At 43.1% G+C, this 144,179-nt stretch overlaps 1 protein-coding gene and 2 long non-coding RNA genes across 4 annotated transcripts; 2 read left to right on the top strand and 1 right to left on the bottom strand.

Annotated features, from left to right (window-relative positions):
* Positions 1-27,775: 27,775 nt before the first annotated feature.
* LOC119651233 lies at positions 27,776-30,243 on the bottom strand. The gene is made up of 2 exons (XR_005249440.1): positions 30,054-30,243; positions 27,776-28,085 (listed from the first exon to the last, which is right to left on the bottom strand). It is a non-coding gene; the product is annotated as an uncharacterized LOC119651233 (long non-coding RNA).
* A 4,376-nt stretch (positions 30,244-34,619) lies between these two features.
* On the top strand, positions 34,620-82,626 carry LOC119652477 (huntingtin-interacting protein K). 2 transcript variants are annotated; one of them, XM_038056647.1, is made up of 3 exons: positions 34,620-34,845; positions 81,920-82,015; positions 82,076-82,626. In XM_038056647.1, exons 1-3 carry the CDS (start codon positions 34,696-34,698, stop codon positions 82,169-82,171), a joined length of 342 nt encoding a protein of 113 aa, XP_037912575.1. In that variant the 5' UTR covers positions 34,620-34,695; the 3' UTR covers positions 82,172-82,626. The 2 variants fall into 2 exon arrangements, with proteins under 2 accessions (XP_037912575.1, XP_037912574.1); XM_038056646.1 differs by having other exon boundaries at positions 34,624-34,845; positions 81,920-82,027.
* Positions 82,627-109,163: 26,537 nt separating this feature from the next.
* LOC119650565 lies at positions 109,164-109,828 on the top strand. Its single transcript, XR_005249330.1, has 3 exons — positions 109,164-109,288; positions 109,361-109,644; positions 109,702-109,828. It is a non-coding gene; the product is annotated as an uncharacterized LOC119650565 (long non-coding RNA).
* The last annotated feature ends 34,351 nt before the right edge of the window (positions 109,829-144,179 follow it).

The raw sequence follows: 144,179 nt of genomic DNA on the forward strand, positions 1-144,179 counted from the left end.
AAGCTTCTAAGCCGCGTTCCCATTTTTTTCTCGACGTGTCCTACGCATTCCTTTTTTACTACTACGTATATTTTATTATTTGCAGAAATACCGGAGAAAACTCCAGCGAAATCCAATTTACGAAACTTGTCGCAATTGGAACATCCATGTTCATGCTTGCTAAAAGTTTCTTTTCTGATGTTGATGCGAAGTCCTTTTTCTTCTCTGATAAGTATCGATCCCCGTGAAATACTCGTTTTTTAGTGCGAGCATGACGTTGAATGTTAAAGCGATCTCCCTTCGTACGATCCATTTAAAAAAATCACTGAACACGCAAACAGCACAATACTTACAACAAAATATAACTGAGTATAGCTTGAAAGCCTTTCAGCGTTCACTCTATACTGGATTATCCTTTTCATTCCAAACAGCAAATAAGTTTAGACAATTGATTGGTTTTCCATCTTTTTATATTTATACCTGTGTTTGAATTTATAAGGCTCAGGTAAAAAACTAACAGGTAAAAAAAGATTCGATGCTCTTTCTCATCGAGTACTCTAGCCGCGGCTGCAAACTCCTTACCTGCTTAACACTGTAATTTCTGAACGACTCAGAATATCGGAAAATCCCTTTGCCCACATATTCTCCAATATATATAGAGACAATTCATACAAAAAAATGGATTTCTCCAACCCGACACACAGGATGACCCCCTTAAAGACTTCGGTTCGCCCCCCGAAAACGGCTTCGCATTAATTAAGTGCAGGTAAAATATTAACAACATGTAACTGTTGTCGTATATCAACATACTTTTTCAAAAATTCTTTCAATTTCAATCCTAAGTATACATCAGATTGTAGCCAAAACGCTTTATTAAATCAATTCTTCTCTTTGTACTTTCATATCGCCGTGACAAAATATCAAATTTTCTAGTTATACTTGAAAGTGCTTCTCATATTTTAAAACATCCTTCAAATTCATTGGTGGAAGTGGAACTTGTATCGTGATTTGACTCAGCTGCGAATAAGTACCTGAGTCAAATCAGGGTAATAATCTCGGGCGAGCGCAATAGTCAGTGGTCGAAAGATAGTATAGGTCCCAGGGCGAAACGTGGATTGGTACCCACGATGGAGCATAAAATCTGGAAAACTCTATCTTTACCACCGCATGGTGATCACTTGGAGTTCTTTCTTAATGAAAAATTGCAGATGGAGAAGAATGAAAGCGAGTCTCCCGCGCCTAAAAACCGGACAAATTATACCACCTGGTCCTCCAGGTTGGGAGTTGGGTAGGGTTGACAACCCTACATGGAAAACTCAAGTTACGAAGCTACAGAAGGAGCCTCGGACAGAATGGAATTTAAAACGACGAATCCGGCAATGACAACGGAATAAAGATTTGCGCATTTTCTCATAGAAGGTGCGTTCCCTGTACAGACCGAATGTTGGTGAGCAGCGAAAGACTATGCATTCTGCGTTAGCGAGGCAAATTTAAAAATATAAGCCTCATAAACATTCACGCCCCTATAGAGGAAACTGCAGAGTCAGAGACCCTCGAAGCCTGTCCAAAGTATCATATCAAAATCATACTTGTAGATTTCAACAGTCAAATATTCTGGCAACGGCTCCCATAACTTACACAGGGATACCAATGATAACGGACTGTGGATTATTCAGTTACCAATATCGCACGAAATGGTTGTTGGAAGTACCTGGTTTACGCGGAAAGCGGTCAACAAACATACGTGGGCCTCTCCAGACGGGACCACTTTCAACCAAATTGACCACGTGTTGATCGAACGCCGCCACCTCTCAGCCTTGATGAATGTTAGAACATATAGGGGGGCCAACATAGGCTCGGATCACTATCTCGTTGGCATGGTGCTCCGAGCTCGAATAACAATATCACCTAGAATCCCCTCTGACAATCAGGTGAGAGTGAACACTGAAGCACTCCACAACACAACCCTCCGCGACACCTATAAGAGGGAAATGAATGCCGCAATAACTGCAGTCAACAGAGGACCTGGAAATGAAGCATCAACAAATAATCTTCACAATCACCTGAAGAACGTTATCATGGATACGGCCACAAACATACTTGGCGCCAGTCGCAAAGGGAGTCGGAACGGCTGATTTGACGGTGAATGTAAGTTAGCAACGGAACGGAAGAATGCTGCATACCGAGTAATATTGCATTCTCAAAGAACTCGGGCACGCGCAGACACTTATCGCGAGCTCCGGGGAACGGAGAAGCGAGCACTGCAGTGCACAGACGGAAAAAGGAAGCCAGGGAGAACCAGCAGGTCCGTGAACTCGAAAAGTACAGGGAGCAATCGCACCAGGCGTACAAGTTTTATTAACAAGTCGGCACGATGAAGTCTTACACACCTCGATGCTCATCCTGAGACAATCTGATGTCCGACAAAATGGGCCGAGTAATGTTGCATTCTCAAAGAACGCGGGCACGCGCAGAGACTTATCGCGAACTCCGTCGAGTAGAGAAGCGACTTCACAGACGGAAAAGGGAACCCTGAGAGAACCAACAAGTCTGTGAGCTAGAAAAGTACAGGGTGCAACCGCACCAGGCGCGGAAGTTTTACCAACAAGTCAGCAAGATGAAGCCTTATACACCTCGATGCTCATCCTGCCGAGACAAAGAGGGAAATCTGATTTCCGACAGAATGGGCATATTAGAGCGATGGGTTGAGTACTTTGATGAGCTACTGAAAGAATGATCTCGAGCAACTTGTTCAAAAATGGAATGATCGCCTCATGCAACACGGTCTCAGATTGAATTTAAACAAAACTGAATTTTTGACGACCGATCCCCATGAAACAGGCGCAATCACTGTCAGTGACAGTGATCTGCCCAGAACTGAGCGATTTAAATACCTCGGGTCAACGCTATCAGCCAATGGAGAACTGCGTTATGAAATTGCTTCATCCATTAACGCAACCTGGATGAAGTGGCGTTCCACAACTGGTGTTCTTTGTGATCGACGTATCAACGAATGTCTCAAATCTCAAATTTATCGCAATGTCGTCTGTCCAGTAGCTCTCTATGGTTCTGAGTGTTGGCCGACCATAAAAGATAATGAACGGCGTTTTGCGGTAATGGAGACGAAGATGCTACATTGGACTAGTAGCGTGACACGTTTAGATCACATCCGAAATGAGGATATCCGCGATCGTTATGGAGTTGCACCGATCGTGGAAAAGTTGTGGGAGAGCCGCCTTCGATGGTATCGTCACGCAATTCGTGCAAACGAGAATTCACTTGCCAAGATTGGTCTGAACATCGAAGTCGATGGTAAACGACCAAAAGGCAGACCCAAACAACGGTGGCCTGATACTCTGGATGGGGATTTGAAAGCCTCGAGATTGCATCCAGATCAGGCATTCAATAGAGCCAAATGGCGAAGCCGATCACGACGAGCCGACCCCGCTTGTGAACGGGACAAAGGCTGAAGAAAAAGAAGAAAGATGAAGAAGTAGGTTACGGAATCGTCCATCCTCATGTAGGGGGTCAAAAATTCTTCGGAGAATTCTTCTCTCGAACGCGGCCAAGAGTTCGCAATTTTTCTTGCTAAGAACCCAAGTTTCCGAGGAATACATGAGGACTGGCAAGATCATAGTCATGTACAGTAAGAGCTTTGACCCTATGGTGAGACGTTTCGAGCGGAACAGTCTTTGTGAGCTGAAATAGGCTCTGTTGGCTGACAACAACCGTGCGCGGATTTCATCATCGTAGTTGTTATCGGTTGTGATTTTCGACCCTAGATAGGAGAAATTGTCAACGGTCTCAAGGTTGAATTCTCCTATCCTTGTTCTTCTTCGTATTTGACCAGTGCGGTTTGATGATGTTGGTTGAATCGTCTTCGGTGCTGACGTTGCCACCATATACTTTGTCTTGCCTTCATTGATGTGCAGCCCAAGATCTCGCGCCGATTGCCGCCTGCTCGATCTGGATGAAGGCAGTTTGTACGTCTCGGGTGGTTCTTCCCATGATGTCGATATCGTCAACATAGACCAGTAGTTGGGTGGACTTGAAGAGGATCGTACCTCTTGCATTTACCTTAGCATCACGGATCATTTTCTCGAGGGCCAGGTTAAAGAAGACGCATGATAGGGCATCCCCTTGTCGTAGACCGTTGTTGATGTCGAATGGTCTTGAGAGTGATTCTGCTGCTTTTATCTGGCCTCGCATATTGGTCAGGGTCAGCCTAGTCAGTCTTATTAATTTCGTCGGGATGCCGAATCCTCTCATCGCCGTGTACAGTTTTACCCTGACTATGCTATCATAGGCGGCTTTAAAGTCGATGAACAGATGGTGCAACTGTTGTCCATACTCCAACAGCTTTTCCATCGCTTGCAGCAGACAGAAAATCTGATCTGCTGCTGATTTGCCTGGAGTGAAGCCTCTTTGGTATGGGCCAAAGATGTTCTGGGCGTATGGGGCTATCCGGCCTAGCAAGATAGTGGAGAATATCTTATAGATGGTACTCAGCAACGTGATACCTCTATAATTGCTGCACTGTGTGATATCTCCCTTTTCATGTATGAGACAGATAATGCCTCGTTGCCAATCGTCAGGCATTGATTCGCTGTCCCATACCTTGAGCACAAGTTGATGAACCACTTGGTGTAACTGGTCGCCTCCATATTTAACCAATTCGGCTGTAATTCCATCGGCTCCTGGCGACTTATGATTTTTTAGCCGATGAATTGCACGGACTGTTTCTCCTAAACTTGGTAGTGGCAGTATTTGTCCGTCGTCTTCAGTTGGCGGGACCTCCAACTCGCCGATGTTCTGGTTGTTCAGTAGCTCATCAAAGTACTCAACCCATCGCTCTAATATGCCCATTCTGTCGGAAATCAGGTTTCCCTCTTTGTCTCGGCAGGATGAGCATCGAGGTGTATAAGGCTTCATCCTGCTGACTTGTTGGTAAAACTTCCGCGGCTGGTGCGGTTGCTCCCTGTACTTTTCTAGTTCAAAGACTTGTTGGTTCTCCCAGGCTTCCTTTTTCCGTCTGTGAAGTCGCTTCTCCGCTCAATGGAGTTCGTGATAAGTCTCTGCGCGTGCCCGCGTTCTTTGAGAATGCAACATTACTCAGTATGCGGCATTCTTCCGTTCCGTTGCTTTCTTACATTCAACATACATACGTCAAACCAGCCGTTCCAACTCCTTTTGCAGGTGGGGCAAGTATGCTTGTGGCCGTATCCATGATAACGTTCTTCAGGTGATTGTGAAGATCATTTGTTGATGCTTCATCTCCAGGTCCTCTGTTGACCGCAGTTATTGCAGTATCCATTTCCCTCTTATAGGTGTCGCGGAGGGTTGTGTTGTGGAGTGCTTCAGTGTTCACTCTCACCTGATTGTCAGAGGGGATTCTAGGTGATATTGTTATTCGAGCTCGGAGCACCATGCCAACGAGATAGTGATCCGAGCCTATGTTGGCCCCCCTATATGTTCTAACATTCATCAAGGCTGAGAGGTGGCGGCGTTCGATCAACACGTGGTCAATTTGGTTGAAAGTGGTCCCGTCTGGAGAGGCCCACGTATGTTTGTTGACCGCTTTCCGCGTAAACCAGGTACTTCCAACAACCATTTCGTGCGATATTGGTAACTGAATAATCCACAGTCCGTTATCATTGGTATCCCTGTGTAAGTTATGGGAGCCGTTGCCAGAATATTTGACTGTTGAAATCTACAAGTATGATTTTGATATGATACTTTGGACAGGCTTCGAGGGTCTCTGACTCTGCAGTTTCCTCTATAGGGGCGTGAATGTTTATGAGGCTTATATTTTTAAATTTGCCTCGCTAACGCAGAATGCATAGTCTTTCGCTGCTCACCAACATTCGGTCTGTACAGGGAACGCACCTTCTATGAGAAAATGCGCAAATCTTTATTCCGTTGTCATTGCCGGATTCGTCGTTTTAAATTCCATTCTGTCCGAGGCTCCTTCTGTAGCTTCGTAACTTGAGTTTTCCATGTAGGGTTGTCAACCCTACCCAACTCCCAACCTGGAGGACCAGGTGTTATAATTTGTCCGGTTTTTAGGCGCGGGAGACTCGCTTTCATTCTTCTCCATCTGCAATTTTTCATTAAGAAAGAACTCCAAGTGATCACCATGCGGTGGTAAAGATAGAGTTTTCCAGATTTTATGCTCCATCGTGGGTACCAATCCACGTTTCGCCCTGGGACCTATACTATCTTTCGACCACTGACTATTGCGCTCGCCTGAGATTATTACCCTGATTTGACTCAGGTACTTATTCGCAGCTGAGTCAAATCACGATATAAGTTCCACTTCCACCAATGAATTTGAAGGATGTTTTAAAATATGAGAAGCACTTTCAAGTATAACTAGAAAATTTGATATTTTGTCACGGCGATATGAAAGTACAAAGAGAAGAATTGATTTAATAAAGCGTTTTGGCTACAATCTGATGTATACTTAGGATTGAAATTGAAAGAATTTTTGAAAAAGTATGTTGATATACGACAACAGTTACATGTTGTTAATATTTTACCTGCACTTAATTAATGCGAAGCCGTTTTCGGGGGGCGAACCGAAGTCTTTAAGGGGGTCATCCTGTGTGTCGGGTTGGAGAAATCCATTTTTTTGTATGAATTGTCTCTATATATATTGGAGAATATGTGGGCAAAGGGATTTTCCGATATTCTGAGTCGTTCAGAAATTACAGTGTTAAGCAGGTAAGGAGTTTGCAGCCGCGGCTAGAGTACTCGATGAGAAAGAGCATCGAATCTTTTTTTACCTGTTAGTTTTTTACCTGAGCCTTATAAATTCAAACACAGGTATAAATATAAAAAGATGGAAAACCAATCAATTGTCTAAACTTATTTGCTGTTTGGAATGAAAAGGATAATCCAGTATAGAGTGAACGCTGAAAGGCTTTCAAGCTATACTCAGTTATATTTTGTTGTAAGTATTGTGCTGTTTGCGTGTTCAGTGATTTTTTTAAATGGATCGTACGAAGGGAGATCGCTTTAACATTCAACGTCATGCTCGCACTAAAAAACGAGTATTTCACGGGGATCGATACTTATCAGAGAAGAAAAAGGACTTCGCATCAACATCAGAAAAGAAACTTTTAGCAAGCATGAACATGGATGTTCCAATTGCGACAAGTTTCGTAAATTGGATTTCGCTGGAGTTTTCTCCGGTATTTCTGCAAATAATAAAATATACGTAGTAGTAAAAAAGGAATGCGTAGGACACGTCGAGAAAAAAATGGGAACGCGGCTTAGAAGCTTAGAAATGCAAAGAAGAATCACAAAGGCATTGGTGGAAAACTTACTGAAAGGTTATTAACGACCTCACTACATTTTTTTGGCTACAGACGATATCAAAATTGTCCAGCAGGCTTGGATAGTTGCTAAAGGAGAACTGGATACTTCCCACCACGAGAAGGCACTTTTGACTGAAGAAGTTCAAACAGTCATCAAACCAGTCTACGAAGATTTGTCACGAGATGATCTCTTGAACAGATCTTTAGGAGCAGAGACCCAGAATAACAATAATAATAATAATAATAATAATAATCGTTGGCACAACAATCCATATTGGATCAGGGCCTTGAAGTGTGTTAGAGCACTTCATTCAAGACCGTAACGGTACACTACAGTAGTATTATGGTATTTCTGCAAATAATAAAATATACGTAGTAGTAAAAAAGGAATGCGTAGGACACGTCGAGAAAAAATGGGAACGCGGCTTAGAAGCTTAGAAATGCAAAGAAGAATCACAAAGGCATTGGTGGAAAACTTACTGAAAGGTTATTAACGACCTCACTACATTTTTTTGGCTAGCTATTCGTCGACACGCAAATTCTATAGAAGGAATGAAGCAAAAAATTTGGGCAACTTTTTTTCATAAATGTTCTACAGACGATATCAAAATTGTCCAGCAGGCTTGGATAGTTGCTAAAGGAGAACTGGATACTTTCCACCACGAGAAGGCACTTTTGACAGAAGAAGTTCAAACAGTCATCAAACCAGTCTACGAAGATTTGTCACGAGATGATCTCTTGAACAGATCTTTAGGAGCAGAGACCCAGAATAACAATGAGTCGTTAACTGCATTGATCTGGACTTTCGCTCCTAAACACCTTCATTCTGGGCTGGGGCCAAGGTCGTAGAAATAGCCACTTTTCTGGCTGTAATTATTTTCAATGAAGGATTCAATGACATTCTCAAAATCCTAGTGACAATGGGATGTCAAGTTGGTCACATATGTCAGGTTTATGCCGACCGCCGAAATGAAGCGCGAATTTGGCGGTCCGAACGACGATCGACTGACCTCGCTAAAAGAGCCAGAATTGAAACCAGAGAGCAACAATCGGCCTGCCACCATAGCTCAAAATCTATCCAACCAAATTCTTTGAAATTTTCACGACCTCTTTAATACATATTTCTACGGTCCGCAAACTAGGATAATTGCAATTGGACGGGTTGTTTTTCTTTGATTCATAAAAAAAGCCGTGAAAAAACATCAAAATCCAAAAAATTAAGTTTAAAAGCCCACCAAAAATTTACCTTTTAATATATTCGAATTATCCTAGTTTGCAGACCGTAGAATATTGTCCACATTAAAATGCCGTTTAGTTTTTTTTTCTCAGATGAACACAGCGCCCTCCAGCGTGGCAGCAGGAAAACAACTTTTTTTGGAGATGGGTGCATAAATTGATACGTATTCCGAAAACTAGCTAAGATATCAAACTGAATACTAGAGATATCGATAAACAATATTATCCAGTCCTTCAAAATCATTTTTCAAAAAAGGCAAAAAAAAACGGCCTTCACACGGGATGGCCCCCTTAAGTGATACCATAAAGTTATTAATGATGAATTGATTTAGACTTCACATCAATATATAAATAAATCTATGTATCCATATTTAAATAAATACTCGTATGTCCCGTATCCTATCGGTCATCCTGAAATTTTCCGTTTTAATAATATCCCCCAAGTCGAGGAAATTATCTCAATGCCTCCTGACCTCTTTGTTCCTTTCAGAATCAATCTCAAATAATATTTTAACTTATGCAGGGTCTGTGCTGAAAGAAACATAATTTTTGGTCGTGAACACAGGTAAGAAAATCGGTACATGGGTTATACCCAGTACATGGGATATACCCGAGGTTTCACTTATCTTTAGAAAAAGTTATAATTTAATATGACTTCACACAGTATGATCCTGCTACAAAAATTGGAGGACTATTCGTTGATTACGTCAACACGATTCTGAAAATTTGTCAGGAAGCTGGTCGTTGGGGGACAAATATGACTCAGAAGTCTATCTAATCAATCAAAGGAAGACATTCTTCTCGATAGAAATTAAATCCAAAAGATTCCGGGTAGGCGAAATACTGCTAAAATTTGTTTAAACTCTTTCTGGGAGAAGTTTGCACAGAGAGAAGATCGATCAGACCAAAGTCTTCAATAATTTCGAGGACTTTAGCGACTTTCTACAGTTCCCCGGCATAGAGATATGTTTTTAATGCCCATTAATGAAGAGGAAAAGTCAGTTTTCGCTCGCGATGACCCATGCTCCTTGGTGATTCATTAGTTCAAAAACATTAAAACGAAATGTCAAACCAGGAACTAATTCTTTTCGATACCCAAAAGGACAAGATTGTTGAGATAGTCGTAACATTAAATTGCATTTCATTACATGACATCCAAAAAAGATACAAATGCATTTCCTAAATAATTCTTCTTTTTCTTCAGACTCTGTCCCGTTAACAAGCGGGGTCGGCTTCTCGTGATCGGTTTCGCCATTTGCCTCTATCAAATGCCTGATCTGGATGCAATCGCGCAATGGAATCCCCATCCAGCGTATCAAGTCACCATTGTTTCGGTCAGCCGAAGACGCCTCCCTCGCAATTTATCCACGATCGGTGCAACCTGATATTGATCACGGATATCTTCATTTCGGATGTGATCAAAACGTGTCACGCCACTAGTCCAACACAACATCGTTGTCTCGGCAATGATTGTGGAGGTGGAGGATGAGTGAATTCTTCAGTTGAAATCTGCTTGAAGTATTTTCGCCATCTATCCGTCGCGGTTGGTAAAAAAAGGACCGTTCTTGTCAATAACGTAACAGAATTGTGCGTATCCTGTGTTCATTCGTTTCGGCTTTTGATAAGTCGATACAGATCTCTCTCGCCATCCGCAGTTTGTCGTAAAGATTTTAGTAATAGTGCGCTCGGGTGACAACGATCGTTTGCTTTGTTTCCCGGTTGGCATTCTTATAAATTTGCCACTTTGCGAGCGTTTTATCGTCGAGAAACTTGTGGTAGAGGCGTTTCTTTTCACGAACCTTCACCCTTTCATCCCGAGTGTTGCAGAGGCGGCTTTGTGGGTCGTGTCTTTCATTTGGTTCCACGATTCTTCCACATTCGTAATGGCTGCAAATCGCGTAAGTGAGATCATTTCTTTCTTCACACGTCACCATTTAATGTGCGGCGGAACAGTGCATGTTTTATTGGTGGCTTGATTTGCAGGACGGCAATCAACGGTCGGTGTTGAGGTGCGATGGTCTCGTAAGGAACGGCTTTGCAATCAATGACAGTGGTAAAATTTCGACATCTCATGATAATATAGTCGATTTGCGTTTTATTGTTTCCACTATAAAATGTTAGAAGATGAGACAATCGTTTGATGAACCATGTATTCATAAGTACAAAATCATGGATGTCCGCAAAATCGATTATATGCTCACCACCCTCATTGTGCACTCCAAACCTCTTTCCTCCATGGCACCTGTTACCATCTGCCTTTCACCCACATGACCATTAAGGTCGCCGGTAATGATAATATAATTGTCAACAGGCACGTGACAAGTTTTCCATCGAAAAGTTGCCAGAAGGCAAAGCGCAGATATCAATGCGCCTTTTCCGAAGAGCTCTTCCAAGTTCCTCGGTCTTTCCAGTTTAGGTGCCAGCATTTGTGCAGACACGCATTTGGTAACAGGTCCAAATAGTGTTTATACTACAAAATATTGGTATTTCGTAAAAAAGACTCGTTTTTGAAGGTATGAAAAAGTCCTTGTTAGTCGGCTTGATTATGTTTTTATCTCATCATCTGGCAACGTATTCGTTGAAATATTCCTTCACACTTTCAGAAGCATTATTGCTGTGAACCACGATAATCTTAAAGAAATCCACCATCAGGCTAATAATCGCGAGCGAGCGCAGTGCTGACCACATTGCTTCCTATAGGATACTGTAATCCTGTAGTGTACCGTTACGCCCTTCAATGAAGTGCACTAACACCCTCCAAGGTACTAATCCAATTAGATTGTTGTACCAACGATTATTATTTTTCCGAGTTATCACAATCTCGGCAGATGCCGGATTTTACCTAATACTAGCACTAAGTGCCAAGCATTTAGGCTCGGACGATCCTACCTACTTAAAAACTAAAAGGGGCACTGGTGGTGGTGGCCGGTGGTAGGTCAGTGGGAGAATCCGTCGAGTACTCCCCGCAACATCGAGCACGTATGCAGAATGGTGTACTTCTGCATGGTTTGAACCAGACTGTGCGAAAGTCCCAGGACATCAAGGGAAGCCGTGAGGGATTTAGGTACAATACCTGTAGCTGACAATATTATGGGAACTACAACCACCCGCTCGAGACGCCAAATTTCTTTGATTTCCCGAGCCAATGGCTCATAGTTCACCTTCTTCTCCACGTATTTCCATTCAATGTTGCTATTATGGGGGATAGCAACATCAATAATATACGCGGAGCGACCCGTCTTGTCAACTAACAGTACGTCAGGCTTATTGTGTGTGGTATGGCGATCAGTCAGAACTTGCCGGTCCCAATACATGCTGTAAGCAGAACTATCAAGTACTGCTTGCGGCTCATATCGGTAAACCGGACATGTTCCCGTGAGCAGCCCATGCTTATATGCAAGGTTTTGATGGATAACGTTACATACAGTATTATGCCTGGTGATGTATTGCACCGGTGCCATAACAGTACAGCCAGAAATGAGATGGTCCAACGTCTCTAACGTCGAACCACACATTCTGCACTGGTCGTTCTCCACCCGTTCTTTCATGATGAGCTTTTTATAAGCTCGGGTGGCGACCACGCCATCTTGAATGGCACACATAAACCCCTCCGTCTCAGCAAAGAGCTCCCCAGCACACAGCCATCTGTTCGACAAATGGCTGCCAAAGACAATTCACGTGTTTACCGTGCATTGCCTTCGACTTCCATTCATCGATCCGCTCTTGGTCCGACTTCACCCCACTCAGAGGATTGAAGGATCGATCCTTCAAGTTAAGGGGAGTCAGTCCACAGTCTGCTTTACAGACAGCCGCATGCAAGGGACTCGCCTGCTCTTTGCTGTAAAAATAAGCGCGCAGCGAGTCGACTTGGCGATGATGTTGTGCCGCCACGTCAACCACGCCTCTACCTCCGATGTCACGAGGCAGGTTCATCCGCTCCACGGCAGACTTTGGGTGATGCATTCGAAATTTGGACATAGTTGTCCGTATCCGCCGCTGGACGTTTTCCAGATCGGTCTTCGTCCACGGCAATATTCCGAATGCATAAGCCAGGGAAGGGATGGTGAATACATTCAACGCGCTTATTTTATTCTTCCCCGAGAGATGCGATTTCAGCACCAGCTTTACACGTCGCAGGAATTCGGACAGCAGAGCTTCTTTCAGATCACCAACTCGAGCATGGGTTCCTTGCAGAATTTCTAGGTACTTGTAGAAGTCTGTCTCGGTCATAGCTTCGATGTGGAGGTCACCAATGCTATGTCCGGCATGTGGCTCGTGATGACCTTTGCGGATTGCTTGGATTCGACATTTGTCTAATCCAAACTCCATCTGAATATCACGGCTGAACATGTCTATTATTCGCAACAGACTTCTAAGATGGTCGTCAGTACCAGCATACAGCTTGATGTCATCTACATCAAGTGTGTCAGTTCGCACAGTACGTAGGCCATACTTTATTGCAAAACCATGCCCTCTAGCATCATTCAGTAGCCATGAAAGGGGGTTCAGTGCCATACAAAACCAAAGGGGACTCAATGAATCCCCCTGGAAGATGCCCCGCCGTAGGTATTAGCACCCTCAGATGTACGGACTGATAAGGTGGTATGCCACCCTTCCATGACTGTCGCCAAAAACTTTATTAGTTTCGGATCAATGCGATACAGATGTAGGATATCGATTAGCCAGGTATGCGGAACGCTGTCGAAAGCCTTGGCATAATCGATATAGCAACTGAAGAGGTTTCTCTGGCCTCTAGTTGCTTGTCCTACAACTACCGAGTCGATAATGAGTTGTTCTTTGCAACCCCTTGACCCAACTCGGCAGCCCTTCTGCTCCTCGGACAGAATGTTGATGGTCTCGAGGTGCACATTGATCCTTCCACTAATAATGGACGTGATGAATTTGTAGAGGGTTGGTAAGCAAGTGATCGGTCTTGTGTCTGCGGAGTCCTGCACCGTGTCCTTCTTAGGGATAAGGTAGGTAATCCCCGCAGTGAGGAAAGGTGGAAATTCCTCCGGCCGACTCATGACCTCATTTATACTGCGTGCCAACCGACTGTGTACGCTGGTAAATTTCTTATACCAGAAATTCTGCACCCGATCCAGACCAGGGCCCCTCCAGTTCTTCGAGCTGTTTATGGCTCGTCGAACTTCCTCTTCGGTAACATCCGCGAAATTCATGCCAGGTGTATTGGCATGGCGGGTGCCTTCGGCGGTGATCCACTCAGCATGCTGGGCAGTTAACCCCCAAAGTCCACCCCAATACTCTTTCGCTTCCGTCACCGCTCTGTTGGGATTCGTCAAGAGATCTGAAAAAGCTCCGCTGGTTCCTCGTATATGTTGCATTCTGGACACGTCTGGAATAACTTTCGCCATACCGTCGTAACCGACTGCATATGACAGAAAGTTTCTGTTTTAGTGTGTCCAGAATTTCAACAACGGGTGTCTCACAGGGGATGGCATAGTTCCGGTAAACCCTCTGCACTTTATTTCTCACCCGTCGGCTGGCATTGCCAGTGCTGGTCTGAATCAGTCTAGCAATGTCCTGCCTTAGTGAGTCCCGCCGACGTTCCAGACGAATTTTCCATGGTGGATCTCTTTTGTCACTCAAACCAATAACGCGAAAGCGAATCTTCTGACCGAGCAATCTAATAGCCGCAACTGCACCACAATACACAAGTGATTGTAGTTGCAGCAGCGACATATCAGCACACAGTCGAGATGCAATCTCATCATTGATTTGAGATAGAATTCCCGGAGTTGCTGGAGATGCATAGAGCCTGGGAATACCTGGTCTATGCAAAGGATCCATATCCGAGAATTCCATACACGCTCTTTGGAATTCGTCCCGAACCTCAGCGGAAACCTCAGCTGGACGGTGGAGAAGAGTGCTTTGGCGAGTACTGAACCTGTTGCCTGCAGTGCGGCGTGGTGTTGTTGATGCCGCCGCCTCTGCCCCCATCGACTCTCGGTCACCAGTTTCCCCGATGACTTCAAGTCTAACACGCTCCCTGATGGTGGCCAGGATTATGTCGCTGCGAGTAATAAAGCGGTACTGGTCTGCGACTCGCTGCACAGTCACGTGCGCGGATGGCGGGAAACGCTCGACGAATCTCTGGTGCAACAAGGGGCGGTAAGATGTTGTACCCGCCCCCGTCGTTATTTCGTAGGAGCGGATGATGAAGAGGTTCATTTCTTCAGTCCATTTCATCCGCTTCCTACGCGAACCTGCTGAAGTGGTCGCCACAGATTGTGGCGAAACAGCTGCAACAGGCGGAGCTGTGCTCCTGGTCGTCGTGGCGCCTAGACGTCGAACCGCCCCACGACTAGCGGTTTCGACGCCGTGCTGTCCATTACGAGAGCCCGACCCAGTCACCAAGTCAGACGACTCCCGCCGGTTATCCGTGCCGGACCTCAAATTTCTCCTTCTTCTCATTTTTGGTGGTGCATTTTATCCCTAGCTGCTAGGTGTTGAGATAGCTTCCTTAGTGAGTAATCTGCAAGACTGCAAAGTTCCTGCACTTTCCTCACCTACCCCCTGAGACGCTGCGGTGGCGTACAGCCATTCAGACTGAAGCTATCTATCCCTCCTCCTTTCACAACCGGGTTTGGGACCGGCTTCGGCGGAGTTATTATTATTGTAATCTCGTACAATGTAAGTAGCCCGAATAATCATAGTTGAATACTATCTTTGCCTATAGGAATTTCTAATTACTTCAGTAGACCGAGTTGGTTTTTCGGAATGGTTTCTCCAGTCTCCTCTTTGGGTTTTTCTAGGTAGTCTTACACAGGAATACAGCCATTGTAATTAGTTGCCAGTGGAAATCGGCTGTGCAAGTGGAAAACAATTTTAGCCTCGAACGTTGAAGGACCAAAACCCAGCATAACCTTCCGATTCTGACAGTTATCTAAGAAGGAGATATAATTTAATAACACCTATTCACCAGGCACTTCGGATGGTTTTGTAACTTTCATCTCACGACACGGTTTTTTCTGAAGCGACTTCATTCCGCATAACTTTAAAGGTGAACTAATCATAGTTTTGAAATCGATCTACGCTTTTATATCTTCACGCAGAGCCCTGTATCGTTGATTATAGCTGCTGCCACTACTTTGAGGGCTGCCTTTCAAGTATACTTTACGAAATGTGTCTACAACTACAACTCTATCATCGTTTGCACGTAGATCACATGATAAAAAACATTCCTAGAAAGTGTCTGAAACTTTTTCCTTTATAACGTAAGTATATATACATACATACAACAGTTAAGTCCATATATCGATATAATTGATAAAGGATTTCGAATTTACCAATCGGAAATCGCCGAATAATTTATGTGTGGGGTAATTTCTGAATCAGTGGAAGTATTCTGCTGGTCCCTCCGTGGGAAAAAAGAATGCTACTCAATGGCTGCAGGCCCTGTATGATGGATCATGGAGTGATGGATGGATGGATGATACAGACTGGTTTCTTCACTCGAAGATGATCGCTTGGAAATACGCCTCTAAAGAATTCACCTTCACCTTTCTAGCGCTGATGTAATCGTGATTGTATTCATTCCTATTGAGATCGAGTGTAAGGTTGAATGTTAGTAATCTTTGAGTGAGCCGTTACATAGTTTTTTTTTTATAAAATCCTTTGTATCTGCATCACGAACAAAAGTCGTAGAAAACTTTGCAAGTAATCAATTCCAAGTTTCTACATCTTCCTATCAACTCTACACCTGCAGTATTGCTGGTTATATTTGGGTATCTGAAGATGACTTCTGTTGAGAATACTTTATTTTCCGTCGATATACCAACGAACGATACTTTCTATAAGAAGGCCAAATTTTCATGCGTAAGCAAGATGCTTGGACTAGCAGTTGCATGATTCATATAAATTGTTTCCTTCATAATTTTGATAGGTAAAATTCCGGTTTTTCGAATGAGAAAATTACACGTAGATCTACTCCGTTAATTAACAACTTATCCTGATTTAAAATGTAATCCGGAACTTTTCCTATAAATTTATCCACGCCGTTTCTTTTCTTTTCTGTGTTTTTTCCTCGTTTAATTGACTCAGATTTTTCTAATCACATTTTTGCTTTTTGAATGTTTCCTAGGTTTAGATCTCGCCTTAGATTTTTTAACCTTGAAGGGATTAATTCTTTTTAATGATGACCGAATATTAATAACAACAGTGTCTAAATTCCTATACAGTTTTACCCTGTGCGCTTAGAATTGTTCTTATAGGTTTACTATCTATCTCAGTTAGTATTGTACATATTACGTTTTTTTACTGCTTGCCTTTTCAAGGCTGTGGTGTTATAACATCACTGGAGATGAAGATCATTAGGTCTAGTAGTTGATGAAGTCTGATGAAGTATCTTTCGATGCTCCCCTAACTTCTTCTTCCAAATTATCTAACATCATTGACAGTTCTTTGCTAACTTCTTTCCCACTATCAAAGGATTTTTATCAATTTTTTCAACAAGTTAGGCTAGTATTACTACTTTATACTCAACCACCGGACACATCCCTTCCTTTGTGACTTTTGTTCAGAATTTGATCACTCACTCCTACTGCTCCTTTCTGAGGAATACATGAGGACTGGCAAGATCATTGTTTTGTACACTAAGAGCTTTGACCCTATGGTGAGACGTTTCGAGCGGAACAGTTTTTGTAAGCTGAAATAGGCTCTGCTGGCAGACAACAACCGTGCGCGGATTTCATCATCGTAGTTGTTATCGGTTGTGATTTTCGACCCTAGATAGGAGAAATTGTCAACGGTCTCAAAGTTGTATTCTCCTATCCTTATTCTTCTTGTTTGACCAGTGCGGTTTGATGTTGTTGGTTGGTTCGTCTTCGGTGCTGACGTTGCCATACTATTGTTAACTTTACTTGTGTTGATTTCGGAACTGGATGTATTTTGAGGCTTAGATATCGTAGAGATGCACCACTGTGATTTTTTTCGGATTTTTCGGTTAGGTAGGTTCTGAGAACGAGACCTATTACACTTTCTTTGGGTCATATTTTAGGCCCACACTTCTCTATGTTGCACCCAATATCAAATGTTTTGGAAAGTACAGATTGAGACCTTTCATTTGGTATCCGAACTGGCCACATTTTATGAAAAAAAATGTTGCACCCTCCATTCATATGTATGGGGAGGCCCCCCTTAGACTTAACACAAAATGGCGCCACTTGGTGCATGTAAAGAGAACAGCAAGTCACACACTCTTACCAATTTGCGTGACAATCGGTCAAGTCGTTTCCGAATAAATCGGTTGTGACAGACAGACAGACAGACAGACACCGAGTCGATTCTAATAAGGTTTTGTTTCACACAAAACCTTACAAAGGAATAGTAAGTTCACTTTATATGGTGATGACATTATACACGTCTTAGGTGCAATAAATCTACCTAAAATATGAAATTTAGACCTTCTATAACTTTGTGAATAATAGTTGGACTGCTTTTAAACACTTCATACTTATTTCCTATGTTATCGTCTACCCCGCAACCAAATTTGGCATTTCTGGGGTGATACATTTCTAAAACATGGTAATATATTGTTATTGGCTTTATTTGCTTTATTTGTGTACATATCGAAATGAGATGTATTTTGAGGCCTGGATTTCATATAGATGCATCAACGTGATTTTTTCAGATTTTTCGGTTGGATAGGTTCGGAGAACGAGACCTGTTTCACTTTTTGGGGCACACATTTTGAGCTCTAACTCCTCAACGTTTTACTCGATTTCTTTTTTTTTTTTGGGAGGAGGGTAGGTGAATGCATTTACGCACAGAGTGTTGGACTCCCGCAACAGCACGCTGGCGGACTACCAACTAAACACCTCCCTGTCATCAGAGAACTAGCCTGGAATCGTTTGACACATTACTTCGGGCTAGCCTTCCCACTCTCCCGGCTTTGGGAGCCTTCAAGTCAGGGAATTCCTTTCACCAACGGGAGGGGAAGGGAGGAAGGGAGTTGTTGCTTGCTCAGGGAACCCTTTACCGTCCGATCACTCCGCCGGTCGAGCTCAATCTTCTTCGTAATAAGAAGAGCCCGAACATAATGCGCAATACGATTCCAGCTGCCAGCACTCTTCAGCATCTCTGACAACGCCGTCTGGAGGGAGCTCCCCTGCGTCTACATAAAGCTGCTGGCAGAGGCCGTCCCACCTCTCCCAAGAGAAAAAGGTGTGCTCAGCGTCATCCTCCACTCCATTGCAGAACACACAAGCAGGAGATCACGCCTTCCCAATCCTGTGCAGGTAAGACTGAAAACCTCCATCCCCACTTAGAAGTTGGGTAAGGAAGTAATCAATTTCACCGTGCGTTCTGTTCAACCATGACTCTAATTTGTCGATGAGCCGCGCAGTCCACTTGCCCCTTGGCTCATTTTGGCAAGAAAGTTGCAACTCACTAAGGGTGCGTTGACGTTCTTCACGGGCAACCACTTCTCTTAAGTTTTCGCCCTTACGGCGATAGATATCTTTGCGCTCCTTGGCAAGGAGGGCAACGGGGATCACTCCCGCAATCACCATCACAGCCGATTCGGAGACGGTGCGATAAGCAGACGCCACTCGCAAAGCTCCCCGCCTCTGCACTTGAGCGAGGCATTTACGATGCACCTCCTTGTCAAGGGCATCAGCCCATACCTCCGCACCATAGAGAAGAACGGACTGCGTTGCTCCCATGAGGAGACGTCTCCTAGTTATAAGGCCTCCTACATTCGCCCTGTCCGCTGCTGCTTTGATTTGCTCGAAGAAGCTCATCTTCGAGTCGAGCATTAAACCAAGGTATTTAATTGCTGGTTTTGGGACCCAGGGTGGGGATTCTCCTTCTGGTCAGGATGACTTTTCTAGCGCAAAGTTGAAACCGTGAGCAGTCATCTATCCGCTTACCCGTCGCATCAATATGCCAAGTCTGCTTTGCGCCTGTTCAACAGTACGTCTGGCAACAAGTGTCGCAACGTCGTCTGCATAACCGACCAGGCGCGACTCTTCGGGCATATCGAGTCTCAGCAGACTATCGTAGGAAGCGTTCCAGAGGTCCGGCCCTAGGATGGATCCCTGTGCTACTCCCGACGTGATTTCCATCCTCCTCTGGCCCTTTAGCGTCTCATAGAGCAAGGAGTTTTCTAGTGTGCCTTGCATATCTGTCCATCTTACGGAATTGAAGGCATTTCTGACATCAAGCGTTATGAGGAGCACTATCCGTCGAGATCGGCGGCTGTGTGCCCCGGCTCGATTAAACGCATCTACGACCTCCATAACAGCATCCACTGTAGATTTCCCTGTTCTAAACCCGAACTGCCTTGCGGATAAGTCCCTGACAGCACGGATCGCTTCTGCGAGTCTACCCCTGATGAGCTTCTGGAGCACTTTTCCGCCCGTGTCAAGCATGCACAGCGGTCGGTATGCAGAGGGGAGTTCCGGGTCTCCTTTACCCTTACTGATCGACGCGAGTCTGGCCACTTTCCAGCGACAGGGAAAAATGCCCTCCTTCAAGCACGCGTTGAACATTTCAAGCAACAATTCTGGCCGTTGGCGGAACACCAGTTCGCCAACTTCCGCCGGGATGCCATCAGGACCTGGCGCCTTCCTGTTATTAATAGTGAGAACCGCTTCTTCGAGCTCTCTCATTGTAAAAAGGGGGCAATCCACGACACTTTCCGTGCTATTTACATCAACCCGTACAGTGTACTTGGGGAACAATGCCCGCACAATGCGGTCCATCTGGTCGGTACTCAGTATGCAGGGCTTCCGCAGAGCCCCGATTTTCCGGGTGATAAGCCAAGTCCCCACGGGTCCTCATTCACCTCATTAACAAGATTCTGCCAGCCGCAAGCTTTGCTTCTATTTATAGCGCTGCGGAGCCTCCTTTTTGCTGATCTATATTGTGTCTTTATGACGCATGCCTCCTCGTTGGCGTGCAAACGTTGTGCCAAACGGCAGAGCTTATGACACTCCTTCCGTAGGTCGGCAATTTCTGCCGTCCACCAGTACATAGAAGGCTTGTCGCGCCTGGGGCCTCTCCGGAGCATGGAAGCCTCACACGCCGTCGTTATCAGATTCACTGAATTTACGACGGTGTCGGCTGCGACACTACCACCCTCCGGAGTGCCCCAGCGCGGCCCTACCTGCTCCAAGAGCTTCAACGAACTTTCCGATGTTCACCCTCGCGACATTCCACACGCAGGGGGAACGTCGTGTTGGTGCTCACCGGCAAGTAGCGTCAACCACTTCGAACACAATGTACTGATGATCACTTACCGAGAAATCTTCTAGGACTCGCCACCCGTCCACCGATGATGCCAGAGATTCTGACGCAAAATTGATGTCAGGAATGCTTCCTTCACAACCTGGGCGCCGAAACGTTGGCGTGGATCCGGTGTTTAAAACTACGAGCCCGGTTCTCGCCACCATTTCCAGAATCCGTTTCGCTCTGGAGTCTGACTGAGGCATGCTCCATTCGAGAGCCCTGGCATTAAAATTACCGCCAACCAGGATTCGTTCCTCCGTGGTCGAAACAGCGTCCTCCAGAGCATCGAGCCGGCGCCGAAAGTCCGGCATCGTCTCACTCGGCGTCAGGTAAACGCTAAAAAACGTTATCCCTAAACACCGGATCCAGACAAACCCGTCCCCCCGGCCTTCGACAAAAACACGAAGTCGAACGTTGGCCCGAACCCAGATGGCAGCAGTGCCCGATAAGTCGAGATACCATGAGGGCGGGTCCTTGTTTCGGTACTGCTTACTAATCAGCACGAGATCAGCATTTACTTCCGCAGCAAACTGTGCTAGCAACTGGTGAGCGGTTGCACTCCGGTGCATGTTAATTTGTAAAATGCGGATCATGCCGTTCGCACCCTAGCCCTCTCCAATTCCGCCCTGAAGATCAGACACCGTCCCGAACCCGCGGTGTGTGCGACCCTTTCACCGGACGCGCCACGATCCTTGCAGAAAACACAACTCTCGCTTTCCTTGCAAGTCTTCGCTTGATGACCGACTTGGCCGCATCTCCGTCATGCTGTCCTCCTGTCCGGAATCTTGCAAGCTGATGACGTGTGTCCATAGTCCAGACACCTGTAGCACTTGGTGGGGACTATTCGCATTCGTACCCTGCATACTACCCATCCGATTTTGATTCTCCCGCTGTTAAGGAGTTTCCTCGCATACTGCTCGGAGACTTCCACCACGGCGAGCTTTTGGCCTCGAGCATTTACAGATGTAATACCTACCCGGACATTGGTTACCTCTGGACATTCACGCTTTAGCGCCTCCTCTACTTCGACCTTTTCTGTAAGGTAGTCAAGATCCCCTATTTCTATAGAGCACATGAGTTCTAGGCTGGAAACAAGAGCCTTCTCTCCCAATAGGACCTTGACCGCTTCGCAGAACGTGCTCTTATTGATCGTTTTTGGGCCCAGTTCGACGAGAACTCCACCACTCCTCGTTTTCCGTATCGAAGACCCCTCTGCTCCGTTCGCTTCGGGTTTCATCCTGTAGCGGATTTTACTAAGGACTTCCGCAAATGTCTTGCCTTCCGTCGGTTTAATGAGCAGAGCCGACGGTCTAGTCCTTCTTCGCTTCCTCATTTTTTCCGCACCTGGCTTTTGGTTGGCAGCCTCCTTGTTTTTGGACAGATGTGTCTCTGGCGACGGAGTCGGTTGTTTTTTTCCTTTTTCGTCTTCTTTTTTTTGTGCGCTGGAGACTACTTCCATAAAGTCTCTTTCAGGCACGTCTTCCTCTTTCCGCTTTTTCCCTACTTCACTTTGCAGAGGGCTATCTGCGCTCCGTTTGACGCAAGCAGCATTCTCAGCGGGGAGTGCGACTGTTTCTGCTCTACAATCGTCTACCGTTACTCTCCACGTTCGTCTGTAACAAGGAGATGTGGTCCAGTAGTTCCTCCAATTCCATCAGCCAGTTTTTGACGCCTTCGCTGATGTTCCTCTAAAGGAACGTCGCCGCCCGCATACGTTTCATTACTGCTGGGCACTTCCTGATGAGCCTTTCCTCTTCGGCTCTAGCGAGAACGGTCGAATGCACTTCCACTTGATTTGTGTCCAAATCCAGCTGTTCAGGACTAGCGATTCTGACTGAGCTTACTTCCAGAGCAGGGGCACTGCAAGGTATTGGAGTTGCCATCTCCGCACGGTCAGTCGCGCCACTTGATGAGGCTTCCTCTTTATTTGGGCGCCTCGGTGTCACATCGGGTATGTCAGCCTCGTTGCCTCCTTCGCTCATCGTTACGGTGAACGACGCATTTTTGTGCTCCGCCCAAACGCACTCAGTTTTTCCTCTTTGCCTGTTGTTTCGTCGATTTTTTTTATAGGTTTATGAATATTCTCCATGGAAAAGTAACCAGCGCATCGTGTGCAAGGGAGCGGGCCGCAATAGTCAGGAACGAGTATACTCTCGGAGACACAGCCCCTACCCCAGGTCTCTGAGGCCTGACCTACGCTTAGCTGATACCGGAATTCACGGACGGATCAGCGCTCGCTCGGGGCAACGCGGTCTATTAACATGCGTTCAATCCACACTTCCCGACCAGGGTCCCGAAGGAGGTGGCTCCTGATACACGTCGCAACTACCACCTTGGCAGAGCTACGCTCACATCACCCCGTCGACGCCGACAGAGTTGTCGAGGGCTCCGGGGACTACCAGTGTGTCCCGACGTGTACCGGTCATTCGTGGTTCGCTCTTCACCGAGAAGCTTTCTCGAGGCTACTACCCTAGGACGCAGGTATGCTGCCAGCTAGGGGCAGAACTACTTACTCGGGCACCTCGAGGACGTCACATCGTACGTATCGTAACCGACCAGTTAAAAGTCGCTAACGCCCCTGTGGGATATTAAATGTGGCACTAATTGAGCCCTTTCATTTGATATCCGCGTGTACATAGTTAAAAATTCAATTGCGTCTACTTTTTAAAAAGGCATTTACACAAATAATTTAATCTGGAAAGCACTGTATTGATAGCAGTCAACCTCATGTGCTTCACACTAGGAACGCAATATTATTAACAAATGAGAAGAAAACAACCTACAACAGATACAAACAAGTCGAGATACCGAAATCTGGACGCTTCAGATATGGAAGGTTTTGTGCATTTCTTTTATAAAAACATTTGGGTGTGAATTTGTACCATTAATACGTAACCCGTAATATGCGCATAGAAGTGATAATTTTGACCCATTATAACTTTGCTAGTGACAGTGCCATTTCCACTAAACTTGGTAGGATCAAGCTCTATATTAATGGCTACATTGCTGCAAAATTTTGTGATGCTGATATTCTAACAAATATCAAAACCAAGACCAGCTTCGGAAAGTACTAATCGAGACCTTTCATCTGATACCCCACGTGATTATATTTGGGAAAAAAAATTTACACTTTCCTTTTGCATGTATGGGGACCCCTCTCCCTCCTTTAAATTCGACATGAAAGGATGTAATTCACTATATACGGGAGCGTTCCCACCTTTCCACCAAATTTAGTGTCAATCACTGCTAAAGTCTCCGAGAAAAATGGGTGTGACGAACAGACAGACAGTAAACCGTTTTTAATAAAGTTTTGTTTTACACACAACCTTAAAAAGGCCGGGGAGTAGTAAATTCATCATGAAGGGAATTTTAGTATGTCGCCGGAATGTCAATTAATTGATTATGATGTCAGCATCTTATTTGCATGGCACCCCCTTTGCATGTATGGGGCCCCCCTCTAAACTCCACCGAAATTTATGTCACTCACTATATGGGTGGGATTTCATAGTTATCATCTGTCCACCAAGTTTCGTTCGGATCGGTTTGGCCGTTTTGGGAAACGTGCCTATGACAGACAAACAGGCAGTGAATCGACTTTAATAAGGTTACCCTTACTCTTAAAAAGGTTAAATACTTATCTTCTTAGGAGCTGTTCAAGTAAAAAAACACACTCACCCTTCACTTTTCGCTTTTCACAATTAAATTTATCACAAAACAGCACTTTATACAAAAACAACAACTCTTTTCTTAACCGATAACACACTTCTATTTTTCGGTTTACTATCTAACTTCTATTTACCGCGGTATCGGCGGACAAAGCTTTGGCTTTAAACTAAGGTTACAGCAACCAACTAGCGTCCTTTTTATTCACTTTTACAATACAGGGATAATAAAAACAAATACAAAACCCATAACGAAGATGAGAAAAAATGTCTAGTGTCTAGCTTCAGGAAAATACTAGTGTAGATGTATTAATTTAACTGAACCGCTAGTGATAGTTTTAGAACTGCACGATCTACCCTGTATATGATTTAGTCGCACGCGGGATCAGCCGTTGGTAGTAGGGTGCTCCCCTTCTGACCGTTTTTAGATGCACCCGCAATGCAGGTTTGTAAGCGTCAAACGCGCCGCATCACAAGTAAAGTACCTTACGGGTCCTCCAGCAATTCCAGCACAATAGATCAGGCAAAACAGCCCCCGGCTGGTCATCAACCTCTTCGGCGCTTGAAAGTGGAAATTTCGAATCGCTAGAGACCTCGTTCACTATGAGTCTGAGAGTGGGGCGACAGGGGAGATAGAGTGAAGAGTTCGGTCTCCGAGACGCTCCATTCACCAGCTTCCTGACGAGGCTGCGATAGGGTGCTAAGACGTTGTCTGAACAGAGCTTTCCTAAGCGGAATGCTCGCAGCACATCGAACAGCTCGTCGTTGACAGGGTCCGTGCATAGTACAGTGCAGTGCAGGTCCTGTCAACAATAAGTGGAGATGTCGACTCATAGAGTGAAACTGCCCTCCCAGGGTATCTTCCGTCAGCATTGCCACCCGATTCAGGAAACTGACTATCGGCATTGATTTAGGGGGTCTCGAGAAATTCAGGCCCCATCCGGGCACTGTCTTACTTATGCGGTCGTTCGGGTAATTGCCTCTTCTAGAGAATCTGTTCAGATCCGTAGTTAGTATTCGACCCGAACTCGTAAATGGCAAATGCGATGCTCTAGCTCGAGGAGTAGAGCAATTAAGGTACGACCGGAGACCCGCCGAGTCCTCATTTGCTACGGTCGCCGGCGAGCAAACCGTGCAGTGCTCGGTGCAAACCTAAGATTCTGGTTCTCCTGCACGCGCTCAATCTGTATGGCGAGGGCAGAACATCTTTCTATGTGTAGGTTGCGTCCGGTGTTTATTTGCCTAAGGGGGATGAGGGACGTTTTGATGTCAGCGCTGGTATTAGATCCGCTGAAGGCGCTGAAAATGCGGCACTGGCTCCCTTTCCAATCTTATTTCGAACGGCCATTTGCCCTGTTAGAATTTTGGGAACAGCTCCGGCCGGTTTCGGTTCCACCTCCCCACGCTCCTCCAACTGTAAGCAAACAGAAGCTACTTTAAAAGATATATCGAGATAGCAAAATTTGATTCACAATTTCGTGATAAAGAATACAACAAAAAGAGGTATTTATGGTATGGTATTTATGCTCATTCCCCACTCCCAGAAAGCGCTAGTCCAAATAAAAAAACCTTCCGTTGAGAAGAAAGTTGACGGCCACCCACCTGCCAAGTAGATCAATCAGCTTAATAGCCCCTTAATAAGGAGTATAAAAGATAGGGTTAGGAAACTCTCAGTTTGGTGAGGAATCTGATCGGAACCGCAGGCCTAAGTCCCACCCAGAGTAAGCATGGGGTGACGGCACGACATCTTCCTAATTTCGACTAGTCCGGTCGAAATTCAAATCTACGATCCAAACCAGACACCCATAAATTAAAAAAAACGCGTCGATGAACTTTACTTTAAATATGTGATGAATCAATAATTTGGGCTAACTCCCTGGCAAACAATTTCGGATGGCTAAGTGAATGGTTAAAGTCCATCCTACTTCTTTCTAAATTCTCCACTCAGGCACCTTGGCAATAATTTCATCTGGCTATGCAGATGGATCCGCTGAGGAGCCCTGATTTGAGAGTCAAGCTCGAACTTACAAGAAGAGGTTCGCCTGGTGAACAAAATCCTGCAAGTTCCTTTAGGCATTAAAGTACCAAATTAAAATTTCTGCCAGAGATTGGCTTAATGGAAAGAGGACACTCTAGTAAGAGAAATGGATTGGATTGGATGGATAGAAAAAGTGCTAAGTCTATTGTGTTCGTGAAATCCTGTACATAGAATAGTGCTAAGTTTATCAATTATGTTCCGGAAATTTTATCACGTTCCAGTTAATTAAAATCCAAGAAACATTGTTCCAAAAATCTAAATTTACGAAATTTACCATTATTAGACAAGTTTCGAACCAATTTAGTGGCTTACGTGCGAATTGTGCAGCACAAACCAGTAGGAGATAAAATCAAATCCATAGTAGTGGTTAAATTTCTAACCAAACCAAACCAAATGAAACGTATGTACAATTACATAAAGTATCGCCTAAATAATTATCTCCTCAAAATTCAGTTTTGATAGTTAAACGCTATAAAGCAAAGGGAACGATATTCGCTGCGATAGTCGCCGTGAGCTTTGCGAGGCCCGAGAGCGCCATACGGTACGCAGCTATTGGTGTAATGATTAGAAGTGCGCGAAATATTGCCTTAGTAATATGATATCATATCACTTTTTGAAAAGTTAAATACCATCACAAACATCACTTTTCATTACCCTCATCGTACATATGATGTTATATCATCAACATCAGTTAGTACCATTCATCAGGTAATATTTACCAAATATTACTTATCACTGGAGTGATTTGTCTGCCCAATGGGTGTTAATTAATAATGAATGAACCTTTCATGCATCCTCAAGTAGGACCCAAAACGTCTCTGAGGATTCTGCCACGAGTTTGAAGTTTTTCTTACTAGGAACCGAGAGTTCTGACGAATACATGAGGACTGACAATCATTTTTTCATACCATTCATAAGGCTGATCTTACGTACCCTACACAACAATAGATTCGCAAGCGATACACGTCGTTGGCAGGCAACAACTGAACCCACCACTTGTACCACGAAAATCGATGTTGTTTCGTGACGTTTTGCAAGGTAATGTAACAATACTTAACTATCACAAAAGTAATATATCCATCATTTTGGTAATGTGTTAGGTAATGCGGTGATGTTAGGTAATGCGGTGATGTTAAGTAATGTGATGGTGTTAAGGGATGTTGTAATGTGTAGTAATGGTTTTATCGTGTCCGGTGATAGTAATATAATATTACACTTCAAGTTGATATCATTTTTGTGATATTATTTACATCACCTACCAATCTCTCCGACTGATGGATACACAAAAATCTATTAAACTGCATTTTATTTTCTGGGGCCTGGATAAGGTTGCCAATATCCATTCTCTAGAAAATGTATATTCTTTAGTGAATGAGGAGTTGCGAAAGGTTTATGTGAGCTGAGTCAGAAGGTTTAACACATAATATAGCAAAGGAATAATGTGACCTTCTTAATCACGGACTGGTTGCGACGGATACTGCAACTGCGTCGGTTAAGTATAATCGTTTCCTATTTATATATACCTCTCTTAAGAAGATCGTACTCAAGTTTCTTTCTTGCAGACATGAGCTGCTCCCGTTATTAGTGGTAACGAGTAACCTACGAGTTGAAAAAAAAAGAAATCATTAACAATAAGATCTCGGTGTTGTTGTTGCATAATAGCAGACTTAATTAACAAGAAAAAGAGAAAAATAAACATGGACAGTACGCTAGTTTTAAGTCTAAATATAATAAATTAATAAAAAGCTTATTGCTACCGTGGACATTTGCTTGGGGCTACAAATAAAGGTTGCTTGCATTCCTTCGCGTCCCGGTGATTTATCTTTTACCTTTCTATATCTACGAATGCCGCGGACTTCTGAGAGCAACGAAGTTATGTAATCGAAATCTTTTTGTTAGCTCAGCTGGAGATGCAGCTTTTAATGGACCGTCAACAAACTCAAATGTGGATTGGTGAGAACGTGAAACGTGGAAGGTGTCTGGCCTATTTCATAACCAGTATCTTTCTCCTGGCGCTGCTGAAGCAGCTACCGAATCGAGATCCTTTGAATCGAATCGAGATCCTTGAAATCCTGAATTTGGATCATAAATCGCTGCTTTTTGTGAGCTAATGGTTTTCGCTTAACGTTCTAGGATGTAATCGAAAAGGATGTAAGGATACATATAGGTCATTGCCGTGGCGCATTTCAATCATTGCCAGAGGGGTGATTTTGGGTGGCTTAATTAACCAAGCCCATTGCACGTACTAGATGCCGCTGGATTAGTTGAGCGGTGGAACACTGAAGTTGGGACCGTATAGGAACTAGGGGATGAATTTTCTTGAAAGCATCGGGCAAATGGCAACATTGACTTATGCCAAACGGAGAATAGCAAAAGGATGAACGCTGTTTGGTTTTGAATCCGTTGACCCATTTCTTGCATGAAAGCAAATACGGGCTCCAAATCAAATACTATCATGCTGCTGAAATGTACATTCGGTCATTTAATGTATCTTGGCAACAACAAATTCTATGGAAAAGTAGGGATATTACTATTCAGTTAGGTTTTCAGGTCAACTTCTTCTTATTTTCAGCAATTTTAAAGTTAAATAGGTACTTTTTTCACTCTTTTTCGCTGAATGACAAAATCATAGAAAAGATATACTGATAACGTTACGCTACTTGTAGTCACCTCGTGAATTAGTCCGAAATTTCCTTAAAATCGGAGAAGCAAAGTAACGATTTCGGTAAATGCAGGTGGACAATAACGTGGAATAATCTGCCGTTTGTCATTCAGTAGGATAACGAACCCAAGTACACTTCCTTCTCGGATTGGGAATGCTTATTGTGCATATATGTATGCTTTATGCCTCCCCAATCGATCGTTGGCTGGGTCCCTTATGGCACTCGCGGGCCTCGCCGAGTGCACGACGACGATCGCGGTGAATGTCGTTCCTTTTAGCTGGTGAAGGTATACCTGCCAACATGGAATTCTGAGGAGGTAATTATTTAGGAAATACTTTAGGTAATTGTATGTAGTGTGATTTAATGGAATATGCTCTTCGCTCTTCAGCTGATTTGGTATTTTGTTGCAATGTTTTTAAGTTACGACGCGAAAGCGATCAAAAGCTGACATGACGTCGTTAGAAGTAAACCTCAAACGGTAAGCTTTGTGAGCCTCGCGAACTTCGTAAACTTTAAATGTTACTCTGCTATAAACCTGATCTCGAAAAATGTTTACAGAAAGCCATTGTAGGAAGCTGGAAAGGGAATTTCCCCAGATGTGACTCAATACCTTTCCTATTCGATGCATGATGCTACAGCTGTAATTGCATACATTAAAATTGAATTGCAGGTTCGTACTGGGTTACTTTCGAATTAAAATCGGTTCATTTTTCTTGCTGTCCCAATAATTTGTTGTGCTCACTGGGCTAATATTTCGCAGTTTACCAACAACATTAGTAGTTAAACGATATACATATGAGACAAAATAGAACAACAAGGGCGATACAAATTTCTTTTTGCTTAAAACTAATTACACTCATGTAAAAATAGAATTTCTGACGTTTTTTTTCACATTTTTTGATACCTTAATTTTATCGTGTCTGACAACACTCACGATTTCTCATGTCAAATGTGACTAGTCTGCGTTGTAACTCCAGTCACAGTTAGATACTAGACAGCTACCTCACTCCACCTTGCCCCTCAAGGGCGAAATCAGTGCGAGTACACACGATTTCAAATTGTTTTGCCCTTGAGCATGAGTGAGATGTACCGAAAACCCGATCAGCTGTGTTTGACATACCGCCCGGACTTGCCAATGTATTGGTGAGATTGGCAAGTTTTTGCTTATGGATAAGTGAATACGTGAAACAACTTTTTGCTATATGGGTGAGCACGCCGTAGTACCAGAATAGCAAAAGCTCACCGATCTCTCTCTTACCAATACGATTTGACGAAGATTATGCCTTTTCCTTGTTTAACGTCTCTGATGTGTACAGATAAGCTTCTGCAAGCATATTTGCAAGTGGGGTCATTTTTGTAAGGGTACTGCCTATAGTAGATCTACTGTGACTCCAGTAACGGAATTGGTCCCCAAAAAAATACATAAAGTCTGAAAACGGTTAAAAATGCAGGACTAAACCTTACCTAGTCCCCAGAAATTTACATAAAGCTCTCAAAACGGTTGAAAATGCAGGACTATACCTTAGCTGCGTGCCTTTTAGCGTTCACAAAGCTCGAGAGCCTTGCAAAGTGTTCTCCCTGAAGTTTCCTATCACACTTACGTTATTCAAAACATTGAGACGAAATGGCAAATCAGGTAAGAAACAAGGCTTAGCTTAAGTATTTGTGACAATTTAAGATTTTGACCTGGTCGCACACTGCAAACTGCGATGAAACACATGATCGCTACGATTCGGTCCTTTGGATATTGCCTGCAACCCCCGGTCGTCGTCGGCCGCACTGAATGTCGTTTCATTTGATTTTGAGTCCAAATGTCACTGCGAGCTGAAATGTCATGGCATACTCAAATGTTCTTAGTGAACTCAATAAATTGCAACAGGAAATTTTATGTTAAGATTCTCTGGAATTCAATCACTTCTATGATTTCGTTTTTTCCAGAACCATTCAACACTTTTATTCCACTGTCAAGAGAACTGGCAAATTGATATAAATAACTATGACAACTAAGAAAACTATACACAGGGGGTGAAACTGTCTAATCAAGTTTAGATTTTCATTGTACAGTCAAGATCGGGTTGCGTTCCCCAGCGAAAAATGGATGAAGCAAAGATTAATAATTGACGACTGCCTCGAGACACACAAACAAACCAATATAAGGCTCGGATATATATAGATAACTAATAATAATAATCGTTAACGCGAGAATCTATATCAGGGCCTTGAAGTGTGTTAGAGCACTTGATTCAATATCGTAACAGTACACTACGGTCAACATTGCGATCGCACGAGATTATTACCCTGATTTAACTCAAGTACTCAGTCGACTGGTATCCGACATCCAGTCTCGATAACAAATGCCTCTGCCACCAGCGAGATTTAAACCGCGGCCTTCCGCTACGACAGCCCGGCGCTCTAACCACTTGATACATCCGGACACAGTCGTTCAACTGCCCAAGAAATGATTCAAATCAAACAAACATTTTTCAAAACCTCATACCCAAAAACCAGAAGCAAAAAGGAGTAAAAAGCATATTTGCAAGTGTTCAGCAGTATGAAAACCTTCCACTTTACTGCTTAGCAGAGCAAACATCAGTCAATTTCAGAGGCTCTCGTGTGTGTTTGCTTCCACCAAGCTGCCTGTAGAAGAACTTAGAAGAATAATTCACTCACTAATTGCAGTAAGATCCATTGAAATGCATCCTGGATGCATCTTTAAGGAAATGTAACCTTTGGTTCCCGCTGACTTAGTTCTCATCTGTGCCATGATGTTACTGCATGTGGCTGTATTTGTAATAGAAATTGTCCAGCTTGGTGTCAAAATCAATCGAAAACGGTAGCGATCCGAATAAAATCGCAACGTTATTTTAAAAATTTCCTATAGGTTGTTTGTAACTGGATGTCTTGTTACATAGATTCGCATACATGCTATAGGAATGCGACACACATTACATTAACAGGTGCGCAGAACGCACTGCGATCTAGACCCGGCCTCAAACTGAATGATTCATTTTTTGTTCGGCTTTTTGAAGTGCAAAACACAATTAAGATGCATACAGAATACACACTTGGGAAGCTCCGATCCTCATGCAGTTTCAATGTACAATCATGATTCCAGGTCAGTCAAGATCGCTCCACGTCGGCAAAGTTCGTTCTGATAACAGATTACGTCATTTCTAATTTGGCGGCGCATGTCTTTTGCGGCAGTTACTCTTGAATGCAATTAATTTGAATGAATTCGTTTTGAGAACTGCGAAAGGGACTTTTGCGTTGCAAGTACTAATTATTAATGTCACTTGGATTAGTTCCGTCGCTTCTACTCATTAAAATTGAATTTAAGTGGGGGGTATTTTCATTCATTTAATTGTATGATTTTCATAACATAAAATATGCACGCAAGTCGATTGTCCACGCACAAATTCACGGCATTGCACATAACCTTCAATTTTATGCAATTAGTTTATGCACCTTCCTGTATTTTATATTATGAAATTCATAAAATTAAATGCCACTGAAAGTGCACATACCTCCGGTTTACATTGCGGGTTTCCAATCGGACTTGTTTTATATTGCCTCATACAAGTCCGTGTAATGAACTCCATTTGACAGCTCTCTCACTGTGCACGCACAGGGTCATTCTGCTGTTGTGTTTCCCGGTTAACGACGTGACCTAAGTGTTGTCTCTTTCGCACGGCATCAATACTAGTAAATGAAAATGTGTAGACGCAATGGCGCACACCATTGAATGAGAACGGCGCACGACTGTCACGCTTTTCTGCCATCATGCCAACTCAAGCATTAAGTTGGGAGTGTTGTGTTTAGTTTCTTTGTGCACATCCAGAATATTATAGCCAATGCTGTGACGATGCCCCCGATCAGTCGATCTGCGAGCATATTCCTAAGCAAGTAAGAAATATTGGGTTGGGAGAAAGAAATGTCGTATTTTGTCAATTGATGGCGACACTTAAACATATCTTGTGTTGTGTTGATTTGAAGATGACAATCTGTCCTACAAGTGTCTCTTTGACAGTGCTGTGATCGTATGCTTCAGTCTTTAAAATGGAGTCTACCAAGCAAGAAATTCGTCATATTTTGCGTTTTTACTACTCGAGAGGTAAAAATGCAACGAAGGCGGCCGAACAAATTTGTAAAGTTTATGGGCCCGATACTGGAACGATTCGTACACCACAGCGTTGGTTTGATCGATTTCGTTCTGGTGTAGTGGATGTCGAAGATACACCCCGTACTAGTAAGCCCATCGTCGTAGAAACCGATAAAATCGTCGAAATCATCCAACTAGACCGGCATGTGAGCATTCGCTCGATTGGCCAGGAACTGGGTAAGGACCATAAAACCGTTTGGAACCATTTGCAGAAGATTGGATTGCAAAAAAAGCTGGATGTTTCGATGCCACACAAGTTGACGGAAAAAAATCTCTTGAACCGAATCAACGCCTGCGATGCACTGCTGAAACGGAACGAATTCGACCCATTTTTAAAGCGGATGGTGACTGGTGATGAAAAGTGGATCCCGTAGGACAACCTCAAGCGAAAAAGATAGTGGTCGAAGTGCGTCGAGCTGGCCCAAACCATCGCCAAGCCGGGTTTGATGGCCAGGAAGATTTTGCTATGTCTTTGGTGGGATTGGAAGGGAATTATCCACTATGAGCTACTCAACTATGGCCAGACCCTCAATTCGGTCCTCTACTGTGACCAACTCGACCGTTTAAAGCAGTCGATTGACCAGAAGCGGCCAGGATTGGTCAATAGGAATGGTGTTCTGTTCCGCCAGGTCAACGCTCGGCCTCAAACGTCTTTGATGACCCGCCAGAAGCTACGGGAGCTCGGATGGGATGTCCTATCGCACCCACCGTATAGTCCGCACATGGCACCAAGTGATTACCATCTCTTGCGGTCCATGCAAAACGCTCTTGGTGCTACTAAGTTCGCCTCAAAAGAGGCTTGCGAAAACTAGCTGTCTGAGTGTTTTGCAAATATGGAGGGGAGGGGTTTATAATAGGGGGATAATAAAGTTGCCTTCTAAATGTCAACAAGTTTGCGAACACAACAGCGCATTGGCTTAAATCGGATAATTCTAAGTATTTGAAATAAAGCGTCAAATTTCGATCACAAATATGACATTTCTTTTTCCCCAACCCAATATAAAGGCCGCCCAGGTTGGTTTTAATTATAATATATGCGATCGACGAACCTAATGTAAGTTAAATCAGTAATTAGCACTTACCACCAAAATGTTCAAAACTGATTCAAACTGAGCCAACCGAAAACAAAAAGCTCAGCCACACTACGAATGTCGTGAAAGAACCTCGCCGACATGAAATGTTAATTTGACTTGAGGGCGACAGGACGAGTCTCTCGTCCGCAGGCCCGCGTTCATTGTGCATTGGCCATAAAGGTTGACAGACATTCACCTTACCTCCTCGGGAACTATGAAAGATAACTTTATTAGCATTAATAGTCATGAAAAGAAGAAGAAACGTTGGGTTAGGTCACTTGTGAACTTGTTTTGTGCGTGCCACCGGCTTAGAAATGTCTGGAAGCGGGGATACCAATGGATCTGAGGAAATCCAGGACAAGAAGCAGAAGAAAGTAACAAAGCACGATGGGGGAGCTGCTGATCTCGAAAGGGTCACGGATTACGCTGAAGAGAAAGAAATATCGTCAGCGGACATGTCAAGTGTATGTAGCTGCTTTTAAATTGATTATATATATTGCGTTGCTTATATATACACACATATATATATGGTGTTACCTTAAATAAGTTAAATAACCGCTATTTCATTAGTGTCCGCTGTTAAATTTCAGTTGTGAAATTAGAGTTAATACTGGCAGAATGCGCACGTCCAATGTAAATTCTAATAAGATACGAGTTGCAAATTGTCACATGGTCGGGTTTAGAGAAGTTTGATATAAGCCAAATATGGGTACGATAATTTGTCTTACTTCCTGTTACTAGAGGAAATATAAATAGAAGATGTCGCCTGGAGGCACCGTATATGGCGCGGCATTAAAAATCTCTCACAGAATATTGTCATGGTGATCTTAATTCTGATATTGGGTGAAACATAGGGTAGTGAGGGCCCAAAATGCGTGCCCCGAAAGTAAAAGTCGTTCTCAGAGCCTATCCAACCGAAAAACCTAAAAAAAAACTATGGTGGGCTTATACACATCCCAATTCGATACCTGCTCAAATAAAGTTGATAATGACATACGAAAACCACTCTTCTTCCTAGAAGTACGAAATTTGGTATCATCATAAATGATATGTTGCACCGTTTGGAAGTCGATTAACACAATAACAACTATACTACACTCAGCCTACCATCACTCCAGGCGGATTGACAGATTTGAGTTGTTAGCCGAAACATGAACTCCGGATGGTTCGGATGTTTATATCCATTCGACGAAGTCCCTTTTTGTCCTCTAGTTTATATTAAAATGTCAGTCCGCCACTTTCTTATCAGTTCAACTTCCAAAAGCGGTGTTCGCAAACCAAATGCCTTCACTGATGCCACCCAAGGGTAATCGCAGCTAGTGGAAGCCTTGCAAGTACCAAGGGGAAATTGCCCATTACGAGGCGAACAGTCAAAATATGACTTGCAAAACCATTCGCTTGTAACCGTAAAAGCCAATGGTGCGTTCTGCCGATATATCGCGTGCGCTTGGATCGAGTTCTTGCGTTGTTGCCAAGTTTCTCTATACAGTCTTTGGTTTGTTTGACTGATTTAACAGTAAATTAGTCACTCGAAAATTTGGAGTACGTGTTTTATCTGAATTCATAGTGAAATCGGAACAGGCTTCTCGCCAGGAGTATGGGAGCCTCCCTTACACGTATCTCGTAAAATCGCTCTGTATAAAGGGCGTTGACCCAGAAACTATTATCGTCGTCCATGGGCAGGACATAGAAAAGAATAAAACCAGAGAAGCAGAAAGCCATTGGGGCTCTCTTAGTAGCCAACGTCGGCCCAGCAATATTGGCCGATGGCATCATGGCACTGATCATACATCCGTAATGCAGGATGTGCGCAATCGCACCATATCATCGACGGAATTGATGGAATCGGGGAAGCGCAATGTAAGGCCTATTACGAAGTGAAGGCCACAATACTCTTCACATATTGGGAACAGCTTCAGCTGATTTGGCAGGGCTCCACCGATACACCGGGCTGGCATATAATGACGGCAACGACTTTGTAATTGAGGACAGAATTCAAGGCGCGTTCATATTCTTGGGTACAATGTCGTGAAGAGCCTTCCAGAATTTCAATTATTTCATAGTCTTATCCATAGAGACAACTTTGTTCTCCGGTTCGTTAGTTCTAGGAACTGCTAGGAGGGTAAACCAGTCGAACTGAGAGCCTCATTGGAAGCGGTTCCCGGATCACTATCATAATCGTAGCTGCTGCATATAAGCTCCAGTAAAACATCAAGTAAGCATTAACGGTCAAGTTAACTCTAAAATCAAGAGTATCAACCTTTGCACGACGACGCAATCATTGCACAAGCTAGATAGCAACTATTGGGCTATACCGAAAGATATTCAGTTAGCCGACCCCAAATTCAACCACCCACGCCGGATTGACGTACTTCTCGGAGCAGTCTTATACTACAAGATACTAAGTTTCGGGCAAATACGCTTGGCCAAGGGCCTTTCATTACTGCAGAATACTATCTTCAAGTGGATAATTGGTGGTAGAATAGCAATACCCAGCACACCGAGTGTCACCTGTGCAGTTTTGAATTTAGATGATACAGAGTTACACAAGCAAATAAAGCGATTCTGGCAATTAGAAGAATCAGTAGGTGATTCTACAATGACCCAGCAAGGAGGAAGATGTGGGGAAAAACTCACGCAAACAGCAAAAAGTCTAAATTACTTGCATTTCAGTGTGAAACTACCATTCTGACAAGACGCTGGCGCATCCAAAGCCATTGAAACGAAACGTTTCTTTCAACTTCAAAGCAAACTCTCAAAGGACCCAATTTTGCGAGACGAATATCGAAAGTTCGTTGGCGAATATCAGCGGCTGGAGCATATGACAGATTTCAACCTGGATCAGCTAGAAATCGACTCGAAGCATCACTGCTTCCTTCTGCACCACTCTGGGTTACTCCAAGACATCATCGGGACATAGCTTAAATCATGTACTATGTATTGGACCTACTATTCAACATGAGCTGTTCACACATCCTTATACGTTTTCGATTTCCCCGTCTTCACGGCGGCGAGAAGGTTTATAGATAAATTTTGGTGGCAGAAGAAAGCAGAAGATTCTAAAGTATTGGACTGCGAGAAGATTTCTACATGGACGATTTGAGGGCTGGATCAGATAACCTCAGAGAAACCCTTGACAAACAACACCCATTATAAAAAAATCCGGCTACGGAAATGGTGCGTAAACAATAAGGTACTTATTAAATATGTTTACCGCGACCAGGCACCAAAATTGTATCTAGCGCAGGAACAAGAAGGCCAGATGCGGCTCATGTGGGTACCCAGACCAGGCGAATTCCGAATTAAGTGTCTAGATCTCAAGAATAATGAAGACACGAAACGTACTTGCAGACATGGCCCGCTTGTTCAACCCGTTAGGACTGATGGTCCTAGCAACAGTGACGGCTAAAATATTTCTTCAAAAACTATGGAGCCTTAAAGTAGTTAGGGATGGGGAACTTTAAGCAAGATTGAGATACCACGACATATGTTCAGAACCAAACATATGCAACTACATGCCTTCGCAGATGCCTCGGAGAGGGTATGCGGCGCAGTGGTGTACGTTCGAGCAAACTATTCAGAGGCATGAAGGCCGGTACGTCTTTTTTGTGCGAAATCTAGGGTAGCACCGTTAAAAACTGTCACTTTACACCAACTGGAGCTATGTGCGACCAAGCTTGCCACTGAACTTGTGCACAGACTGAAATGCGATCTAAAGAGGCATGCTTCCACTGGACCGATTCATAAATCGTCCTGAACTGATTACATGCAGAGGCATCATCGTTTTCCACATTCGTGGCGACTCGGGGTGCATCCATACAACACCAATCCACACGAAATCAGTGAAAACACGTTGACTCCAAGCAGAATCCGGCAGACCTGGTGTCTAGAGGCATCGCACCGGAAAAGCTTCGCAATTAAAGTCATTGGTTCTTCGGGCCAATATTTCTTCATGGAACTCAAGACATCTGGCCGGGGAAACATCGTAGCACTGACATTGACTTGGAGAAAAAACAAACAAAATTTCGTACTATCTGTCGAGACCGATCAACCGTCATTCGTACATAAAATCCACCATAGGGATTCTTTTCGGTGGATGGAAAGAATCATGAGTTATGGACTATGTTTCATCAAAAATACTCGTGCCTTTGACATCAGTGACCGAGCTATCTGCTATTTGGATGAGTTAGAAGGTGCGTTTGGCGTCATCATTAGAACAGCTCAATGGGACGCGCATCCAGAATCGACGAAACTGCTGTGAGACAGCAATTAATTAAACGGCACTGATCTGTTATGTAGTCTTTATCGATTTCTAGACGAGAGTGGGCTTAGACGATCGAATAGAAACATCAAATTTACCGTACGACGCCAGACAGCCAATTATTCTTCCTTAAGCTCACTACATACGAAACTACTACTAGACCAGCTTCACCAAGAACACTTCAATTCAGGGCCGCAATCGTGGAAAATGGCAAGACAGCGTCTTTTTTTGGCCATTTATGGGTGAAACTGCCGAGAGATCAACCGTGAAGAAATGTGTGAGTAGAGCCAAGCCAAAATTGCTAACTCAGCTTATGAGAGATCTGCCAGCACATCGAGCACAACTAGCCAGGCCATTTGTTAATGCCGGGATCATATGATAATCTGTGAAATAAATAATAGTATGTGTGTAGGTGCAAGTTTTTTGCGCCGCAATGCTGATGCCGTGAAATCACGACCCAGGAAACGGTGCTGTTGCACGGTGAAATGGCAAAATATAAATATAAAAAAAAGCTGGAAAAAACCCGCGAACTCTCTTCCCGCCCAACCGGATCGAGGGGGCGACCAACCTTAGGATGGGCTGAAGGCAGCATCCAAAAGGCTTTCGCCATAGCATTTTATGATGCATTTCAACACAAAGTGTGTGTAACCATATGAAAATATATTCTTACATCCCCGATTGCCGCAAACATTTCCAGCAGTGACGCGTTTCTAAACTGCAGAGACATATAGCTTTAAAATGGAAGACTATTTCCGGGCAGGAATCTTCGGACTATAGCACAGGTTGCTGATCATCGCTTTTTGCATCTCAATGTATAGTCTTACCCTAAGACCGAGGGTTTTTGACGCTTTATGTAAATTTTGTGGGACTAATCCCGTCGCTAAAATTACGACTGGAATTAATTTGATCTTTTAGAGCCTCCAAGTCTCCTCCAAGCTTCATATCGTCCGCCAAAGGGCCGTAGTTCCGGATTTTTTCTTGCTGTCCAACGGTACGGCTACATCGATTACGATTCAGGTTCGTTCTTCCTTAAGAAACAGAAATAAATTACTATTGTGATTAACACTGCGGTTGGTGCCAATATTGTGATCCCACAGTAGTTTGACCGGATCATTTCCCAAGATTCTCTGCGGAGTATAGTTATAATAAAGGTCGTAATTTACCACCAAGTTATATTTTAACGCAAGGAATTTTACAGACGGAGTTATGATAACGAGTCTACTCCTACACGCAGATGTTATGTGTTGTATGGGCTCCTCGTCACTATTGCATAACCTATTGGAGTTGGTGGTTGAGGAGTCATGAAGAATATACTCTTCATAATTAACAAACAAAACCTAATTAGGATCTATTCGATGTCTGTGTGTCCATTACACTCGATTTATTCAGAAATGTCTAAACCGATTGTCACGAAATTTGGTGAGAACGTGTGGTATATGTAGCAAGTGGCGCCATTTGGTGTTCAGTTTAAGGGGGGCCTCAAAATATACCACGTTTTGATATCTGCATAAATAAGGTAAATAATTGTATATTATCATATTTTAGAAATTTAGCCGTAAACCCCTCTTAAATTCATGTTAGAAGTTCAAGATTTGACAGTGATATAAGAAACAACAAGGCCTAACTTTGAACAAGATCCAACTGTTATTAATAAAAGAATAGAAGATGAAATGTTTACATTTTATCCTAACTTCGTACATTCTAAAATGTGTATAACGTCATAATAACATATCAATGTTACAATATCACAACCAAATGGCTCACGTGAATGGGAAGTCGCAGGGAAACATTTCATTTTACGTTTTTAATCATCTATATATCAATTACTCGAGACAGACATATGTATGTAATTATATGTATATGAAAATGAAGCTTTGGGGTAGTGCCTAAATCAGATAAATATATTTGTATATTGTAAAATTGGTATTCAACTGTATATGTATTTGTTGTAGTTTGAAAAAAATATGAAGGAATATTTTGGGTTTTTAGCCATGTGCGAATAGAAAATTGTGCGTAAAAAGTCTCTCACATAAGATGAAAACACCTTTATACCCGAAGCCCCAGCTTCCGGTATTCCCATTTGTTTTTTGCTGGGCGCGCGGCCTAAATTGAAGTTAGGAATGCTTCGATCTCATCGAATAGTACACCGTTAGTCAACCATCTGTTGGAGGTTTCACTTTCAAACAGCTCAATTTTCAGGACAAGATCTAGACGCCTTTTGAATTCTCCAAATAATAGATTTATCATTACAGTAGCAGATGTAGGTTGCAATATGCCGCGGTATTTGTACACGTCGTCCGAATCCAAACTCTCCTCAGTCGGTCATTTCGGGGATGGCCTGCATAAACATTTCTCCCGAATTTTTGTCCCTGATCCAGATAGGAATTTTAACGGCCTGAGTTGAGATTTTTATAAAAACTCTTTTGGGTTTGTAAGAACGTATGCGATAGGAGCATATCGAATTTATCGTCCGCGCCTATTACCGTGCCACGGATTTGGAACGGAATCCAAACTCTAAAGTTCGGATGTTATTTTGGTAGCCAAAATAATATTTTTATTTGTCGGCGTTGCCGATATACGTGTGAATTAGATGGTGATGCCAGCAAAAAGCGAAGTTTATTTTCGTCTTTGGCATACAGTTAGATGTCGTCAATATATATTAATCAACTCAATGTACATTTCGGCAATATGCCATGTTTGACTTAGAACCAGTATTTGCTTTCATCCATAAGATGGAATAACGGATTCAAAGCCAAAAAACAGCAAGCTTAGGAGTCGCCTTGGATGATTCCATGCTTCTCCGTCATTACAGCCTCGAGAGCCTTTTGCACATCCTTTTTGCTGCTTAGCTATCAGTTTATGAACATCAAAATGCTTTCAGATGTTCGCGCACAGAACTGAAATAAGGACCTTGTAAATGGTAGGAAGAAAAGTAATTGGTCGACTTTTTGAAGGGCAAAAGGCACCCTCTTCCTCGGGGATGAGAAAAGTTACCCCTTGGTGAAAAATTGTGAAACTAATTCAGAATCGACAATCATCTGATTAAAATGACTTGCCAATACTTCGTGAATGTTGTTGAACCGCTTCAGTCAGAAGTTGGAACTCTTAGCAACTCCTGGCGTCTTCCAATGACCTGCCTTTTCAAGGGCTACTTCTACGTCAGGCATGGTCATTTCGGGAGATGGCATACACAAACGTTTCTCCCGAATTTTTGTCCCTGATCCAGATAGGGATTTTCCCGGCCTGAGTTGCTAAGATTTTTATAAAATCTTCTTTGGGTTTTTAAGAACGTATGCGATTGGAGTATACCGAATTTATCATCCGCGCCATGTCACAGATTTTGGGCAGAATCCATCAGGGTACAGACACCGACTCCATGATGCGTTCATAACCCGCTTCCCGGAACTAAGTCATGTTCCGGAGCAGAATGTTGTCAATCAATACCGGGTGATAGTAAAAAATAATCGAGTTGCCCTACCAACCAGGCAACAAATTGGTCGTGTCACGCAAGTCATCATCATCAACGGCGCAACAACCGGTATCCGGTCTAGGCCCGTCACGCAAGTACTTCTTTGAAATCCAACGCAAAGAGTGCACAGCAACGTTGCGAGCATCACTGGGAACTACCATCTGTCCAATGATATGCTAATCGAAGAAATCTTCAAGGTGCTGAAGCAGAAACTTGCGGTATGCTCCAATCGCATTCGTAGGTATCACAAAAGCTTTCAGCGAAGGACAGACAACACCTGGTTCTTCCAAATCCAACAGGGATTCTATAAAAATCTCACTAACTCAGGTAAGGAAAGTAGCTTCGATTTCGATCAGCCAGAAAACTTCTGGAGAAATGTTTGGAGCGAATCCAACCGTTGCAATTTAGAAGCGGTGTGGCTCTCACATCTTATGCGTTCATGCGAGACCCTCCCCGAAATGACCACGCCTGACGTAACTGAAGTCAACATAGAAACAGCCCTTGACATGGCAGGTAACTGGAAGGCACCAGGAGTTGACAAGATTCACAACTTCTGGCTGAAGCGGTTCAAAAACAATCACAGGATATTGGCAAATCATTTTAATTTAGATGATTGCCGATTCTGAATTTATTTCCAGAATTTTTCACCAAGAGGATCACTTTTCTCATCCCCAAGGAACAGGATGCCTCTTGCCCTTCAAAATGTCGACCAATTACTTGTCTTTCTACCATCTACAAGGTCTTCACTTCAATTTTGTTCGCGAACATCTCAAAACATCTTCATGCTCACAAATTGATAGCTGAGGAGCAAAAAGGATACACAAAAGGCTCCAGAGGCTGTAAAGACCAGCTTGTAATCGTCTCCCAGACTTCCTTTTTCCGTCTGTGAAGAAGCTTCTTCCCTTGCCGGAGTTTGTGATCTCTGCGCGTGCCCACGTTTTTTGAGAATGCAGCATTCTTCCGTTCCGTTGCCAGCTTACATTTGTGGCGCGGCAGCATTTGAAATTTATTTCGAATGTTGCGGATGCGGACGGGTAGATGGCGCGGAACTCTCCACTCAATCATGTTAGAACTCGCCACGGGAGTGGAGAATTAGCGGTGAGAAAGTGCCGTTGGTTGGGACAGTAAGGACCGCATGGAAATAAGTCGGGTCTTCTGTCTCCAACCTCGGCATAGAACAGATCGGGCCTGTGTTCTTCTAGAAACCATATTGTTTAAGTGAAAATTAGAATACTTGAAGATACCTTTTAATTTTTCGTTTAAATCAAAAGAGTTACACTTCGGATATTTGCAGAATTGAATTGGTACATATTTGGTTGATGAATCGTTTTAAAACTAATCCATGAAATTTTGAGTGGAAGAATACCAAAGAATACCAAATTGGTGACCCACCGTGAACACGACCCGCAGCCACGCTCGTCGCCGCAGCCACACTCGCCGCCACAGCCACTAAAGACTCTGCAGCCACGCTCTCCGCCGCAGCCACTCCAGTACGCCCAAATAAATCGAGGCAGCGCAGCCAAGACTTGAGCAACAGACGACATCATCATGTGTGCCGCTCGTTGCGTATAGTGGCTAAACCGTGCCCCAGAAAGAACCAAACGCAGTGCTAATTATGTGGACATGGCCACCACGTAGTTGAATTCTGCCGAGGACGTCACGTGTCAGCGCCGACCGAAGCAGGATAGTGCCATCGAAATTGCAAGTGCGAACTCCTCCGTGGTGCAACTCAGACCAGAAACGCCGCCGTTCCCAACATTAACAAGTGTGTGGATAGCCAGAGAGCATGGAACAAGTTTAGCGCAGAGCTGGTATTACAACGTGTCTTTGGTTATGTATCAGCCTGGAGGTGCACGGGAACCACAGCAGGCGACTCAACAACCTCTGACGACATAGCAGCAAGCTATTCAACGTCATCTCAAATAGCAACAACAGAACTTAACACAGCAGTAGTTTGTTCACCAGCCGCTAAGAAGTGGAAGCTGACTTCGACGACGTCACCGTAGGGAGCCGGAGCAGCCAAGTTGGATCATCCGCACGCTCAGGAGCCCCAGCCTCAAAAACGCTGTCAGCGCAGGCCGCCGCAGGAAAATTTTCTTTTCAAAATCCTCAATTTCAAAAATTTCAATTTTTATTTTTTTTATATATATGATAATTATATAACGATTAATAATAAGAAACATCCGCTGCACCTTAACGGCGTCAAGGTATTATCTCATCGCGGGTTCTCCATTTTCTGGGCGAGTTATTTATTTTCGGTCTGCGCTAGCGAGCGTCCGCTTCGGTCGTGTTATCCACTTTGTTCGCGCGGTCATTTGTGGGTGCGGCCTGTCGTGTCGGAGCAAATTCACCGCGTTTTCATTATAAACTCATCGCGTGTTCATTGCAAACTCCTACTTTTTGTTACTCAAGATGTCGTTCGACAGCAAAGACGCGGCAGGCCCATCGGACCCGCAAGTGACCGCCCTCGCCGTACGCGTTCCTCCGTTTTGGCGGCGGAACCCGGAGCTGTGGTTCGCACATTTGGAAGCGCAGTTCCAAATGTCCGGCATCACATCGGACGCGACCCGCTTCAACTACGCGGTGGTCGGCCTGGACGAAGAGTCTATTCTTCTGGTTGATCAGGCGCCTGTCGGCAAGCGAGTCGGCCAAATTAGACCACTTGCTGGCGGGTTTAACGTTGGGTGATCGAACTCCCAGCCAATTGCTCCGCGAAATGAGGCAATTGGGTGGGAGCAAGATTGGCAATGACCTGATCAAGTCGCTCTGGCTGCGACGGCTCCCGGAGGGCACCCAGGCGATTGGAGGAACTGGCAGCGACGGCCGACCAGGTGCAGGAGCCCAACCATAGCGGCTGTTCAACCACCGTCGGATGAGGTGGGCGACCTAAGGCGCGAGATAGCCGCTTTAACGGCCAGCGTGGCCGAGATGCGGGCGACGTTGGACGCTCAGCGTTCAAGTGCCAGATCGCGAGCTTGCTCACGGTCTGCCACACGAAAAGGGCGTTCGGGTAGCAGATCGTCAAGACAGCCTGCGGACAAAGGTATTTGCTGGTACCATCGTAACTTCGGAGATAAAGCGACAAGATGTACGCTACCTTGTAAATTCGCGCCTACCGCAAAAAACTAGGTCCGCGGGGGGTCTTGGCGACGGCCACCCAGAGCGCAGCGCCACATCGCCTAACTATTTTCGCAACTACCTCGTCGACACGGGTGCGGAGGTTTCGGTTCTTCCCGTACCCCGGCATCAGAAACTTTATACACAACCCCTCAAACTGGCGGCAGCAAATTCCTCCCGCATCAATACATACGGGTACAGGCAAGTGGACGTGAGTCTTGGCTTGCGTAGGACATTTTCGTGGCGTTTCATCCTTGCGGATGTCAGCTTCCCCATATTAGGCGCAGACTTCTTGTGTCACTATGGGTTGCTGGTGGACTTGCAAAATAAGTCCCTTATAGACCCCACGACCAACCTTAATTCGTCGGGCCAAATGGTATCTCACGCTGACAATAACCTTTCCGTTCTTTTGGAAGACATCACCGACTCTCGTGTTCGGACACTCCTCCAAAAGTTCAGCCACATTACTACCGAGTGTAGTCTCTCGAAACCAATGAAGCACAATGTGCAACACTACATTAATACTACTGGTTCCCCGATTTTCTCGAAGGTGCGTCCTCTACCACCCCAGAAACTGGCTATTGCGCGGAAAGAATTTGAACAACTTGTTCAACAGGGTATCTGCAGGCCCTCAAACAGCTGTTGGTCTTCCCCATTACATATGGTCCCTAAGCCTAATGGCGAATGGCTCCCCTGTGGGGATTACAGAAGGCTGAATGCACAGACTGTTCCTGACCGATATCCAATTCCACTCATCCACGACTTTGCGCATCACCTCGCGAATTGCCGCATCTTTTCGACCTTGGACTTAACCAAGGCTTACCACCAAATCCCAGTAGCTCCTGAAGACATTCCAATATGCGCACCCTTTGGACTCTTCGAGTTCATCCGAATGACTTTCGGATTGTGCAATGTGGCGCAAACCTTTCAAAGGTTCATTCACTCAGTCCTGCGAAACCTCGATTTCTCTTTCGTGATGATGATGTTTTGGTCGCTTCTTCCACTGAGTCTGAGCACTTAGCCCATCTCGAGTGCATTTTTCAACGTCTCCTTGAGGCCGGTTTAGTCCTAAACGTTGGGAAATGCAAGTTCCTTCAAAAACAGGTGAGATTCCTCGGCCACTCCATTTCCCCAGAAGGAATACAGCCCGACCCAGACAAGGTGCAAGTGATAACAAGCTTCCCGCGTCCAAAGACAATGAAGGAGTTGAGGAGGTTCTTGTGCATACTAAACTTCTACCGTCGTTTCCTGCCCAAGGTCGCCCAACACCAGTCCGTTTTGAACGCGTACTTGTCTGGCCCCAAAACTAAGGACACACGAGAGATCGTGTGGTCTGAAGAGGCTATCCGCGCGTTTGACAAATCCCGTCAACAACTGGCCGGCCCTACACTCCTGGCATTTCCTCTGCAAGATGCACCCCTAGCCGTTTTTGTTGATGCCTCTGACATCGCAGTAGGTGTTGCCCTTCACCAAAAGTGGATCAAGTTTGGCAGCCGTTGACCTTCTTCTCGAAACAGTTGAATCCCGCTCAACGGAACTACAGTACCTACGATCGCGAACTACTCGCCGCGTACTTGAGCATCAAATACTTCCGTTTCTCCCTAGAAGGCAGGCCGTTCACAGTGTTCACGGACCATAAGCCTCTCACGTATGCTTTGAAACAAAAGCCCGACAAAGCGTCCCCTCGTCAGCTTCGACACCTGAGCTTTATAAGCCAGTTTACGTCAGACATCCAGCACGTGTCCGGCAAGGACAACATAGTTGCTGACGCTTTGTCTCGTGTCTCCGAGGTTAACATCCCCGCCTCATTCGATTTCTCGGCTATTGCCAAAGCGCAGGAGGATGGCGCAGCACTTCAGAGCCTCAAATCCAACTCCAAATACAAATTTCGGGAGTTGCCCATCTTCGGCTCAAACCTCTCGCTCTGCTGCGAAGACTCGGAAAAGGGACCTCGGCCATACATTCCGGCCACATTTCGCAAGGAAGTGTTCCACGCAGTTCACGACTTGGCGCATCCTGGCATCAGGACAACAAATCGGTTAGTCACCGGAAAATACTTCTGGCCCTCCATGAACAAGGATATCAATTCCTGGGCCAGAGAGTGCATCGCACGCCAGAAGTGTAAAGTCTCCAGGCATGTAAGGAAAGAAGTGGGCTCATTCCCCCGCACTACCAAGCGTTTCCACACCATACACCTCGACATAATAGGGCCTTTGCGAGACTCGCACGGTTACAAGTATTGCCTCACAATCATCGACAGATTCACGCGGTGGCCTGAGGCAATACCTCTGAAAGACATTACGGCGCAATCTTGTGCCGAAGCCCTCTGCCGAGAGTGGATACCTCGCTTTGGCGTCCCTGCAGTGGTCATCACTGACCAGGGAATGCAATTTGAATCCACCCTTTTCTCGGAGTTAGGCAAATTCCTAGGTTTTAAACGCCAGCGGACTACTGCATACCACCCGCAATCCAATGGGATGTTAGAACGCTGAAAGCCGCTATTATAGCACGCGACGACCCGTCCTGGACTCAAGTCTTGCCTCTCGTCCTACTCGGCCTACGTCCAACCCGCTGAGAGGAATTTGCTGCCAGCCCCGCGGAGCTGGTATACGGGGAGAACCCAAGACTCCCAAGCGATCCGGTATTCGACAAGAGATCGGGTCTCACGGAGTCGGGGTTGGTGCGTCTGCTGAGGGACAATCTCCGACGGATCAAAGCGCCACCACCCACTCGACACTCGCCCACACCTGCCTGTTCGCCCAAGGAACTAGACACATGCACGCACGTTCTGGTCAGGACGGATGCGGTCCGGAAGCCACTGCAGCCTCCATATGAGGGCCCGTACCGCGTTCTCGAGAGGGGAGAACATTTCTTCCAGCTCGAGATCGGTGGACACAAAATGGCGGTCTCTTTGTCCAGACTGAAACCCGTGTACGCCTCGAAGCAGCGTCATGTCCGTTTTGTGGATTAACGGTGAACGAAGTTCCGGGATCGGTCGCCGAAACTCCCTAGGTTCCGTCTGGGGGCGGAGTGATGTGGCGCGGCAGGATCCGCAGCATTTAAAATTTATTTCGAATGTCGCGAGTAGATGGCGCGGAACTCTCCACTCAATCATGTTAGAACTCGCCACGGGAGTGGAGAATTAGCGGTGAGAAAGTGCCGTTGGTTGGGACAGTAAGGACCGCATAGAAATAAGTCGGGTCTTCTGTCTCCAACCTCGGCATAGAACAGATCGGGCCTGTGTTCTTCTAGAAACCAAATTGTTTAAGTGAAAATTAGAATACTTGAAGATACCTTTTAATTTTTCGTTTAAATCAAAATAGTTACACTTCGGATATTTGCAGAATTGAATTGGTACATATTTGGTTGATGAATCGTTTTAAAACTAATCCATGAAATTTTGAGTGGAAGAATACCAAAGAATACTAAACATTCATTGTCAAACCAGCCGTTCCGACTCCTTTTGCGTCTGGGGCCAAGTATGTTTGTGGCCGTATTTATGATAACGTTCTTCAGGTGATTGTGAAGATCATTTGTTGATGTTTCATCTCCAGGATCTATGACTACGGTTATTGCGGCATCAATTTCCCTCTTATAGGTGTTGCGGTGGGCTGTGTTGTAGATGGCTTCAGTGTTAACTCTCACCTGATTGTCAGAGGGGATTATGAGTGGTGTTGTTATTCAAGCTCAGAGCACCATGCCAACGAGATAATAATGATCCGAGCCAATATGTTCTGACATTCATCAAGGCTGAGAGGTGGTGGCGTTCGATCAACACGTGATCAATTTGGTTGAAAGTGGTCCCGTCTAGAGAGGCCCATGTATATTTGTGGACCGCTTTCCGCGCAAACCAGGTACTTCCAACAACCACTTCGGGTGACACTGCTAATTGAATGATCCGCGGTCTGTTATCATTTCTATTTTGGTGTAAGCTATGGGAGCCAACGTATCGCTTGAATACGGGCTCCTTCCATACTTGGCTGTTAACATCCCCAAGTATAATTTTGATATCATATCTGGGACAGGCTTCGAGGGTTCGTTTTACTGCCTCGTAGAAGGTATCCTTCTCCGACTCTGCAGTCTCCCCTGTAGGGGCGTGAACGTTAATGAGGCTTATATTTCTAAATTTGCCTCGTAAGCGCAGAGTGCATAGCCCTTCGCTTATATTTTCAAAGCCGATAACAGCAGGCTCCATTTTTTGGCTGACTAAGAAACCTGGATGGCCACTATAATATATGGTATAGCAACCTTCTCCAGGAAACCGGTCCCTGTCCAACACATCTCCTGTAACGCTGTTACATCAGCCCTATATTACTTCTTAACTTGAAATTGTTGGTTGTTGATCCATTCTTTTATTATTTTTGTGGTATTCTTGGGGTCATATTATGTTGAAATATGACCCCGCAACTATACTTCTCCATTTTTAAGGTTTTGTGTAAATACAAAACCGTATTAAAATCGGTATACTATCTGTCTATCTGTCCGTCACACGCGTTTTTCTCGGAGACGGTTGTAGCGATTGACACCAAATTTGATAGAAAGGTGGGAACTGTGAACGCTCACGCATATAGTAAATTACGTCCTTTTACGTCTAATTTAAGGGGGTTCCTCATCCTGGCAAAAGGGGGGTGTAAGTTTGTTTTTGATCAAATATATGATGTGGGGTAGCAAATTGAAGGTCTCGGTTAGTACTTTTCGAAGCCGGTCTTAGTTTTGACATTTGTTGGGTAGGTGGAGAGTGGGGGGGGGGGTTGAAAGTGATCATTTCTTGAACGGACCCATTCTCAGAAACCACTTAACCGAAAAATCTGAGAAAAAGTCAAGAGGCTGCCACTGTATGGTGCCTAGGCTCCGAAATACCCTCCATACCGATATCTGTTCAAACAAAGTTAATAATAGTACATTACTATAATTTTTAGTAATTGGCAGGAAACCCCCCTTAAGTTCCACGTAGAATCACGAGCAGCAATGTAGGCTATAGCATAGGACATGATTCCTACCAAATTTGGTGAAAATCGCACTATTACTAACAAAGTTATAATGGGTCAAAGCCGTCACTTCTGTATAAATTGAAGACTTTGAATGTAATATCACTTGCAAGTGGATATTCTCACATAATATATGAATATATTACGTGCTACATACTAATGGGACAAATGCACACTCAAATCTCTTTATAAAAGAAAATACACGAAACCTTTCATACCTAAAGCGTCTAGCTTCCGATTTCCCGACTTGTTACAACTACAACAGGAAGATAATCAACAAGAATGCCCAAATAATACTAATTACGGATTATCCCATCTATATTAATAAGTAGTTTGACTCCATTTTGGGTAATACACCCTCAAATCATGTAAGAACGACCACCGTAATTTGCACAGGTTTGAAGGATCTCGTTACCTTTATTCAGAAACAGAGCAATCCATATGGTTGAAATCGAATTGTTTTAGTCTTATAAGAACAAATTATCTGAAAACCAACAAATAATAATCGTTGGCGCAACTATCCATATTGGATCAGGGCTTTGAAGCGTGTTAGAGCACTTCATTCAAGACCACAACGGTACACTACAGTACACTGTAGGAGGCAATGTGGTCAGCATTGCGCTCGCCCGTGATTATTACCCTGATTTGACTCAGGTACTCATTCACAGCTGAGTAGACTAGTATCCGACGTAAAATCACGATACAAATTCCACTGCCACCAGTGAAATTTGAACCGCGACCGTCCGTACGACAGCTTTGTGCTGTAACCACTCCGCTATCCGAAAACCAACAAAACCTTCTTTTTTTAAGGTTTTGTATAAACACAAAACACCCAATTTATTCGGAAACGGCTAAACCGATTGTGACGAAAATTGGTTAGAGCGTGTGATCTTTTGTTCCCTTTACATGCAGTAGTGAATTCATATGAATGGGTCCGCAAAGAATTATTTTGTTTTAGTTTTTTAGTCATTTATATATGAATATCAATTACTCCAAACAGACATGTGTGTATATAGGTGTATAGTATATGCGTGCTAATGAAGTTTACGGATATTCAGATGGATATATTTGTAGATTAAACCAACGGTATTTTATGTTCGTACTATATATGTACATGCTTTGCGCACGAAGTAGATGGAAATATGGGTACGATCAATTTATATACGTGCATGTGTATGTACAGTATTCGGAAATAAGCAGTTTGTTCGTTAAGGGTGAGAATAATATCTATGCCTGCAATATGTACGCATGGCTTGTAGTTCTAAAAAATATGAAGGAGTATGTTGGATTTTTAGCTATATACGGATAAAAAAATGTGCGTAGCAGTTTCTTACATAAAATGAACACAACATCTTTATACCTGAAGCGCGAGCTTCCGGTATTCCGACTTGTTTAAGGTTTTGTGTGAAGCGAAACCTTATTGGATTCGATTCGATGTCTGTCTGTTACACCGGATTTATTCGGAAGCAGCTAATGTTATTGCCACGAAATAAAACAAGTCGGGAAACCGGAAGCTGGACGCTTCAGGTACGAAAGGTTTTGTGTATTTCTTAGAACGTAGCACGTAATATAAGCATATGTCCACTTTCGGGTGATATTGACATTAATAGTCTTCAATTTTCAAAGAAGCAACAACTTCGATGTATTATAAATTTGTTAGTAATAGTGCGATTTCCATCAAACTTGGTATGATCATGCTCTACATTATAGCCTACATCACTGCAAAATTTCGTGCCGCTAGGATGAATTTAAGGGGGGTTTCCAGCCAATTACAAAAAATTATAGTAATATACTATTATTAACTTTCTTTGAACAGATATCGGTATGAAAGGTATTTCGGAGCCAAGGTACCATATAGTGGCAGCCTCCCGATTTTTTTCAGATTTTTCGGTTTGGTAGTTTCTGAGAATGGCCCCCTTAAAGAAATGATCACTTTTAACCCCCCGCACTCCCCATATTTTCAAGAAATGTCAAAACTAAGACCGGCTTCGAAAAGTATTAATCGAGACCTTTAATTTGATACCCCACATGACTATATTTGATGAAAAAAAATTTTGCATCTCCCTTTTGCATGTATGGGGACCCCCCCTTAAATTCAACGTAAAAGGATGTAACTCACTGTATGTGTGAACGTTCACAGTTCCCACCTTTCTACCAAATTTGGTGTCAATCGCTATAACCGTCTCCGAGAAAAATGCGTGTGACGGACAGACAGACAGACAGACAGACGGTAAACCGATTTTAATAAGGTTTTGTGTTTACACAAAACCTTAACAAGTCGGGAAACCGGAAGCTGGACGCTTCAGGTACGAAAGGTTTTGTGTATTTCTTAGTACGTAGCACGTCATATATCCATATATTATGGGAGAGTATTCACTTTCGGGTCATATTGACATTCATAGTCTTCAATTTTCAAAGAAGCAACAACTTCGACGTATTATAAATTTGTTAGTAATAGTGCGATTTCCATCAAACTTGGTATGATCATGCTCTACATTATAGCCTACATCACAGCAGAATTCCGTGCCACTAGGATGAACTTAAGGGGGGTTTCCACTCAATTATAAAAAATTATAGTAATATACTATTATTAACTTTCTTTGAACAGATATCGGTATGAAAGGTATTTCGGAGCCAAGACACCATATAGTGGCAGCCTTCTGATTTTTTTCAGATTTTTCGGTTTGGTAGTTTCTGAGAATGGCCCCCTTAAAGAAATGGTCACTTTCAACCCCCCGCACCCCCCACGTTTCCAAGAAATGTCAAAACTAAGAGCGGCTTCAAAAAGTACTAATCGAGACCTTTAATTTGATACCCCACATGACTAAATTTGATGAAAAAAAATTTTACACCCCCCTTTTGCATGCATGGGGACCCCCCCTTCAATTCAACGTAAAAGGATGTAACTCACTGTATGTGCGAGCGTTCACAGTTCCCACCTTTCTACCAAATTTGGTATCAATCGCTATAACCGTCTCCGAGAAAAATGCGTGTGACGGACAGACAGACAGACAGACAGACAGACAGACAGACGGACAGACAGACAGACAGACAGACAGACAGACAGACAGACGGTAAACCGATTTTAATAAGGTTTTGTGTATACACAAAACCTTAAAAATGGTAAGAATTTGTGATCTTTAAATCCATTTACATACAGAAAGTGGCGCCATTTTATGTTGAGTTTAAGGGGGACTCCCTATACATGTGGAAGGAAAACTGAACTGAAACTGATCTTATTTCTGATATTGGGTGAAACGTAGGGGAGTAATTGCTCAAAATGTATGCATCGGAAAGTGTAAAAGGTCTCGTTCTATCCAACCGTAAAATCTGAATATATTCATGATACTGCAGCTGCACAAAATCTAGGCCCCTAAATACATTCCGATATCTGCTCAAATAAAGTTAATAACATATTACCGTATTGTAAACATTTACCTGAGTTTTTGTTTAGAAGCCAATACATATTTGTTGTTCTCAGCTTCATTTGCATTGCCTTCGTCTCCAATGTCTTCTTCATATTAGTCATTTATCCAAGTGCAAACTTTACTTCATTCTATTCAGTGAAAGTCACGTGACAGCACTTGGTTTCATTTACTGGATTTTTAATTTTCTAAATCAGTTTTCAATTCGCCTTGGGTGGATTTGTAACTTTCGATTCAATATCTGTCGATACATCTGTCACATGCACTTTTATCAGAAAGGCCTACACCGATTGACATGAATTTTGGTGAGAAGTTGGGAACTGTGAAGGCCCAGACATACACTAAGTTACATTAACCTCATTAAGTTAACGACTAGAAGCCCTCCTTTAATAATAAATCGAGGATCAAAGTTTGGCTTCCCTACTACGTAGAAGCATTTACCTATGAGAACATGGAGGCACCCAAACACAATTGAAGTTACTAATGACAAGAACAGGTGGACTGGGTTACATCCACTGGGACCTCAAGGTGCGTTTGTTGGAGGACGAGAATATCAAATTCAAGAAGAAATGTTTAACAAAGTTATTCATCCCAATATAACCTCAGTTACCCGCGCCGTCTTCCAGCTTAACCGACTGAGATAATTTTGATCAGAACTAACTCTCCTTCAGCCAACTGCCTTCCAAGCTTCTTCCACTTATGCCGCTTTTGAAGATAGCTCAAATAGTTTCCCTCAAACTTTGTCTAAAAATGCTGCTGCAACTCTTGAATTTGCAACCATCTTTTGGTTGTCGGGAGCAGTATAGAAATTGTCGTATATAAGGTTGGATGTATAAAAGGCATTCGTCTGACGTATCGTTTCAAAACCCCGGCCGCCGCCTCAAACAATCCACCAAAATGACTAGCCCTTGGAGGATTGTGATGCCACACACTCCTTTTTTGGATCATATCCTCCTCTAGCTCGGATGCCAACTTGTGGCAAGCCTCTCTCAACACCTTTGAAGCTCCCACTAAATTCGTTCCATTATGGGAACGGGCTGTTTTTGGCTGACCTCTTCGACTTATGAACCTCTGAAATGCGGTCAAGAATGCACTCGTTGTAAGGTCCATACATATTTCTCAATGCAGGGCCTTAGTAGCCATACAAATAAACACTACTACGTACACTTTCATGATTTTTGCGGTTCGTAAATTAGAGGCCCGCATAAATTCGTCCCTACGTCTTCAAAAACCGGAGATAGTCTAATTCATTCCGAAGGAAGATCCATCATCTTCGGAACCATGGCTTCTCCCCGCATTGTCACACATTCGACATATCTCCTGATGCACTTTTTAACCCTCTATTGCAGGGCGGGAATAAAATACTTTTCCCGCACATCATCACGGTCGGGTCCCGCGATGCGGATTTCCTATATGTCGGTTGACCAGGTGCGACTTACCTAATATTATGGGGTGTTTCTATTTGAATGAAATGAGTATCTGTTCCAATCTTCCACCCACGCCAAAAATGCCCGTGGGCTTCTCAATAAATGGGTTGAGGGCTGACAGACAATGGTGTTTTTCTACTGCCATCCCTTGCTGAATCCTCTTCATCTGTTTCCCGAAGAGCTGCTTCTGCGGGGGTCTAATTACTGCAATCTCAAGTTCTTCTAGCACTGAATAAAAGCCTGAATTCCCATTCTTCCAGCGAAGGCATCACCAGCCGAACAATACTGGGAAAACGAAGCATGAAATCTGAGGAAGGATCCTCACCTGCACTAATTTCCCCTACATGAGCCAAAATTTCGGAGTATGTTTGTACAACTGCCATGAGAAGAAGCTCCCCTTCCAAGAACTGGGGTCCCAACCCATGACCTTCAATCTCTGTCGACAGAAGCACAATCTGCAAAATTGAGCTTGGTCTCCAGGTGGTGAATATGCCTGGGTGAAAATTACTTATGCACGACCGCGACCTTCCACTGCACCAATTTGTTTTCAATGGCTTTTTGGCTTTAAATCCAAAAAAGGACCACTTCCGAGTCAGTACACGATATGAACCTGATATGGATCGCTCCTAAGCTCTTGCGCACATTCCTGTATAAATCCGCCAGAAGGACCACACTCTCCAATTCAAGCTTTGGAATGGTGCATGGCCCGGAACTCTTACTCGATTGCGTTTCCAGTCCCCGAGCGGCAATCAGGCGCACGTTTGTAACCTTTACTGGCCTTCGTCCGACTATAGATTACTGCTGCATAGCCATCACTCGATGCATCACTAAACCCTATGATTTCTATCGTTTCACCTTTGAGCTATGCTCAATCCATCGTGGGATTCGAACTTCATTTAAGCATTTCAGTGAAATCAATACCTTTTCTAACTGGTCCTTGACTGGATCTTTAATAGTATCATTCCAGTCATACCCTTCCTGCCACAACCGCTGAATTTCGATTCTCAATTTCATCACGACTGGCAGTAACCAGCCGATTAGATCATATATGAAAACGCCTATACTTAATATGCTTCTTTTGGTATATACAGCACTTAGCTTTGGATTAATGCTATAGAGAAAACACTCTTCCTTGGGGTTATAATGTAAGCCAAGGATCTTTAGATCGCTCTGCGCTTCCTCGGACTCTATTTGCTGGCTTTTGTCAATGAACTGCAGAACTTCCTTCCTGTTAGACGCCCGCGATTTTACGCAAAATGACCTGCGTTTCCTTTATACTATATGCCCTACAAAACTATCGTGCGGAAAGTCGCGGTTCAAATCTCACTGGCGGCAGTGGGATTTGTATCGTGATTTGACGTCGGATACCAGTCGACTCAGCTGTGAATGAGTACCTGAGTCCAATCAGGGTAATAATCTTGGGCGAGCGCAATGCTGACCACATTGCCTCTTACAGTATACCATTACGGTCTTGAATGAAGTGCTCTAACACACTTCAAGGCCCTGATTCAAAATGGATTGTTGCGCCAACGATTATTATTATTATTCCTTAATTGGGTGCCCAGGCTTAGTTCTCCAAAGGATCCTAAGTCTCAATTGAGCCTCCGGTTTTAATTGAATCTGCTGATACATTTTAGTGATGTCAATGATGAATATACATATTTAAATCGGCATATTCTAGTAAGGATGTCGAAGAAGTGATTTTGCAGCTTTGGACCCGGATGGATTATTTGATTTATTTGATGGCTGATCCCATTTGCAGTCAGACTTGATGCGTTGAATACGTTCCGTATTTTTGTTGAAGTGGAATGTCGTCGGAACACACTCAGATACGAAATGTAGTATACTTTTCTGCTGGTATCCCCCCGGAGCTCTTCTGGAACCTCTTCCATATACCCCAACTTCATATATTCAGTCATAAATTCGTCTGAGCTTATGATCCTCATTTCTTAGACACTTTTTCTCCTGACCGAGAAAATATTGTACTGCATTATGATAAAAACTCCCAACTCTCCACAGTTTCCACTCCATTCACAATAAGCTGTGGAAGGACGCTAGATTCCAGTAACACCGGAACATGCGGGGCGTACTCGGTTACAGGGCCCGCCAATTTTTTTTTTTTCCTGCAGCAAGGAATTCAATCGTAGTATTTGAGGGAGGCCTCCCTTAGTCACCCTTTTTACCACCAAGGCCTTCGTCATCCAAGTGAAGAGCGATGCAGACCACCGATGATACCTTCCCCACTGAGACGCCTTCGACCCGGGCGACCTGGACATTCGTTTTTTTCTTCCTTAATCGAAGTTTTTGGACCAGGCCCTCAGTTATATAGCTGCTCTGGCTCCTCTGGTCGATTAGACATCGTATCTGAAAGGTCGGTCCATCCTTCTTTCCTGCGTACGAGAGAGTCGTAGAGTCTTCAACATGAAAGACGGCGCTACTATTCCCTCCGTCAACCTTGCATAGATGTAGGACTGTTAAATGCTGCTCTTTACATATTTCATCATCATCAACGGCGCAACAACCGGTATCCGGTCTAGGCCTGCCTTAATAAGGAACTCCAGACATCCCGGTTTTGCGCCGAGGTCCACCAATTCGATATCCCTAAAAGCTGTCTGGCGTCCTGGCCCACGCCATCGCTCCATCTTAGGCAGGGTCTGCCTCGTCTTCTTTTCCTACCATAGATATTGCCCTTATAGACTTTCCGGGTGGGATCATCCTCATCCATACGGATTAAGTGACCCGCCCACCGTAACCTATTGAGCCGGATTTTATCCACAACCGGACGGTCATGGTATCGCTCATAGATTTCGTCATTGTGTAGGCTACGGAATCGTCCATCCTCATGTAGGGGGCCAAAAATTCTTCGGAGGATTCTTCTCTCGAACGCGGCCAAGAGTTCGCAATTTTTCTTGCTAAGAACCCAAGTTTCCGAGGAATACATGAGGACTGGCAAGATCATAGTCTTGTACAGTAAGAGCTTTGACCCTATGGTGAGACGTTTCGAGCAGAACAGTCTTTGTAAGCTGAAGTAGGCTCTGTTGGCTGACAACAACCGTGCGCGGATTTCATCATCGTAGTTGTTATCGGTTGTGATTTTCGACCCTAGATAGGAGAAATTGTCAACGGTCTCAAAGTTGTATTCCCCTATCCTTATTCTTGTTCGTGTTTGTGTTTGACCAGTGCGGTTTGATGTTGTTGGTTGATTCGTCTTCGGTGCTGACGTTGCCACCATGTATTTTGTCTTGCCTTCATTGATGTGCAGCCCAAGATCTCGCGCCGCCTGCTCGATCTGGATGAAGGCAGTTTGAACGTCTCGGGTGGTTCTTCCCATGATGTCGATATCGTCAGCATAGGCCAGTAGTTGGGTGGACTTGAAGAGGATCGTACCTCTTGCATTCACCTCAGCATCACGGATCACCTTCTCGAGGGCCAGGTTAAAGAGGACGCATGATAGCGCATCCCCTTGTCGTAGGCCGTTGTTGATGTCGAATGGTCTTGAGAGTGATCCTGCTGCTTTTATCTGGCCTCGCACATTGGTCAGGGTCAGCCTAGTCAGTCTTATTAATTTCGTCGGGATACCGAATTCCCTCATGGCCGTGTACAGTTTTACCCTGGCTATGCTATCATAGGCGGCTTTAAAGTCGATGAACAGATGGTGCAACTGTTGTCCATATTCCAACAGTTTTTCCATCGCCTGCCGCAGAGAGAAAATCTGATCTGTTGCTGATTTGCCTGGAGTGAAGCCTCTTTGGTATGGGCCAATGATGTTCTGGGCGTATGGGGCTATCCGGCCTAGCAAGATAGTGGAGAATATCTTATAGATGGTACTCAGCAACGTGATACCTCTATAATTGCTGCACTGTGTGATATCTCCCTTTTTATGTATGAGACAGATTATGCCTCGCTGCCAATCGTCAGGCATTGATTCGCTGTCCCATACCTTGAGCACAAGTTGATGAACCACTTGGTGTAACTGGTCGCCTCCATATTTAACCAATTCGGCTGTAATTCCATCGGCTCCTGGCGACTTATGATTTTTTAGCCGATGAATTGCACGGACTGTTTCTCCTAAACTTGGTGGTGGCAGTATTTGTCCGTCGTCTTCAGTTGGCGGGACCTCCAACTCGCCGATGTTCTGGTTGTTCAGTAGCTCATCAAAGTACTCAACCCATCGCTCTAATATGCCCATTCTGTCGGAAATCAGATTTCCCTCTTTGTCTCGGCAGGATGAGCATCGAGGTGTATAAGGCTTCATCCTGCTGACTTGTTGGTAAAACTTCCGCGCCTGGTGCGGTTGCTCCCTGTACTTTTCTAGTTCACAGACTTGTTGGTTCTCCCAGGCTTCCTTTTTCCGTCTGTGAAGTCGCTTCTCCGCTCGACGGAGTTCGTGATAAGTCTCTGCGCGTGCCCGCGTTCTTTGAGAATGCAACATTACTCGGTATGCGGCATTCTTCCGTTCCGTTGCTAGCTTACATTCATCGTCAAACCAGCCGTTCCGACTCCTTTTGCGGCTGGGGCCAAGTATATTTGTGGCCGTATCCATGATAACGTTCTTCAGGTGGTTGTGAAGGTCATTAGTTGATGCTTCATCTCCAGGTCCTCTATTGACTGCGGTTATTGCGGCATCCATTTCCCTCTTATAGGTGTCGCGGAGGGTTGTGTTGTGGATGGCTTCAGTGTTCACTCTCACCTGATTGTCAGAGGGGATTCTAGGTGGTATTGTTATTCGAGCTCGGAGCACCATGCCAACGAGATAGTGATCCGAGTCTATATTGGCCCCCCTATATGTTCTGACATTCATCAAGGCTGAGAGGTGGCGGCGTTCGATCAACACGTGGTCAATTTGGTTGAAAGTGGTCCCGTCTGGAGAGGCCCACGTATGTTTGTGGACCGCTTTCCGCGCAAACCAGGTACTTCCAACAACCATTTCGTGTGACCCTGCTAATTGAATAGTCCGCAGTCCGTTATCATTTGTTTTTTCGTGTAAGCTATGGGAGCCAACATATCGCCTGAATACGGGCTCCTTCCCTACTTGGCTGTTAAAATCCCCAAGTATGATTTTGATATCATATCTGGGACAGGCTTCGAGGGTTCTTTCTACTGCCTCGTAGAAGGTATCCTTCTCCGACTCTGCAGTCTCCTCTGTAGGGGCGTGAACGTTTATGAGGCTTATATTTCTAAACTTGCCTCGCAAGCGCAGAGTGCATAGCCGTTCGCTTATACTTTCAAAGCCGATAACAGCAGGTTTCATTTTTTGGCTGACTAAGAAACCTACTCCGAGCACATGGTTTACTGGATGGCCGCTATAATATATGGTGTAGTGGCTCTTCTCCAGGAAACCGGTCCCTGTCCATCGCATCTCTTGCAACGCTGTTACATCAGCCCTATATTGGGACAGGGTATCGGCTAGCTGCTTATCAGCTTCATCTCTGTACAGGGAGCGCACGTTCCATGAGAAAATGCGCAAATCGTTGTTCCTTTGTCGTTGCCGGGTTCGTCGTTTTAATATCAGTCCTATCCGAGGCTCCTGTTGTGGCTTCGTAACGGTTGTTTTCCGTGTAGGGTTGTCAGCCCTACCCAACCCCCAACCTGGAGGACCAGTTGGTACAATTTGTCCCGTTTTTAGGCGCGGGAGACTCGCCTTCATCCTTCTCCGTCTGCAGCTTTTCGTCAAGAAAGAGCTCCCAGCGGTCACCACGTGGAGGTGGAGATAGGGTTTGGTAGTAGAGCTGTTGGTGTTGGTTCAGCAGGCATTTCCCAGGTTTTATGCTCCATCGTGGGTACCAATCCACGTTTCGCCCCGGGACCTATACTACCCTTTGACCACTACATATTTGGCACTTGAAATTCTTGCGCTTATTACAAGGGGATACTGTATTTATAAGACGCACAATAAATTCATAGATAGTGCTGCCGAAGCAACCTTTCCTTGTCGTCGCTCTCAATAAGTTTTAGACATTGGACAGCGCTATGCTTTTCCGCGCACAGAAAACATTTCGTCCATTTATTTTTCTCTCCACTAATGTCAGTAAGAAGTATTACCGCCTTCTAAACTATTTTCCTGCTGGTAGAATCTTCTGATTTGGATCCCCCATTCACACCATCCCAGCCAGAAGACATAATTACATAGCCTTTTTCCTCAATTTTGAATACCCGCGCCTGCCTGCCTGGTGTTTGCGCGAAACCGTGTTTTTGCCTGTAAAGTGTGAAGCCTGAAAATAATTATTTGCCCCTGAATTCTATCAGGCCCGCAAAGTGCACAACACGAAAAACCTTTGTTTATTGGCACTTGTTATAGATAACTACACACTATTTTATTTCAAAGAAACAAATTTAACACTTTTTGTTTAGATCAGAGCTTCTCTCTAGCCTGCGCTGTTAAGGCTTATCCACTTTAGGGCTTAGTGTTCTGATCACAGCCGAAATTAAATTTTATTTACCTAAACTATTGAAAAATTCTTGTACTCACAGATTTGTCCTTGTCGACGCTCCATGTCTCAACTCTGTGTTATACTCAACACCAAATTGTAAAAAAATGTTAGGCGATGACGACTTTACGGTTTCTTACTATGCCAGAGGCAAATCGTCAAACGCTGTCTCACCTATGCCCTGGGAACAGCGTGACCGCAGCGGCTCGCAGATGTTAAGTGCTCCTTTATATTGAGTTGGGGAAAAAGTAATGTCGTATTTGTGTTTTTAACGCTTTATTTAACATACTTAGAATTATCCGATTTAAGTCAAATATGCGCCGTTTTGTTCGCAAAGTTGCTGCCATTTAGAAGGCGACTCCATTATCCCCCTCTTATAAAACCAAAGCAAAAAACTCAGACAGCCAGTTTTCGCAAGCCTCTTTTAAGGCGAACTTAGTAGCACCAAGAGCGTTTTGCATGGACCGCAAGAGATGGTAATCACTTGGTGCCAGGTCCGGACTATACGGTGGGTGCGATAGGATATCCCATCCGAGCTCCCGTAGCTTCTGGCGGGTCATCAAAGACGTTTGAGGCCGAGCGTTGTCCTGGTGGAACAGAACACCTTTCCTATTGACCAATCCTGGCCGCTTCTGGTCAATCGACTGCTTTAAACGGTCGAGTTGGTCACAGTAGAGGACCGAATTGAGGGTCTGTCCATAGTTGCGAATGCTCACATGCCGGTCTAGTTGGATGATTTCGACGATTTTATCGGTTTCTACGACGATGGGCTTACTAGTACGGAGTGTATCTTCGACATCCACTACACCAGAACGAAATCGAATTTTTTTGGCCGCCTTCGTTGCATTTTTACCTTTCAGGTAGTAAAAATGTAAAATATGACGAATTTCTTCCTTGGTGGACTCCATCTTTGACGCGCTATAATTTGTGACTGAAACCTACGATCATAAAACTGTCAAAGAGACACCTGTAGCCCAGATTATCGTCTTCAAATCGCCGTATAGTATGACCCGATGCGATAAGTACAACATAAGATATGTTTCAAGTGTCGCCATCTATTGACAAAATACGACATTACTTTTTCCCCAACCTAATATAATTCGCAGAACACAACATGACTACGAATTACATTGAGCGCAAATCCACTAATTCTATTGAACAGAGTTTAGCCAGAGCTGAAAATATTTTTTTGAGAATTGTGGGGTTCTAAATCCACATCAACGGACCGGATCAAATGCAGAACAACTTACTTCCTCTTTTTTTGGTCCACGGACCCTTCGTTTAGGGCTTAGCACCCGTTAAACCCTAAACGACCCCACAATTCTCAACCAAACTATTTCCAAATATTTTACTCGACGGACCACTTGTTTAAAAGATTCGTCACCGACAGGACGATTCCCAGATACTCCCACCAAAATGTTACCTCGGCTCGCTTGTTCCAGGTCACTTGCAAACTTCCAAAGGGTGGCTGAAATGTTCCTTAGCATTAAAATCCCCATTTTGTTAAAAAAAATTATTCGAACCTCTGAGAAGTGAGTTTAAATTTTGGAGGACAATAATCGCTGTAATGGTTATCTCGCTGGTCCACTCCAGTAATCGGATTAAAGTGGCTTGGAGGTAGTCTTAGCATGGTTTAAAAAAAAATGGCACCCGCAGTATCGAGATATTGCACCGTGAGGGCACAAAAAGATAAAGACGTGCGGGTAGTATCCAGTCTGTCCAAGCGAATTGTATTCAATTCAATAAAAATATTTCTTTAGTTCTGAAATAAATCTACTTCACACTCCTAAATTGGGCCATACATTTTAAATTTTGGCAATTCAACAAACTTTTGAACATAGCGTTATCGATTTTTGCCTGTTTCTTTTTGGAAAAATTCACCAAAATTTTATGTATTTGTCTAATTTTATTTGCATACAGTAGTCAATTATGCACACTTCGAAATATGCTTATAGAATTATAATGAAAGTTGATGTCAACCTAATATTTTACACAAGTATTTTTGAATATATTATCAATCAAAATTTAAAAGAAAAAGATTGGAGAACATTTTTTTAACACTAGAATTTTTCTTGGCAAATAAGAATTCGGCGCGACTGGTTAAGATAGGGCACCATCCGCGGTTACGGAAAACCTGAAAATCTTGACTTTATAGAAGCAAAATGCGACCTTCCTCTGCAAGATAGAGGACTGCAAGCGGCGATTGCTTCTTTGAGGCAACTATTCGAGCAACGTTAACGATAACGCAATCACAACACTAAAACTGCCAACGGGTCGGATGCGTCAAATGTGTCGGCACATACAGGCCAGGTTAGTGCTCCCCATACATGGGAATGGAGGGTGCAGATTTGTTTTTTACGGAATGTGGCCATGTGGGGTATCAAATGAAAAGGCTCAATTAATATTTTTCAAAAATAGTCCCATATTTGATATCGGGTGAAACATAGGGGAGTGAGGGCTCAAAAAGTGTAACAGGTCTCGTTCTCAGAACCTATCCAACCGAAAAATCTGAAAAAGATAACAATCTATTATAAAAGAAATCTAGGCCCCACAATACATCCCGTTCCGATATCTGCCCAAATAAAGTTAATAATAGTATATTTTCATATTCTAGAACTATAAACGAAACCACCCTTAGGCCCATGCTAGAAGTACAAAATTTAGCACAAGCATAAGGGATAGAGATAGCATAAGACATAATAGCATTGACATAATTGTTTGAAGGGAATTCATTTATTATTAACAAAGTTATAGAAAATGAAACTTTTATATTTTGTGTGAATTTTGTGCATTCTAAAACGAATATGACGTCATGATAACATATCCATTCGTCAATACCACAACAAAGTCAGCTCACGTGAATGGGAAGTCGCATTACTCGAGACAGCCCTATGTATGTATTTATATGTACATGTAAATGAAGCTTTGGGATACTGCCTAATTCAGATAGATATATTTGTACATTGAACAAGTGGTATTCAATATACGTCCTTTATATGTACATATATGTAATCCATTATATGTACATATATGTAATCCACGAAGTAAACCGAAAATAGGTGTAGGATCGATTTATATAAACGCATATAGAATATAGTATTCGGCAATAGACAATGTTTATTTGTTTAGGATAAGCATAATATATTCATACATACGTCTGTAATATGTACGTATTTCTAGTAATTTGAAAAAAGTTTAAAGGAATGTTTGGGTTTTTAGCCAGATAAGAATGGAAAAATGTGCGTAAAAAGTTTCTATCATAAGATGAACACAAAACTTTTATACCCGAAGCCTGAGCTTCCGGTATTCCGAATTGTTTGATTAATTGATTGATATCTATGCTTGAGATGACCTTTAAAATGAGGTATGATAGAAGTCAGGAGGGATAAATAATAATGGTATTATGGTCAAGATAATGCAATTACCTGAATCCTTGAGAATGAACTCCATGGCCTCGATGACAATGCAATCACCTACATAACCGCCTATCAAATATAGAACTGAACCGAAATATATAGAGGGAAAATAAAGTCTCCCCGGGACTATGCAAAACTGCCAGCCGCGATGATATCCTACCCCAAAATATCTATCCCGAGAAACAAACGTCCTTACACCACTTTTTCATCACCAAAACTTCTAAACTGAAGCCAATGCTCCGATCGCCCTCCTCAAATTCACAACATCATATATCCAGACCGCCAGTTAAACTAGTCTGGTCCAGAATCCACTTCTCCCAACTAGATACACTGGCTCCATCTCTTCTATTAACTCTGTCAAATCCAAATCGGTTGAAGTGTCCATTAAGCAGAGTAAAAACAAGACAAGGCAAGGCATTATTTGCAGCTATTAGCTCTTTTCCGTAGTCTCTAATTAATCACTACCTGCTGAGCATCTATTTTTCCGCAAGCTAGAAATATGCTTAAATCATTCCGGCCCCTAAAAAAGATGAAAATCTCTTCCTGATAGTTATCTCCATCTTCACAACCTTTGCCAAAATATTCGAGTGGACCATCAAACTCATCATCAATGACCACTGTGATAGCTGCTATCTCTGATTACCAGTCCGTCAATCGCACAGGTCATTCGCTTCAACAAGCTCTGCTATCTTGCTCGAAATTTATTGTAAGACACCTCCAAAAGCCTGTGTCCTCGACATAAAGAAAGCTTTCGACTATATATGGCAATACCAATTAGTCTATTAGCTAAACGTTTTAATTTTGGCTCTCCTCTCTTTATACCCTGCTGGCATCCACAAAGATCCGTCTTTTCAGGCAGAAGGGCATATTATGCGACCAAGCCCGTTGAATTCATTTTGGAATGAGTGTTACCGATAATTTATCCGGTGAGAACTAGCGCGAAACAACTGTTTTCGCGAAAGTAGAATGATTGTTTCTCCTCATAAATTCAATCCCCATTCCTAACCTTAAACAAGTCGTCTATCAAGATGTCAACAACAACTCCAACTTATCCAACGTCCCTCATGTCTACAAGGTACTAAACCGTGCTTTCAAATTCCTATATCCTATCCTCCGGTTCAATTAACCCACAAGGTACTAAACCGTGTGTTTACACGGTGCTTTCAAATTCCTATATCCTATCCTCCGGTTCAATTAACCCACTCCATAAAAAGTCAAAATTTTCTGCTACAAATAGTTAATTAGACTTTCGATCACTTTCGGATTCATCTTGGGGGAGGATATCTCCTTTAGACATATGGAGAGGTTACGCATCAAGGGAAGGCAAATCCTTCGCCACTGCACCGGCATATTCAAAAGCAACGATGGTACGAAGTACATAGCTAACCAGATCCTCAATGACACTTCCCAAACGCCACGTATCGATGCCATCAAGGCATATGCAGTCAATTTCACCGTCGTCAGTCACCAACCCACTAGCTGTCCATTGTCTGGGGATTGAAATCAGCGAGAACAATTTCCTCCAGAAGAATCAATTCCCACGAATCCTCATTCCCTATAACCATGTTCGACAGGAAAGGTAGAATAGTTCTCTAGCCTGGTTGCGACTCCCATTCGCAACACGCCATATGTTTCATTTGGCTGCTGTTTACTTGGTGACCAGAAGCGCACAAGCACCTGAGTTATCGAAGTGTAAGATTTAGTTGTAAGAAGTTAAATGTGACTCATTTGTAATTGTAATAAAGAACATTTCATAACAAGAATTGAAGATACTCGATTTATACTAAGAATCAAAGATCTCGTATGAGTTTCTCCAAATAAAGAGCGCTTATTGCTTTTACAAGCACGACTTGGAAGTCATCTGCTAGATTTTTTGAGCCTTTGTAGTTAACATTTTTAAGGTTTACTGTACAGACAGACGTCTGTCCGTCACACGCATTTTTCTCGGAGATGGTTATAGCGATTGATACCAAATTTGGTGAAAAGGTGGGAACTGTGAACGCTACAGTGAGTTACATAATTCTAGGTCAAATTTTAATTAAATTGTAAATTTGTTTTTCATCAAATATAGTCAGGTGGGGTATCAAATGAAAGGGTTCGGTTAGTACTTTCTAAAGTTTTTAGTTCTAAGTTTTGACATTTGGTCGAAGGAGGTCGTGTTCGAGGGAGTGAGGGGGGTTGAAAGTGATCATTTCTTTAACGGACCCATTCTCAGAAAATACCCAGCCGAAAAATCTGAAAAAAATAAAGATGATGCCACTATATGGTGCCTAGGCTCCGAAATACCTTCCATACTGATATCTGTTCAAATAAAATTAATAATACTAATTGCTAATTAAAGTTAATAATACTAATAATTAATTACTATAATTATCAGTAATTGGCTGCAGAACTCTCCTTAAGTTCATCCTAGCATCACGAAATTTTGCAACAATGTAGGCTGCAAGTTTGATGGAAATCGCACTATTACTAACAAAGTTATAATAGGTCAAAGTTGTCACTTTGGAAATTCAAGATTTTGAATGTCAATATCACATGAAAGTGGATTCTCTCATATAATATATGCATATATTACGTGTTAGGTACTGATGGGACAAATTTACACTCAAATATCTTTATAAATGAAATACACAAAACTTTTCATACCTGAAGCGTCCAGCTGCCGGTTTCTCGACTTGTTACCGCATTAGCCCCGGGTAATAGGACAAGTCTCTTCAAAGTTTTCAATTGATCTTCTGTGGTCAAAACAGTCCTTAGTCGCTTAGGCTGCTGCACTTTTTTTGCCAAAAAGTTCATTCAGCTTTGCTTCTGTTTTGCTAGGATTTAGTCTTTACATACAGTCTGTGTGGCTGCGATAGTAAGACTAAATTCGAAGTAATGGTGATGAGACTTCGTTTAGCACTGTAGATTGCTAGGTCCATTACTTCACTTCTTCGTGGCCCCACGAACCGAGGGGCTGAAGTGATAATCAAACAGCTTCTTTCCTCTAAGTTTCCATTTGCTACTTCCCCAAAAAATTTGCTGAGCGTTCGCATCACAATCTAGTATGAGTTCAAGGCCACTAAATTTTGCAGTCCCGAAAATACCCCTCAGTTCATCTTTCAGCGAGAGACACAAAAAATCATTTGGTAAAAAAAACGAACGCCACTATGACATTTCTCCTTCTGTCATTAACCCGGTATTATAAGTTGACCGCAACTAGGTCCTGGAAACAAAATTGTCCCAACATGGTTGCCTCTAATAATTTTGATATCACGACACAGGTTCTCAGTCTCGAGGATTCCTCATTGAAGAAGATCCTAGCCCCCTTAACTGTTTCAATACCGCATATTCTGTTAAAATGAACCTAAGTCCTTGTACCTGAAATAGGAATATATAAGTCCTACAACTTTGCTAACTTTGCCGCCAATAGATAACAAGAGGCTTCGGCATGCTGCATGTTAATTTAACTAACCTTTGTTTGTAGACATAAGCGTAGTCTAATGTGAAAACTGACGCTAACTGAATAGTCTAGTCTGCTGCGTCCAGTGTTGATATCACGGGAGTTGCTAGCCTATCACCACCTTCCAGAAGTTCCGATTTCTCTGGTAGTGTAGTAGCGCCTATGTTCTTATTCTCAAGAAAGTTCGCATTGTTTTCCGGTGCCTTCCGCTGTCGTCGGCTTCCCAGGTTTGGGCTGCATGGATTCGTTTCCAGGTACCGCCATTAGACCTGTTGCATCCACATCATTATCTTCCCGTTCTTCTGCTTTTTCTGGTAGAGGTGGAAGAGCTGCCTCTCCTGTGCCGAGCCTTCCTCTCCCTATTTTCTGGAAAAATTAGGCAACAATGTCGCCGGCAGGTCGGCTGTAGTCAGGTTCCCGGTTCCTTTCATAGAGAGAGTTGCTGTACTCTCCTTTTTGGCTAACCGTAGGATTTCCACTGAAATGGAGATCATGTCTTTCACAGATTTCTCCGTGGGGGACATCTGGTGAAGCCTCTAAAATCCGTGTCTCGATCATGACTTAATTGTTTAAAATCACGGGTGGCATCGAAGTCTGTAATTCCTTATCACTTGGATAGTTACAACCCGTTGCTTCCATCTTTGTATGTTTTGTGGAAGTGCTACAGGCCGAAAAGGTGTTCGTGGGGGAGTTCTACTTGTTAATATTTCATTTTAATTTTTTGATTTTTCCAAAGATGTACAGCCCCTGTTCATTAAATTAGGACCACAGCGACTTTTTCACATTTCTTCGAAATTTTTGTCGTTGACATTATAATATTACGGGATTTTCTAATAACGGTAATTTTATCTTATTTGGGTGACGATTGTAAGCAGTAGAAAATTATCAAGTGTCTCTAATATCGTTTTTCCTTTTTTCGAAGACTCTTTTTTTCATCCAACTTCCTTTTCGCTTGTCATCCAAAATGTTCACAAATATATTTAAACTTATTTATACGACGTAAATTCCCCATTATTTGGCAGATATTTAAAAGTTTATTACCAGTCAACCACAGAAGAGTGTGTTAAAAGTGAAAAAGAGTAAGTTAAGTGAATTAAAAGAAAAGAAAGTGGTTTTATTCGGATAAGAATAAACATTTAGAAGTGCTTTGGATTATATATATAAATTTGAAAATGGGTAAACGTAAAGACATTAATTCTGAAAAAATAAGTTCAATAACTTCATTATTGGAGACGAAAATGTTTAGCTTTCGAGATATCGCTAGAAGGGAGAAAGTTTCTCACCAAACTGTTAGCAGAATCAATCAGGCGAATTTGGCTAACAAAGGACAAGTCGAAAACAAACGACAAAATTGCGGTTGTAAAAGGAAAACAACGCCTCGAACGGACCGCAGAATTGTTAATCAAGCTTGCGAAAAGCGTTTTTCTTCCTTGAGGAGCTTACATCAGGATCTCCAAGAGGAAGGGATACATGTTTCGCAAATGACTTTAAGGAGAAGACATAACGAAGCCAATCTTCGGTCGAGAAGGCCTGCAAAGAAGCCTAAGCTGACCGTTGGAATGAAGAAAGCCAGGCTAGAGTTTGCAAAGCGTTATCGGCACTATTCCGTTGATGACTGGAAAAAAGTGAATAAGATATAATTTTAATATATATAATCGCCTAATCCCCCAAAAGCATATTTTTAAAAAACAAAACATATTTTTGTCCCCATTTAGGTAGCTTTTAGCGACGAATGCAGGCTGGAAGCTGTTACAGAAATGCTGCAGTATGTTCGCAGAAGACCATCGGAGCGATATCAGGAAGACTGCGTCGTAAGAACTATCAAACACCCTCCAGCAGCGATGATCTGGTCCCTTATCTCAGCCGATGGACCAGGACCGCTATATTTTGTAGAGGGAACAATGGATGCCTGCCAATACCAGTTTTTGATTGACGACATTTTGTGCCCTCATTTTAATTACCTGCGATGCTGCCGACATTCAACAACCTTTATGCAAGATGGTGCACCTTGTCATCGTGCTAAATCTACAATTAATATGTTGAAAAGATGTGACATTCCGATTCTAGCGTGGCCTGGTAATTCCCCGGACCTCAACCCCATCGAGAACGTTTGGAGCCTATTAAAAGCTAAGGTTTACGCCTCTCCTAATTCAAGTTTAGATGTTTTAAAATTAAAAATTGCCGATTTCTGGGAAAATGACGATGAAATCAAGCAAATGATAGATCGATGCTATGAAAGTATGCCTGACAGAATAAGGGCAGTTATTGACACTAGAGGTAGTTTCACAAAGTATTAATGTTTAAGTCAGATTCCTTTTGATTAAATGAATTATATATAAGATAGGGAATCTAAAAATAGCATTTTCTATTTTATCTCTATTTTCTGTAATAAGCTTTGGAAGAAAGAAAACCAAATTTCGGAAAAAAGTAGTGCGGTCCTAATTTAATGAACAGGGTCTGTATTATGCAGAAAAAAGAGCTGACATTCGATGGGACTCGAAAACTCGACCATTACTGTTCGGTAGCTGGAGACATTTTCATAGAGCCAGAGGGGTTTTGCTGCCCGCAATATATACTAACAAGTTTATATTCACAAGAAGAAGTATTTATACAATGATATTGTATTTCTTTGTTCACAATCCTCATAACGCAATTGTTATTGCGTTTTACTTTCCTTTATTAACAGATGATGCTATCATCGTTTATCAATGGGTTTTAGTTTTTAAAATATAAACCTTCCCTATAAATGAACAACATGAAAATGTATTTCTGACCTTTTGAAAACTTGAAATTTACTAATGATCCCTTTGTCTTAAAATTCCCCCACGCCCCAATACGTAACTACAAGGTGTCTCAAAAGAAATTTTATATTTATTTAGCTTACTGCGTGAACGCAACGTATCGGAGGGGCGCGGGGGTTATGTCAATCGGTAGCCTGGCTCTTGGGAATTCAGTCTCTATGGAGCGTTTCTCGGGAGCAGACCGCGCGTTGTGCGTGCGAGAGTTTTACAAAAACGGCGATTCGGCAACCGTAGCGCGTAGAAAATTCTGCAGTATTCGAGGTTTTCGCCACTTAAATGATGCGCCAAGCATTCCTCTTATTCGACATTGGGTTAAAAATTTTGAAGAGACTGGTACAACGCTGGATAAATCAAAATCCGGGCGACCTAGGTCATCAAGAACGGTAGAAAACGGGAGAGAATGTTAATCAGTCTGTTCGTGACGTCCCGAACCATTCAATTCGGAAGCGCGCGAGTGCTTCAAATGTGCATAGATTATCATTACATCGCATTATGCACAAAGACCTAAAGCTGCACCCCTACAAAATTCAATTGGTGCAAGAATTAAAGCCCCAAGATGCCAGTCAGAGGCTTAATTTCGTAGTTCAGGTGATTGAGCGATTTTCAACGTTTACCAACATTTTGTTTTCGGATGAAGCCCATTTTCATCTTAATGGCCACGTAAATAAGCAGAACTGTCGCTACTGGAGTTCACCGAATCCGAAACGCAAACATCAGAAACTTCTACATTCGCTTAAAGTGACCGTATGGGCTGCGATATCGGTGCGAGGAATTATCGGCCCTTACTTTTTTGAAGGCGAAAGGGAGCGTGCAGTTACAGTGAATTCAGAGCATTATGTGGAGATATTAGACAACTTCTTGGTATCTGCACTGCAAAACTTTCCTGGTTATAACCAAAGAACATGGTTCCAACACACACACGTCCAATATTCTCTGCCAAGTGTTCGTGAAATTTTCTCAGGCAAATTGATCTCCCGGAGAGGTGACATAAATTGGCCTCCACAAGAAAATATCCGTCACGAAATGGCAGCCATCCCTGAGTCCACCTGCCGAGACGTCATAAGTAATTTTACTGTTCGATTAAATGAGTGCTGAGAACGCGAGGGTCTATATTTAGACGATATTATTGTTAAGAAATAAATCCCCAAAAAGTGTATTTTAATAATTAATAAGCATTTTTTCTATATACGGCTTATTTTTTTTTTTATCGATCTACTAAATATAAAATTTCTTTTAAGACACCTTGTATAATAAATTTTGCATGAAAGAGTAGGTGGCAACTGATCGATATCGCTGGTCGCTTATCTTCGCTTAAGTATTACCTTGAATAGCTCACCAGAGAGTGCCCTTTTATCTAGTGAAAGTCAAATTGTCCACTTCTTAAAAGGCGCTATAATCTCGGATCGATGAGCGGGGAACTGAAAGCTGTTATTGTCTTGCCACTGTGAATACGAGCGGATGTGAGGCGCGGGAAGTGCGCATCAACAAGAGGAAATTTATTATTGCGCTAGTCGGGGAGACAGAAGCACATTTTTCTATCCCTATATATGTATATTAGATACGGCTGGTTTAATGTACAGATATATCTATCTGAATTAGACACTATCCGCAAACTTCATTAGCACGCATATGCTGTATACCTACATATACGTCTGTTTAAAGTAATTGATATTCATATACAAATGACTAAAAAACTAAAACAAACTAATTCTTTCCGATTCCATTCATAAGAACTCATTTCGTTATGGTATCGATGAATTGAAATGTAATGATGACGTCATACAGGTTGTAGAATGCACGAAATTCCAAAAAAATGACTAAGTTTAACCCCTATAACTTTCTTCATTACACCTATGCCGAATTTTATACTTCTGGGATGAACATAAGGATGTATTTTGAGGCCTAGATTTAGTAGAGATGCATTACTGTGATTTTTTTTAGATTTTTTGGTTGGGTAGGTTCTGAAAAAGAAAACCTGTTACACTTTTTGGGGGGTCATATTTTGAGCCCTCACTCCCCCACGTTTCATCCAATATCAAATATCGAACCAGATTCGAAAAGTACTAATGATACCACATGGCCACATTTTATGAAACACAAAACCTTAAAAATGTGTACGAGAATGCAGTCCCTGGTTAAAAAACAAAACACCTAATAAAGTTTTTTTTTATTCATAAAAAATGTATATATAATATAGTAATAGATTTTAAAAGATATTACTTTACTAATTATAATATATACTTTATTTACTATTATTTTTTATATTTATTCTTGGCGTTGCCACAATTTGCTTTCCGCTTTGCTTTACGTTAGCCTTTGATGGACTCTTTTATCTGAGGCGCCTCACGCCCCATTATAATTCAAAATTTGTCGATTAGTGTTGTGTTCTGTGAAATGGAGCCTCTTTATTTCATTCCACACGTCTTCTGTTGGGTTCAAATCAAGTGATTTTTCGTAAAGGGATATTTTGTTCCAACGCAATTTCTTTAAGGTTTTGTTTGCAAAACAAAACTTTATTAAAATGGGTTCAATGTCTGTCTGTCTGTCTGTCACAGGCACTTTTCTCCACAACGGCTATACCGATTGACACGAAATTTGATGAAAAGGTGGGACCTGAGGACCCCCAGACATGCAGTGATTGATATCCATCTACGTTGAGATTTAGGGGGGCCCCATACATGTAAAAGTGGGGGTGTAAAAAATTTTTTCACCAAATATGGTCATGTGGGATATCAAATGAAAGGTCTTAATTAGTACTAGTGCTCTTAGTTTTGAAATTTGTTAAAAAGGCGGGGAGTGGGAGGGGTGGAAAATGATGATTTCTTTAACGGGCCCATTCTCAGAAACTACCCAACCGAAAAATCTGAAAAAAATCATGAAGCTGCCTCTATATGGTGCCCAGGCCTCAAAATACTCTCCATATCGATATCTGTTCAAATTAAGTCAATAATAGTATATTATCATGTTTTTGGGAAAATTGAGTAAAACCGCCCTCAAATTTATCTCAGAGTTATAAAAGTTGGTAGTAGTATAAAATATAATATGAAGCATATTATCTCCAAGTTTGATGAAATCATACTATGAGTAACAAAGTTACAGTAGCTCAGTTGTCTTTACCGTGTAAATTTGCAACCCGAAGTACTAAATCTGACATGCTAAATACATATTCTTAAGGAGCTACGTACAAATGGGATAGTTCTACACTCAAATATACTCATACAAGAAGCAAACAAAACCTTTCATACCTGAAGTGCCTAGCTTCCGGTTTCCCAACTTGTTATGAATTGTGCGGTGTGGCATGGGGCGCCCTCTTCAATAAAGTTAACGAAGATATCTAAAATCCGTTTTCATCAACATATGGTATTGCGACGATCTTTAATTTTTTTTATAGTGGTTTTTTCTAAGGGCCTTCTCGACGAAATAAAAGTGTCCGTTAATGGTATTTCTCCCCATACCATTATAGATGGCAGATGCTTAACGGTTAACTTAATGCAATACGCATCGAATTTCTCTCCCGTGCTCCTAAAAGCATACTAGCTTCCGTAAGGAATTATAACATCGGTTCGTCAGAAGACACTACTTCAAAATATTGATTAATATTGAACATTGGGCAAAAGCATTAAAATGATCGCTTTTAAATTTAATGTAAAATTGAATTCTACGCCGAATTTTGAACATTCCTTAGCAAATTCAAGTCTTGCTTTCTCTTTGTTAAGCCTCAATGGTGCAGAAATTGCACGTTTTTAAGGTTTTGTGTGAAACAAAACCTTATTAGAATCGATTCGATGTCTGTCTGTCCGTCTGTCTGTCACAGCCGATTTATTCGGAAACGGCTGGACCGATTGTCACGAAAATTAATAGGAGTATGTGATCTGCCGTTCCCTTTACATGCAGCAACTGACGCCATTTTGTGTTAAGTTTAAGGGGGGGCTCCCCATACATGTGAAAGGAGGGTGCAAAATTTTTTTTCACAGAATGTAGCCATATGGGGTATCAAATGAAAGGTCTCAATTAGTACTTTTCGAAACTGGTTCAATATTTGATATTGGATGAAACATAGGGGAGTGAGTGCTCAAAATATGACCATCAAAAAGTGTAACAGGTCTCGTTCTCAGAACCTATCCAACCGAAAAATCTGAAAAAAGTCGCAGTTGCACATCTCTATGAAATCTAGGCCTCAAAATATATCCGGTTCCGATACCTGCACAAATAAAGTTAATAATAGTATATTTCCACATTTTGGAAATTTACCCGGTTCATCCCAGAAGCACAAAATTTGGCATGCATATAATGAAGAACATGATGCACAATTTGGTGAAGTTTGAAGAAAATCAAACTATTATTAACAAAGTTATAAAGGGTAAAACTTTACAATTTTTTGTGAATTTCGAGCACTCTACAACCTGCATGACGTCATCATCACATATCAATCCGTGAATACCTCATCGAAGTAAGTTCGTATGAATTGGGTGGAATAGAATTATTTTATTTTAGTTTTTTAATCATTTGTATATGAATATCAATTATTCCAACGGGACATGTGTGTATGTAGGTATATAGTATATGCGTGCTAATGGACTTTGCGGGTAGTGCCTAATTCAGATAGAAAAATCGAAAATATGGGTATGATCAATTTATGTACGTGCCTATATGTGTACAGTATTCGAAAATAGGCAGTTTATTTATTTAGGGTGAGCGTAACATATACGGCTGTAATATGTACGAATGTCTTGTAGTTTTGTAGCTGTATACGGATAGAAAAATTTCTTAGATAAGATGAACACAAAACCTTTATACCCGAAGCGCGAGCTTCCGGTATTCCGACTTGTTTAAGGATTTGTGTGAGAGCGGTATGCATTTTTTTTACAGAATGTGATCATTTGGGGTACCAAATGAAAGGGCTCAATTAAAACGGATCTTATTTCCGACATTGGGTGAAACCTAGGGCAGTGACGGCACAAAATGTGCGCCCAAAAAGTGAAATAGGACTCATTCTCGAAACCTATCCAACCGAAAAATTTAAAAAAAATGCACGATACATCTATACGAAATCTAGGTCTCAAAAAACCCCTTTCCGTTATCTGCTCAAATAAAGTTAATAATAGGATATAACTATATAAAGAGACCAGTCTTATATTTAATTGCCGTAAACTAATTAAGTAACTTCGACCAATAAACCCAACAAAAAAGGAAAGAGCTAAATGCAGGAGATGATGTAATTTACAAGTGTTTGTAATTTTTTGTCAGGGACTATGTATACATTGAGGAGCATTTGTCGAGGAATACATGCCTATTTCACTCATCTTTATGCATCTTTATCCCGTTCATAGTGATAATTAGAGGTGTTGCCTTTATAGCAACGGAAAATGTCTACCGAAAAACTTAGGGGGTAAAAATTCTCTGCGCGCAAACGAATGTGACAAGAAAATGATGCTTTTCGAAATCAATCTAGAAGCCTGCACTTTATTAATAAAGGTTTCGACGTATTCTTGGCTGCGTTTCATGACTATTTTAGGTAATATCGTTAAAACATCCACTTCCTGTGGAACCTAAAAAAATAGTTTCGAAAAATGGCAAAAAAAGTGGGAAATTGTACCAATTTGTGAGAATACTAAAATTCAAGCGGAAATACAATGCTTTCACCTATGGTGGTGTATGTTGTGCAATACCCGCGTATATGGCGTAATATCAGTATACCAGTATTATTGGTACACTGCGAAATATTGTTCTAGGGGAGGAGGTTGACGAGTGCACATCTAAACACATGAGACGATACAATGAAAAGACCAAAACATTTATTCTCACGTAACACAGATCAGGTAGGAAAAATTAACACAACCCAATGTAACAAAAGTATTAGCAGAGCAAGGACAAATAAACGCATTCTAATGAAAATCAACCGAAACTGTAAGAGAACGGTGCATTGAATTGGAAAGGTATTGAATCACATCGGGGTAAATTTCGTCCCCAGCTTCTCACAATACTTTCCAGAAATCATTTTTTAAAGAGGTGTGCTGCTTATGGACCCAACCAGGCTAAGGTTCATTAATTAGGGAGGCATCTGATATGACGACATGAAACATTATACAATCACTGTTTCGGAGAACCAATATGTGGCGTCGGCTCTAGTTCAATCCGCTTTACTGGAATTTTGGGCACGCACTTTCAAAGGCCATTGATTCTGTCGCCACAGTTGTTCGTTTGAAGGAGCTGAAAAGAATTTTTTTTGTTGGTTTTACCTGCTTGTTTTCTGAATATCTGCCAAAATGGGAAGATTGATCGCGTATGTCAAGAAGTTATTATATTTCACAAAACTATTTATACATTTAACTTTCCCTAGCTAACTTTATAGTATCTACGACTTCTACCTTTGGTAATTATTTCTCAACTATCAACCGCGCGTTGCTCGAACTTCTAATTTTAAATCTTTCGGAGACCCGGAAATTCCAATGTTTTTGGAACAAATTTGCGAGTGATTTTGTAATTATGCTTGCGGAAGACATCTGCGTTTGCCTTTGTTTGCAACACAATGTGACCGTCCGTCATTCATTATGCTCGCGGAACATATCCGCATGTGACTTTGTTGGCAAACATGATCGAAACAATGAAACCGCCGGTTAGTTGACAAACACCTGATGGCAGAAAACAAAACATAATGTGACTGTCCGTCACTTTGGATTTCCGCATGATAATCGCTGGCCATTATGTGGAATAACTAAATTCGCTTAAACATTTTCCCGCTTGAAAAATCCCTAAGCTGACGTGAGGCACTCCTGAGGCCAAACTCTCCTTAGTAAGTTGAGTCTGTTGTAGATCAAGTCCATAATTGGCGTTAATGGTTTCATAATTTACAGTTTTACTTATGGATCAACTTCCTAGCTTACTTGTAATACTCCAACATATATATTTATTCCAATAATGCATATTGGAATTTAGGAAATCGATTTTGAAATTTCTTTAAAAGTTATATCTTCTATCCATTTATAAGAAATTTTATGTAGTTTCCGAAAATTGAATAAAATCATTAGCTGATTGAAGAAGCCGGAAATTGTGATTTTTTTGGAAAATTAAAGTTTTTTGACACCATTCACGATAGAAGACAATTAAAATTTGAACCGTAATGAACGGAACACCCTGTATATACAAACATATATCTATGTTATTAGTCATTACTTGCTTACTCTGGCTATTGCTACGATTGTTATTATGGAAATATTAAACCAATTTGTACAGTGCATGCTAATTTCTCATATTGTCTTGAATACTGGTTTCTCCTCTTTCGGCGAGTTAATTGAGAACCTGCAAAAATTTCTTCTAAAAAATAAAGTAAAACTTTTTGTTGGAATTACATTTTTTTTTTTTTCATTTGATGATGAAATCTAATGAGAATGATCTTTTTCTAGGAAAACTAAGTGTTGAAAATTACGAACTATCATTGCGTAGACCTATCAGACGTCGATGCTCCACAATATATACTGTGGAACAGGCAATTCCATCTGTAGATTTGGTGGTAGCAATGGTTTCCCACCAACTCCCTGGTCTTTTATCCTCGCAGGATAAGTGACTCACGAAACTAGAGCACTTTTTCTGAGTTCGTCACCGCTTTCTCTTAACCAAAATAATAATCCGTAAGTCTCATCTGCGTCTTTTGGGGACACCACCTGAATCCATCGCTTCGTGATTTGAAGATCCGCCCTCATTGCTCTCCCCAAAGGAAGCGAGAGAAGACCGTGCTGAATCAAAATGCGTCGGTGTCGGAGGGTACATTGAAGGACTGTTGCGGATGGTTTCCCAAGGATACTCTGCAGTTTGGAAGTTTTCATGCATTAAATTCACAACCGATACCATATTTACGGTTTTGTGTAAACACAACCTTGTTAAAATCGGTTTACTGTCTATCTGCCCGTCACACGCATTTTTCTCGGATACGGTTGCAGCTATTGACACCAAATTTGGTAGAAAGGTTGGAACTGTGAACGCTCACGCATATAGTATGTTACATCCTTTTACGTTGAATTTAAGGAGGGGTCCCCGTACGTGCAAAAGGGAGGTGTTAATTTTTTTTCATCAAATATAGCCATGTGGTGTATCAAATTAAAGGCCTCGGTTAGTACTTTTCGAAGCCGGTCTTAGTTTCGACATTTGTTGGAAAGGTGAGGAGTGCGGGGGTTGAAAGTAGTCATTTCTTTAACGGACTCATTCTCAGAAACTGCTTAATGGAAAAATCTGAAAAATGTCAAGAGACTACCACTGTACGATGCCTAGGCCCCAAAATACTCTCCATACCGATACCTGTTCAAATAAAGTTAATAATAGTACATTACTATAATGTTTATTACTTGGCAGGAAAACCCCCCTTAAGGTCCTCCTAGAATCACGAAATATGTTATGTAGGCTACAACATAGAGCATTATCCTACCAAATTTGGTGAAAATCTCACTATTACTAACAAAGTTATAATAGGTCAAAGCTGTCGCTTTTGTGCAAATTCAAGACTTTGAATGTCAATATCACCTGAAAGTGGATATTTTCACGTAACTTATGCATATATTATATGCTAGGTACTAATGGGACAAATACACACTGAAGTCTCTTTATAAAAGAAATATACAAAACCTTTCATACCTAAAACGTCTAGCATCCGGTTTTCCGATTTGTTTAAGGTTTTGTGTGAAACAAAACCTTATTAGAATCGAATCGGTGTCTGTCTGTCCGTCTGTTGGTCACACCCGATTAATTCGGAAACGACTTGACTGATTGTCACGAAAATTGGTGAGACTGTTTGATCTGCTGTTCCCTTTACATGCGGCAAGTGGCGCCATTTTGTGTTGAGTTTAAGGGGGAACTCCCCATACATTTGAATGGAGGGTGCAAAATTTTTTTTCATAAAGTGTGGCCATGTGAAATGAAAGGTCTCAATTAGTACTTTTCAAAACTGGTTCCATATTTTATATTAGGTGAAACATAGGGGAGTGAGGGCTCAAAATATGACCCACAAAAAGTGCAACAGCTCTCGTTCTCAGAACCTATCCAACCGAAAAATCTGAAAAAAACCACAATGGTGCATCTCCACGAAGTCTAGGCCTGAAAATATATACATCCGGTTCCGATATCTACACAAATAAAGTTAATAATAGTATATTTCCACATTTTGGGAATTCACCCGGCAACCCTCCTTATGTTCATCTCATTTGACATGGGTGTAAGGGATAACATAATGCACAATTGGTCAAGTTTGAAGAAAATCCAAGTATTATTAACAAAGTTATAGGGGGTGAAACTTTGCCATTTTTGTGTATTTCGTGCATTCTCCAACCTGTATAACGTCATAATCACATATCAATTCATCAATACCACAACGAAATGAGTTCTTATGAAAGGGGTTGCAAAGAATTATTTTGTTTTAGTTTTTTAGTCACTTCTATATGAATATCAATTACTCCAACCAGACATATGTGTATGTAGATATATAGTATATGCGTGCTAATGAAGTTTCCGGGTAGTGTCTAATTCAGATACATATATTTGTACATGAAACCAGCCGTATTTAATTTACGTACTATATGTGGCTCGATTTATCCACATCTTCCAGTACATCCGGATGATTGGCAGTGCATGTAGCCAAGGGCAATATACCTTTTTCCTGTTCCGGATAATTACTTTAGCGTTCTCCAAAGTTGGCGCACCACACAACAATCGTAAATATAGAACGCGCCATTTCATTTCATCATCAGGACCATTATCCGCTGCTACATGATGAAATGTCCTTATTGCTCGCCAAGGAGCACAATCTACCCTAAGCGACAGCCTTCAAAAAATATTCTCCTTTTGGCTCCTTAGGCAGCAGAATTTATGGATACATTTTGATTATATCCTCAGAAAAGACGTATTTCAAATTCCGGCTTGGAGTGACGATATTAAAAATATGAGTTTGAAAGTTCGGACCATGTGATATACCTTGGTTGAGACTAACACCATTGGAGCGGGGAAATCAGGATTATTTGCACCAGCTCCAGTTCCACTGACAAGCGCAATCGCCAATTCCCTTTGAGACGGTGTAGACCATGTGGTAATTCACTGAAATTTTCGTGGTATCGGAATTCAAACATGGCGATGAATGTGATCTCCCGCTCACGGCAATCAGTAATCTTTACGGTCGTCGATCTTCATCCAGGTCTTAGGATCCCCCTACTATAAGTTTGGGAGATAATTCACAATAAAAATAAGTAATGGTCTCTTTTAAGATCCATGCCGGAGCCAGCACCTGCTATTGTCCACATCTAAAGAAAAAAAAGAAAACTTAATATATTATGGTTTGATCGATTTAATCTAAGATACATATATGTACATACATATAAATAACGTAAATACTGTGTCCAATAAACAAACATTGCATATTACCGCATTGATAAGTTGATCTAACGCAAATTCACGCATTTTCACTTTACTCCGTGCACAAAAGCACGTATGTAAATCAAAAACCGCTCGTAACCAGGTACACATATTTCTATTATATCGGTTATTACCTTATTACTTCGATCTTCTATAACTTTGTTGCGCTCTTGAAACTTATTAACACAAAGTGGCGCCGTAGGCCCCCGAGTAAATCAGGTGTGATAGACATACATTGATTCTATTTGCATAGGGTTTTGTTTCACACAAAACCTTAAAAAAAAGTACTATTGATACCTTCCTTCATAATTATTACAATCAATATTCCACACATTCAGTCTCACCTTTTTTTTAATACATATCCTTTTGCAGGCTGTTAATATGTTCGGCGACAAGCGAAGTAGAGAGAATGAAGAAAGATTGGCAAAGGAACTGGAACTACAAAAAATTCATATTAAGAAGGAAGATGTAGAACTTATAGTAAGATCCTTTTTCCCCGTTATCTTGATTTAATGGTTTCCTTTTCAGGTGTCGGAAATGCTTATTTCGAAGCCCCAAGCAGAAAAAATTTTGCGTGAACACAGTGGGGACGTAGTGGCGGCTTTACAGGAGCTAACAAATTAACCTAATAATAACATACTTCGGTTAACATTCATTACACCCTTAATAGAAAGGCATAGTATTTGTATGAAAAATCAAAATTCACTTATTTTGCAATGAAAACAAAATACAACAATTTTTATGTGTAGAAATTTAATTGTAACAATTGCGCACTAGAAATGGATATCTTCTTGTCTTGTGTGTTTCCTGCTTTTATTTTCAGTAAACACAATCTCTGAATTAAACAACCTCCCAGTATTTTTTTTTTTAAATTTCTATACTGGCTTCATACGTTTCTATTTTCTGGTAGTATTTCTGCTAATAATATATTCATTAAGGCGAATATGAAAAGAAAAGGTTTCTCAGTGATAGTAACACTGTAGTAAAAATTCTTTACTTGCTCCTCTGGTTTATTTCCAAAGTATTCATTAAGATACTGTACAGACATGGTATCATAAATACAGAGATTTTAATCTTAATCATAGAACATTATACCAGGTCTCTTCTTTAGAAGGTATCGAAGTGCTTATCGGCCGGCCAACACTTAGAAACATAGATGGCAACAGGGCGAACGACACCACGATAAGTTCTTGATTTGAAACGTTCGTTGATACATCGATCACCAGTTGTGCGACACAATTTCATCCAGGTTGCGCTAATGCGTGAAGCAATTTCGTAACGCAGTTCACCATTGACTGATAGGATTGATAGGCGAAGGGCTGGCTATACGAAAATTTACAGAACAGTTCACCATTGACTGATAGGATTGATAGGCGAAGGGGGCTGGCTATACGAAAATTTACAGAGCCCGTTGCATCGGAAATTTTACCTGGCAGTGGTTGGATTGTTGTCAGTGAAGCACTAGCCGAAAATCAGAAGGCCTACTGGAAGACTAATACGTGGGCCGGCTGTCAAAGCAGTCAAATTTTCATTAAAAAAAACTGATTTCTTATGCGGCTGCATAATATTCAGCAACTGCAGAACAAATATTGCCAGAAGGCTAGTTGGAAGACAAGGGGTTGTCAAAAAGCTTAAACTTGCAGAAAACACGTAAAATTTGCATGCGAATCCGAATACCCCCTCCCCCTATATCTAACAATTGTGGAATAGTGGAACACTATTCCATCCATTTGAATTTGAGCCCAAAACTTTAGCGTGGACATCAACTGGAAATAATAATAATCGTTGGTGCAACAATTCATATTGGATCAGGACCTTGAAGTGTGTTAGAGCACTTCATTCAATACGCTAACGGCACACTACAGTAGACTGTAAGAGACATGGTCAGCATTGCGCTCGCCCGAGATTATTACCCTGATTTGACTCAGCTACTCATTCACAGCTGAGTCGACTGACATCCGACGTCAAATCACGATACAAATCCCTCTGCCACCAGCGAGATTTGAACCGCGACCTTCCGTACGACAGCTTTGTGCTATAACCACTCAGCTATCCGGACACTGGAACTGGAAATGAGTATGAATTTTTGTAGTACTAAGGCTTGTGTCCGGATAGCTGAGTGGTTAGAGCACGAGGCTGCCATACGGAAGGTCACGGTTCAAATCTCACTGGTAGCTGTGGGATTTGTATTATAATTTGACGTCGGATACCAGACGTCTCAACTGTGAATGAGTACCTGAGTCAAATCGGTAATAATCTCGAGCGAGGGCAATGCTGATGATCGACGAATTTCGGCGGTAAAAGCGATAACGGGCTCCGTCGCGGATCACTGTCAGGCCGGTACTGTACTGGCTGTCGTATTATTGGAATCGGTGGTGGGGAACCAGCGAACAAGGCGGTGTTGTGAGATTTCACCTAGCCTCACACTTTGCAACGTTACAGCTTTGAGAGCCTTTTTTTTGAAACAACTCTCGTTGACTCTAGCAACATTGGAAAATGGGACGCATGTTCCGTTGCTGAACGATTGACTCACTACTTGGCTACCTTTCTTGCAGAAATTACTCACAATCCTGAATGTTCCACATTTGTTTTTTTCGGATGATTCGTAACTTCTGGACCAGATTCTCAGTGCTCTGCCTCCTTTGATCCACCAAGCAGCGTACTGAGATTATCCTGACCCTAATTAAGGCTGTTGGGAGAACTGTACTGGAGTAAGCTAAGGCGGGCGAATTTTCGGCATGGTGTGCTCTTTTCCACAGAAGCCTTCTCTGTCCGATCTGGTGGGAGTGGGGCATCGTTTCATACTGCCTATGATAAACTTTACATTTGAGATATTTTAGCCTGGGCAAGCCATCTTTCGATATTTGTGTGAACCACAGAAAATGCATAATTGGCAGTGACGCTGTATTTCAATTTTGTTTGAACTCTGCATCAATTTTGGACATTGCAGAATGCATATGAACCATGCCAAGCGCTTCTTCCTGTCCTCAGTGGCCTTTGCCACTAGGGTAATTTCCCTATGCGATTTATTTTTTCCATAGACGCCAGATATTTTGGTGAACCACTACCTCCACCCCAACTAGGAGACATTATTATGAATCGGTTCTCCATGAACTGATCCAAATCTTCCGAGGTTAGAGGAGCTTTAGGATTTTTAGGGGGGGACTCAAATTTCCTTCGGTTTGAGACATCCATTTGTCCCTTCAGAAAAAAAGGAACTAACGGAATTCCTTCCTCACAGTTAAATCCTGCTTTCCTCAGCTACCGAACGCATAGTGTCCAAAGCCTTTCCGGTAATGGCGGGGTTCTTTTGAGCGACTAGCGGAAGAGCTATGAAAGCCTGCATTTTTTTTTCCATCAACGCTCGGCGATTCTGTATAGCCAATCCAATCCGTGTCTTTTCATAATTTTCTCCGTATACACTCAGATGCTCCACAATTCGTTTCACATCTCTCCTCAGTTTACTTTACAGCATAATCAGTGCTTCCTCTTTTCCAATTTCGGACACATCGTAAACGGAATTAAAAATGCTGCGGAACAACTCAAGTTGAATCAAATCTCTACTAAAAGCGGGTATCTCTGACACCGACGGGAAGGGCCGTGGACGATAGGAAGGATTCCAGGATAGCCAATCTTTAGTTGTGTGCCTCCCCATCCCATGATCACCTCCATGTTGCTGAAACTTGCTGGAGCCCCTTGGGGCTTTATCCATCCGTTTCTGTTAAGTGTCGGTCAATACCTGGAACTCGTAGGTGTTGCAAATACAGAGAGCGGCTTTTGGATCAGACGGTTGAGCGGTTGGGTTTGACCTCTCAAACAGACAAATATCAAAAGCAAACAGTTGGACAGAAATCCCTCAAGACGAATAGGAGCCCAGGCCTTTGGTAAATTAACTTTTAGCTTAACCTTCAAATTTTCCGAAACTCCCACACACAATTTGAAAGCGCAGGCACAATAACCAGGAGCTTAACTAAGATTCCCGTTATATTTCACCAGCGTGGAGAACAAACTACAAATTGCCTAAACTCCCACAGAACCTGGAAGCGCAGGAACAATAACCAGGAGCTAAACTTGGGCTCCGGATACAACTCACTAGAGTGGACCACAACAAACTTCCTAAACTCCTACAAAATTTAGGAGTATAAGCACAATAATCATGGAGTTTAATTCAACTCCGTACATAAATCAATAAAATCGGAACACCAAGAAACAATATTCTCTCTGGGCCAATTGAGTCACCGGTTTGTACGATTGGAAACCACAACTTTTCCTAACTCTCACACAATTTGGGAGCAAGCAGGCAATAATCACGGATCCTGCTTATTGAAATTTGGGGCACACACTAACAAGGGCCATTGTTTCTGTTGCCATAGTTGTTCGTCCGAAGGAGAAGCTGAAAATAATATTTTTTATATTTTATCTGCGTCCTTTCCACAAATCTGGCAAAATGAGAAGATTGACCGCGTATGTTTCCAAGAAATTATTATATTTACAAAATCTATTTATACATTTAACTTTCCCTAGCTTTTCTTACAAACTAACTTTATAATCTCTACCACTTTTACCATTCTTAATTACTTCTCAGCTCTAAATCGCGCGTTGCTCAAACCTTTAAATCTTTCGAAGACCTGGAAATTGCTGGCGAAATTCCAATGTTTGTGGAACACATCCGCGTGTGACTTTATTTGCAAACATGATCGAAGGAATGGAACCGCCGGTTAGTTGACAAACACCTGATGGCGGAAAATGGTTGTTCTATGCGTAAGGTGGCATTTTGTGACAAATCAAGGCATAAAACATTAAAGTATACTTCCTTTCCATGTTTCTCAGTAAATACCAATCTACTTGCGGCTCCTGTACTTAACGTTGAAAAATGCAAATTCCTTTAAAATCAGGTGAAGTTTTTTCGTTACACGATTTCCCCTAAGAAAATCCATCCGTTTCCAGACAAGGTTCAGACTATTACAGACTTCCCACAACCTAAAAGCAGTATCAGCTGAGGGTGGACGTTGGAGTCGCTTAGCGGAGATTGGTCCGAACTCTACATCAAAGTAGCTCAACTTCGCAGTACCTTTGTTAACAAAAAGACAAAGGGGGATAGATTTAGGATTTTCAAGTGCCGCAATCGGAAGAATACTCGTTGCTTCAGTAATATTTAGGCAACCAGGCCTCTGAATCTGGGTTAGCAGTTTCCTGCCGTTAGCAAAGTTCAGTCTCGGCCACCAGAGGATGCATGCATACATTTAAAAGGAGTTTTTATCCAATGTATCCGTTTTGGTGAAAGCCGTCTATTGCATTCCATTAGCACCAGAGCAATCTGCAGGATTTCTGATATTGTTCCTGGATATGGTGCCTCCACCTTAGCTTGGAGTAGAAATGTATTCCTAAATACTGCACTGTTTGTGCCAGCTGGATTTCCGCCCCTGCTAAAGTGGGTAGCATATAGCTGGCCCAACTGTCGTTCTTAGCGAGCATAACTAGTCCAGTCTTCCTAGCGTTCACCGTGAGTCCATTGCGGAGCATCAACTGTGGATTTCATGTCCGCAAACTTGCTGGTAATTATCACGGCTAAATCGTCCGTAAATTCTTGTGGGAAGACTTGCCCACAGGAACCACAGTAAGATATCCATTACCAGGAGCCCTAACAGCGGAGAGAGAACCCCTCCTCGGGCAGTCCCTAAGACATCCTGCCTCAACCGACTTCTGGTCGACCAATATGTGGATTTTTCTCCACTCTAGCATGTGAAGGATCCAAATGATTAACAGCGGTTCGATGCTATGCTGTTTTGCCGCATGACAAATTGCCGCGAATGAGGCATAATTGAAGACACCTTCGATGTCCATAAATGCGCCTAAGGAGTATTCTTTTTCGGACATCGCCGTGGATTTTCCTTTCTGGTAGGTGTGTTGCCTATGGTGAAGTGGCCATTTAGGAATCTGTGTATCCCTTATGAACCGATCTACTAGTCTTTCTGGTCATTTTAGTAGAAAGGACGTTAGACTGATCGGTCGGAAGGTTTTTGCGTCCATGTAGGTGGGTTTCCCTGGTATGGAAATAAATATCACCTTCACATCACGCCAGTTAATTGGAATATAAGCGTGCGCTAGACCTGCACGATATATATTCCGAATATGTCGACCCAGGGAATCCATTCCCTCGATTACTAGCGCAGGAATGATGCCATCCGGACCTGCAGACTTGTATCTATGGAACTAGTTAAATGTCCATTTTACTCGCTCCAGTGATACTACTTTGCATGCCAGATTCCAGTCTCTCGGTTGGCGGTTGTATGCACCTGTCGGCCCCAAGATATGGGAAGTGCACTTCAAGTAAATGGTTTGTCGTTTCTTCATCGCTTTTTATGTACCTCCCGTTCTGTAAATGTAAATAACCCAGCTTCTGGCCACGCTCTTTAACAAGAATCCGCTTCTGCTTTGAGGTAGCCTCAAGCGAGTTAGTCCCTTCGCAAAAGCATCTCCATGATGATCGTTTAGCCTTCTGTGTCTCTTTATAGCGATTCTAGCCAGCGGCTGAATCACACTTCAGAGCACGATTGAGGAGCATCCTTGTCGTTCTTCTCTGTTTTGTTAAATCCAAGTTCCACCATGATGTTTTGGGGTCATGAGTGGACAGCTTTTTTCGAAAACTTTTCTCATGCTAGTTGTGATCATCTAGGTTTTCTTTTCAACTTCAGCAATGGATTTTGTGCGCTTCCCAGGGATCGTGACTTGGGCGCTCAGTTCCATTTTATATTATACCTTGCCCAATCTGTCTTCCGTGGATTCCGAAATGGAGTGGGTGGAGATGGATCCATGCCAATTACGAAATCAATGCGACTGTGATTTGAGAGTGGGATATCGTTTGATATTCTCCACTCTCCGACCAGAGCCGCAAAGTCAGGGGATGCCATCTTGATGTCGATGACCTCTGTCCTGACCACGTTGAAGAAATTTGATTCATTACCCAACTTAAGGGTCTGCAGATGGGTTCCTACTAGATACTCCAGTAGTGTCGGTCCTCTTGCATGATGTTGGAACTTCCCCAGTATATGTGGTGAGCGTTGACCTCACATCCTGCTATTACCTCCATGCCTACTTTTGGCATATTGGATAGCTCTGAGGAATGCCCCACTGGGAACTTTTTCTGCGTCATAGGGGGAAATATGTAGAGCACTTTTTATGCTTAGATTAGCTGATGTGGTGTCACCATCACATAGGTCATTAACCAAAGTATGGCAACTCATCTACGCTTCAGATGAAGACGTCGAGGGCTGCATGTCCCCTTCAATGGTTTTTTCGAAGAGTTGGTATCGTCCGAGGACCGGTGTCGCTTCGATTTCCCCTTAACCGCAAGTGCCCCAAACGATTTTTTCCCTCCCAACCTTGGCACAGCCTGTGGGGTGTGGTTTGATCGGAGACGGCTTGTTCGAAGGATGTTTGCTGTCCGTGGACAGAGAAACTTTAGCCTCAGCAGGTGGCGCGGATTGGAGCTTGGGGTTAGGAGTGTTGGCAGAAGGGGCCTGCTCCGGCTCGTCGGTTTAGGACTCGGTCCCAATTAGCTTGGTTCTCACTTGAGAAAGTGGAGTATCTGCGTTTAGACTCAGGTCGCCTGGTACTCAGAGTTCACCATTTACGGCCAAATCTTAACCCCTGCGACTATTCAGCTCTCGATACGGAAGTCACACTTTGGCTTGAGGTTTTGATTACCGTTTGGCTTCAGATGTCACCTCTCGTTTCCTAGAGGATCTTCCCTACTGAGCTCCCTCACCACGACAAGAAAGGTAATCGTCGAGGAAGTTGCTCTGTCAAAGGCCTGATCTGGATCCAGTAGAGAGGCTTTTGAGTCACCATTCAGCATATCAAGCCACCGTTCTTTCGACCAACCTTTTAGTCGTTTCTCATCAACTTCGAAGTCCAGACCAATCTCGGCAAGCGAACTTTCGTTAGTGCGAATCTAAGACGCTTCTCTCGCAATTTTTCACTGTCGGTGCAACCCCATCGTGAATATCCTCCTTTCGGATGTGATCATGGCGTGTTACGCCACTGGTCCAACACAGCATCCTTGTCTCCATTTCCGCGAGACGGTGTTCATTGTCTTTTATAGTCGGTCAACATTTAGAATCATAGAGGCAACAGGGCGAGCAACACGACGATACATTTTGGATGTGAAACGTTCGATGATACATCAATCACAAAGAATACCAGTTGTGAACCCAACTTTATCCAGGTTGCGCTAATGCGTGCAATTCACCATTGGCTGATAGCATTTATAGGCGAAGGGCTGGCTACACGAAAGTTTACAGGGACCGGTTGCACTGGAAATTTTACCTGGCAATTGTTGGATTGTTGTAGCCGACAATCAGAAGACCAACTGCAAAATTGAGCGGGCTGTCAAACCAGTTAAATTTTCATAAAAAAACTGACTTCTAATGCGGCTGCAAAATATCAGAAGAAATGTTGCCCGAAGGCTAGGTGGAGTACAAGGGGTTGTCAAAAAGCTTAAATTTGCAGGAAACACGTAAAATTTGCATATTAAAAACGGCGCTACAACCGGTGTCCGATCTAGGTCTGCCTTAATAAGGAATTCCAGACACCTCGGTTTTGCGCCGAGATCCACCAATCCGATATCCCTAAAAGCTATCTGTCGCTCCACCTCAGACAGGGTCTGCCTCGTCTTCATTTTCTACCGCAGATATTGTCCTTATAGACTATCCGGGTTGGATCTTCCTCATCTATGCGGACTAAGTGACTCGCCCATTGCAACCTATTGAACTGGATTTTATCCACAACCTAGCGGCCATCGTATCCCTCATAGATTTAGACCGTTGTTGGTATTGAATGGTCTCGAGAGTGATCCTGCTGCTTTTATCTGGCCTCGCACATTGGTCAGGGTCAGCCTAGTTAACTTTAATAATTTCGTCGCGATACCGAATCCTCTCATGCCGCCTAGGTACTGCTCCAACTTCAGAAATAGACAGAAATCACTGGGTGTAATGTCAGGGCTGTGGCGCAGCAGGATTGGCAGCATTCGAATGTTGCAAATGCGAGCGCGTTTTAGAGCTCGCCACAGGAGTGGAGAGTCAGCGGTGAAAAAGTGCCGTTGGTTGGAGGCGGAGGGACCGCATGGAGATCAACCGGTCTCTTCTGCTCCAGCCTTTACCGCAGGCAGTCGCGTGTGATGGTTTTTTCTTCTCCACTTATTCATGGCTACAGCATCTTGTGAAATATTTGAACAGCAAAGTGTGATTAGAAAAAATTGACGATTTAACATTTTATTTTCTTTTGTTTTGTCTCCTTTCATTTTATAATAAACAAAAAACAAACAAACGAATTGTCTAGATTCTAGGAGGCGCAGTGTACGTATATCGGGACATCGGGAACGACGAAAGAACAAACGATGTGCATTTAATTTGCATTCGATAATAACTATCCGTTATTATAACCGAAATACTGTCCGCAGCAGATTCTACATAAACATTGGTAAGCGGAGACATTGGTGACCCCGAGGAACTCGCACTATCGGAGCAGAAAGAAAACAGCCCCCCGCATTCACATCAACCCGACGAACGTGCCCAGTTCAGCACAGAATCGGAGTGAGCTGAAAACATTTGGCGACGACAACGACAACAATACCTCCGGCAGAGCGCTTGCAGCTTACCCGCAACAATCGCAGACTCTGGAATTGAAGGAACGATACCTCCTAGATGTGCCGGGGCAATTTCATCTGAGGAGTCGATGTTTTCCGCACTTTCTTTCACTGAGTCTGAGCACTTAGCCCAGCTCGAGTGCATTTTTCAACGTCTCCTTGAGGCCGGTTTAATCCTGAACGTTGAGAAATGCAAATTCCTTTAAAAGCAGGTTAGATTCCTCGGCCACCCCATTTCCTCTGAAGGAATACAGCCCCACCCAGACAAGGTGCAGGCATGTGCATTTAATTCGCATTTGATAATAACTATCCGTTATTATAACCGAAATACTGTGCGCAGCAGATTCTACATAAACATTGATTATTGGCGACAGGACTGTAAGAGAGACGGGCAATGACTTCCCAGCCAAATCCGAATAGCCTTCTGGTAATATTTGTTCTGTATTTGTAGCTCGTGCAGAATATTTTGCAAAAAATCAGTTATGCAAGAAGTCAGTTTTTTTTTTACAAAAATTTGATTGACAGCCCGTCCACGTTTTCTCCTTGCAGTAGGCCTTAAGAGCATCTGCTTCATGGACAACAATCCGATCATTTTCAGTTAAAATTTGCCGTCCAACGAGTCATGTAAATATTCATGTAGCCCGCTTTTGGACTGTGATTCGAGATATTTAAATCATTCAGTTCTGGGCAGGTCACTGACGTTGATAGTGTACGCTTCATTAGGATCGATCGTAAAAATGTCTGCTTTATTCAAATTCAATCTGATACCGTGTTGCATGAGATTATCATTCTATTTTTGAACAAGTTGCTCGAGGTCAACTTCGCCACACTTCGAACTTTACTTTTCAGAAAATTGTAGAACACGACTTCGGTATTGAAGACCAGGGGGAACGTGAACGCGGAAAAATGAACACATTTGAGTATTTTTTGACGACACAGTTAAAATCTATTTATTAAAACCAATGATACACTAGGTCGGAGGTATCACATTGCTGAGTACCATCTATAACATATACTCCTCTATCTTGCTAGGCCGGATAGCCCCATACGCCCAGAACATCATTGGCCCATACCAAAGAGGCTTCCCTCCAGGCAAGCGATGATAGCATAGCCAGGGTAAAACTGTAAACAGCCATGACAGAATTCGGTATCCTGATGAAATTGATAAGACTGACTAGCCTGACCCTCAGCAGCAGGATCACTCTCAAGACCATTGGACATCAACAACGATCTACGACAAGGGGACACCCTATCATGCGCCTTCTTTAACCTGGCCTTCGAGAAAGTGATCCGTGATGCTGAAGTAAATGCAAGAGGTACGATCCTTTTTAAGTCCACTCAACTACTGGCCTATGCTGATGACATCATGGGAAGAACCACCCGAGACGTACAAACTGCCTTCATCCAGATCGAGCAGGTGGCGCGATATCTTCGGCTGCACATCAATGAAGGCAAGACAAAGTATATGATGGCAACGTCAGTACCGAAAACCAAGCAACCAACAACATCAAACTGCACTGGTTAAACAGGAAGAGTAAGGATAGGAGAATACAACTTTGAGACCGTTGATAATTTCTCCTATCTAGGGTCGAAAATCACAACCGATAATCGATACGATGATAACATCCGCGCACGGTTGTTGTCAGCCAACAGAGCCTATTTCAGCTTACAAAGACTGTTCCGCTCGAAACGTCTCACCATGGGGTCAAAGTTCTTACTGTACAAGACAATGTTCTTGGCAGTCCCCATGTATTCCTCGGAGATTTGGGTTCTTAGCAAGAAGAATTGCGAACTCTTGGGCGCGTTCGAGAGAAGAATCCTCCGTTACGGTGTAACCATCCGTATGGATGAGGATGATCTCACCCGGAAAGTCCATATCTATGGTAGAAAAAGAAAACGAGGCCAACCCTGCCTAAGATGGAGCGATTGCGTAGGTCAGGACGCCAGACAACTTTTAGGAATGTCGAATTGGTGGATCTCGGCGCAAAACCGGGATGTATGGAGTTCCTTATTAAGGCAGGCCTAGACCGTATACCGGTTGTTGCGCCGTTGATGATGATGATGAATGATACACTAAGGTATGGCATTCGAAGAATATTGTGTAAAATGCTCATGAAGAAATATTAAACAAGTCGGGAAACTGGAAGCTTGAAGCTTCAGGTATTAAAGGTTTTGTGTTTGCCTATGTGAGGAGCGATGAGTGCATGACAGTTCTTTGTGTACATAGTTAAAATTCAATTGCTCTCTATTTTTTGGAAAGCGATTTAAATAAATCATTTGATGAATAGCATTGTGTTGATAATAGTCAACCTCATACGCTTCACAGTCGAAGTTTAATATTATTAGCAAATGTGAAAAACTTAATGTACAACAGTGTTTGTATCTACCGGAATACCGGAAGCTGGCACTTCGGGTATAAAGGTTTTTTTCCATTCATATATGGCTAACAACCCTCCATATTTTTTGCAAACTTCAAGAAATACGTAGATATTATGCTCAACCAAAACCAACATTGTCTATTCCGGAATACTATACTTACACATGCACGTATATAAATTGATCTTGCACATATTTCAGATTTACTTCGTGCATAGAATCACTCATATACAGTACGTATATTGAATACCGCTGGTTTAATGTGTTATACCTTATGTTATCCTTTATGCAAGTGCCAAATTTGGCACCTCTAGCATGAACATAATGGAGGTTTCTAGAATTGAATCATCTCGCCCAATTTATTCTTTTCATTTTCGCATGTATTGTCGATTGATAATATATTTTTTCTAATCTGATATTAAAACGCAACGCCGTCTCCGTCACTAGTAGCCATTTTTTATTCAACAGTGTTGGATGTATACTGGCTGACGAAATTGAATGATGAATGGTGAATTGAAAGTAATATATTATTTGATAGTCTAATTGTTAATTAATTCATTATAATATTTTATTGAAACCTAAATAAGGGCGAGTTGCAGTTACCTAAATCAGAATTTAATTTAGTATTTACTGGTTACCTGCTAACCCACAGGCTTGCGTATCCGTCCAACAGAGTGTCAATGTCAATATAGTGTCCTTCCCCTAACATAGTATATGTTTGGCTACCATGGATTTGGTAGCTTTTCTACTTTTTAAGGGTTTGTGTGAAACAAAACCTTATTAGAATCGAGTCGATGTCTGTCTGTGTGAATATTCTTTTTTTTTTGTGGAGGTGGAAATCTTCAAAAGGCACTGGCCTGGACACGCCAGCGTGTGGGACTTTTACCCACTAAAAGCACCCCCGACTCCCCCCAAGCCCCGTGGAACCACCGTACGGTATTACATCACAGGCCGGAGTCAGCTCATTTTAGCTTGGTCCCCTTTCGTCTCTATGCGCGCTTTTCTGGTCTCCTCTGCCTTTCGCAGTTTGCTATGGATAACTACGACCATGGAGTTGATCGCATCCCAGTCTTTCTGACATGTTAGCATTCTTCGCACCAGATTCTCTGGTACGAGCACCTCTCCTAGAGTCTCCTCTAGGTTCTTCCTTTCCTCCACAAACCTTGGACAGCGGAAAAATACATGCTCTGGGTCTCCATCGCAGTTTGGAGAATCGGGTGAAGTATCTAGTTTAAACCTTAACAGGTACTGGCGATGATTATAATTAATCTCACCGTGCCCTCTCTAGCCACTGCTTGATGGCTTGGATGAGCCTGTGTCTCCACCGACACTTTCCCGAGCGTTCCCAACGTTCTTGCCATCTATTTAGAGATCTCTCCTTTTCGGCGTTTTTCGTCTGCGATAAAGGAGAGATAGACTTCGCACTATATATATTCGTCATCTCATCTGCCAGGATGTCATTCCAGAGACGACGAATGCTGCATCATCTGAGATAGTCCTGAATGCCGAGCACAGTTTGTTAGCGTTAGATGTAATCTGCAATGCCTTTCCCCAAACTGGAGTTGCATAGAGCAGAATCGAACTCACTATCTTAGCTATAAGCAACCTGGAAGCATGCCGTGGCCCTCCCACGTTCGGCATCATTCTTGCCAGGGCCATACTCGCAGTGGATGCTTTGTCGTAGACATGCCGCACGTGTGGCTTATAGCTAAGCTACCCATCTATCATCACTCCCAAGTATTTGATCGCAGGCTTAGAAGTGATGATATGATTCCCCATTTGAATACGGGCAAAATTTCTTTTACGGCACTTGGTGATGAGGGCCGCTTCCGTTTTTTTCTCCGCAAGTGTCAGACCAGAGCTCTCTAGCCAACCCTTAACAGCACTGACCGCCTCGCATCATTATAACTCAGCATCTTCGAGATGCTTTGCGACAACAACCAGCGCTATATCATCGGCGTAGCCCACCACCGTGGCTTCCTCCGGAAGGGGAAGATTAAAAACACAGCAGCGGACCCAGTACGGAGCCCTGTGGAACACGCGCGGAGACAACGTACTCCTGGGGTCCATCATCGGTGTCATACCAAAGACTCCGTTCTTGTAAATAGCTGTTGAGGCCTCCCTGGCTCTCAACAACCGGGAGTAATCTATTATAGATTACTCGCTCTAGCATCTAGCATCCACAGTGTCCAAAAGACAAATAGGTCTGTAGGAGGTTGGCTCACCTGGAGGTTTGCCAGCCTTAGGCAGTAGCACCAACTTCTGTCGTTTCCATGATGCAGGAAATATCCCCTCGGACATGCACGCTTATAACAACTCAGGGAACATGTTCGGTCTGGATTTCACGGCAAACTTAAGGGCCTTATTCGGCACGCCATCTAGACCCGGAGCTTTGTTATCTCCTATCCTAGCGCAGATCTCCAGCAGCTCGTCACTGGTGACTGGCGGTATTGCCGTGTCGTTCAGAGGTCGCTAAAGCTGTCTATGCCCTCCTCTTGATGAGGGAATAACCCCTGGATAATTTTTAACAAGAGTGAAGAGCACGTGATCTGTGGAGATGATCGAACTCTGAATCGCCCCATCACGATTCTGTAGGCGCTGCCCCACGGGTTTACGTCCGCTTCTAAACATATTTTTGCGCGACAAGTCTCCTTACCCCGATTGGCCAGTGTGAGACTGCACTGGGGTACTTGCTTCTTGTATCGGTTCATGTCCTAAAAGAGGGCAAATAAAGTAAATTATATTATAAACCGACTTGCGCGTTTTTATTTTATTTTGGTTAAAACGTTCGCGGTTAATAAAAGTTCTAACCACAATAAAATAAAAACGCGCAAGTCGGTTTATTATAATATAATTTACTTTATTTGTCCTCTTTTAGGACATGAACCGATACAAGAAGCAAGTACCCCAGTGCAGTCTCACACTGGCCAATCGGGGTAAGGAGACTTGTCGCGCAAAAATATGTTTAGAAGCGGACGTAAACCCGTGGGGCAGCGCCTACAGAATCGTGATGGGGCGATTCAGAGTTCGATCATCTCCACAGATCACGTGCTCTTCACTCTTGTTAAAAATTATCCAGGGGTTATTCCCTCATCAAGAGGAGGGCATAGACAGCTTTTAGCGACCTCTGAACGACACGGCAATACCGCCAGTCACCAGTGACGAGCTGCTGGAGATCTGCGCTAGGATAGGAGATAACAAAGCTCCGGGTCTAGATGGCGTGCCGAATAAGGCCCTTAAGTTTGCCGTGAAATCCAGACCGGACATGTTCCCTGAGTTGTTATAAGCGTGCATGTCCGAGGGGATATTTCCTGCATCATGGAAACGACAGAAGTTGGTGCTACTGCCTAAGGCTGGCAAACCTCCAGGTGAGCCAACCTCCTACAGACCTATTTGTCTTTTGGACACTGTGGATGCTAGATGCTAGAGCGAGTAATCTATAATAGATTACTCCCGGTTGTTGAGAGCCAGGGAGGCCTCAACAGCTATTTACAAGAACGGAGTCTTTGGTATGACACCGATGATGGACCCCAGGAGTACGTTGTCTCCGCGCGTGTTCCACAGGGCTCCGTACTGGGTCCACTGCTGTGTTTTTAATCTTCCCCTTCCGGAGGAAGCCACGGTGGTGGGCTACGCCGATGATATAGCGCTGGTTGTTGTCGCAAAGCATCTCGAAGATGCTGAGTTATACTGATGCGAGGCGGTCAGTGCTGTTAAGGGTTGGCTAGAGAGCTCTGGTCTGACACTTGCGGAGAAAAAAACGGAAGCGGCCCTCATCACCAAGTGCCGTAAAAGAAATTTTGCCCGTATTCAAATGGGGAATCATATCATCACTTCTAAGCCTGCGATCAAATACTTGGGAGTGATGATAGATGGGTAGCTTAGCTATAAGCCACACGTGCGGCATGTCTACGACAAAGCATCCACTGCGAGTATGGCCCTGGCAAGAATGATGCCGAACGTGGGAGGGCCACGGCATGCTTCCAGGTTGCTTATAGCTAAGATAGTGAGTTCGATTCTGCTCTATGCAACTCCAGTTTGGGGAAAGGCATTGCAGATTACATCTAACGCTAACAAACTGTGCTCGGCATTCAGGACTATCTCAGATGATGCAGCATTCGTCGTCTCTGGAATGACATCCTGGCAGATGAGATGACGAATATATATAGTGCGAAGTCTATCTCTCCTTTATCGCAGACGAAAAACGCCGAAAAGGAGAGATCTCTAAATAGATGGCAAGAACGTTGGGAACGCTCGGGAAAGTGTCGGTGGAGACACAGGCTCATCCAAGCCATCAAGCAGTGGCTAGAGAGGGCACGGTGAGATTAATTATAATCATCGCCAGTACCTGTTAAGGTTTAAACTAGATACTTCACCCGATTCTCCCAAACTGCGATGGAGACCCAGAGCATGTATTTTTCCGCTGTCCAAGGTTTGTGGAGGAAAGGAAGAACCTAGAGGAGACTCTAGGAGAGGTGCTTGTACCAGAGAATCTGGTGCGAAGAATGCTAACATGTCAGAAAGACTGGGATGCGATCAACTCCATGGTCGTAGCTTATCCATAGCAAACTGCGAAAGGCAGAGGAGACCAGAAAAGCGCGCATAGAGACGAAAGGGGACCAAGCTAAAATGAGCTGACTCCGGCCGTGATGTAATACCGTACGGTGGTTCCACGGGGCTTGGGGGGAGTCGGGGGTGCTTTTAGTGGGTAAAAGTCCCACACGCTGGCGTGTCCAGGCCAGTGCCTTTTGAAGATTTCCACCTCCACAAAAAAAAAGAATATTCACACAGACAGACATCGACTCGATTCTAATAAGGTTTTGTTTCACACAAACCCTTAAAAAGTAGAAAAGCTACCAAATCCATGGTAGCCAAACATATACTATGTTAGGGGAAGGACACTATATTGACATTGACACTCTGTTGGACGGATACGCAAGCCTGTGGGGTTAGCAGGTAACCAGTAAATACTAAATTAAATTCTGATTTAGGTAACTGCAACTCGCCCTTATTTAGGTTTCAATAAAATATTATAATGAATTAATTAACAATTAGACTATCAAATAATATATTACTTTCAATTCACCATTCATCATTCAATTTCGTCAGCCAGTATACATCCAACACTGTTGAATAAAAAATGGCTACTAGTGACGGAGACGGCGTTGCGTTTTAATATCAGATTAGAAAAAATATATTATCAATCGACAATACATGCGAAAATGAAAAGAATAAATTGGGCGAGATGATTCAATTCTAGAAACCTCCATTATGTTCATGCTAGAGGTGCCAAATTTGGCACTTGCATAAAGGATAACATAAGGTATAACACATTAAACCAGCGGTATTCAATATACGTACTGTATATGAGTGATTCTATGCACGAAGTAAATCGAAATATGTGCAAGATCAATTTATATACGTGCATGAGTAAGTATAGTATTCCGGAATAGACAATGTTGGTTTTGGTTGAGCATAATATCTACGTCTGTAATATCTACGTATTTCTTGTAGTTTGCAAAAAATATGAAGGGTTGTTAGCCATATATGAATGGAAAAAAACCTTTATACCCGAAGTGCCAGCTTCCGGTATTCCGGTAGATACAAACACTGTTGTACATTAAGTTTTTCACATTTGCTAATAATATTAAACTTCGACTGTGAAGCGTATGAGGTTGACTATTATCAACACAATGCTATTCATCAAATGATTTATTTAAATCGCTTTCCAAAAAATAGAGAGCAATTGAATTTTTAACTATGTACACAAAGAACTGTCATGCACTCATCGCTCCTCACATAGGCAAACACAAAACCTTTAATACCTGAAGCTTCAAGCTTCCAGTTTCCCGACTTGTTTAATATTTCTTCATGAGCATTTTACACAATATTCTTCGAATGCCATACCTTAGTGTATCATTCATCATCATCATCAACGGCGCAACAACCGGTATACGGTCTAGGCCTGCCTTAATAAGGAACTCCATACATCCCGGTTTTGCGCCGAGATCCACCAATTCGACATTCCTAAAAGCTGTCTGGCGTCCTGACCTACGCAATCGTTCCATCTTAGGCAGGGTTGGCCTCGTTTTCTTTTTCTACCATAGATATGGACTTTCCGGGTGAGATCATCCTCATCCATACGGATGGTTACACCGTAACGGAGGATTCTTCTCTCGAACGCGCCCAAGAGTTCGCAATTCTTCTTGCTAAGAACCCAAGTCTCCGAGGAATACATGGGGACTGCCAAGAACATTGTCTTGTACAGTAAGAACTTTGACCCCATGGTGAGACGTTTCGAGCGGAACAGTCTTTGTAAGCTGAAATAGGCTCTGTTGGCTGACAACAACCGTGCGCGGATGTTATCATCGTATCGATTATCGGTTGTGATTTTCGACCCTAGATAGGAGAAATTATCAACGGTCTCAAAGTTGTATTCTCCTATCCTTATTCTTCCTGTTTAACCAGTGCAGTTTGATGTTGTTGGTTGCTTGGTTTTCGGTACTGACGTTGCCATCATATACTTTGTCTTGCCTTCATTGATGTGCAGCCGAAGATATCGCGCCGCCTGCTCGATCTGGATGAAGGCAGTTTGTACGTCTCGGGTGGTTCTTCCCATGATGTCATCAGCATAGGCCAGTAGTTGAGTGGACTTAAAAAGGATCGTACCTCTTGCATTTACTTCAGCATCACGGATCACTTTCTCGAAGGCCAGGTTAAAGAAGGCGCATGATAGATCCAGAGCTTTAGCGGACTAGCCTGACATCTTTCTCGGTTTCGGGCATGATGGCACCCATAGCCCAAAGAAGATTGCATGGTGATCGCTGTGGGTGTAGTGCTTGCTAAAGCACCAAGAAATACCACGTGCCAGTGCAGGGCTGGCAAAAGTTAGGCCTACGATTGAGGTCAGGTTTGAAGAAAATCCAAGCATTTATTATTAACAAAGTCATAGAGGGTGAAACTTTACTATTTTTTTAAAATTTCTTACATTCTAAAACCTGTATGACGTGATCATCACATTTCAATTCATCAATAGCATAACGAAATGAGTTCTTATGAATGAGGTCGGAAAGAATTATTTTCTTTCAGGTTTTTGGTCATTTGTATATGAACATCAATTACTCCAAACAGACGTGTATGTATTTAGGTATATAGTATATGCGTGCTAATGAAGTTTGCGGGTAGTGTCTAATTCAGATAGATATATTTGTACATTAAACCAGCCGTATCTAATATACGTACTATATGTGTACATTTGTATGCTTTTGTACACGAAGTAAATCGGAAATATGGATACGATCAATTTATATACGTGCATATATATGTACAGTATTCGGAAATAATCAGTTTGTTTGCTTAGGGTGAGGATAACATCTATGGGTGTAATATGTGCGTATATCTTGCAGTTTGGAAGAGAATAAATGAATGAATGATGAAGGAATATGTTGGATTTGTAAGAAGAAGAAGAAGATGAACACAAAACCTTTATACCTGAAGCGCAAGCTTCCGGTATTCCGACTTGTTTCCCGTTGTTTCTGTCTTCCTTAGATATTCTGCAAATCTTGTGGTCACCAATCTTTCAGTTTGTCCAACGCAAACTTTTGGACATTCAAGGCGGGATATCTTATATTCCCCCCCCCCCTCAATTCGACGTAAAAGGATGTAACCCACTATATGCGTGAGCTTAAACAGTTCCCACCTTGCTCCCAAATTTGGGGTCAATCGCTATAACCGTCTCCGAGAAAAATGCGTGTGACGGACAGACAGACAAACACAAAATCTTAAAAATTAACAAATTTGAGAAGCTCCACACCATTATCTCGTAAATTATTTAGAGAAATAGTGTTAAAAACTTCAAAAGCTTCCCCAATATATTTGCAAGTCCGATCCGTTTAGTGCCGATACATCTTATTAAATGAATTGTGATCTAGGGTTTTGGCTGTGCTCGCTCTGCTTATTTCAGTTAAACACTTTGAAAAGATTACTTAACACAAACAATAATGGGTGGCTAATGGAATCGAATCATCTCGCCCACTTTATTTGTAAGAAATTACCGTTCTTTTCATTTTCGCATGTATTGTTGATTGACAACATCAGGCAAATCAGCAGCAGATCAGATTTTCTTTCTGCGGTAAGCGATGGAACAACTATTGGAATATGGACATCAGTTGCACTATCTTTTTATCGACTTTAAAGAGAATTCGGTATTCCAACGAAATTGAAAACACTGACTAGGCTGACCTTGACCAATATGGGAGGCCAGATGAAAGCAGCAGGATCACTCTCAAGACCATTGGACATCAACAACGGTCTACGACGAGGGGGTGCTCTATCATTCGTCCTCTTCAACCTTGGCCTGGAGAAAGTGATCTGTGATGCTGAGGTAAATGCGAGGGGTAAGATCTTCTTTAAGTCCACCCAACTACTGGCCTATGCTGACGATATCAACATCATGGGAAGTACGACCCGAGATGTACAAACTGCCCTCATCCAGATCGAGCAGGCGGCGCGATATCTTGGGCTGCACATCAATGAAGGCAAGACAAAATATATGCTGGCAACGTCGGCACTGAAAACCAACCAACCAACAATATAAAACCGCACTGGTCAAACGGGAAGAATAAGGATAGGAGAATACAACCTTGAGACCGTCGATAATTTCTCCTATCTAGGGTCGAAAATCACAACCGATAACAGCTACAACTATGAAATCCGGGGGAGAAACAGAGCTTATTTCAGCTTATAAAAGCTATTTCGCTCGAAGGGTCTCACCATGGGGTCAAAGTTCTTACTTTACAAGACAATGATTTTGCCAGTCCTCATGTATTTCTCAGAGACTTGGGTTTTTAGCAAGAAGAATTGCGAACTCTTGGCCGCGTTCGAGAGAAGAATCCTCCGAAGAATTTTTAGCCCCCCTACATGAGGGTGGATGATTCCGTAGCCTACATAACGACGAAAACTATGAGTGATACCACGACTGTCAGGTCGTGGGTAAAATCTGGCTCAACAAGTTGCGGTGGGCGGGTCACTTAATCGGTATGGATGAGGATGATCCAGCCCGGAAAGTCTATAAGGACAATATCTATGGTAGAAAAAAAAGACGAGACAAACCCTGCCTGAGATGGGGCGATGGCGTAGGTCAGGACGTCAGACAGCTTTTAGGAATATGGAATTGGTGGACCTCGGCGCAAAACCGGTATGTCTGGAGTTCCTTATTAAGGCAGGCCTAAACCGGATACCGGTTGTTGTTATTCTTACAATGGTGTTCTGGTGAGAGAAGGATAGTCAAGAGTCTTTTGCTGGTCATTATGGAACGAGGTGTTACGGATAGTTCGTTGGGTGTTCGTCAGTTTCCGGTAGATGTTGAATGTGAGATGCCCATTGGAGCGCATAAAAATTAAATCGCGACTGCTCCAGAACAGGTAAATTATAAAAAAGAATGGCGCAACTGACCACGAAGGGCCGACCCTGATTATGAAGTGGACAAACGCTAAAGAAAAATAAGAAGATGCTTCAAGGCCTCTGAATAAAGCAGAATTTTCGATGCCTAATACGAAGTTATGACATGGAATGAGAATATCCGCAATCCATCGATCGTGGAAAATTGCGATTACATCGATCGTGGAAAAATTGTGAGAGAAGTGTCTTCGATAGTGTTGTGAGGTAACTTGCGGTTGCGAGAATCTACTGTCAAAATTAGCCTCAATATTAAAGTCGATGGGAATGACCACAAAGCTAGCCGATACTACAATGGCCTGCGCGCTAGATGGCAATTTGAAAGCCTCGCGACTGCATTCAAGTCAAAACAAGTCGGAATACCGAAAACTCGCACTTTGGGTATAAAGGTTTTGTATTCATCTTATGTAAGAAATTTCAACGCACATTTTTCTATCCGTATATAGTTACAAATCCAACATATTCCTTCATATTTTTCCAAACTACGAGACATACGTACATATTACAGCCGTAGATATTACACTCACTCTAAAGAACCAAACTGCATATTTTCGAATATTGTACACATATATGCACATATAAAAATTGATCGCACCCATATTTCCGATTTACTTCTTATATCTTATACATACACACATGTCTGGTTGAAAAATAACTAAAAAACTAAAACAAAATAATTCTCTGCGACCCAATTCATAAGAACTGATTTCGACGAATTGATATGTGATGATGACGTCATGCAGGTTGTAGAGTGCACAGAATTTACAAAAAATTCTAAAGTTTCACTCCCTATAACTTTGTTAATAATACTTGGATTTCCTTCAAACTTGACCAAACTGCGCATTATGTTCTTCATTACACGCATGCCAAATTTTGTACTTCTCCCGGGTAAATTTCTAAAATGTGGAAATATAGTATTATTATATCCTGAACTTCTGACAGACTCAGCTCTGTTTTACCGTTAATGTCCTTGAGATCGTATTAGGATTGCAGCTTTCTGTGAGCCCTCATTATGTCTTTACCTTCTGGTTGTTTTTCGTTTGCTGTTTCGATGATTGAAAATTATAAATTTGTGCTTTATTTTAGTTTCTTTGTTGATAGTGAGTAATATGGACACCGTCACGTGGGACATCCAACGTCCAGCGCTCTATACACTACTTTATTCAGATGATGTTTTCCTAGCATCTAACAGCGAAAATGATCTCGAGCAACTTGTCCAAAAATGGAATGATCGCCTCATGCAACACGGTCTCAGACTGAATAAATAATAAAAGCTGATTTTTTTCCGACCAATCCCTGTGAAACATGCACAATCACTATCAGCGGCAGTGACCTGTCCAGAACTGAGGAGTTAAATACCTCGGTTCAACGCTATCAGTCAATGGATGCGTTATGATATTGCTTCACGCATTAACGCAACCTGGAAGGAGTGGCGTTCCACAACTGGTGTTCTTTATGATCGACGTATTAACGAACGTATCAAATCTAAAATTTACCGTAATGTCGTCTGTCCTGTCCCTCTCTATGGTTCTCAGTGTTGGCCAACTATAAAAGGCAATGAACAGCGTCTTGCGGTAATGGAAACGAAGATGTTGCGTTAGACTAGTGGTGTGACAAGTTTTGATCACATCCGAAATGGGAATATCCGTGATCGAAATGGGGCTGCACAGATGGTGGAAAAATTGCGAGGGTGGCGTCTTCGATGGTATGATCACGTAATTGGCGCTAAAGAAAATTCACTTACCAAGATTGGTCGCTGGCCCCTCGAGATTGCATCTAGATCAGGCATTTGTAAAATAAAATGGCGAAACCGATCATGACGAGTCCACCTCGCCTGGGAACGGGATATAGGCTGAAGAAAAAGAAGAAGTAGTAGGAGATTAAGAGTAGCATTTCTCATAAAAACAGAATGCCAATAAATTAATTCTCTTCATTTTTATTTTCTATATTTTGGTTTTGAGTAGTAACATATTATTTTTTAGAATATAAGATTATAAAGTATTTTGGAATACATCGCCAAACGAAATAACAATAAACCTCCCTATTAGATATACAGCCATATAAATATATGTATACAAACGGTCTACGACAAGGGGATGCGCTATCATGCGTCCTCTTTAACCTGGCCCTCGAGAAGGTGATCCGTGATGCTGAGGTGAATGGAAGAGGTACGATCCTCTTTAAGTCTACCCAACTACTGGCCTATGCTGACGATATCGACATCATGGGAAGAACCACCCGAGACGTTCAAACTGCCTTCATCCAGATCGAGCAGGCGGCGCGAGATCTTGGGCTGCACATCAATGAAGGCAAGACAAAATACATGGTGGCAACGTCAGCACCGAAGACGAATCAACCAACAACATCAAACCGCACTGGTCAAACACAAACACGAACAAGAATAAGGATAGGGGAATACAACTTTGAGACCGTTGACAATTTCTCCTATCTAGGGTCGAAAATCACAACCGATAACAACTACGATGATGAAATCCGCGCACGGTTGTTGTCAGCCAACAGAGCCTACTTCAGCTTACAAAAACTGTTCCGCTCGAAACATCTCACCATAGGGTCAAAGCTCTTACTGTACAAGACTATGATCTTGCCAGTCCTCATGTATTCCTCGGAAACTTGGGTTCTTAGCAAGAAAAATTGTGAACTCTTGGCCGCGTTCGAGAGAAGAATCCTCCGAAGAATTTTTGGCCCCCTACATGAGGATGGACGATTCCGTAGCCTACACAATGACGAAATCTATGAGCGATACCATGACCGTCCGGTTGTGGATAAAATCCGGCTCAATAGGTTACGGTGGGCGGGTCACTTAATCCGTATGGATGAAGATGATCCCACCCGGAAAGTCTATAAGGGCAATATCTATGGTAGGAAAAGAAGACGAGGCAGACCCTGCCTAAGATGGAGCGATGGGGTAGGTCAGGACGCCAGACAGCTTTTAGGGATATCGAGTTGGTGGACCTCGGCGCAAAACCGGGATGTCTGGAGTTCCTTATTAAGGCAGGCCTAGACCGGATACCGGTTGTTGCGCCGTTGATGATGATACAAACAAATATTTATAGGCGGTTCTCGCTTGTACTGCTAGAGAAATTGTTGAGTTGCCAGTAGATATTTTAGTAATAAAAATCTTAGCAAGTACAGTCGGTCGGCGACCCCAAAAATTAATTAATTAAATTAATCGGATGGTAAAACAAAAATATGGAGGAAGCAAAACTGTGAAATGGACGAAAAGAATCTAATTCCTACTTCCACATTTTCGATGGGAACATGGACCACAAAGCCTATATTAATATGACTACAAAGCCTATAATAATATGACCATAAATAATGTCGTCTTCACAGAAGCGTAGACATTTTGGGCCTATCTGCGGATCACATGTTTAGCCAAGAAGATGACTTGAAACAAAAGTGGGAAACTCTAACACAGTCTCCAGATGTAAATGTTATAGAGGACTTATGGAACACACTGGAAAATAAACCCGAGGCAGATATATTTCAAATAAAAATAAATAAAAATAAAATTACTCTTCGGGAAGATTCCGAACGAAATTTGGTGGACGTGTGGGAACTATGAAATCCCACGCATACCGTGAGCGGCATAAATTTACGTGGGGTTTAAAGCGAGGCTCTTCATACATGTAAAGGGGGATTTACATTTTATTTCACCAATAATAGTCGTGTGGCGTATCAAATGAAAGGTCTCGATTAGAACTGATATTATTTTTGGCGTAAATTACGTAAAGTGCACGTGTAAGGAGTCAAAATGTGCAGACTTCAAGTGAGACAGGACTCTTTCTGAAACTCAAATGTACATCCTCCAAACCAATCAAAAATCTGAAAAAAATCAGCGTGTTTCGCTTATATGAGATCTAGGCCTGAAAATATGTCCCATTCCGATATTTGTTCAAATAAACTTTACCAATTGTGCCAGTAAACTTACCAGTAGTACCAGCTTTTAGAAATTAACTGAAACTCCCCCCCCCCCCTTAAGTTTATTCTAGGGGACACAGAAGACAGTATCGGGCATGCACATGCCAAGTTTCATGGAAATGAGGCTATTAGTGTCAAAGTTATAGCAGTTCAAACTTACCAATTTGGCGCGAATTTACTGCATGGCTTAAGCAAATAAGATGCTGATGTCATAATTAACGAGAATAATTGTGTAACTGGCTTTTAAAAAAATAGAGCGCAATTTAATTTTCAACTATGCACAAACGGAACTGTCATGTACTCATTCTTCCTCACATAGGAAAACACAAAACTTTTTATACCTGATCCGTCTAGCTTTCGGTTTCCTGACTTGTTTCTTTAGAACAATGGAGTGGAGGAATAATGAATTTGTGAAGCCATATATGACTTCGTATGCAATAAAGGGCTAAGACCCCTTTAGAATATTTTTGGATATTTTTCACAGAAGATTTTTACAAGTGCCTCACTGATGGCACTGACGATTTTGCCACTTATGTTTTATTTGAGTTGTTAGGGGTTGATTCAAGAATTTCATAACAGAAAAAAGTTATGTTTGATGAGATGAAAACCTTCATCGGTTTAATTTTTTTGATGGAAATAATCCAAATCAATAGAATGAATGGCTTTTGGAGGAAACATTACCTCTTCAATTTGTCGTTCCAGGAGCTTATGATTCTAAATCAGTATCACTTCCAAAAAGAAAGGAGTTCATGTAATTCAAGCTTTAAAATTCGACCTATGGTGGATTAGATACAAAATGGACGAGATATGTTACCTCTCTCGCGAACTCTCCATTGATGAGAGCATGGTTCTGTGATGGAGCATGGATTGTGTTCCTTAAAGGAAAACGCCACAAATATGGTATCAAATTATATGCTAGCCGAACCAAAAGGTTTAGTACACCAAATTCATGTATATGGAGGGGCCCAAAATATTGATATAAGTGGATGTTGCCTCTAAAATTGTTTTTAAATTAATGGAAGGACTCCATGGTGAAGGACAGGCTTTGTTCATGGACAGCTTTCTTAATTCCGCCACACTTACGGAGCAGTTGCTCGATCTAAATATATCTTGCTGGTCGATTAGTGCGGAAGGGAAATCCTCGCCAAACAGTTTGCATGTATTGCATATGAAATAATAAAGATAACATATTTTTTTTTTAATATCTCAAAAAATAAAGATGATAGTTAAAAACTGGTGACTTTGTATTTTAGCGAGGAAAAGCCCACATACTGTAGTATTTTTTTACTATCTTTTTTAATTTTTGAGATATTAAAAAAAATATTGTTTTGTTTAAAAATAAAAAAATAGGGATACTTTTAATTTATGTGAGAAAACGAGGCGTTATTTTTATTGATTTTTAAAACGAAAATTCAGGTAATTAGAGTATTTTGATCATAGCTCCGTTATTATTTATCCCATAGACTTCCATCATATCTCATTTTAAATGGGTTCACAAGCACTTTGAAAGAGCTTTGGATCAATTCCCATTAAAGTTACTGGTTTTGGTTATTTGACTTTGAAAGTATTAATTTTTTTTAGACATTACGAATTTACGTTTGACGGGCTTTAACTTAGTCGATATTGCATCTGCAAAAAATGAAAAGATTCATTCTTTTTCTTAGTTAATGTGCTTTGTTTTTGTTTATTATCATATCTACATAGAATGTATGGTTTTCGAGTTATTTGAAAAAAAAAAACCGTTGAAAGCAGAGCATTTAATAATAATAATAATCGTTGGCGCAACAATGCATGTTGGTTCAGGGCCTTGAAGTGTGTTAGAGCACTTCATTCAAGACCGTAACGGTACATTAAGAAGCAATGTGGTCAGCATTGCGCTCGCGCGAGATTATTACCCTGATTTGACTCAGGTACTCATTCACAGCTGAGTCGACTGGTATCCGACGTCAAATCACGATACATATTCCACTGCCACCAGCGAGATTTGAACCGCGACCTTCCGTACGACAGCCTTGCGCTCTAACCACTTAGCAATACGGACACTAGCGAAGCATTTGTTCGATGAAAAAACATGCTTGAACATGAATAACTCGAAAACTACTACTTTTATAAAATATTTTTACCAAATATTTTTTGCATATAATTGAACATTTAATCGTTTTCTGTGGTTATTTCGAAAAAAAATTCAACCCCGAAGGCGGTGGGGTCCCACACCTAGACAATTATTCAAAACATCTATTATATCAACAAAAATACAGCCGAATTTCATAGATTTGCAATATACTCACACGCATATTGAATCATAACCTAAAATTTTTCAAGTAAGAAACTGACCACTCATATACCGCGTGAGGACCATATTTATATGTTTCTTGTAATTTTTTATTTCACAGTAGCAAACATGCCGCATTTTTAAGCGAAAATCGCGTTTTTTGACTTTCCAATGTGATAACATACCATAACAAAAAGAAAGATCCGACAGCGTTACCTGGGGAAATTCATATGCAAATAGAATTAGCAGGGGTCCGTGGACCAAAAAAAGAGGGAGTAAGTTGCTCCATATTTGGTCCGGTCCGACATTAAGTGCATGAGGACTTAAGACCTCACAACCCTTAGAAAAAAATAAAAGAAAAATATGTTCAGCACTGGCAGCGTCTGATGATTTGCCTCTGCCCTGGTAAGAAATTGTAAAGCCGTCTTCGCCTAACAGAATCACTTTTGTTTTTTGCTCCAGATGATCGACTCATGAGTTATCGCCGCCACCACAAAGCTACTTTTTTTTGGAGATTTGCTGCCAATGGGTTAATTTTTTATATTTTTCGCTGAAATTTTCAACAAATATTTTAAACATGTCATTCTATAATATTGTAATATTATTATATATTATAATAAGCATTGCCCGTATATTGTAAAAAAATGTTTGAAAAAGTGTCTTTTTTCTACCGTACACTCTGTGCCGCCCCCCTCCTTAACATAAACAGATCCTGCTTCCAAGGTTAAAGAAGAAGCTTTTATCCCCTTGTTGTCTGTCTGTCCGTTCATCAGACCCGATTTACTCGGAAACGCCTAAGCCGATTGTCACGAGTGGCATCATTTTGATTTGGGATTAAGGGCGAGGATTCCCCATATATGTGATAGCAGGACGTACATTTTTTTTTTGCAAAATACAACCTTGTCGAAACTGATCATATTTTTGATATTGAGTGAAACACAGAGGAGTCAGGACTCCAAATGTGTGCCCCGAAAAGTGAAAGTCTTGTTTTCAAAACCCTATCGAATTGGAAAATCTGAAAGAAATCACAGTGATGCACCTATGTATACGAAATCTAGGCCTCAAAATACATCCAGTTTCGATATCTGCACAAACAACAATAAAGTTAATAATAGTATATCACATAATTCTGGCAAGTTTAGACGCAAGTTAACTATTATTAGCATTGCTATAGAAGTTCAAAAATTTTCTGAAAAGTTTGAACGAAATCCAACTATTATTAATGAAGTTATAGAAGGTCAGAATTTTGCATTTCACGTAAATTTCCTGCACTCTAACGTATGACGTCATCATTATATAAAGTGAACTTGAATGGCGGGGCCCCTGATCACATCTGAAATGAGGATATTCGCAATCTATATGGGGTTGAACCAATCGTAGAAAATCGCCTCATCTTCAATGGTTTGGTTATCTAATTCGCGCTAACGAGAATTTACTTGCTTATATTGGCCTGAGTATAGAATTCGGTGGAAAATGACCAAAGGCCTGCATCCAGATTAGAGTTGGGAAAAATCGTAATAATGATTATGATTACGATGGTAATCAGGCAGTGACTGTGAATTATGATTGTAATCATGAAATCGTGTCATGGTAATTAACGTAACTATAATCATGCAATCATAATAAAATTGTCATCATCAACAACCCAACAACCGGCATCCGGTCTGCCCTAGTAACGAACTCCAAACACCCCGGTTTTATGCCGAGGTCCACCAATTCGATATCCCTAAAAGCTGTCTGGCGTCCTGACCTACGCTATCGCTCCATCTCAGGCAGGGTCTGCATCGTCGTCTTTTTCTATCATATATATACCCTTATAGACTTTCCGGGCTGGATCATTCTAATCCATACGGATTAGATGACCCGCCCACCGCAAACCTGTTGAGTCGGATTTTATCCTCATCCAGATGGTTGTGGTATCGCTCATAGATTTCGTCGTTATGTAGGCTACGGAATCATCCACCCTCATGTAGGGGGGCTAAAAATTCTTTGGAGGATTCTTCTCTCCAACGTGAGCAAGAATTCCCATTTTTTTTTGCTAAGAACCGCGGAATACATACATAAGAACTAGCAAGCTATATGTATTTATACATAAATGGAGCGATTACCATCTGCCGTTAATTTTGGTCACGCTGCTTCCAGGGCAGAGGTGAGGTAGCTGCTGATGAGTTGCCTCTGCCCTGGACGAAACCGTCAGTCAACTTTTTCTTTCTCTTGGGAAACTTAATTGTTTAACCCAGAAAGATGGACTACAAAAGGGAAAGTAAGTTGTTTCCCAAGTGGTCCGCCTTCGTCACCAATCGCCGTTACTTTCGTTCTCGCTGTTTCCAGGACAGAGGTGAGGCAGCGTCTGATGAGCTGCCTCTGCCCTGGACAAAACCGTCAGTCAATTCTTTTTTTTTTGTTTGGAAAACTTGGGTGTTTTTACCGCATGAGCAGTGTAGTTTGTGATTTACGAATTAGCTTATTTATTGGCTCTTAAAATTTTTAAATGAACTAATTTTTGGAGTTGTTGGAATGAGTAGAGCTAACAACTGTTGACAACAGAAAAACAAATGTCTGTATTCATTTCAGATATCAGGCAGACAAATTCCTGTTTCGGGTACATGTTTGTTCTAGACAAACTTATGTTAGATTAAAATCTGTGTTTGTTTTTAGCAAATGGCTGTGTTTGTCTCAGACATCAGATAAATAAATGTCTGTGCCAGATATCAAACAGACAAATGTTTGTCTCAGCCAAATTTTTCGTTTCAGACAAAGTATGTGTCTGTACCAGATAATTGTATGTGCCTGGCTCTGATAGCAGACGGGGAGGTGTGCGTGTCTGAATCAGACAAATGTTTCCATCTGGATTGTACTTCGTATCTTACATTGTACGTACATATAAACAATTCTTCTTCTTTTTCTTCAGCCTTTGTCCCGTTCACAAGCGGGGTCGGCTCGTCGTGATCGGCTTCCCCATTTGGCTCTATCAAATGCCTGATATATAAACAATTGCCACTTACGAAATCCATATATATGCATATGTAAGTATGTTTCGGAATTGGGAATTGCATTTCACAATACACAATAGTCAGTACTAAAAAAACGTGAAATCTCGAGGAGGGTTGATACCACCGAAAATTTCATTCCCGGGGGAGCCAAACTGCCTAACGACCTAATAAGGGAGGGGGGCGGCCTGGTCTGATTATGCTTCAGATTAAAGTTGCATAATTTGGTAAGTCCGCACACGACCTCCTCGTGGTGGCCGCTGGAGACCGTCTTCGGGCGGGCCAAGAGTGTGTAAGGTCGGGCTGGGAGTAGGATCATCCAACTGACGAGAATCTGCTTGTCTGCTGGTCATGTGTTAGGGGCAAGTAGATCTGGCGGGTGGATGGACCGAAGCATCCCTGCACCGGAGAAGGTGCTAATAGGACCCTAAGCCAGGGTGGAACAGCATACGCCGAGGGCTGCGTGGCCAATGAATATATACCTGGGCGCCTTCAGTTTCAAATTAGACCCTTACATTCTTCCCGGACTACTCGTGGGACCAAGACATGGACTCAATTCTCAAAAAACAAAAGCAAAAAACGACGATAGAAGAAGAAGGGGTGATGCCAGGCGCATCATCGGAGGACGAGCCGCTGGCCTCCAGCCAGGAGACAGTAGCCGTTGAGAGCAGCACACTCGGTGCCAGGCGTAGCACCGCTGTGCTGAAATCAACCGCAGTGACCTCCCGGACCGAGGCGGCAGACGGACTAGTGGCTTCCAGTCTGGAATCCATTGCCGTCAAGCTGGGTGTAGCGAGTACCAGACATAGTACTTCTAACCTGAAACCCTCAGCATCGAGGGATCCCTCTAAAGTGAAAACCGACAAGATTGTCGGTCGCCTGAAACCGGCTAAGAAGCGAAGGTCCACTGGTGTTCTGCTCAGTACCAGCAGGCCATGCATATTCTCAGCAAGATTGCTGAGAATAAGGAGGTCGGCACTGTCCACGAGCGGGATGAAAAAGACCTCGCTAAATACCAGGCGATTGTCGACGAATACAATAGCAAACGCCTAGTAGAAGGCGAAACCCATCTCTCTGAAATGCAATCGATCTCAAGACGAGGTCGAGCAAGATAAGAAGCGGAGCAAAGTGGGCCAGACCGCAGACGCTAAGCAACATCCGAAGGAAATAGCGCAGCAACCGTCAGCCGACGAGCCACGAACTGCAAAGCCCTTCAGCGACGTGTGACGCTGGTGCTAAGATTAGCGAGGCCTGGGAGGGCGTAAAGCTCAAGGTCATCCCTAGGAGACCGGTCGCTCTCATCTGGTTACCGAAGATCCGCATGGAAAAGGACAAGCTCGTCCAATTCCTGCGCCTTCACAACCGTGAGATTCCCATGGACGACTGGGTTGTTATCAAGGAGGAGGAACCTCAGACAAACAGCCTGCCTTTTCTACTCCATATAAACCAGGAGTGTCTGGAGACACTGAAAAAGGCCGACTATAAAGTCTGGTTCGAAGTCAGCAATGCAAAGGTAAAAGTGTTCCGCTCTGCAAAACCGGACGACGACCTAGACGCAATCGACGCCGTCAACGAGCTGTTGGAGGAGATGACGATCGACGGTCCGACGGGGATCGACGGAGGCTAGAAAAACTACAACATCTGACGAAAACCATAACAACAAAGAAAGCCAAGCTGCTGATACGCTTTGGGGCAGCTTCGAAATCAACGAAAGGGGTGAGTCATTCTTTGATTTTATTATTACTTCAAACCTATTGGTGTGTAACAGGAGCAGTACACCAACCTTCCATTTCCCCTGTTCGGAGACTGTGGCGGTTGGGAGGAGGTCGTTGATATCACCCTAATAATCGACAATGGGATTCTTAGGGTGGAGTGTCTGACCTGAGATCCTTCTCTGATCACAGTTGGATACTTTTCAGTCTAGATCTTCCCGCAGAGGTGTCCCCCCCCCTCAGGAGGATCGACTGGAGAAAGTTTGGTCAGGCAATTAAGAACAAACTCTCCAGTGCGGTGAATTGGAGTTAAATGTCGGGGCTCTGGAAAAGGCATTCGATACCGCCTTTAAAGTCTCGTGCCCTACTAAGCACAGCAAAAAGACCCTGCCACCGTGGTGGAATGAAGATCTCTCTAGGCTCAGGAGGCTAACCAGAGAAATCTTCAACTGCCTGAAGAAGTACAAGTCGGCCATCAGGACCGCCAAGAGGCGGTCTTGGCTGGACTATTGTCAGAACATCGAAAGCACCAGTAAATCCGTGAGGCTCAGTAAAATTGTATCCAAGGAACATAAAAGCCCGTCCTTTCTTAAAAAATCGGAAGGCCCCTTTACGGAATTTTCTAACAAAACCCTGGACCTGCTGGTTCAAACGCACTTTCCCGCCTGCGAGGAGGACTGTGAGTCAGAACCTTGCTTGGAGGGTTTGCGGCAACTCCAGCTGTGCGAGACTATTAAATCAATAATTACCGAGGATAGGATCGGCTGGGCTATAAACAGCTTCTCCGCATACAAGGTTCCAGGCCTAGATGGCATAATGCCAGTCATGCTACAGAAGCAGCAGGAAAGGGTTGTGCCGTGGCTTGTTGCGATTTATCGGAGCTGCATCACTTTAGGATACGTACCGCAGTCCTGGAAGCGCGCACGAGTGGTTTTCATACCGAAAGCGGGCAGGCGCGGTCATGAGTCTGCGAAGGACTTTCGACCAATCAGTCTGACCTTTTTCGTGCTGAAGACCCTAGAACGCGTCCTGAACATTCACTTAAGGACGATTATGGGGAGTACGCCTTTCTCTAAGTCCCAGCATGCCTACCTCAAAGAAAAATCCACAGAAACCGCTCTCCACGAGGTAATTGGCACGGTTGAGCGGTTGCTGCAGTACAAGCAGTAGATCCTAGCTGCCTTCTTGGATATAGAGGGAGCTTGTAACAATGTCAGGACCAAAGCCATCAAGGAAGCCTTGACCGGTATTGGATTGGAGGGGTATGTCACGCATTTTATTATATCCATACTAAGTACCAGGATAATCCAGTCGGATCTGGGAGGCAACCACTTGACCAGAGCTGTAAACAGAGGCACGCTCCAGGGTGGCGCCATCTCACAGGTGCTCTGGTTAAAAGTAATGGACAAATTTTACGTACATTGGACAGCAGCGGGGTGAAGGTGTGGCGTATGCCGAAGACTTGGTCATATTAGTATCAGGGATGTTTCTGTCCATTATGAGCGATATCATGGAAGGAGTGTTGCGAAAATAAGTATTATGGGTTTCAATCATATTTTATCTTCTCTGTTGTTTCTTCATAATAATGTTGTTCCTCATTGTTATATATGATATTGGTTCTAACATTTTTAGTTTCCTCTATTCACAGTGCTTTCCTACGATCTAAAATTCTATGTTACTAATTTATACTACTAGCCACTTGTTTTCAAAGTGCTACGTTCTTTATTAGCATGTTTCATGTAAAAAAGTTATCTTCTTAATACCAAATTATATAAAATAAGCACATTAACAGTTAATAGACTATGTATGGCTAAATACGTGGATTTCCTCTTTCTTCGGGATTTTTTTCAGATTTTTCGGTTGGGTAGTTTCTGAGAATCGGTCCGTTAAAGAAATCATCACTTTCCACCTTATACCCACTATATTCTGTGCAAAAAATTTTTACACCCCCCTTAAATCCCAACGTAGAAGGATATTACTCACTGCATGCCTGGGCGTTCACAGTTCCCACCTTTTCACCATTTCTGAGAAAAGTGCGTGTGACAGACAGCCAGACAGACCTGTGAGGTGTGGCTAGATCTCCCATCAGGCGCGACCCCAGCTGGCGTATTGGGGCATTCCTATTGATGTGTAAATATGTGTTCATGCATATTTTTTTTACTGACTGTGTATTGGCTAGTATTTGCTCATCTCTGGTACGTGGACCAAAATGGCTATGGGAAGGATACCCAGAAAATAAAACCACCATGGAAGACGAGAGAAAGGGGAAACTTACGGTGCAGGGTCTCGGAACCCCAGTACCGGCGGCTTTTAAGAGTAAGCAAGTGGGCTCCCGGTCGTCGATATCCCTTGACCGCAGTGCCTCGGTGGTGGACAACTTGGCCACCTTGGCATATAATGCTACAAGTGGTTTGGATCTGGAGAAGGAGGTGTTCAAGCGAAGTACGACTTTACCGAGAACACCAATAACAACACCAAACAAAGATGAACTGAAGGCAGATCGCTGGACGGCAAAAATCGTGATAACACCCACCGCACATGTTCAAGATGCTCGACAGCAGAAGGTGCTCCAGGAACAAGGAAGGGATCCATTCAAGAGAAGCTCATCAACTTTGATATCTCCACCAATATCAAAGACGATGAAGGATAAAGTACAGGCAAGGTCAATAAACGCCAAAAGTGAAAGACCATGTAAAAGGAGTAACGCTGCCGGGACTTATAGGGAGCAGAGTTCGGATCAGGAGGAATTACCCTTCACCCATTTTGGGGCAAAAATAATTGACCAGTCCCAGTTTATCAAGGACAAACACAACGTGCACCAAGCTATAAAGGATGTGGTTAAGGCTATTAGAGTCCTCTGTAATAGATCGCAGATGTAGGAAACGAATAATAAGGATACACCGAACTCCGCTGTGTCAGCAGTGTCACAAGCGACCCAAGTGACGCCTACCCGTACTACCACCGAATCACGGCGAAATAAACGAGTACGTGAAAAAGAGGGGGATCCTCTTAATAATCAACAGGCGCCTAAGAGAAAAAAGGTGGACAGGAGATTCTGAAAACCAGCACCAACAAGCTCAGAAGGAGGAAGGCGTAAAGCAAATGTACTCGTATAAAAACTCAACCAGCGTTGCGAAGCCCAAGATGAACGAAAAAAATGGATGGACTAAAGTTACCAACAAAAAAGTGAAAAGAAAAGCAAAAGTGCGAAATCGTCCAGATGTGATTGTTATCTCCAGTAAGGGCAATCTATCCTACGCGGAGATACTCAAAAAGGTCAAAGCTGATCCCGACCTAAAAGATCTAAACAGATGTAAACAGAATCCGAAGAACCCAGAAAGGGGATCTCATGTTCAGCTGAAAAGATCCAGGGTAGGCAGAACTGATGACTTTCACAATGAAGTGAAAAAGTCAATTGGAGAGAATGCCGCAGTACATGCCCAAAAGCATGAGATATATATCCAATGTAAGTATCTCGATGAAGTGACAACGAAAGGAAAAATTTGTACTGCTCTGAAAGAGCAATTCAAGTTGAAAGAACTTACCGAGGAGTCTGTTGTGAGCTTACAAAAAGCCTATGGTGGTACGCAAGCGACCACAATACGAGTACCAGTGGAGGCAGCGCAGAAGTGGTTGGTGGCCGGAAGGGTTCAGATTGGATGAGTTTTCTGCCGTTTAAGAGAGAAAATTTCACTAAAAAGGTGCTTTAAATGCCTCATGTTTGGCCACTTCGCGAAGGCATGCACCAGAAGCATTGATTGATCCGATCGATGCAGAAGGTGTGGGGAGTAAGGCCATACTGCCAAAGAGTGCAATAGGGACCCCAAATGCCTATCGTGCGAAGTGGAAAAGGGACAGGATGACCGGCATATTGCCGGAAACGGTAAATGTCCGGAATTTAGGAAGGCGCTCACTGCAATGAGAAAATGAGGTTTATTCAAATAAACCTGAATCATTGCAGGGTCGCTCAGGATTTACTTGAGCAGGCCACGTTCGAATCTGAGATGGAGATTGCCATCATAAGTGAACCGTATAGACACCGTCACGGTGGCATATGGTCACAGATTCGACTGGTGGAGCGGCGATATGGGCTTGCGGTCGACGGGCCATACAATGTACTGCAAGTCAGGCAGCCAGTGGCTTTATGTGGGCGAAAATAAGTGATGTATATGTATACAACTGTTACGCTCCACCAAGTTTGACACTGTCTGGATTTGAGTAAATGCTTGAAAATCATGTTCTCGACGCAACGGGACGAAGTCCAAAGGTGATTGCTGGTGATTTCAATGCTTGGGCCCTAGAGTGGGGTAATAGAGAATCAAGTGCCGAGTGCAGTTTATTAGAAGCCTTTGCCCAAATGGATATAGTTTTGGCTAATGAAGGTGCCTGTAAACACAGAAAGGGAGGTCAGGCTCGGTTGTAGACCTGACCTTTGTCAACCCTGCGCTGGCGAGTAGTATGTCCTGGTGCGTCAGCGAACGCTGCACCCACAGCGATCACCAGGCAATCTTTTTTGGAACATGTATCCAGCCACAGGGCAAAGAGCTATCATGCCCGGAACCGAAAAAGATTTCAGGCTGGTCTGCAAAATCTTTGGATGAGCAAACCTTCATAGAGGTGTGGTTGGATCAACCTGATAAAGCAGGCGCCTCTACGGAAAGAGCTGTCCATCTAACTCAATGCATCGCCAAAGCATGTGACGCGTTCATGCCTAGGAGGTGCTCATTCCCTAGTATAACTGACCGGCCTTCGATCAGTCTGCCACCGAGCCAGAAGAGCGGCTCAGAGGGCGATAGGTAGAATCGATCAGGGGCAAAAAGAGTGCGCCTATAAGGCAGCCCACAAAACCCTCAAGCTCGCCATCCAGCGAACCAAGAGGAAATGCTTTAAGGAGCTCTGCTCAGAAGCGGACGTAAACCCGAGTGGGAGTGCTTATAGAATCCAGATGGGACGCTTCAGAGGCCGTTCACCTCCGCAGATCACGTGTACCACCCTCTTGTTGAAAATCATCCAGGGGTTATTCCCCCAATAAGAGGAGGGCACGGACACATTACAACCACCTCTGAATGTGACGGCAATTCCGCCAGTCACCAGAGACGAGCTGTCGAATAAAACTCTTAAGGTTGCCGTGAAATGCAGACCTGACATGTTCGTTGAATTGTTCGAGGGAATATTTCCAACGGCATGGAAGCGACAGAAGTTGGTACTTCTGCCTAAGCCTAATAAACCTCCAGGTGAACCATCCTCATACAGACTCATATGTCTTTTGGACACTGTGGGAAAAATGCTAGAGCGGGTAATCTATAATGGATTGCTTCAGGTTGTTGAGAGCCAAGGCGGTCTTTCAGATCAGTAGTATGGGTTCCGTAAAGCCAGATCAACCATTGATGCCATCAAATTGGTTACTGGCTTGGCCGAAGATGCAAACCGCGAAAAGGGTAGTACCAGCAAATATTGCGTGGTAGTAACCCTGGACGTGAAAAATGCATTCAATTCGGCCAATTGGAATCTAATACGCAAATCCCTAGCGAAGGTTGGTATTCCCGATTATCTCGCTGCTATCGTCGATAGTTACTTAACTGAAAGGAGGCTCTGGTATGACACCGAGTACATTGTTTCCGCGGGTGTCCCGCAAGGCTCCGTATTTTTCCCCCTACTGTGGAACATCATATACAATGATGTACTTAATCTTCCCCTTCCGAGGGAAGCCACAGTAGTAGGTTACGCTGACCACATAGCACTGGTTATTGTCGTAAAAGATCTCGAAGATGCTGAGTTAAACTTAAGTGAGGAAATCGGTGCTGTTAAAAGTTGCCTAGAGGGCTCTTATCTGACACTTGTGGAGGCAAAAACAAAAGCGGTCTTCAACACTAAGCGGCGGAAGGGAAATTACGCCTGTATTAGAATCGGAAATGATATCATCACTTCCAAGCCAACCTTCAAATACTTGGGGGTGTATGTTTGCTACAAATCATCAACCGCTAGTATGACCTTAGCAAGAATGATGCCGAACGTGGGAGGGCCACGGCATACCTCTAGGTTGCTTATAGCCAGGGTGATGACCTCAATCATGCTCTATGCGACCCCAGTTTGGAGCGAGGCGTTGCGGATGTCAGTTAACACCAACAACTTGAATGCAGTCTACAGGAGGACAGCATTGAGGGTATGCTTTGCCGTCAGGGCTGTCTCAGATGATGCAGCATTCGTCATCTCTAGAATGATGCTCATTGATATCTTGGCAGATGAGATGGCGAATATATACCATGCGAAGCCAATCTCTTCCTTATTGCAGACGAAGAACGCTGAGAGGGAGAGATCCATAAATAGATGGCAAGAGCGGTGGGAACGCTCGGGAACGGGTCGGTGGACTCACAGGCTCATTCCTGCCATCAAGGAGTGGTTGGAGAGACGACACGGTGAGATTAATTATAATCTCATTCAGTTTCTCATGGGACATGGAGGATATCTCCAATACCGTCACAGGTTTAAATTGGAGACCTTATCCGATTGTCCAAATTGTGATAGAGTCCCAGAGGACCCAGAGCATTTATTCTTCCACTGTCTGAGATTTGTGGAAGAAAATAGAAATCTAGAGGAGACTCTAGGAGAGGTGCTGGTACCAGAAAATCTGGTACCGAAAATGCTAGCACATCAAGAGAATTGGCATGCGGTCAACCCATGATCGCATCTATTCAAGATAAATTGCGAAAGGCAGAGGAAAGGAGAAAAGTGCGGTCACGTGCGCCGCGTATAGAAGAAATAGGATTAAGCTAGAGTGAGCTGACTCTGCCGCGTGATGTAATACCTTATGGAGGTTTCGGGGGGAGGGAGGGAGTCGGGGGTGGTTTTAGTGGGTAAAAATCCCACACGCTGGTGTGTCCATACCAGTGACTTTTGAAGATTTCCACCTCCTCAAAAAAAAAAAGGCAGACAGCAAACCGATTTTAATAAGGTTTTGTGTTTACACAAAACCTTAAAAATTGCTGGCAAGATCTCAACGATGGTTAATCAAATTGGGGGAATACCAATTTTAAATAAAATACCTTAAAGGAAAATGGGGTTGCGGGTTGTGTAGAATAGAACCAACAGAAAACAGTCTAAAAAAACAGGCAAATTACGACATCTCCATTAAATACGATATTGTTAATAAATATAGAACTCAAATTATTTTAACAAACAATAATACCAAGAATTTCGAAATAGTTCAAAGAAAACAAATAATATATACAGTCACTCAAATTGAAAATGATCCACCCATTGAAAATGACTTTAGTCGAGTTAGATTAAAGTATAGTTAATACAAATGAATTTATTTCAACGTAATAATAATTCTTGATATGTTAGTAATAAATACTCAAGATATATTTGAAATTAGTGTATTTTCTTTGCAGTTACTTGTTAATACTTGTCATTGGTCCGAATATGGGGTCAAAGTGAAAATGATCCAGGCAACTTATTCCAATGAACTTGGTACTAAACTTTTGTGATGTACTGTTAAAATGCGTAGCTGTGCAACTGTGCAGTTGACTATAGCCCTTCCCTGAGTGCAGTCATCAGTTACATTTCTATTTCGGCAAGTTTTTCTAGTGAAATGGGTCGACACACGACGTACGAAGAGCGGGAGGTAGTGATCCATCATTTTATGCTTGGAAAAAGTAAAAGAGCGATAGCGAATATTGTTAATAAAAGTCCTTCAACTGTACAACATATAATTGAGCAATTTAGAGAAAATCGCATCGGTAATAAAGTTCGTATAAGTCCTAAAAAGGCTTTTTCCGAGCGTGACGAACGATGGATTTTAAATTTGGTTCGAGACAATCCTAAAATAAGTGCACCAAAAATACGTGTAGAAGTTGAAAAGCATTTAGGTATCAAGGTCTGCGACGAAACAATCCGAATCGTTTTGAGAAATCATGGATTTAACAACAGAGCCCCTCGAATAAAGCCGTTAATTAGTCCAAAAAATAAGCAACGCCGGCTAGAATTTGCAAATCGTTACTATTCACACGGTCCAGAATTCTGGAACAACGTTATCTTTGCAGATGAGAGCAAATTTAATGTTTTTGGATCCGACGGAAAAGTTCGAGTATGGAGAAAGAAGAATGAAGAGTTAAATTTGAAAAATTTACAAGCGAGCGTAAAACATGGGGGCGGTTCAGTAATGGTTTGGGGTTGCATGGCAGCCAATGGGGTCGGAAATATTTATGTCATAGACGGCAATATGGACAAATTTATGTACCTTCAAATTCTAAAGGACAATTTACATGCCAGTGCCAGAAATTTGGGTCTTGAAGGGAATTTCCAGTTTTACCAAGATAACGACCCCAAACACAAATCGTTTCTCATTCGCGAATGGATGCTCTACAATTGTCCTAAGGTTATCGAAACTCCACTACAATCACCAGATCTGAATGTTATCGAGCATTTGTGGGACTTTCTAGACGATCGAATCAGGCAACATAGAATATCTAGCCGAAATCACTTAAAGCAGGTTATTTTGGAGGAATGGGCAAAAATTCCATCAGAATTCACAAAAAAACTTGTTGAGTCAATGCCAAGAAGACTGTCAGCTGTTAGGGTGGCTAAAGGGCTTCATACTAAATATTAATTAGCTAAAAAATTTTTTGAATTTACTTTGTTTTCGCCTTTTTTATTTTAATGGATCATTTTCACTTTGACTAGGAATTATGCATTTTTATGTTTATGTTATTATATTTATAAATGAAATAAATTTTTTATTTTTTACAAACTTAAAAGTAAACGAGTTCATCTTAAGCAACATTTTTTTATTTATAGTAGTTCATGATTTACTTATTTTCAATCAGTACAACACATTTTAACTGCTTTATACCGGGTGGATCATTTTGACTTTGAGTCACTGTATAGACGAAAGTGATTTCAACGATCTTCATGATATTTTTAGACGTTACATCAAAAAAGTACTACGGCTATATATTCAGATATTTCAGACCACAAACACAACATATAACTTCGCGAGATATACTCAAATGACAATCAATTTGAATTTATTAGATGTTCCATGAGAGCTCAAGATATAGAAACGGAGTCTGGAGTTGTAAGGCAAATCGCATTCTATCATGTTAGAGAAAGTTTTCACTCGCAAATCAAGGAAACATTAAACAAAATTTATTACCCAAAATTACTAGAGTTAATCCAGATGTGCGAGGTATCTCAAGAGTTTAAGTACGACTGTAGTCCAATCATTCAGCATACCAATTATCAGACAGAAATCACTTTACGATTATAGCGATACAGCGATCGCAGAAGTTCAAAATCATATAATTGATTCAGAAAATTTTTTAAATAATTTGAAGGAAGCAAAAAGAAAAATTATTACTCAAAAGTAATCAGGTAAGGGAAGATTACTCAGAGATTCGAACAACTGGTTTTATAAAGAATTATAAAGCTGTCAAGCAAAAATATGTTCCAAAGTATCGAAAATCAAAATTAATCAATATCCACGCTGTAAATATTAAAAGACCGTCAAAATTCTGGAATATAGATCAAGAAGACAATCAGCAACAATAGAAGAGAATAGAGAGTCGAAGAAGGATACCGTCTACGAGCCTGCCCAAGCCTGTCCCAAGTATGATATCAAAATCATACTTGGAGATTTCAACAGCCAAGTAAGGACGGACCCCGTATTCAGGCGATACGTCGGCTTCCATAGCTTATATAGGGGTATCAATTATAATGAACTGCGGATTATTCACTTAGCAATATCGCACGAAATAGTTGTTGGAAGTACCTGGTTTGCGTCGAAAGCAGTCCAGAAACATAGATGGGCCTCTCCAGATGGGACCACTTTCAAACAAATTGACCACGTTCTGATCGAACACCGCACCTCTCAGCCTTGATGAAGCCTAAGAACATATAGGGGGGCCACTATAGACTTCGGTCACTACATATCTCGTTTGCTTAGTGCTCCGAGCTCGAATTGCAACTCTGACAATCAGATGAGAGTGAATACTGAAGTCATTCACAGCACAGCCTCCGTAACACCTATAAGGGGAAAGTGGATCCCGCAATAACTGAAGCCTGGGAAAATCAACCAGTCTGTGAACTCGAAAAGCACAAGGAGCAACCGCACCAGGTGAATAAGTTTTGTCAATAAGTCAGCAGGATGAAGCCTTACACACCTCGATACTCATCTTGCCGAGACAAAGAGGAAAATTTGATTTCCGACAAAATGGGCATATTTTTTTTTTTTGGGAGAGGGTAGGTGATTGCGGTTACGCACAGAGTGTTGGACTCCCGCAACAGCACGCTGGCGGGCTACCAACTAAACACCTCCCTGCCATCAGAGAACTAGCCTGGAACCGTTTGACACATTACTTCGGGCTAGCTCTCCCGCTCTCCGCTTTGGGAGCCTTCAAGTCAGGGAATTCCTTTCACCAACGAGAGGGGAGGGGAGGAAGAGAGTTGTTGTTAGTTCGAGGAACCCCTTACCGTCCGATCTCTTCGCCGGTCGAGTTCAATCTTCTTCATAATAAGAAGAGCCCGAACATAATGCGCAATACGATTCCAGCTGCCAGCACTCTTCAGCATCTCTCTGACAATGTTGTCTGGAGAGAGCTCCCCTGTGTCTCCATAAAGCTGCTGGCGAAGGCCGTCCCACTTCTCGCAAGAGAAAAAGGTGTATTCAGCGTCATCCACCACTCCATTGCAGAACACACAATCAGGAGATCGCGCCTTCCCAATCCTGTGCCGATAACACTGAAAACCTCCATGCCCACTTAGAAGTTGGGTAAGGAAGTAATCAATTTTACCGTGCGTTCTGTTCAACCATGGGTCTAACTTGTCGATGAGCCGCGCGGTGGACTTCCCCCTTGGCTCATTTGGCCAAGAAAGTTGCCACTCACTAAGAGTGCGTTGACGTTCCTCACGGGCAACCACTTATCTTAAGTTTTCGCCCTTACGGCGATTGATAGCTTTGCGCTCCTTGGCAAGGAGGGCCGCGACTCCAGCTGCAGCCCTGTCCGCTGGTGCTTTGATTTGATCAAAGATGCTCATCTTCGAGTCGAACATTAAACCAAGGCATTTAATCGCTGTTTTTGACTCTATAGTCAACTCGCCGATCGATATGGGACGCAAAGTCGGGATTCTTCTTCTGGTCAGGATGACTACTTCGGCTTTTTCCAGCGCAAGGTTGAAACCGTGAGCAGTCATCCATCCGCTTACCCGTCGCATCAATATGCCAACAGCGCGTCCGGCAACAAGTGCCGCAACGTCGTCTGCATAACCGACCAGGCGCGACTCTTCGAGCATATCGAGTCTCAGCAGACTATCGTAGGAAGCGTTCCAGAGGTCCGGTCCTAGGATGGATCCCTGTGCTACTCCCGACGTGATTTCCATCCTCCTCTGGCCCTCTAGCGTCTTATAGAGCAAGGAGCGGTCTTTCAGATAATTCCTCAATATCCGCAAGAGATAGCTTGACACGTGAAAGGAGTTCTCTAGTGTGCCTAGCATATCTGTCCATCGTACGGAATTGAAGGCATTTCTGACATCAAGCGTTATGAAAAGCACTATCCGTCGAGATCGGCGGCTGTGTGCCCCGGCTCGATTAAACGCATCTACGACCTCCGTAACAGCACCCACTGTAGATTTCCCTGTTCTAAACCCGAACTGCTTTGCGGATAAGTCCCCGGCAGCACGGAACGCTTCAGCGAGTTTACCCCTGATGGGCTCTTTTCCGGCCGTGTCAAGCATACACAGCGGTCGGTATGCAGACGGGAGCTCCGGGTCTCCTTTACCCTTACTGATCAACGCGAGTCTGGCCACTTTCCAGCGACAAGCCCTCCTTCAAGCACGCATTGAACACTTCAAGCAGCAATTCTGGCCGTTGGTGGAACACCAGTTTGTAAACTTCCGCCGCGATGCCATCAGGACCTGGCGCCTTCTTGTTTTTCATAGTGAGAACCGCTTCTTCGAGCTCTCTCATTGTGAAAAGGGGGCAATCCACGACGCTTTCCGCGCTATTTACATCAACCCGTACGTCTGGGGAACAATGGCCGTACAATGCGGTCCATCTGGTCGGTGCTCAGTATGCAACGCTTCCCCAGAGCCCCGATTTTCCGAGTGACAAGCTTATAGCCAAGTCCCCACAAAATGGGCATATTGGAGCGATGGGTTGAGTACTTTAATGAACTGCTGAATAACCAGAATATCGGCGAGTTGAAGGCCCTGACGGGCAAACACTGCCACCTTCACGTTGCTCAGTACCATCTATAAGATATTCTCCGCTATCTTGCTGGGTTGGATAGCCCCATACGCCCAGAATATCATTTCCCTATACCAAAGAGGTTTCACTCCAGGCGAATCAGCAACAGATCAGATTTTCTCTGTGCGGCAAGCGATGGAAAACTGTTGGAATATGGCAATCAGTTGCACCATCTTTTCATCGACTTTAAAGCCGCTAGTAGTCCGGATAGCTGAGTGGTTAGAGCACAAGGCTGTCGTACGGAAGGTCGCGGTTCAAATCTCGCTGGCGGCAGTGGGATTTGTATCGTGATTTGACGTCGGATACCAGTCGACTCAGCTGTGAATGAGTACCTGAGTCAAATCAGGGTTGTTTCAGCGTTCTCCTAAACGGCCTCTTCCAGTGAACTACCCTGCTTGGGCGTTGGCCAAGCTCGCGCACTAGCTCCTGGATGTTTAATTAGAGGGCCGTGGTTGCTCTCGTTCCGGGTTGCCGAAACTTAACTTCGGAACGATGGGGTAATCAAACACTACTGAAACAGAAAACGCTAAAAGGTTAGGAATAATACTTACTTGATTGGCTTGGATTAAGTTAAAGAAAACACTCGCGACTCCACTTCAACAAACCTTTTATTTCTAAGCATAAAATTCTATTTTTTTCTTTTTAACAGTTTTTACTAATTAATTTCATAGGCGAGTTAAAGTAATTACCGCGCGAAATAAAGTGTTCTCGGTTAGAACACTTTAGCTCTGTTCAGAGGCTTTTTGACTACTCAAAATTAAAAGTAATGCTATTCTTTAAGTCACCTATGTTTGACCCTTCCATGTTTACACATTGCTTTGAAAGTGTTCTTGTACACAACACAATAACACTTGTTTATTATTATAAATTTGGTTATTGGCGGCAAATCGACACCTGCAGTTGCGCTGCGAATTGCTGACACGGAAGAAAGTCATGTCGAGGCCAAATATACCATTTGGTAAGTATGATAACATGCTGATGCAATGGCGGAAAAGAATCTCGTGATGTCCAAACAGGCCATTTGCATAGCATGTGATGTAACGACGGAAGAGGTTAAATGCGCAGGCAGACTGGGTTTCATGGGGCTAGCTCCAAAGATGCGGCTGCTGGAGAAAATCCGGTGAAATCGCTTAAACATCCTCCCGCGCAGAAAAAGTCCAATTGTCTTTGACCTGGACTGTTATCTATTGGCAAACGGTCCCAAGTGTCTGGATATGGAAACCCTTGTATTGGTGTCACTCGCTGCCAGCTTGCATTCTAAGGGTGTAAGGCCATCCTTCTACCTCTAACGATCGAAATGATGGCGCCCGAATCGAAAACCCCTAAGTGGTGCGTAGCGCCTTAATAACCCCTTCCATCAATAGTCTCCCCTGGTAGATCTCCGATCGATGCAGAATTGTCTTCCGGGTGTTGATGTGTTGTTTTTTTCGATGAAGTCGATTGCCTTGTTAGTATTATACATATCAAAGCTTATGCCTAACTTTCTTTTTGCGGAAGGGTCCACAATTTTGTTTGTTCTTAAATGTATCGTTTTTATTTTCTTCATTGTGTTCATTATTCTTTTATAATCGAATCTGCTCTTTAAAAATTATAATAAAAAAGGCTATTTAACCGTGTCCGGATAGCTGAGTGGTTAGAGCGCAAGGCTGTCGTACGAAAGGTCGCGGTTCAAATCTCACTGGTAGCAGTGGAATTTGTATCGTGATTTGACGTCGGACACCAGTCGACTCAGCTGTGAATGAGTACCTGAGTCAAATCAGGGTAATAATCTCGGGCGAGCGCAATGCTGACCACATTGTCTCCTAGTGTACCGTTACGGTCTTGAATGAAGTGCTCTAACACACTTCAAGGCCCTGATCCAACATGGATTGTTGCGCCAACGATTATTATTATATTAACCCTAGGACTTTGTTACAAGAGGAAGAAAATGAAGAATGTAATAATTACACAAATATAAATACTTGGGGTCGTTTTTATAAACGCCTGGAAAACTTGAATCGTTTAATTGGATGCTATTTTGCTTGTATATGATGTAGTTATCATTATGTTCATATGCATTTTGTGTTTATAGTTAATTTTAGTGTTGATTTAGAAAATATTCATACTTCACAAGATCACCACATTTCGTTTTATGCTTACTATTTCTGCAATATTTTTACTCTCAGTTAATTGTTCTCAGATTACTTATATTTCGTTTTTTTTTTTCATTGTGCACTTAAGTGTGGTACCTATTAGTAGTAATTAAATTACACGCGTAGTAATCAAAATTACTCGAAAGCGATTCAATGCCTAGGGAATACCTCATCAGCTCAATTTCACGATGACGTACCACGGAAAAGAAATGTGATCCATCAGGCATTGACTTCGCACATTTGAAAACAGAGCGCCGGCTGCCCCAGACATTGAATCACTTTTGCACGCGTCTGCATTCATTTTTGCTTGCACTCATGCTACCAACAACAACACAAACCAACATATCAAGCGACCGTCACCCAACATAACAAAAAACAAAAACAATCAAAACAAATCTGATACCCTGAAACCATGCTACTGTTCTTGACCGTGACTTTTTGCCGCCGGCGCCGGTCTGTTGTTAATTTGTATTAGTCACTTATTTACAAGCCATTTATACACAAGAACCTACGTAAAGGTTAGTGATTATTATTTAATTTCATTTATTTACAATACTATTTCGGATCCAACTACGGGTTTGTTTGTTTTTTTTTTTTTTTTTTTACATGGGAATGTATACACAGGAATTCTAGACTGAGGAATTTGCGGGTGACACGGTACCTATAGTGTTTGTCGATTCTTGACCCCATCTCCCGTGCTGCCGATCCGTTGTTGCTAGATGGCTTATAAAGGTAGGGTGATCGTCATCCCCCTTTCGCTTCTTTCTGGCTAACCATACCCAAATTCCTACGATAACGGCCCCTACTAATAACCCTGCCAATGTACAACCGTGCGGAATATATTGTTTGAACACATTATCGTCATTAATTACTCCATCGAGTTCTCTCTTTAATGTGGCTATAAGGTGCTCGTTGTCCCGGACGAGACTGATCTCGGTTGATGGAAGATTAAAACCGAGGAGTGACTGTTTCATACACTTTTGTCCAGTTTACTGTAATGGCTCGTGGAATCTCTTTTATCTGGAAGGGGACCTCGCCCATGGTACAATAGTCGAACTCTACGAGAGAAACAGGAAACCGAATTTCTAACTGAGTGTCATTACAAGTGATTGGCATTTTATCAACTTGCCCTTTGAATATCACTCCAACATGGGGGCTAATGCGACCGATGTAGGTCTCATTGCTCCACCGCGTGGTCGAACACCAATCCTTTAATTGTTGGCCTCCCCGTATAATTTCCTTAATACATGATGGTCCAGAGCGTAACAATTTTGTCTCATATAGACGAGGAAGAATCTCTGTAGACTCTTCCTCGAAGAAAAACTTGTCCGCATTGGGCCCAACGAATAGGATGCGGAATGGTATCGTTGTCCCCAAGTCCCAAGTGTTATTTTTAGAATCTGGAGGGGTGATAACTGCTACCTGTCTAAATTCCTCTTTATACGCAAGAGGAATTGTATATTCGATCGTAACGAGGTCATTCTGAAGCCATGCAGACACTGGATTAACCTCGAACACTCTTTCTGGCTCATCTTGTTTCGGCAGGACTACCCCAGGGACCTCCCTGTTAACCTGGCTTATAAAAGCCGCCAGTTCCTTGGTAGGTCGAATGTTTCGTAATTGCTCATGTTTGGCAACGATTTCGCTAATTAATGTTTTAATTCCTAGGGAGAACTCCGACAGCTTCTGCCTTAACATTTCTTTCCCCTGCTGCTCCATTAGCTGATTTATCTGGTTCTCCACCTGATGGTACTCTAGGTCCGTGATGTTTAACGTTAACGCTGCGATTTTTGTCTGTTGATGTCTAAGAGCTTTCACTTCCTCGCGAATAGCTATGTCTCGATAACTAAGGTAAGCTACTGTCCCCGCCGCTAAGAGACCTGGGATATACTTGGCACCTGTTTTCAATAAACTACTTGATATTAGGGGGACTATACCAAAGGCCCGCCTAACTCGGTTGACCTTATAGGAAGCGGTCAACCGTCGATTAACATCAGCGTCTTGGAGTTCGCTTGCAAGTTTCAGCTCGTTGCAATGTTCTTGGACTTCCTCCACCATCTGCCGCTCACATATCCTATGGAACTTTTTCAACTGTTGCGACATTGTGTCGAGATCACGCGTGAGGTTTACTGAGGTTGCAATAGTATATTTTAGGTCAAATGCCTTTACCTGCACTAATCCCAATTCCAAAATTCTGGTTTCCAAGACCGGGTCCACTGCCCAGGACCCCACTGTGGCGGGCATTAGGCATATACACAGCAGAGTAGCCACTTGCGCTAGAGACCACGGCTTCCATCCTTTTCCGCTCCGCGTTCGGGAGGGAATGTTAGGTGGAACCTGGTCCGGTTCTAACGCATTATCATCTGCTTCCTGCGCTTGAGAGGGCTCAGCTTCCTCTTCTGGAAGAAGGGGAACGAGCTGATGCACGGCACGATGTATATTGTCCCTACCAGCAATTTTTAGTTTTACTTGACGGATGGTGCCCTGTAGATCTGGAAAAACTTCTAACACTCGCCCGGTCTTCCAATCTAATGGCCTGTGACCACTTTCTTTGATTAGAACAAGTTCACCTGGCCTCAGTTGCCTACCGGGGGCCTTCCATTTATACCGCTTCTGTAGATACCCCAAATAGTCAGTCTCGAATTTGACCCAGAAATGCTTCTGCAGTTCCTGGATCTGAAGCCATTTTTTGGTTGCTGGGAGACTTTCATTTAGACCTTCCCCAGCCGGAGGTGACAATAGGCTTCTTTGAATGATGAAATGTGCAGGAGTTAGTACCTGTAGGTCATGACTATTATCAGCCAGCGGATACAATGGTCGGCTGTTTAATATTGCTTCCCATGTGCAGACGGCAGTTTGAAAATTTTCATATGTCAGGTTGGAAATTGAAGGCATCCGCTTTATGTAGCGTTTTAGACTCCCCACTGCTGCCTCAAACAGCCCTCCGTAGTGGCTGGCTCTTGGGGGGTTATGAGGCCATACGATCTGACGCTGAGCCAACCTCTCCTCGCATTCACTGGTCAACTTTCCCCAGGCTTCCCTGAGCACTTTGGAAGCCCCTACTAAGTTTGTGCCGTTGTCGGAGCGAACCATTTTCGGCTGGCCTCGCCGGCTTACGAACCTTTGAAACGCAGCCAAAAATGCATTTGTGGTAAGATCCGTACAGAGCTCTAAATGTATCGCTTTAGTAGACATACATACGAAGACCACTATGTAGACCTTCATAGATTTTGTGGTCCGTAAATTTGATGCTTTTATTTGAAATGGTCTGCACAGATCGGTTCCCACGTTTTCCAAAACAGCGGATGACCTGATTCGCTCGGGAGAAAGGTCTGCCATTTTCGGGATTATAGTGGCTCCTCGCATTCGAACGCACCTAACGCATCCCCTAATCCACTTCTTCACCCTCTGCTGCAACGCTGGAATGTAATATCTTTCTCGGATGATAGCCATTGTGAGTCCTGTTCCACAATGTTGGTGAAACTTATGAACATGTTGAATTATGAGGTCAGCTAGGTGACACTTCCCGAGAATTATAGGGTGTTTCTGCTCAAACGGGATGAGCGCCTGCTCTAATCTTCCTCCCACTCGGAGAACCCCAGATACCTGATCGAAAAAAGGGTTTAGCGTGGACAGCCAATGGTTTTTCTCGATATTCAATCCCTTCTGAATTCTGAAAATATTGGCTCCCGAAGAGTAGTTTTTGTTGATACCTGACGACTGCCCACTCCGCTTGCTTCAACTCCTGAGCTGAGAACGTACCGGAAGTTCCCGATCTCCATCGACGGCATCTCGCGATTGTGTTTATCAATCGAGGTAAACTTGAGAATCGCTGAATGAAATCTGGATCAGGCGTAGGCTCGGAAGCAACTTCTGCTAGATGAGTCACTGTTTCAGCACCAGAACCGACGACCTCCGTGCGAGGGAGTTCCCCTTGCAAGAATTGCGGTCCATGGAACCACAACTTGTGAGCTACAAATTTCCGGGGACACATGCCCCTAGATGCACAATCTGCAGGGTTATGACTTGACCTAACGTGGTGGATATCTGTGGGTGACAAATACTTATGGATCGCGGCTACTCGTCGCTTAACCAATTTGTTTTCGATATCCTTCCGACTCCGAATCCAGCAGAGAGCCACCTCGGAATCGGTATACGCCGTGAACTTTACTGGGCTAGTCCCTAGGTTTTTACGGACGTCGTTGAACAATTCCGTTAATAGTACTACACTTTCCAACTCGAGTTTAGGGATCGTGCATGCTTTGGAGCTTATACTCGATCGTGTCTTTAAAGGCGTGACGCGCCCTCGGGCTGCGATCAACCGCACGATGTAACCCGTCTCAATTTTGCGTCGGCTATAGATGACCGCGGCGTAACCATCACCGGATGCATCGCTGAAGCCTACTAGCTCCATCTTTTCATCCTTGGAGGTGTGTCCACTCTAACGTGGAACCCGAATTTCATTCTGGTATTCTAAGGACGAGAACACATTTTTAAGTTGCCTTCGGGACGGTTCCTGAATAATGTCATCCCAGTCGTAACCTTCCTGCCATAGACGTTGAATTTCTATTCTCAGTTTCATTACAACTGGAAGCAGCCAACCTATAGGATCGAAAATAGAAGCAGCTATACTAAGCACTCTTCGTTTGGTATACCTAACATTTAAAATTGGCTTGATACTGTACAGGAAACAGTCATCCCTGGGACTATAGTGTAGGCCAAGGATCTTAAGATCCTTATCTGCCTTGTCAACCTCAACATATGAACTAATTCGGTGACTTTCGTCAATATATTTTAGAACTTCTGGGCAATTCGTCGCCCACTTCGTTAGCGGAAGTTTGCCTTTCCCTAGAGTTTCTGTGATTTTTCGGATGACGTCTTGAGCTTCTTTTATACTGGACACCCCGTATAACAGATCATCCATATAAAACGCGTTCTTGATGATCCAGTTGATCTCCTCATCAGGAGCATTGTCGTCTGCCACCTGGTGAAGCGTTCGAATTGCTTGCCAGGGTGCACAGTCTAACCCGTAGGTCACCGTTTTCAAGTAAAACTCTCTTATCGGTTCTTGAGGCTTCGCCCGCCAGAGAATCCTAAGCTTGATCTGATCCTCCGGTCTCAAAAGTATCTGCCGATACATCTTAGTAATGTCACTAGAGTATACATACGCAAACCTGCGTACTCTAGTGAGAATGTCGAAAATATGGTTTTGCAACTTTGGACCGGGATGGATCATCTCGTTAAGGCTCACACCATTTGATGTCGGACTGGAAGCATTGAAGACATTCCGCAATTTCGTCGACGTGGCCTCTTGGCGAACCACGCTTAAATACGGGATATAATATACCTCGCCGCTAGTGTCAGATTGATGACCCTTTGGAACTTCAGCCATGTGGTCCAAATTAAAATATTCTTCCATAAACTCATCCGATTTGAGCTTGTGGTCTTTGTTTTTCAACCACCTTTTCTCCTGACCGAGATAGTGCTGCACAGCCTTGTGGTACGAGTTTCCTAGTTTAATATTATCTTGTCGCCACGGGGTCGGTACCACGTATCGGCCATCGTTCTTTCGGTAATGACCCTTTACGAATAGGTCCTCACAAATTTCGTCATCTATGCGACTAGATTCATCTCTACTTAGGGGCATATCCCAAAAAGCCCTTAAGTCCTGTTCCCATTCCTTGATAGTGACATGTGTTGAGGTGAACTTCGATACCGAGGATTCCGCCGGACCAGACACAATCCATCCCAATTTCGTGTTCTGGAGCAGGAAACTATCTACGGTTTCTACTCCATTCACGAAAAGTTGTGGAAGGATACTAGACCCTAATAAAACTGGAACATGAGATGCATGTTCCGTTACGGGGTCCGCCAACTTTTTCCCTTGAAACAATGCCTTTACTTGCGGCGGTACCTGTGGAAGGGAACCTTTAGTTACCCGTCTGACTACTAACGCTTTAGTGCTGACCTCGGAACCATCGTCCAATTTAAGGGTGAGACACACAACCGCTGACACTTTCCCTGCTGACACACCACCTACCCCTGAAATGTCGATGTTGGTCTTTTTCTTTTTTAACCGAAATTTCTGTACTAGATCTTCGGTTATATAGCTGCTCTGACTGCCTTGATCGATCAAACACCGAACTGGAACGGCATGTCCTTCTCTTGCCTCTAGCTTAACGACAGCTGTTGGAAGAACGGTTCCGGACCATGACAATGCTGTCGAATTTTTGGCATGATGAACAGCAGAAGACGGATTATCCCCTTTGCACGGATGCATGGTAGTAAGATGTTGCCCTTTGCATATTTCGCATTGGAGATTCTTGCGTTTATTGCACGCTTCCCCCCTGATATATTTGTGGGAGAGGCAATAAATGCAAACATGATAACGGCGGAGCAGTTTCTCCTTGTCGGTACTTTCAATGAATTGAGGACACTGGGCTGTGAAGTGCTTCCCGAAGTGCTTTACGAAGCATTTAATCCAGTTTCTCTTTTCACCATCCGACTTGGAGAGCAAGGCTATCTCCTTCTGGGTTTTTCTCTTATTCCCAAGATCCTCCGCCTTGGATATCCCACTAAGACCATCCCAACTGGGGGACATGACCACATATCTATTTTCTAGGAATTGGTCGATGTCGTTTATCGTAACGGGCATTTTTGGATCTCGTAACGTTAAGTCGAACTCCCTCCGAGTTGTCATATCCATTTTCCTCGTCAGGACGAACGGAATGAATGGAATACCTTCATCTGCATTGAATCCTGCTTTCCGTAGGTTCTGAACTGCGGAACGCATGGTATCCAATGCTCTTCCCAGCGATCTAGCCTCCCTTTGATTTATCTGAGGTAAGTCAACTAACGCCTGAATTTCCTTCTCTATTAAGGCCCGACGATTACTGTATCTTCGGTCAAGAAGAACCCATGCTTGTTGGCAATTCTCTCCGTATATCCCTAAATGGTCGATTACACGTTTTGCATCGCCTCTTAACTTGCTCTGAAGCATCATTAAGCGCTCCGCAAAACCGATTTCAGAACCATCGTATACAGAGTTAAAGAGGCTTTTGAATGGTTCGTATTGACTGATATCCCCACTGAATATTGGAATATCTGGGATTGGTGGGGCGGGTCTAAAACGATATCCTGAGTTCCAAGGGGAATGGCTCGAAGGACCAAAATGGTTTGGCCGGGTCTGGCTGGGATCCAAGAAGGATTCTGAGCGGTTTGGTCCAGGAGTCCGCAAATATTCTGGGCGGGGCTGACTAGGGTCTAATAAATAGTCCGGTCGTAGTTGGGTGGGGAAGGGCCCAAGATTAGATGTACGCGGTTCGTCTCTCCACGTTGGATAATTTTGTCTATCCTTATCACAGGCCCCCCATGCCCCTCCGAACGCAACTTCACAGCTGCTTGAACTCCTGGGCAGATCCCTAGCTGTCACTTCACCTTGGAGTCTGTCGTTGACGTCTAGACCCAAGTTTCGTTCTAATAACTCTGTTTCAACTTGTCTTGGGACGGCCCCCCTATTCGAACTTCCTTCACCGGGATCTATATAATTTTGAGTCACTGGCGGGAGTTTAGGGACTTGCTCCCTAACTGGCCCCAAAGTTAACGGGTCGACCTCTGTTTGTCTCTCCTCAGGAGTAAGAGAGGGATGAACTCTCTCAACGAACTCCTTTGCTTTCAAATAAACTGATTGCATGAGTCCCAGCTTATTCTCTCGAAAATATATTAACTCTACCGAGGGATTCAATAATAGTAGCCGTTTATGTTCTGCAATGAACTCTAAATAGATCTGCTGGACCTCACTCCACGCGGTTTCAAAGCGTTCCTTAGTTCGCTTCTCCTGCCGCAGTTTGCATAGCGTCTCGCGAGCCTCTTCAATTTTCAAAACCCGCTTTTGCTGAGCTTCAATGATCTCCTGGATCTCCATTTTTTGGTTCTATTTCAACTGGTGGTCAATTATTTGATTTAAATATTTCCGTTTCGCACGGACAGTGTGTATGAACGACACACAGATAACGTGGGAGGCGCAACACTCTAAGGACCTTTCCTTTGGTCTGAACGCGCCCACGTAACAACAGCAATAATTTTTAAAAATTTCCATTTCGCACGGACAATATATTATGAACAACACACAGAATACGTGGGAGGCGCAACACTATAAGGACCTTTCCTTTGATCTGAACGCGCCCACGTAACAACAACAATAATAAAAATACACACCAACGATGTTAGAGTGTCGTTTGAGAAACGTGGGAGGCGCAACACTATAAGGACTTAGCCTAGGGTCTGAACGCGCCCACGGATCAACAACACCTCAAAAATTTACACCAACGATGTTAGAGTGTCGTTAGAGAAACGTGGGAGGCGCAACACTATAAGGACTTTGCCTTGGGTTTAAACGCGCCCACGGATCAACAACACCACAAAAATTCACACCAACGATGTTAGAGTGTCGTTAGAGAAACGTGGGAGGCGCAACACTATAAGGACTTTGCCTTGGGTTTAAACGCGCCCACGGATCAACAACACCACAAAAATTCACACTAATGATGTTAGAGTGTCGTTAGAGAAACGTGGGAGGCGCAACGCTATAAGGACTTTGCCTTGGGTCTGAACGCGCCCACGGATCAACAACACCAAAAAAATTCACACCAACGTTGGTAGAGCGTCGTTAGAGAAACGTGGGAGGCGCAACACTATAAGGACTTTGCCTTGGGTTTGAACGCGCCCACGGATCAACAACACAAAAAACAATGCACACCAACGATGACGTTCAAGTAGTGTTTTATATTGTGTAGACGAAACACAATCACTATAATTTCCCGCACTTTATATATTTTTTTTTTCCACAAGAGAAATTATTTTTATAATAGTAATTTTATGTAAAAACTTACTTTGGATCGTAATCCGGCTCGACGGACCAGCTGTTTCAGCGTTCTCCTAAACGGCCTCTTCCAGTGAACTACCCTGCTTGGGCGTTGGCCAAGCTCGCGCACTAGCTCCTGGATGTTTAATTAGAGGACCGTGGTTGCTCTCGTTCCGGGTTGCCGAAACTTAACTTCGGAACGATGGGGTAATCAAACACTACTGAAACAGAAAACGCTAAAAGGTTAGGAATAATACTTACTTGATTGGCTTGGATTAAGTTAAAGAAAACACTCGCGACTCCACTTCAACAAACCTTTTATTTCTAAGCATAAAATTCTATTTTTTTCTTTTTAACAGTTTTTACTAATTAATTTCATAGGCGAGTTAAAGTAATTACCGCGCGAAATAAAGTGTTCTCGGTTAGAACACTTTAGCTCTGTTCAGAGGCTTTTTGACTACTCAAAATTAAAAGTAATGCTATTCTTTAAGTCACCTATGTTTGACCCTTCCATGTTTACACATTGCTTTGAAAGTGTTCTTGTACACAACACAATAACACTTGTTTATTATTATAAATTTGGTTATTGGCGGCAAATCGACACCTGCAGTTGCGCTGCGAATTGCTGACACGGAAGAAAGTCATGTCGAGGCCAAATATACCATTTGGTAAGTATGATAACATGCTGATGCAATGGCGGAAAAGAATCTCGTGATGTCCAAACAGGCCATTTGCATAGCATGTGATGTAACGACGGAAGAGGTTAAATGCGCAGGCAGACTGGGTTTCATGGGGCTAGCTCCAAAGATGCGGCTGCTGGAGAAAATCCGGTGAAATCGCTTAAACAAGGGTAATAATCTCGGGCGAGCGCAATGCTGACCACATTGCCTCCTACAGTCTACTGTAGTGTACCGTCACGGTCTTGAATGAAGTGCTCTAACACACTTCAAGGCCCTGATCCAATATGGATTGTTGTGCCAACGATTATTATTATTATTATTAAAGCCGCTATGACAACATAGCCAGACTAAAACGTTGCACAGCCATGAAAGAGACATCATGGGGAAAACAACCCAAAATGTACAGTCTACCTTCATCTAGATTGCTTGAAATTCTTGGTTTGATAAATTTGTTAAAATAATTTGAATTCTATATTTATCTTTAATGGAGATGTGATTTAGAAGCTATTTTCAGAATATGTACTTCCCCGAATGTCTTCATTTCCTTATTTTTGTTTTATACCGTTTTCTGTTGGTTCTATTCTACTTAACCCGCAACCCTATTTCCCTTTCCATTAAGGTATTCAATTTCAAATTGGTGTTCCCTCAATTTGATTAACTATCGTTGAGATCTTGGCAGTAAATCTTTGCTACCATGCTTTGCATGGAGATATTTTATGGGTTGATGATCTGTGTAGTTCGTGAATTTGTTTCCATAAAGGTATGATCTGAAATAATTAACACACCAGATTATGGCTAAAAATTCTTCATCTGTCGCGGAGTAATTCCGCTCGTGACAGTTAAGTGTCCTTGATGCAAAACAAACAGGATATCCATTTTGAGACATTTTGCGTATTGAGAGCGTCCATTGTTAAGTGGAATTGTTTAGAAAAGTTGGGAAATCTTAGGATTGGGTGTGAAGTTATCATAGATTTTAACTACTCGAAAGCTTCAATGTAGTTTGGGTCATGAATGTCTATTTTTTCTCCTTTGCGAAGACATTTAATAATTGGTTGTGCTACTTTCGCATAGTCTTTTATAAATTTGCGATAATAACCTATGAGCCCTAGAAGGCTTTTTATTTGTCTTTCTTAACTAACTTTACTTCTTCAATGATTCTTCACATATATAAGAAATGCAGTCTCCTTTTGCCGAAAATTGCATTTATCTATCTGTACTTTTAAATGATTCTCTTTCAATACTCAGAATATACCCTCAATTACTTGGATATATTCGTCACGAGAAGGACTTAAAAATAAATACGTCGTCTAGGTAAACAACGCAAGTTTTGTTAATAGAATCACGAAAGGTCTCATTCGCTACCTCGCGTCTGCTGTGGGAGCAGCGTGCCCGAAATCGCAAACACGACATGAGTACGAATTATACTGAAGTGAAATCCCTTGTATGTTCAGACCTAAACTAAACAGAAGTGAATTTTTTGTTGAGGATGATGTGTTTTTAACGGGTCGCTTACGATACGGGGTGTGACGTCCCTGAGGTGCCCGAGTAAGTAGTTCTGCCCCCTAGCTGGCAGCATACCTGCGTCCTAGGTACTAGCCTCGAGAAAGCTTCTCGGTGAAGAGCGAACCGCGAATGACCGGTACACGTCGGGACACACTGGGAGTCTCCGGAGACGTCGACAACTCTCTGTCGGCGTCGACGGGATGATGTGAGCGTAGCTCTACCAAGGTGGTAGTTGCGGCATGTATCAGTAGTCAGCCCCTTCGGGACCATGGTCGGGAAGTGTGCATTGAACCGGTGTTAGTAGACCGCGTTGCCCCGAGCGAGCGCTGATCCGTCCGTGAATTCCGGGATCAGCTAAGGTAGGGGTTGTGTCCCCGAGGGTATACCCGTTCTTGACTATTTGCGGCCCGCTCCCTTGCAGACGATGCGCTGGTTACTTTTTCATGGAGAATATTCAGAAACTTATAAAAAAAACGACGAAGCAACAGACAAGGAGGAAGAGCTGAGTGCGTTTGGGCGGGGCACAAAAATGCGTCGTTCACCGCAGCGATCAGTGAAAGAGGCAACGAGGGCTGACATACCCGATGAGACACCGAGGCGCCCAAATAAAGAGGAAGCTTCATCAAGTGGCGCGACTGACCGTGCGGAGATGGCAACGCCACTACCTTGCAGTGCCCCTGTTCTGGAAGTAAGCTCAGTGAGAAACGCTAGTCCTGAGCAGATGGAATTGGACACAAATCGAGTGGAAGTGCATTCGACAGTCCTCGCTAGAGCCGAAGAGGAAAGGCTCATCAGAAAGTGCGCAGCAGTGGTGAAACGTATGCGCTCGGCAACGTTCCTTCAGAGGAACGTCAGCAAAGACGTCAAAAACGGGCTGATAGAACTGGAGGAACTACTGGACCGCATTTCCTTTTATAGACGAACGTGGAGAGCAGCGGAAGACGATTGTAGAGCAGAAACAGTCGCACTCCCCGCTGAGAATGCTGCTTGCGTCAAACGGACCGCAGATAGCCCTCTGCAAAGTGAAGTAGGGAAAAAGCGGAAAGAGGACGACGTGCCTGAAGGAGACTTTATCGAAGTAGTCTCCAAGGCCCAAAAAAAGCAGGCGAAAAAGGAGAAAAAGAAACAACGGACTCCGTCGCCAGGAGCACGTCTATTCAAAAACAAGGAGGTTGTTAACCAAAAGCCAGTAGCGGAAAAAAAGAGGAAACGAAGAAGGACTAGACCGTCGGCTCTGCTCATTAAGCCGACGGAAGGCAAGACATTTGCGGAAGTCCTTAGTGAAATCAGCTACAGGATGAAACCCGAGGAGAACGGAGCAAAGGTGTCTTAGATACGGAAAACGAGGAGTGGTGGAGTTCTTGTCGAACTGGGCCCAAAGACGACCAACAAGAGCACGTTCTGCGAAGCGGTCAAGGGGCTATTGAGGGAGAAGGCTCTTGTTTCCAGCCTAGAACCCATGTGCTCTCTAGAAATACGGGATCTTGACTGCCTCACAGAAAAGGTCGAAGTGGAGGAGGCGCTAAAGCGTGAATGTCCAGAGGTAACCAATGCCCGGGTAGGTATTACCTCTGTAAATGCTCGAAGCCAAAAACTCGCCGTGGTGGAAGTCCCTGAGCAATATGCGAGGAAACTCCTTAACAGCGGGAGAATCAAAATCGAATGGGTAGTATGCAGGGTACGAATGCGGATAGTCCCCACCAAGTGCTACAGGTGTCTCGACTATGGACACACGTCAGGAGCTTGCAAGGGTCCGGACAGGAGGACAGCATGCCGGAGATGCGGCCAAGTGGGTCATCAAGCGAAGACTTACAAGGAAAGCGAGAGTTGTGTTCTCTGCAGGGATCGTGGCGCGTTTGGTGAAAGCGTCGCACACACTGCGGGCTCGGGGCGGTGTCCGATCTTCAGGGCGGAATTGGAGAGGGCTAGGGTGCGAACGCTATAATCCGCATTTTGCAAATTAACATGTACCGAAGTGCAACCGCTCACCAACACTACGTTCCCCCTGCGTGAGGAATGTCGCGAGGGTGAACATGGGAAAATTCGCCGAAGCTCTTGCAGCAGATGGGGCCGCGCTGGGGGGCACTCCGGGGGGTGGTAGTGTCGCAGCTGACACCGTCGTAAATTCAGTGATGAATCTGATAACGACGGCGTGTGAGGCTTCCATGCCCCGGAGAGGCCCCAGGCGCGACAAGCCTTCTATGTATTGATGGACGGCAGAAATTGCCGACCTACGGAAGGAGTGTCATAAGCTCTACAATGGATGCTGTTATGGAGGTCGTAGATGCGTTTAATCGAGCCGGGGCACACAGCTAGACGGATAGTGCTCCTCATAACGCTTGATGTCAGAAATGCCTTCAATTCCGTAAGATGGGCACATTGCTAGGCACACTAGAGAACTCCTTTCACGTGTCAAGCTATCTCTTGCAGATATTGAGGGATTATCTGAAAGACCGCTCCCTGCTCTATGAGACGCTAGAGGGCCAGAGGAGGATGGAATTCACGTCGGGAGTAGCACAGGGATCCATCCTAGGACCGGACCTCTGGAACGCTTCCTACGATAGTCTGCTGAGACTCGATATGCTCGAAGAGTCGCGCCTGGTCGGTTATGCAGACGACGTTGCGGCACTTGTTGCCGGACGCGCTGTTGAACAGGCGCAAAGCAGACTTGGCATATTGATGCGACGGGTAAGCGGATGGATGACTGCTCACGGTTTCAATCTTGCGCTGGAAAAAGTAGTCATCCTGACCAGAAGGAGAATCCCGACTTTGCGTCCCATATCGATCGGTGAGTTGACTATAGAGTCAAAACCAGCGATTAAATACCTTGGTTTAATGCTCGACTCGAAGATGAGCTTCTTCGAGCAAATCAAAGCACCAGCGGACAGGGCTGCAACTGGAGTCGCAGCCTTGAGTCGGCTAATGGCGAATGTCGGGGGCCCTATATCAACTAGGAGACGTCTCCTCATGGAAGCAACGCAGTCCGTCCTTCTCTATGGTGCGGAGGTACGGGCTGATGCCCTTGACAAGGAGGTGCATCGTAAACGCCTTGCTCAAGTGCAGAGGTGGGGAGCTTTGCGAGTAGCGTCTACTTATCGCACCGTCTCCGAACCGGCTGTGATGGTGATTGCGGGAGTGATCCCCGTTGCCATCCTTGCCAAGGAGCGCAAAGCTATCAATCGCCGTAAGGGCGAAAACTTAAGAGAAGTGGTTGCCCGTGAAGAACGTCAACGAACTCTTAGCGAGTGGCAACGTTCTTGGCCAAATGAGCCAAGGAGGAAGTCCACCGCGCGGCTCATCGACAAGTTAGACCCATGGTTGAACAGAACGCACGGAGAAATTGATTACTTCCTTACCCAACTTCTAATTGGGCATGGAGGCTTTCAGTCTTATCTGCACAGGATTGGGAGGGCGCGATCTCCTGATTGTGTGTTCTGCAATGGAGTGGTGGATGACGCTGAATACACCTTTTTCTCTTGCGAGAAGTGGGACGGCCTTCGCCAGCGGCTTTATGGAGACACAGGGGAGCTCTCTCCAGACAACATTGTCAGAGAGATGCTGAAGAGCGCTGGCAGCTGGAATCGTATTGCGCATTATGTTCGGGCTCTTCTTATTATGAAGAAGATTGAACTCGACCGGCGAAGGGATCGGACGGTAAGGGGTTCCCTGAACTAACAACAACTCTCTTCCTCCCCTCCCCTCCCGTTGACGAAAGGAATTCCCTGACTTGAAGGCTCCCAAAGCCGGGAGAGCGGGAGGGCTAGCCCGAAGTAATGTGTCAAACGGTTCCAGGCTAGTTCTATGATGGCAGGGAGGTGTTTAGTTGGTAGTCCGGCAGCCTGCTGTTGCGGGAGTCCAACACTCTGTGCGTAAACGCAATCATCTACCCTCTCCCAAAAAAAAAAAATGCCCATTTTGTCTTAAATCAAATTTTCACCTACCCTACTCCCAAAAAAAAAATCATTTATCTTCCACTAATTTTGGCACTATTTTCTCAATCACTAATTTTCAGTGACTATATTTTTTTATACCGAATTTCCTTGCCCGCTTGAGCAAGAGATTAAGACGAATTTAGGCTTATCCATTTTCCGGGATTTGTCAATTTGGTTTTTAAACGATTATTACAGCCGTTTCGGCTTTTGACGCGATTGAGAAAAAATTGTTTTCAATTAGCGGTACTACTAAATATCAATAATCATCAATATCAAAATCAATAAATATTTATTAAATTTTTATATGCGGTCAAGGCTTTACCGATTACTATTTTCACTTTTTGGTGGGCCAGTTATATTGTTTTGTTATAACAACATTTAAAAATATCATTTATTTTTCCAATTAAAACACCAAAAATTACACAAAACATAAATTTATTAAATATCTAAAAATTTTCGGAAATCTATACAGTTATTTCAAAGATAAACGGTTAATCAAGCAATAACTAAAGAAACGAGCAGTGACTGCGGTTAAGCGGTAATTAATACAATCTAGCATTGACGGGGGCGACTTCTGGATATGCCGCTCATATTTATATTTCTGGTTTTTGAATTCTGCAAATGTGGTCAAAGGGTAGTATAGGTCCCAAGGCAAAACGTGGATTGGTACCCACGATGGAGCATAAAGCCTGGGAAATGCCCGCTGAACCAACACCAACAGTTCTACTACCAAACCCTATCTCCACCTCCACGTGGTGACCGCTGGGAGCTATTTCTTAACGAAAAGCTGCAGACACGGAAAGATGAAGGCGAGTCTTCCGCGCCTAAAAACGAGACAAAGTGAACCAAATGGTCCTCCAGGCTGGGGGTTGGGTAGGGCTGACAAC

Source organism: Hermetia illucens, chromosome 3, assembly GCF_905115235.1.
Source record: "Hermetia illucens chromosome 3, iHerIll2.2.curated.20191125, whole genome shotgun sequence".
Classification (NCBI taxonomy): Eukaryota; Metazoa; Arthropoda; class Insecta; order Diptera; family Stratiomyidae; genus Hermetia; species Hermetia illucens.

Excerpts from the sequence above, each read along its gene's own strand:
- LOC119652477 (XM_038056646.1), top strand. The coding sequence starts at position 34,696 with ATGTCTGGAAGCGGGGATACCAATGGATCTGAGGAAATCCAGGACAAG. Across the intron at positions 34,846-81,919 it reads CGTCAGCGGACATGTCAAGT|GCTGTTAATATGTTCGGCGA; the intron begins GTATGTAGCTGC and ends ATCCTTTTGCAG. Across the intron at positions 82,028-82,075 it reads AGGAAGATGTAGAACTTATA|GTGTCGGAAATGCTTATTTC; the intron begins GTAAGATCCTTT and ends TTTCCTTTTCAG.